Raw genomic sequence first — 144,179 nt, 5'->3', positions numbered from 1 at the left:
CCCTAGAGAATTGGGACCTGGAGCAGGGTGTTTGAAATGCAGATACTGGGCTGCATCTGCGAGATTGTGGAAGATTTGTCAGGCAGAAGGGGTGGGGACCCCCACCTGGCAGGTTACCAGGTAGAAGGGGGGCAGGGCAGGATGCGAATACTGGCTGCCCCTGAAACACCATCAGGATGACTTTGAGTTACAGATGCATATGCTGGACATAGTCTTCTCTTTAGGCCTGTCACACACACATAAGCTCATATCTGACTTCCTACCTAACACATCCACTGGTTCACGTCCCAGGTGGCCACAATGGCCAGAGCTGGGATCTGAATCTAGGAGTCAGGAGATTCCTCCCAGACCCCCTCCACCCTGGATGCAGGCCCAAGTACCTGAATCATCCTCCACTGTTCTCCCAGGCCACAGCAGAGAGCTGGATCACAACTGAAGCAGCAGGGACCGGCCCTAACTGGCACTCAGATGGGATGCTGGCACTGCAGGTGGCTGCTTTACCCAATATGCCACAGCATCAGCCCCTGTTAAGTAGATTTCCAATAGTAGAGGTTTTGTGAGGTTTCTGGTAAATGGGATGGAGTAAACATTTAAATCCCTAAAACCATCCAGCAACTGTGTATGTGGCTGTTGATGCCCAAGGAGACAGGTTAGGAGTCCTTGTCAATTTAGAAAATGCAGGAGCTGGGCCGGCCCGCGGCTCACTAGGCTAATCCTCCACCTTGCGGCGCTGGCACACCGGGTTCTAGTCCCGGTTGGGGCACCGATCCTGTCCCGGTTGCCCCTCTTCCAGGCCAGCTCTCTGCTGTGGCCAGGGAGTGCAGTGGAGGATGGCCCAAGTGCTTGGGCCCTGCACCCCATGGGAGACCAGGAGAAGCACCTGGCTCCTGCCATCGGATCAGCGTGGTGCGCCGGCTGCAGCGCACGAACCGCGGCGGCCATTGGAGGGTGAACCAACGGCAAAAGGAAGACCTTTCTCTCTGTCTCTCTCTCACTGTCCACTCTGCCTGTCAAAAATAAAAAATAAATAAAATAAAATAAAATAAATAAATAAAAAAGAAAATGCAGGAGCTTCAGGGATATTTGTCCCATTCTTGGTCCTTTCCTTTCCTTCCCTCCACTCCCCTCCTTCCCCTCCCCTCCCCTCCCCTTCCATTCCTTTCTCTCCCTCCCCTCCCCCCTCCCTTCCCTTCCCCTCCCTCCCCTCCCCTTCACTTCCCTCCCATCCCCTCCCCTCCCCTCCCCTTCCCTTCCCTTCCCTTCCCCTCCCTCCCCTCCCCTTCACTTCCCTCCTCTTCCCTTCCCTTCACTCCCCTCCCATCCCCTTCCCTCCTCTCCCCTCCCTTCCCTCCCTCCCCTCCCCTTCCCTCTTCTTCCTTTTCCTTCCCTTCCCCTCCCCTCTCCTTCCTTTCCCTAGTCAATGGCTTTACTTACTTGAGGTTAAAAATTCTTAGTGAAAACTGCTAACAGTTTTATGATTTGCTGTTTAGGTAGAGTAATGTTGATATGTCATTGCTTTTAATATTACTGTGAAATGATAAGGCACCTGCAAAGTAAAACATGCAGAAACTACCTGTGTGGCTCCCCTTTCCCAAGGAGGTAGAGACTGGTTTTCAAATTCATTTCCTGGATACCATCTGGAACCAGGTCTATTTTAGGAGGAATTTTAAATTAGGACTAAAATTCTAGTAATATTATTGGGAATTTACTTAGGGTTTAAAGTCACTATGTTACAGAAACTTTACAAATGAACATATGAGCCAGAAGCTAAATAAATGTTCTTGCCTTTATCTCTCTTCAAAGGGAGAAAGCAAGGGTCAAAACAATGTCAATTTTCCAATCCAAAAATTCCCCTACGTTACTTTCATTCAGCAGAAAGTAGCCAGAATGGAGTCAATTCCCCTATTCCATACATATGGATCAGAAAACTTGACAATGAGGAATTATTAGCCATAATAAAGGTACCTTCCCTTCCCTCATTTTAACTTCATGAAGGCATCTAATCTAACACAATCTTGTGAATATTGTTTTCATAAGAATTTCAGGAGTCCACTGAAAGGGGATGATTTGGAATGGTAGACTTTTGACCGAACTAAACAAAGTCTCCTCCCAACTGATGTTGAGCTCCCTATCAAGAAACTGCCAGCTGAGGGATCCATGCTGCACCCCCCTGCCAAGGTAGAACCCACATCAGAACAAAGCATGAAAATCTGCATAATTGTTAATCAAATAGACTCATTGTTTTATTTCTAACCTCACTTTGCAACTGTCCTGTTGGCTTGTTGGGAAAGAGCTCATTTTGGATTGGGTGATCTCTCTTTCCCCCAAGACCACTGACTTTTTAAAATTAACCCTTTCCTTTTACCAACACTCTGATGAATTGACCATCTGAGCAGCAAGGGACTGATTATTTGGTAACTATCATCAAGATTTGATAGACTTTTGTGTCCTCATTTGCAAAAGATTAACTGTTCTGTTTTATTCACCCCAAAACCATGTCCTCATTATTTTAATTGGCACTTGGGACAGAATCCAAGCCTTTGGTAACAACACTATTATAATTTTTAATTAAATTTTAGTACTTTATCATCAGGTTTTATTTCCAAGTTATCTGGTTGAGCAATTGTTAAACAGACTACAAGAGAATATTTTACATTTCTGATTATTAAATGAGGAAAAGACATTTTATGTTTTGTCAAAATCTCATTCTCTACTTTTTTTTTTTGCTTTTTAAGATTTATTTATTTATTTGAAAGTCAGAGTTACACAGAGAGAGAGAAGGAGAGGCAGGGAGAGAGAGGTCTTCCATCCATTGGTTCACTCGCCAATTGGCTGCAATGGCCGGAGCTGCACCAATCCAAAGCCAGGGGCCAGGAGCTTCTTCCAGGTCTCCCATGTGGGTGCAGGGGACCAAGGACTTGAGCCATCTTCTATTACTTTCCCAGGCCACTGCAGAGAGCTGGATTGGAAGTGGAGCATCTGAGACTTGAATCAGTGCCCATATGGGATGCTGGCACTTCAGGCAGTGCCAGCCCCTTCATTCTCTACTTTTGTTAGGTTTCCATACTTAAATTTAATAGTTGGAAAGATAGTTTTGTTATTAATATATTTAAGTAATTTCTTTATTAATCAAATAATTTTTTTAAGGGACAGGGTTTATTGGAGAATACCCTACAGACTAGAGTGAAGGGGCAGTGAAGGAAAAAGAGGAGACTGTAAGAGAGAGAGACAGAGAGGAGAGAGAAGGGAGGAGAGAGGCAAGAGGAAGAGAAGCCAACAGAGCAGGGAGCAGAGCCAAGAGAGCACTTATTCAGGAACAGGCCCTTTTAAAACTTTGCCTGAGGGCGGGCAGGGAATCCCATTAGGATGGGGGTGGAGCCTGGCTCAGGTAGCTGGGCTGTGCAGCCACCTGGCTAAAACTGCACCAGTTTCCTAACATTCCCCCCTTTTGTTTTTTATAAAGCAGGATTTCTATGGGGTTACATTAGTCCCAAAAGTCCGGGGGGGGGGGGTAGAGGGATGATGATCTGTCTTTAGAGCTACTTCCTGCTGGCATGTGGCTATGTCTCAGGCTGCTGTCTCCTGGGTGGGGAGCTGAGTATATTCCTGTAGCAGCATTTGGTTGACTGCCTGGTTGTTGAAGACCTTTCATTTGTTCCATTATAACTTGCTGTAAACACTTAGACACTGTAGTATAAAAGACAGGGTTGAGAATAGTAACCAATGATCCTAAGAGTAGCATTAACCATTTCATAGAGGAGAGGAAATTGGGGGGGGGGGTCTCTGGATCCTTGTGGGGACAGTTTGATGGATGTGGCTTAAAGCTGGTCCCAGCCAAGACTGGGAGAAAAGGCCACTTAGCTTTTGCAGGTAGCTGGACTTGTCTGTAGAGAAATTCTTAACAATCATACAACATTAAGTGGGAAGAGGACCATCAGTACACACAGGTTGGGAGTAGAGCCATTGGTGGTAGAGTAGACGCTATAGTTACAAAAGAATGAGGCCCAAGTGGGCTAGATACAGAGGACACAGTTGTTATTAGAGAACCTAAGAAAGGTGCTAAGCTACAAATAAGTTTTCTGATTGAGAGGCAAATAGAACCTGACAGAAGGGGCTTGATAATAATCAGGTGGGCTTTAAAGCATTGTAAATTATGAGGCTCAGACTCATCTATCTCTTCATATAGCCTACATCCTAAGGGAGGTGTGAACCTCCTTGGGAAGGCACCCTGTTGACTTCCATTACCTAGCTGGCCTAGGAGAAGAGCTAGCCAGGTAAAGGTAAGTGGCAACTCCAACAGGAAATATACAGTTCTGCCTGCACTGTTACTGACCCTATTTGGCCGTCGCCTCAGCAGCAGTGGTCACCTTGGAAGCTGGGCTGAGTGAAGGGCTTTTCAGCTTAGAGCCAATAAGACCTGGGGCTCTGACCTGGGCATCCTTCAACTCCAGGGCAGGTCCATTTCCAGTGATCCAACTCTTGGCTGGCAGAGCTGCCAGGGCTCTTCTTAGCTGACTTCTGCTGAAGCCCAGGCTTGCCACATTGAAAGCCACTGCAGTGAACTGGCCTGTTGGATCTCCTTGAGGGCAGATCACTGTGCAGAGCTAATTTAATAGGCCTGCCACCTATCTCTACTTTTCTGATGCCTAGCTTTCTTTTTCTCCTGATTTTTATTAAAGCAGACCAGAGGATGCATGTCAAGGGAGTGCTGAAGTCCCATCTCTAATCCTCGGTGGCCTAAACTACAAGTCTGTAGTCACAGGCATGTTCTGTAGTAGTTTATGTTGAGACAGACAATGCCCACGAGGAAAACTACATTTTCACTTTAAAACTTTCTTTCCCTTTGTTTTGAAAGGGAGATCTTTTCTGTTTACTGTTTACCTCGCTGATGGTGAAGTAAATTTAGCTAAGAAATTATAATTTAAGCCCTTATTTTGGCTATGCTATTACAGAAAAAATTTAGCCATCTCTTTTTTATAGTATCTAAAATTAAATTTTGAATCTTGGAGAATCCTTCATAATAGAATTAGTTTTCTACCTCGAAGAGAATAGAGAAAGAACAAGTTGGGCTCAGAATAGAGAAATGAGGGAGCAAGTCCCAGATCACTTACTGACAATAGCAATATCACATGAAAACTTAGAAAGCAGTTTTACTATTAGATAACAACTGAAGAAAACATTTACCAGAAGGTCCAATGCCTTCCATAAATATTAAAAATACATATTTGGAAACATCTCTTAAATATCTAACATGATATAGCTTGTTTAACCAGCAAAATTTAAGCACAAACATATAAAATGTTTTTAGTTTCTTTTTACCAACAAGTTTTAAACATATGATACAGAGATTTAGGTCACATTGTAAGACCCCCGAAAGGTGCCTCACACTGTTACCGACCCCAGAAACACGAATTCCATTCCACCAATCGCTGTAAAGAACATGAGGAAGTTTATTTCATCTGCGCAGATGGGCCAACTCCTAAGCACAACACCCTCTGGTGCAGTGCGAGAAGAGAGGCCCCGAGCATCAACTGCTCAAGGTATTTAAGACTAAAAACCACAACATTAGCATATCTCCATAGCATAACACAAAGGATCACAAAATAAACCGCAGCATGACGAACCATCATAAGATCCAGGGTGAGGGGACAAAAAACCTTGAGCAAGCATAAACACGGGGTCATCATGACCAAAAACTTAACATAGCTCCTAAAATAATAGTCATATGCTCAATTATCTCATAAAAGCATTAGCACAATCATCACATGCTACAAGGTCAGCTAAAGTCTAGTTATCTTAAAAAAATGCATTTTGCAAGCCAAAGCATTTTATACAAAAGCAGAACAATATGCAGTTAGCCAAGCGACTCCATTTTAAACCCAGGCTGCCTAATTTCTTTCTTTAAACCTGTCTAATTTCCTTCAACATGAATTAAAATATATCTTTGAATAATTTTAGCTGTTTAAATTTATGGACAATCTTTTATCTATGAGCCAATTAAAAATAAAACTCTTAATAAAATTTTCCATGTAGACATACAATATGTATACACATATAACATAACATAATAGACCAATAGAGCAGTTTTAATAGCTTTTTTTAAGAGAATCTAACTCCTGTTTGTAAATTACCAATTGATTTGAATTACCTTTTGTTTTAGTAACCTCAGCTAACCATACTTTTTTACAGTTGGTACCTTTAATATATGATTGGCTTCATCTGTTTAGAGTCATCCCAAAGTACTGAATACAATACTTGTGGCTGGAAAAATTCCATCAGAACCTATAGGACAGCTAAACAGAACCAACAATGCTTTAGTTTTATGAGCAGCAATTTTGATGTAAAACTGTGGATGACAAAACTTTAAGTTGCCACATTCAAAATTATAAACTCATTAACCAACAAGAGGCATTTGCTTACTGCACACAGTATTTTTGAAAGCACCTGTAGGATTTTACAAAGCATTTTCCATCTTTAGGCCTCTGGGGCTTTCTCATTAAGATAACCATCATATCTAGTAATACAAGATTATTAGACTTTTAAATTTTCAGACATTTTTATCAACAGCATTTTACATTATAGAAACTTAATTTAGTACCACTTCACATCTTGACAGTACTTCTAATATAATCCAAATAGTCTGATTAGTTAGTGTCTCTACAAGATGAGAGACATAAGTCTTTTGATTTTTTCAGTTGGGCCCGAACTGGAAAAACCAAAGTCCAAAATTTACTGGAAATTTGAGTCCAAATTCTTTGAAACTTTGATTTTTTTGAATGTCTGTCAAGAATGTCAAGAAGGCTCAAATTCAAAATATCTGGTTGAAATAAGATTCCTTAAAATCATGACATAATATAGACCAAATTTGATCACTGTTACAAAGTGATTATTTAAATATTTGAAAATAAGCTCATATTTAAATAACCCATAGCTCTTAATAAAAATTTAGCTGTTTTTAAACAATTAGAATTTAGCAGACATCAAGAGTGAAGGACCCAAAGCTGGCGGGGTCCTTGGTAGCACCCTGGGGACCCAGAAATTCAGACTCCTGACATCGGCAATGCAAACAGCAAGAGGCGGTTTATTTACATTTTGTGCAAAACGGACCCCTCCCTCCTGAGAGAGTGAGGTCCTGGATGAGGGTTACAGGCATTATTTAAAGGCAAAACCCACAAAATTATCTTAAGCAAGTGAATACAAAGGGGAAGGGGATTTTTGTTTACAGTAATTTCACTTATCTTAGTATACAGCAGTTCTACTTATCTCAGTACACATCAGTTTTACTTATCTTAACCATTGCACAAGGGGGGTTTCCAAACTGCTATTCCCTGTTATCTGCTAAGTTGCAGTTTCCCAGAAATTGACCTTTCTTGAAACTTTCTAACTGACCTTTCTTGAAACTTCCTAGTTTTTTTTTTTTTTTTTAAGCAGGTTAGTCTGGTAAATTTTCACAATTTTCCATAAGTCCTTCAAGAGAATATAACAGATTACTTTAACTTATTGCTTTAACAGAGAATCAGATTTTAATTCTATGTCAAAGAGAAATAGATTAGTATACTTGTGATGTTTTCCATCTGCCAATGTCCTTGATTTACATTTTGAGATAAACTGTTAAAAATTAAAATTGCATTCATATAAGACAAGTACTAATTACCCATTACTGTTTCATCGAGTACTGATTACCCAGAAACCTGTTAAAATAAATTGCATAATAAGTTCAGCATTTTACAAAGCAATATTTTTAAAGGTAGTGATCTTTTTAGATTCAAAGAAAAATTAGTTACAGTGGGCCAGGTCCATGCAGGAAATCTGAATCTCCAGTCTGGCTTGCTCTTGATAAAACAAAGAGCCATCAGAAGGGTGGGATACCTAATTTGTTTCTCAATAAGCAGGGAGCCCAAAAGGATGGGACTACTATTCCCTTGCTATTCTTATGGTAAGACTGGGACAAGAGAGGGACAAAAGACCAGTTGGAGACCATCGAGACCACCAGAGACTTTGGCCAGGACTGGTTTTAAGATAAAGTCAGAATTTCTAGGTGGGAGGGGGAGCTAGGGAGGAAGTACACGTGGACTGAGAATGGCTTTGAGGAATAGATAGGCAAGAGGGTTGAGATAAAATGGAAGAGATTGCAGTGGAGGTGGGAGTAGAGGTTGACCCTGCCCCCTGGAATTCTATGGGAGGGGGAGGTGAGGACAAAGCCAGGGCCGGAGCTGCTGCATGGGAGATAATGGCGCTGGAGCTTCGGCCGCGGAGGCATCGGGAGGCGGCTGAGCCGGTGACTGTAGATTGGAGCATTAAGGGGGAGGTTCATCTGCAGTATCAAAGGAGTTGTGGTAGTGGTGGGAACAGGATTGGGGCAGAAGAAAGGATTTTTTGCTCAAGCTTCTGCCCCCTAGTGCAAATCTTGGAGACCAGAAGGACTTGAGTGGGACAGCAAGAAGTACACAGGGAAGGTTTAGTTCGAAGATAGGCTTGAACGTATGGAATCTCCTTCCATTTTCCTGAATGCTCACGGAAGTGATAAAGATGTTATCAGGGTCAAACTACTCCGACTTCCGATCCCTCAGGGCCAAATGCGCCACCATGGAGGGGTGAGGGCTGGGGCCAATTTGAGAGGGACCATATTACTTAAAAGGCAACCAAGAGGAGAATCAGATGGAACGCGGGAGGAAGAATGTCCCATGGCAACTCGGTAGGTCAGATCGGTGGACAGCAAGCGTCCTTGAAGTCCTGGCCATCTGACTAGGAGAGGAATGGGAGCAGAAGGTGGGGTCGTCACCCAAGCGCCTGCTGAAGCCCAGGGCCTCACCTGTAAAGAGGGGAACAGAGATGGAGTCGTCACTCACACCCACTGTTGCCTGGACACAGTGTCCGTAGAGGCTAAAGGCCTTAAGTAGAAGTAGGAGTGGTGGCTAGAGTCCAGTGCTACGACCTTTATGAGAGTAGTCAGGCGAGTATCTGACAGTAGACCACCACTCAAATAGCAGTCGCCGTGAGGAATTTTCGTTCCGCGTCTTACCTCAAAATTTGGAAGGCTTATGTGTGGATGGAGATCGCAGAGCGTTTGGTGGCTTGGAAAGAGTTCCGGAGGTGTGCTTCATGACCGGCAAAAATCCAGGACCCCAGAGCACTGGAGGATGCTGGATTACCAATATAAGGCTATCCAAGTCATGGCACCAATGTTTTATCTTAATGTTAGCCGTCACAAAGCACACCGGACACCGGAGTAAGGGAAAGGGTATTGGAGAATACCCTACAGACCGGAGTGAAGGGGTGGTGAAGGAAAAAGAGAAGGAGACTGTAAGAGAGAGAGACAGAGGGGAGAGAGGAGGGAGGAGAGAGACGAGAGGAAGAGAAGCCAACAGAGCAGGGAACAGAGCCAAGAGCTAATCAAATAATTTTTATTACTAGACCAATTCCCCAGAGATTAGAGTTGGCTAGAGGATAAAGGTTTATTTCAAGGACTAAATCTTGGGGAAAGAGATCTCAAGATCCAAAATGTGCTCTTCATGCCCATAAGCTAGTAAAAAAAATGGAAAAGGAGTAGCTACAGTGAGATTAGAAAATTTGAGTCTAGTTAATTGATAATTTGGCAAATTTTTCAGGCTTTGTGTTCTGATGATTAACTGGGCAGCCCAAGGTGTCAGTCAAGCATTTGTTTGTAATTTGAATTTTGTCAGGTGCATCAGCTGAAGAGTTTCCTTGTTAGCTGGGTTGATCCTGGATTCCTTTTGTAGGGAACAAAACTTTGGCAAAGGCAAGTGAAATCCACCTTAGCTAAGTGTTGCCAGATCTGACGAGCAAATACATTTGGTGCACACCAAGGTTTGGCTATATATCCAAAGCCAGGAGCAAGATGCTTCTTCTGGGTCTCCCTTGTGGGTGCGGGGACCCAAGGCCTTGGACAATCTTCTGCTGCTTTCCCAGGCCATAGCAGAGAGCTGGATCAGGAGAGCAGCTGGGTCTTGAACTGGCACCCATATGGGATTCTGGCACTGAAGGCAGCAGCTTTACTTGGTACACCACAGTGCCAACTCCAAGTCTGACATTCTAAATGAACTTTCAGTATGTTCCCAAAATTCTGAATTCAAATGTTCACAAAAGCAGCAGAAGAGAAAATGTCTGCATTAAGCTAAAAATCTGAAAAGGATAAGGAACATGACTTTATTATGGTTACACGGGTTCCCTTGTGAACTTCATGTTAAGCAGAATGCTACCCAGAACTCATTCTCTAATACATTTGTAGAAACTTGCTGCTTTTTATTTATTTTAAAAATATTTATTATTTGAAAGACAGAGGTAGAGAGAAAAGGGAGAAAGAACTTTAATCTGCTAGCTTACTCCCCAAATGACTGCAAAAATTGGAGCTGGGCCATGCTAAAGCAAGAAACCTGGAACTCCACCTGGATCTCCTAGATGCATGGCAAGAATTCAAATATGTGGGCCATGTTCTTCTAATTTCCTGGGTGCATTAGCAAGGAGCTGGATTGGAAGTGAAGCACATGGGATCAGAAGCTATCACAAAGTGAGGTTTAAGCCACTGGCCCCATTTGTTGCCTTTTACTTACGCTTTGCCAACTTACTTAGAAATGCTATTCTATTATTTAAGTGTTAGCTTGTTATTATCTTTATGGAGCATGAAATTATTCAATGGTATGATGTGAAAACTAAATTTTTTTTTTCTTATCGATCACACAAAAGTTGTGTCTGGTTTTATTTTTCCTTTGTCAATCTCTGTCTTTTGGTGCATTTAGATAATTCACATTTAAACTTATATGGTTGAATTCATTAAAATAAACTATTTTAGCTGTCATTTTTCTTTAATGTCTTATTTATTTTTATTTCTTTGAAAGGCAGAGACAGAAAGACCTTCCCATCTGCGGGCTCACTGCCCAGGGGCCTGCAGCAGCTGTGGCTAGGCAAGGCTAGAGCCAGCACCCAAAAGCTGTATTTGCATCTACACAGATAGGCAGGGGAGTCAGTACTTGGATCATCATCTCTCAGGATGAACATTAGCAGGAAGATGGATCAGGTGGAATAACCAGGCTCTAACAAAGTACTCCAATATGCAATGCCGTTATCACAAGTGGCATTTCTTACCCTCAAAACTCCCTGCAATGTGCACAGAAAGCAACTCTATTTTTTTTTTTTTTTGACAGGCAGAGTGGACAGTGAGAGACAGAGAGAAAGGTCTTCCTTTTGCCGTTGGTTCACCCTCCAATGGCCACCGCGGTAGGTGCGCTGCGGCCGGCGCACCACGCTGATCCGATGGCAGGAGCCAGGGGCTTATCCTGGTCTCCCATGGGGTGCAGGACCCAAGCACTTGGGCCATCCTCCACTGTACTCCCTGGCCACAGCAGAGAGCTGGCCTGGAAGAGGGGCAACTAGGACAGAATACGGTGCCCCGACCGGGACTAGAACCCGGTGTGCCGGCACCGCAAGGCGGAGGATTAGCCTAGTGAGCCACGGCACTGGCTGCAACTCTATTTTAATGGAGCACATTTGTGGTGGCTTTGTGTTGCCAAGTTTGGAAATAGGGAGAAGATAGCAGAGAGGGGCCAAATTTATTTATTATTTTATTTCTTTCAGGCAGAGACACAAACTGACACAAAGCTTTCATGTGCTGGTTCCTTAAATGCTAACTCAAAACTAGGAGCTGCTGGGGCAGGAACTGTGCTACATCAGTTTAAGCTGCTGCTTGGGATGCTCACATCAAATACCAGAGTGTGTCCTGCCTACTGTGATTTTTTTTAAAAAAAACTTTATTGGTTTACAGTTAATGTGAAACCTAGTTTGTCATGTTTGATATCTAGAACTATGATGAAGTACATTGACATGTCAAATGATTTGTAAATGTCACACATCCTGATTTATTTATTTATTTTTGAGTAGAGTTATTTAATTTACCACAGTTAATTTACAAGTCATGTTTAGTTTTTTTTTTTTTTGTGGCAAGACAGCAGTGTCATTTTTTTTTAAAGATTTATTTATGGCTGGCGCCACTGCTCAATAGGGTAATCCTCCACCTGCGGCGCTGGCACACTGGGTTCTAGTCCTGGTCAGGGACTAGAATGCATATACATATTCATTTGACTTATAGCAAATAAATAAAAATTATACAGGTATAAAATACATCCATTTTATTTGTAATTCTTACTAAGCATTTTTGGGTGACTAGGCAGTTCATATGCTGGTGGTACCTGTGATCACAAATGAGGTTTTAGTTGTCTAGTGCTTTAATTGAGGCTGCTGCCTTCAAGATTGCTTAACTCACACCAATATGTTTTTTAAAGATTTATTTATTTGTTCATTTGAAAGGCAGAGTTATAGAGAGACAGGGAGAGACAGATCTTCTCTCTGCTCATTTACTCCTCAAATGGTTTCAGTGTGGCCGACACTATGGCTCACCAGGCTAATTTTTTGCCTGCAGCACCAGTACCCTGGGTTCTAGTCCTGGTTGGGGCTCATAGATTCTGTCCCAGTTGCTCCTCTTCCAGTCCAGCTCTCTGCTGTGACCAGGGAGGGCAGTGGAGGATGGCCCAAGTGCTTGGGCCCTGCACCCACATAGGAGACCAGGAGGAAGCAACTGGTTCCTGGCTTCAGTTCGGCACAGTGCAGTGGCCGCAGTGGCCATTTGGGGGTTGAACCAATGGAAGGAAGACCTTTCTCTCTGTCTCTCTCTCTCTCACTGTCTAACTCTGCCTGTCAAAAAAAAAAAATGGCTTCAGTGGCTAGGACTGGACCAGGCCAAAGTCGGAAGCCAGGAACTCCATCCAGGTTTCCCAAGTGGGTATAAAGGGTCTAAGTTCTTGGACTGCCTTAAGATATTTTCCCAGGTGTATTAATAGGGAGCTGGATCAGAATTGGAGGAACAAGAGTTTTAACCAATGGTGGTAGCAACCCATGGTTCCATATCACATATCAATACTGTTTTGCTAATTTATTCATTTGAAAGGCAGAGAAAAAGACTCTCCTTCTGCTGGATAACTCTACAAAAGCCCACAACAGTGAGGGAGGTAGGAATGCCACGTGGGTATCCCATGCAGATGGCAGGAAAGCAAGTTTTTGAGCCTTGAGCTGTTGACTCAAAAGAACACTCATGGGAGCAGTGTTGTGGTGTGGTGGGTAAAGTCACCACCTGCAGCGCTGGAATCCCATATGGGCATCAGTTCAAGTCCTGGCTGCCCACTTCTAATCCAGCTCTCTGCTATGGCCTGAGAAAGTAGATCAGCCACATCCTATGGCCCCTGTGCCTATATGGGAGACCTGGAAGAAGCTCCTGTCTTTTGGCTTTGGATTGGTGCAGCTCCAGCCATTGCAGCCAATTGGGGAGTGAACCAGTGGATGGAAGACCTCCCTCTCTTTCTCTCTGCCTCTCCTTTCTCTGTGTTACTCTGTGTATTAGATAAATAAATAGATCTTTAAAAAAAACTTGCAGGAAGTTGGGTTGGAGCTGCAGAATAGCCAGGACACACACCAAGCACTCTGGTATGTGATGTGGTATGTCCAGAGAAGTAGCTTAACCTACTGCATCATAATGTCTACCCTTCCAATGTCTGGTTTGTGCAACCTATGACCTAGGCCCTATGTGTCCAAAAGGCAAGTCTCAGGATTCTCCACATGATTGCTATGCCAGAAGGCAAACTTCCAAAGGCTAAATACATTTTGAACTATGTTGGTATGATATTTACTGTTGTCTCATGGGCTAGAACAAGTGAACTGGAAAATGTCAGGGGGGTCCCTGTGGTGAAGGATTATATTAAGGTTTATATACAGGGAGGAGTGTCACATGGAACAGTTACAGAAAGCTGTACTATTATATTATGTTAATTTTTCCTAAAGATATAATTGTGGCCAAAAACTGATTTTCAAGCTGCATACTTTTATGGAATTTTAGATACATAAAATAATGTAAGGAAAACAGGATTGCCTGAGTAATTTTCTGTGTAATATGGATACTAGTGAAAGCATAATGTGTACTGCTACTTGTATGAACAATCATGATGAACATTATAAATTATTTCTATGCATTGACATTGTTTTTTATGATTTATTTATTTGAAAGGCTGAGTTACAGAGAGGCAGAGGCACAAAGAGAGAGGTCTTCCATCTGCTGATCACTTTCCGAATGGCCTCATTGGCTGGGGCTGGGCCAATCTGAAGCCAAGAGTCTGGAGATTCTTCCAGGTCTCCCACATACCTGCAAGGGGCCCAAGGACTTGGGTCTTCATCCCCTGCTTTCCCAGTCCATAGTAGAGAGCTAGATCAGAAGTGGAGCAGGTGTACTGGAATTGGTGCTTTACCCACTACTCCACAGTGATGGCCCTGGGATTGATTTTTTTTTTTTTTACAAAATTGGTAACAAATTAATATTTTAATTAGCCTAACAATAGTCTATGTTTAACCTGAGTGATTGGTAGAATTGTGTGTGCTCTTTCAGGGTCTTTTCTGCTCTTTCCATGTCTAAAGTCTATATTCCCCCATAGGGAGGGTACTTTATTTTTGTTGCCCAGCTAATATGCCCATTTTTCTACATGCATTTCCTTCATGATCTTGCTAGTGCAGTAGAATCTAGGAAAAATTTAGACTGTTTCACCCCTCCCTCCAAGTAATTTCTCTTGCAGATAAGATTCTAGAGACATCTACATGTGGCCAAGTCCAATGAAAATAAATATATTGCCAGTAAGTTGTTTATTTGTTCCTTAGCTTCTTTCACATTGTATTTTAAGAGCTTTCTGAGATTTTGTTAAATAAATTGGAAAAGCATAAAGAAATAAAAGTCAGAATCAGGATTTATATAATATAAAGTAAGTATGGCTGCAAGATCTAAAGCCATCTGAGCTGAATGTACATTGGTTTCAATTTTTTTATTGCCATAGCTACAAGACTTTTTACATGGCTTGAGTTGAAACTCAGAGAAGAATTTGCTACCTCAGAAACAATTAATTAAAATGGTTATATTTTGATTTGTTAATGTAGGGTGTCCTCAAAAGCTTTTTAGAGGCTGAACTTGTTTCATGGATCAGATCAGAAATTGTGTAGAGGATAGAATCTATTGCACATCCTTAAATAACTCTCCATAGTTAGGAGACTACGTAGGAATATTTCACACTTGCAAAGTTATGTTTTCAGGCAAATTATACCATTTTTTTTGACAGGCAGAGTTAGACAGTGAGAGAGAGAGACAGAGAGAAAGGCCTTCCTTTTTCCGTTGGTTTACTCCCTAATGGTTGCTGCAGCTGGCACATCATGCCCATCCGAAGCCAGGAGCCAGGTGCTTCCTCTTGGTCTCCCATGTGGGTGCAAGGCCCAAGCACTTGGGCCATCCTCCACTGCCCTCCCTGGCCACAGCAGAGAGCTGGACTGGGAGAGGAGCAACTGGGACAGAATCCGGTGCCCCAACCGAGACTGGAACCCAGTGTGCTGGTGCCACAGGTGGATTAGTCTTGTGAGCCATGGCGCCAGCCAAATTATTCCATTTTTCAAAACATTTATCAATGGCATAAACTATAATCAGAGCCAAAGACAATTCTCTAGTCTTTGCTTTACTTGAATATTTTGCCATCTTAAAATATGTATATACTTGAAAGAAAAGAAGAAGTAGATGGAAATATATTGAGACCTTTTTGAAAAAAGATTTTATTTATTTATTTGAGGGGCAGAGTTACAGGGATAGGAGAGACAGAAAAGTCTTTTTTAAAATTTTTTTGACAGGCAGAGTGGACAGTGAGAGGGAGAGAGAGAGGAAGGTCATCGTTTTTCCATTGGTTCACCCCCTAATGGCCACTGTAGCCATGAAGGTGGAGGGCCCAAGCACTTGGGCCATTCCCCACTGCACTCCCAGGGCACAGCAGAGAGCTGGGCAGGAAGAGGAGCAACCGGGACAGAATCCGGCACCCTGATCAGGACTAGAACCCGGGGTGCTAGCACCACAGGTGGAGGATTAGCCTATTGAGCTGCAGCACCAGCCCCAGAAAAGTCTTCCATCCACTGGTTCACTCTCCAAATGGCCCAAACTGCTGGAGATGGGCTGATCCAAAGCTAGGAGCTAGGAGCTTCCTCTGGGTCTCCCAGGCCATAAACAGAGAGCTGGATCAGAAGAAGAGCAACTGGGGCTAGTGCTGTGGCTTAGTAGGTTAAGCCTCTGCCTGCAATGCTGGCATCCCATATGGGCATCAATTTGAGTCCCAGCTGCTCCCCTAATGATCCAGCTCTTTGCTATCACCTGGGAGAGCAGTAGAGGTTGGCCAAAGTCTTCAGGCCACTGCGTCCACATGGGAGATCTGGAAGAAGCTTCTGGCTCCTGGCTTTGTATTGGCCTAGCTCCTGTTGTTTGTGACCATTTTGGGAGTGAACCAGTGGATAGAAGACCTTTCTTTCTGTCTCTCCATCTCTGTAACTCTACTTTCAAATAAATGAACAAATAAATAATCTTAAAAAGAAGAAGAATAGCTTCCAGGAACACATACTTTTGCCCATATGGGATGCTGGCACCATGGGTGTAGTCTTAGCCTGCTATGCCACAGAAAGAGAGAGAGAGAGATAGAGAGAGAGAGACCTTTAATCCACTGATTCACACTTCAAATGCCCACAGCAGCCAGGGCTGGAACAAAGTCATAGCTGAGAGACAATAATGTAGTCCTGGCCTCTCATTTGAGATGCAGAAGCCTACTTGCTTGAGTTGTCAACACTGACTTCTGCTGTGTAGATTTGCAAAAATCTAGAATTAGGAGCCAGTGCAGGAAAGACAACCAGAAATGTTATTGTAGGTCAAGGGCACTAGCCTAAATGACTGCCTCACTTCTAGAATCTTTTGCTTTGCCATAGTTGAAACTACTAGACAGCCTTCTGGAAGCCATCCTGTTTGTATCATGACATCACGGATGGTTTCTTCTCTTTTTACTGGTATCTTGTTGATTCCACTCTGCAATTCACCTTGACAGGTTTGACCCTATCTGGTCTGACATGTCTGTTTCCTTCCAACTTGTATTTCTTGCACAGCATGTATACCACTATATCTATGCCCTGTTGAGTGTTTCTTTGTAGCTGTCCAAATGGCACCTCATGCCACACAATTCTAAATTGAAAACCTGGGGCTGACATTGTGACATTGTGGTACAGTGGATTAAACAGCTGCCTAGGATGCTAGCATCCCTTATGGGTTCTGGTTTGTTTCCTGGTTGCTCCACTTCCAATACAGCTCCCTGCTTAGGGCACCTGTGAAAGCAACAGAAGATGGTCCAAGTGCTTCGACACCTGCCACCCATGTTTGAGAGCCAGATGAAGCTTCTGGCTCCTGGTTTCAGTCTGGCCCAGCTCCAGCTGTTACAGCTATTTGGGGAGTGGAGCAACAGCTGGAATATCTTTCTCTGTCTTCTCCTCTCTCCCAAAACTGTCTTTCAAAACAAACCAGTTAATCATTAAAAATAAGTAAGATGAAAAACACATAATTTATTTTCTTTTTAAATATTACTACCAAGTAGCCTTGACCCAAATCATCAAAATGAAAATTTTCCTGGAATTCTCTTCTATCTTTTTTTCCCCAGAAACCTTTTAGTTAAGGAATACAAACTTCATGCATTTCATAATTGAAACTTTAGGAACATAGTGATTCTTCCAACCATACCCACCCTCCCACCCACACTCCTACACCCTTTCTTTCTCCTATTTGCATTCTTCTTTTTCACTAAGATCTATTTGCAAATAACTTTTTACACATATGATTAACTATACTAATTAAAGATTTTAACAAATAATATGAAAAAAACTCTTCCTCAATAGTTGAGACAAGGGCTATTCAGTCATTGCTTCTCAAAGTGTAAATTTCATTTTTATAGATTACCTTAGGTGCTCTATTAGTTACCACAGATCAGGGAGAACATATGGTATTTGTCCTTTTTGGACTGGCTTATTTCACTAAGTATGATGTTTTCCAGTTTTATCCATTTTGTGGCAAATTAAATGATTTTCTTAACCTCTGTCGGTATTCCATGGAGTACATATCCCATAAGTTCCTTTTAAAAAATGATTTATTTATTATTTATTTGAAAGTCAGAGTTACATAGGAGAGGCAGAGAGAGAGAGAGAGAGAGAGAATGAGAGAGAGAGTCTTCCATCTGATGGTTCACTCCCCAATTGGCTGCAACAGCCAGAGCTGCACTGATCTGAAGCCAGGGACCAGGAGCTTCTTCCAGGTCCCTGATGTGGGTGCAGGGGCCCAAGGACTTGGGCCATCTTCTACTACTTTCCCAAGCCATAGCAAAGAGCTGGACTGGAAGTGGAGCATCCAAGACTTGCCAAACCAGTGCCCACATGGGATGTTAGCACTGCAGGCAGCCGCTTTACCCACTATGCCACAGCACCAGCCCTGATAATCTTTTTCATCTGTATTTCTCAGCGTGGCACTGGTTTTAGTAGAACTTAACCTTCAGACCTATCTTTTTTGCTTTCTTTGGACATTCATAACCTTCCCAACTTTCCTTTTTTTCTCATGGTAATCCAAATGATACTCATATTTTATGGTGTAATTCAATAGTCATAATGTCCCATGTTGCACTCAAATCCAGAATCTTGAATAATGCCAGGCACCCGTGTTATCCCCTGAGGTAGCTACCCTTGGTCCATAGACCTGTTCACAGAGAAATAAGTTATGTGCTTTCTGTGTACCCCATGTAGAGGCTTAGAGCATGGAGGGGAATCATAGCAATCTGCCCATTTTGGGGGCAGAAGTAGGGAGAGACCTCTAAGTTCACATGAGACTCTCTATATGGAGGCCTTGATTTTGCACCCTTGCTGCACATGTCTCTGCCCTCTGCAATCCACACTGTACCCATTGGCAAGGACTATCAGGGTTAGATTGCTTAGGTGTTGTGTTTCCTCTGTATCACCCTTGGCCTCTCTACAGCTTAAACCCTGCATACTTTTTTTGACAGTAACATTGCTTCTGACAAAATAAAAAAATAGACCTAGATATATGTTTTCATAATTTTAGATGGGGTCAACTTTTTGAGACATGGTGTTTTAATCTTGCCTTTTATGATTTTTGAAAACCATGTTTTATGTATATTTCATTCTCCTTTCCTTTGTCCAATTTTGAGCATTTGGAAGCATTTACTTGGGATCTATTTAACCCGTTCACATATTTAACAGTGTTGTCATTACCATAACCTTCAGTTATCAGTTACTTGAGAGATGACAGATTCCTCTTGATTCCCAAAGGATTGCTAGTACTTTTTATAAGAACTGGAGGAGGCAACCTTAAACAATAATATATAAAATGAGAATATTCTCTGACTCCTGTTACTTGTCCAGGAGTGGTCATGTTTCATCTTTTTTCAATAATTTATTTATTAATTTGAAAGGAAGAGTTACAGAAAGAGGAGAGAGATTCTATCTGCTGATTCATTACATAAATGGCTGCAATGACTGCTGCTATGACAGTCTGAAGCCAGGATTCTGGAAGCATCTTCCACATCTCCTATATGCATGCAGGGGACCATGCCCTTGGCTTATCTTCTGCTTTCTGAGATACTTTAGCAGGGATCTGGATTGGAAGTGGTGCAGAGAGGCTTTGAACTGGCACCTATATGGGATTCCAGTGTTGCTGGCAGTGGGTTAACCTTCTATACCACAGTGTTGGCTCCAATATTATTTTATTTTATTGTACCACCCAAATAGGAGTTTTCAAGGGGATTCTTTGAGTCTTGCAGGTATAAATTTTGTGCAAATAATAATTTTTTTCAAGATTTAAAGGCTAAGCTATAGCCTGAATCCAATATGGATACCAGTTTGAGTCTGGCTGCTCCACTTCTGATCCAGCTCTCCTAATGCTCCTGGGAAGTCAATGGAAGATTGTCCAACTCTCTGGGCCCATGTAGCCATGTGGGAGATCCAGTAGAGCCTCCTGACTCCTGGCTTCAGTTGGTTCCAGCCCTGGCTTTCGCAACTGTTTTGGGAGTGAGCTAGCAGATGGAAGATCTCTCTCTGTGTCTCACCTCCTCTCTCTCACCCTGACTTTCAATTAAATAAAAAATATTTTTTGCCAAAGAAATATTTTAAAATGTATTTTCTCAATGCCTTTGTTGATGATCATGAAATTTTTTTCAGTAGACCTCTGAATATCATGAAATATGACAGGGGTACTTCATAAATGTTTGGGAAATAGAATTGAGATGTAAGTTATTTTTGGTGCTATAAATCTTGAAACCATATATATTCAATAAATTTTTTTTTAATTATTTATTTGAAAGACAAGAGTTACAGAGAGGCAGAGGCAGAGGGAAGATAAGTCTTCCATCCACTGGTTCACTCCCCAAATGACCACAAGGGCAAGGCCTGGATCAATCTGAACTCAGGGGCTAGGAAATTTTCCAGCTGTCCCATGTGGGTGCAGGGCCCCAAAAACTTGACCATCTTCCACTGCTTTCCCAGTCCATATCAGAGAGCTCTATTGGAAGTGGAGTAGTCGGGACTTGAACCAGCACCCACAGGGGATGCTGGCACTGCAGGCAGCAGTTTTACCCACTATACCACATAGCTGACCCCATATTTTTTAATATTGAGATTTTCATTATCCCTGGAATAAACATTAAAATTCCTTCTCTCCTGTCCTTTTTTTATTATGTCCTTCCCTACCAGTAGGTGTCAGAGTTTCCTCAGATCCTGTTCACATTCCTTTTCACATTATATTACCCTGTTCTTTATGATATTTCATTCACTCTGATCACTGGAATTCTGCTACTTTGATCTCTATACTGAGCTCTACCTCATATTTCTAGTTGCCCATTGTTGATCCTGACATAATTAACAGCAGAAATTTCAAACACAATGTGTCCAATTTCAGTCTCACATCTTTTCATCATATTCTTGTTGATTTTTTTTTCCCAATTTCAACATCCTATACCAGTGCCCACGCAATCTTTCATACATACATCATGGAATTGAACTCCACTTTTGATCCTTTGCCCAACCAATTATAACTGAATTGTGTTCTTGTTTCCTGTCTTTTCTGTTTAGTATTCTTACTTCTCTGTCTAATGGTTACTGGTCATGTCTCTTTTTGATTTCTCCTCTAGTTATTCCTCTCTATGACTCCATTCTCTTTCCAGAGTTTGGCTCTTAAAATGCAAATCTTCTGGGGGTCAGTGATGTGACATAGGCTAAGCCTCTGAATGTGGTGCCAGCATCCCATAAGGGTTCCCATTTGTGTCCTGGCTGCTCATCTTCTGATCCAGCTCTCTGTTTGTGTCCTAGAAAAATAGTAGAAAATGGCCCAAGTGCTTGGAACATGCACCTACATGGGAAAGCTTGAAGGAGCTCTTGGCTCCTGGCTTCTGAGTGACTCAACTCTGGCCATTGAGGCCATTTGGGGAGTGAACCAGCAGATGGAAGACCTCTCTCTCTCTCTTTCTCTCTCTCTCTCACTGTCTCTCTCTCTCACTGTCTCTCTCTCTCTCTTTCTCTCTCTGCCTACAACAAAGCCATCCAGTCCTGGACTTTTCTTTTTTTGGGAGGGCCTTTATTACTGATTCAATTTTTGTCTTGGTTATGGATCTGTTTCAGTTTTCTATGTCTTCATGGCTCAATTTAGGTAGGTTTGTTGTGTCCAGGAATCTATCCATTTTCTAGGTTTCCCAGTTTGTTGGCATACAGTTCTTCATAGTAATTTCTGATGATTCTTTATATTTTTGGGTGTCTGTTGTTACAATTCCTTTTTCATCTCTAATTTTAGTGATTTAGGTCTTCTCTCTCTCTCTCTCTTTTTTTTTTTTTTGGTTAGTTGGTCCAATGGTGTATCAATTTTATTTATTTTTTCAAAAATCCAGCATTTGCTTCTGATTACTTCTCTGTATCTTATGATCAGTTTTTGGAATTCCATTTCTTGATTTTCTTCCATCTCATCATCTTCACAATCTAGTACTGAAATGCTGTTCTTTTGGAGGTGTCATGTTGTCTTTCTTATTGTTTCTTAAATTGGTTTGTTTGTTGTTTGGTATTTGCAAATTAAACTCTGCTGGGTTGAATATTATTTCCTTAAATATACCTAGAATCTCAGAATGTGATTTTATTCTGAAATAGAATCTTTGCATATGTAAGTAGCTAAAGTAAGACCTTTCAAGATCAGAATGGGCCCTAAATTTAATGTGTTTTTTCTTAATATTTTTTATTTATTTGAGAGGCAGAGTTACAGAGAGGCAGAGGCAGAGAGAGAGAGAGAGAGAGAGAGAGAGAGAGAGAGGTCTTCTACCTGCTGGTTTGCTCCCCAGATGGCCACAATGGCCAGAACTATGCTGATCCAAAGCCAGGAGCCAGGAGCTTCTTCCAGGTCTCCCATGTGTGGGCAGGGGCCCAAGGACTTGAGTCATTTTCTACTGATTTTCCAGGCCACAGCAGAGAGCTGGATCAAAAGTGGAGCAGCCGGCACTTGAAGTGGTGCTCATAAGGAATACTGGCACTGCAGGTGGAAGCCCTACCTGCTACACCACAGTGCTGGCCCCCAATATGTATTGTTTTTATAAGCAGGTCATATAGGGACCAGCACTGTGACACTGAAGTTTAATCTCCACCTGTGGCACCGGCATCCCATAAGGGCACCAGTTCTAGTCCCGGCTGCTCCTCTTCCAATCCTGCTCTTTGCTGATGGCCTGGGAAAGCAGTAGAAGATGGCCCAAGTCCTTGGGCCCCTGTACCCATGTGGGAGACTTGGAAGAAGCTCCTGACTCATGACTTTGGATCAGCCCAGCTCCAGCTGTTGCCACCATTTGGGGAGTCAACCAGCAGATGGAAGATCTTTCTCTCTGTCTCTGCTTCTCACTGTCTGTAACTCTACCTGTCAAAAAAATAAAATATTAAAAAAAGAAAGCCATATGAAGACACACAGAAAGGAGATGTCATGACAACAGGGGCAGAAGTTAGAGAGATACAGCTTCTAACCACTGAATGCCAACGATTGCAGGCAATTATCAAAAGCTAGGTAAAGGCAAGGAGGCATTCTTCTCCAGAGCCATTAGAAGGAACAAGGCCCTGCCGACACCCTGATATCAGACTTCCAGCCTCCAGAACAGAAAAAGAATATATATTTATTCCAAATTTTTATATGCCTATCCCATTTTAGTTGTTTTAAGTCACCTATTTTGTCATGATTTTATGGCAGCCTAGGAAACAATACACGTTCATATGCTTCCATCTTTTACTCTGAAACATCAGATTCCGCATTTATTCACTAGCAAGGCATTACTTTTTTTTTTTATAGGCAGAGTGGACAGTGAGAGAGAGAGACAGAGAGGAAGGTCTTCCTTTTACCATTGGTTCACCCTGCAATGGCCACTCCAGCTGGCTCACTGTGGCCGGTGCACTGCGCTGATCCAAAGCCAGGAACCAGGTGCTTCTCCTGGTCTCCCATGAGGGTACAGGGCCCAAGCACTTGGGCCATCCTCCACTGCACTCCCAGGCCAAAGCAGAGAGCTGGACTGGAAGAGGGGCAACCAGGACAGAATCGAACACCCTGACCGGGACTAGAACCTGGTGTGCCAGTGCTGCAGGTGGAGGATTAGCCTATTGAGCTGCTGCACTGGTTGGCATTAATCTTTCAGGCTGTCCTTCTCCAAGATAAATCTGCATTGCTTCAAACATTTTTGATGTAGCACAATTACTACAACCTGGTTGATTCTGTATCCTGCAACTCTATGGAATTCATTTTTGGATTTAATAGTTTTTTTTTAATTTTCCTTTTTTAAATATATATTTTAGTCCAGCCACCACCTGCCATTCCGCTATATCACATGTGCACTGATTAGAAACCTGGCTCCTCTACTTCCTATCCAACTTCTTGCTAATGCACTGGAAAATTAGGGGAAGATGGTTCAGGTGCTTGGGCCTCTGCAACCTATGCTTCTGGCTCCCCAGCCATGCCACTGTAGACTTGTGGGCAGTGAACCAAGAGCAAAGATCTCTCTATCTCCCTGTAACTCTGCCTTTCAAATAAATGAAAGAAATCTTGAAAAATATTTATTTGCTATGTTTGCTTGCTATAATATTTATTTACTTGAAAGGCAGTTACAGAGAGAGAGAGAGAGAGAGAGAGAGAGAGAGAGAGAGAGTTTTTCCATCTGCTGGTTCACTTCTGCAATAACCAGGGCTGAGACAGGCCAAAGCCAGGAGCCAGGAGCTTCTTTCCAGGTCTCCCATGTGGTTGCAGGGGCCCAGACACTTGGACCTTGGACCCAGGTGTATTACCTGAGAACTGGAATGGAAGTTGAGCAGATGGAACCCACACTGGTATCCATATGAGATGCTGTCATTACAGGAGGCCACTTAACCTCCTCTGCCACAGTGCTGGTCCCTATTTGTTTTAAAAGCTGGAGACTCTGAGATAGGCAGAGATAGATGGGAAGAGAAAGTAAGAATGATAGTTTATTTCTTGAATGGCTACAACAGCCAGATCTTTGGCAGGCTGAAGCCAGCAGCCAGAAAATACATCATTGTCTCTTACATTGGGTAACAGGCACATAAGGCTTAGACCATCCTCTGCTGCTTTCCCAGGCATATTAACAAGAAACTGGATCAGAAGCAAAGTAGCTGGGATTAGAGCTGGTGCTCTGATATGGAATGCTGGCAACACAAACGATGGCTTGACATGCTGCACAATTCAGGACAATGAATAGCCTCTCATGGAATCATTAGGGTTTCTAAATAGCTAAGTTCCAGTTTTATTTCTTTTTGTCACTAATTGCTCCCACTAGATGTTTCAGTCCTATACACAATTGAGGTGATGAGAGTAGACATCCTTGTATTTTTTTGTTGTTATAGGAAATGTTTTTCTTTTCTTTTTTTATTAAACTTTTATTTAATGAATATAAATTTCCAAAGTACAGCTTATGGGTTACAATGGCTTCCCCCTCCCAAAACTTCCCTCCCACCCACAACCCTCCCCTTTCCCGTTCCCTCTCACCTTCCAATCACATCATGATTCATTTTCAATTCTCTTTATATACAGAAGATCAGTTTAGTATATATTAGGTAATGATTTCAACAGTTTTCCCCCATAGAGCAACACAAAGTGAAAAAAAAATACTGTTGGAGTACTGGTTATAGCATTAAATAAGAGTGTACAGCACATTAAAGACAGAGATCCTACATAATATTTTTTTAAAAAATTAATTAATTTTCTATGCCATTTCCAATTTAACACCAGGTTTTTTTTTTAAATTTCCAATTATCTTTATATACAGAAGATCGATTCGGTATATAATTAGTAAAGATCTCATCAGTTTGTACCCATGCAGAAACACAAAGTGTTTCTTTTCTTTTTTTAAGATTTATTTATTTCAAAGTTAGAGTTACACAGAGAGAGGAGAGGCAGAGAGAGATATAGGGGTCTTCCATCTGCTGGTTCACTCCCCAGATGGCTGCAACAGCTGGAGCTGTGCCATCAGAGGCCAGGAGCCAGGAGCTTCCTCAGGGCCTCCCACTTGGGTGCAGGGGGCCAAGGACTTGGGCCATCTTCTACTGCTTTCCCAGGCCACAGCAGAGAGCTGGATCAGAAGAGAAGCAGCTGGACTAGAACCAGCACCCATATGGGATGCCAACACTTCAGACCAGGGCTTTAATCCATTGCACCAAAGCGCTGGCCCTGGGAATCTTTATATTTTCAAGGAGTCAGGAGAGACAGAGAGAAATCTTCCATGCTCTGGTTCATTCCTGATGGCTGCAATGGCCAGCCTTGGGCCAGCCCAAAGTCAGAGGCTTCTTTTGGGACTCACATGGGTTACAGGGGCCCAAGCATTTGGAGAATCTTCTGCTGACTTTTCCTGGTCATTAAAAGGGAGCTTCATCAGAAGTGGAGCATCTGGGACACAAACCAATGCCATATGAGAGGTTGTCATTAGATGGTGACTTTAGCCAGTATCCCACAATGTCTGCCTAAGAGGAAAAGTTTTCAAATTTTCACTGTTGACTGTGGTGTTAGGTGTGAGCTTGTCATTTATGGCCTTTATTTTATTGAGATACATTTCTTTTTAAAAAATATTTATTTAGTATTTGAAAGTCAGAGTTACAATGAGAGAGGAGAGGCAGAGATCTTCCATTCACTAGTTCAACTCCCCAAATGAATGCCCAACTGATGGCAGGGCTGGGCCAGGTCAAAGCCAGGAGCCAGGAGCTTCAACTAGTCTCCAACATAGGTGTAAGCAGTTGGGCCATCCACTGCTGCTTTCCCTGGCACAGTAGCAGAGACCTGGATCAAAAGTGGAGCAGCTGGGACTTGAATCAGTGACCATGTGGGATGCTGATGCTGTAGACAGTGGCCTAACCATCTGTACTGCAACACTGGCCCTGTCTCTCTCTCTCTCTTTTTTAGAGATTTATTTATTTGATAGTCAGAGTTACACAGAGAGAAGAGTAGGGGAGAGAGAGAGAGAGAGAGAGAGAGAGAGAGAGAGAGGTCTTCCATCCAATGGTTCACTCCCCAGATGGCCGCAACAGTTGGACCTTTGCTGATCCAAAGCCAGGAGCCAGGAGCTTCTTCCAGGTCCCCACTTGGGTGCAGGGGCCCAAGGACTTGGGCCATCTTCCACTGTTTTCCCAGGCCATCAACAGAGAGGGGGATTGGAAGAGGAGCAGCTGGTTCTAGAACTGGCACCCATATGGCATGCTGGCACTTTAGGCCAGGGCGTTAATCTGCTTTACCACAGCATCAGCCCCTGGCCCTCTCTCTTGAAATTTTTATTTATTTATTTATTTATTTTACAGGCAGAGTGGATAGTGAGAGAGAGAGAGACAGAGAGAAAGGTCTTCCCTTTTGCTGTTGGTTCACCCTCCAATGGTCGCTCTGGCCAGCTCATTTTGCTGATCTGAAGCCAGGAGCCAGGTGCTTCTCCTGGTCTCCCATGGGGGTGCAGGGCCCAAGCACTTGGGCCATCCTCCACTGCCTTCCAGGGCCATAGCAGAGAGCTGGCCTGGAAGAGGGGCAACCAGGACAGAATCCGGTGCCCCAACCGAGACTAGAACCCGGTGTGCCAGCGCCGCAAGGTGGAGGATTAGCCTGTTAAGCCACGGTGCCGGCTGAAATTTTTAAATAATGAATCTGGGTTTGTTTTGCCAGATGCTTTTTTCTTTGCAGCTGTTATAGAATACAAAATTAAGAGAATTTATATAACCTAAGAACCAATTTTTTGAAAAACAAATTCTAGCAGAAAAAATAAATATATAGGAATGAATTTAATCTAGGACGATAATTACCTGAATGCTGAATATTTTATAATGTTGATAAAAGAAATTGAATACAATAGAAATAATTGACACATTACTCACATTCCTAAATTAGAATAGTATTAGAATATTCTGACTATCCAAAGCAATATACAGACTCAGTGCAATTGCAAAGTTTCAATGCTATTCTTTAAAACTTTTTAAAAGATTTGTTTGAAAGAATTGCAGAGAGACAGAGACAGAGAATGAAGTGTTCCATCCACTGGTTCACTCCACAGATGGACATAAAGGCTAGGGCAGGGTGCTGACCCAAAACCAAGAAACAGTATTTCTTCCAGGTCTCCAAGGACTTGGGCCATCTTCCACTGCTATCCTAGACCATAGCAGAGAGCTGAGTCATAAGTGGAGTAGTTGGTACTTGAACTGGCACGCTTATGGGATGCTGGTACTGCAGGTGGTGGTTTTACCCACTAAACCACAGTGCCAACCAGCCCCTCTTTAACAAAATATTTTAAAGTCCCCAGAATTGTACAGAACTGTGAAGGATAATGAATAGTCAAGTCAATATTGAAGTAAAAGAAGAATGCTGGAATGGTCACACTACTTAATATATTTTACAAAGCTATAGTAATCAAAATAGCATATCACTGGCATTAAAGCAGATACACTAAGCAATGGGCAGAATAGAGAACAAGTCATTAAACTATAGCCAATTGATTTTTAAGGTGTTTAGAACAGAAGATGAAAAATGAGTAGTCTCTTCAATACAAGGTGTTTGGAAAAGTCAACCAATTTTTTTGCATTTGAAGAGAAATTATCCAGATAACATTGAGAGCCTAGAGTGCTTCATGAAATTTATGGGGTAATGTGAGGGTATTTTAAGGATGAAAAGAGAGGAGGCTGTAGGCATTTCCTTAATTTATTTATTTGCTTACTTATTAATTAACAGAGAGAGAGAGAGAGGGAGAGATCTTCCACCTGCTGTTTCACTTCCCCAGATGGTGGCATCAGCCAGAGCTTGATCATGCCAAATCCAGGAGCCAGGAGCTTCTTCATGGTCTCCTGCTTGGGTGGCTGGGGCACAAGTACTTAGGTCATCTTCCATTGTTTTTGTAAGGCCATTAGCAACGTGTTGGATTGGAAGTACAGCAGCCAAGACTAAAACCAGTACTCATATGGGATGCTGGAGTCATAGTTCGCAATTTCACCTGTTACACCACAACAGCAGCTGCTGTAGGTGTTTCTTTAAGAAAAAACTCCCTAGTTCTGGGTTTAGCTGTAGTGATCTTCTGCATAAATAGAAGGTTTACACAGCCAGCTTCTGCATAGCTTTATCTTGCAGGTGCATCACCATTCTACATCAGTAATAAATGCAACATGCTATTTTTGTACCTCAAATGAAACCAGAGAAATTAGTGATTTTTCTGCCTGAAAACTTTCAGTTTAAAACCAGGAAGAGTCACTGATTAAGACTTTGTGTGCATGGGGCTTCCACTTTAGTGTAGAGGATAAAGCCACCGCCTGCCTTGGCAGCATCATATGGGCATTGGTTTGAGTCCCAGATGCTCCACTTCTGATCCATCTTTGATAATGCACCTGGGAAATGAGCAGAGGATGGTCCAAGTCCTGGGCTCCTGCAACCACTTGGGAGACCTGGAAGAAGCTCTTGGCTCTTGACTTCGGTGGGCCCATCTCTGGCTGTTGCAGCAATTTGGGGAGTGAACCAGCAGATGGAAGATCTCTCTGTCTCTCCCTCTCTCTCTTTGTAAGGCTATCTTTCAAATAAAAAATCAATATTTAGCAAAAATAAACAAGACTTAGAATGAGGCCAGACAATGCATTTTAAGACATGTTGAGTTCAGAAGCAATCCACACAGCAGACTCATAGGATGACAATCATTTTAAATAGCATATAGATGTAGCATTAGGTGTGAGAATATTAAGTATCATATCTAGTTCTTATCTCTTTTTCAAAATGGGAGGGCACTCTAGAGATTGTAGTTCTAGCAGAGTCTTTTTGTGCCAGTTACTATCCATCATTCATTAAAAATCTTTATAGCTTCTTTGCTTTATCTAATTTGCTTTAGAGTTCACACCAGTGACTCACTACATCTTGACTTTTGTTTCTTCCTTATGATCAAGATCTATTTCTGAAATCACAGCTGATCAATCATGTTCTATCTGTCTCTTGTTGCAAAGTTGTATTTGACCTGGTTTTTCATGCAGACCCATGTCAAGATAGAAACATTTGATGAGAAGATGTCAGTGTAAATATGTTTTTAGTCACATTTGATTAACACTGAAGATTTAGGAGTGGTCTTCAGGCTAACTTTATCTGTAGTCCATTGCTAAACTTAGATATATCTGTTCCGTATACAGAAGTCTTCGTTGCCCTGAAGTATCTAGCCAGGATTATTTTGCTGGGAATTGTACTTCTGTAGAAGTATGGCATTCAATAGGCCCAAAGTTCAAAATAAAAGTGTTTAACAAAACCAACAAGATGATAACAAATTGAGTTACATCTATGCATATAAGCTATGCAGAAGTTATATGTTAAAACAATGAACAAGGTTACAAGCAAATAGCAGAATACCATAATTAACATCATATAAGTACACAGGAAATGTTTATTAACCTCAGTGAAAGTTTTCAGGCCCATGAACATGGGCTGGTATTGTGGCCCAGTGGTTCAGCTGCCATCTTTGATGCCTACATCCCATGTGAGTGCCAATTTGAGTCACTTCTGATTTGACTCCATACTAATGGACCTGGGAAAGCAGTAGAAGATGATATAAGTGCTTGGACCCCATCACCCATGGGGAAGACTCAGATGAAGTTCCTGATTCCTGACTTCAGCCTTGCCCCATTCCATATATTGCAGCCATTTGTGGAGTATACCATGGATGGAAGACCTTTCTTTCTCTGTCTCTCCCTCTTTGTCTGTAATTCTGCCTTTCAAATAAATGAAAAACTAAATCTTTGAAATAAAACAAAAACAATGAACAGAGTTGTGATCTGAAAGAAGGAGTAATACAGTGTGCTAACTACTTACATGAAATATGTATAATGTCTGAACCAAAAATTCTGAAAGTTAAAAATTGAATCCAAGACAGGCTTATATTTTCTTTTTTAACTGCAATATCTGGTATTTTCAAGTTTTGGGGTTCACTAAGAAGGGACAACTCTATTCACTAATTGCAAGGCTAGGAGTTCATGATGCCAGATATCTGTGCATAATTTTTGTGTATGCTAATGTTTTCAAGGACATTGTGGTATGATGATAATAGATTCTTCTTTTTTTGAATTTATTCATTTTTACTTGAAAGCCAGAATTACAAAGAGGCAGAGGTAAGAGGGAGAGAAAGATGTCTTCCATCTGCTTGTTCACTCTTCCAAATGGCCACAAAGGTCAGAGCTGGGCTGATCTGAAGCCAGGAGCTTCTTCTGGTTCTCCCACACTGGTGCAGGGGCCCAAGGGCTTGAGCCATCTTCCATTGCTTTCCCAGGCCATAGCAGATAGCCAGATCAGAAGTGGAGCAGTCGGGACCTGAATCATTGCCCATATGGGATGCCAGCACTGCAGGTAGCGACTTTGCTTGCTATGCCACAGTGCTGGCCCTGATAATGGATTCTTACTGAGCTCATACAATAACATTGCCACAAGAAATCAAAAAAGTTTTGCATTTTAGAAGAATTAAGTAGGTGGAGAGGTAAAAATTTCCATCTATTTACAAAACTATACTAAAGTATAGTAACCAATAGAAATTGTAGAAATCTTCCTGAATCTAGATGAAACACTGAAATGCAGAACCAAAAAAAATTAAATAAAAGCATAGAAATCCAAAAATATGATTAATTCATTCTCATGTAACTAATTCTATATATTTGAAAGACAGTTACAGAGAGAGACAGAGACAGAGAGAGAGAGAGCACTTCCATTTGCTGGTTCACTCCCTAAGTGGCTGAAACAGTTGGAGCTGAGCTGATCTGAAGCTAGGATCCAGGAGCTTCTTCTGGGTCTCCCATGTAGATGTAGAGGCCCGAGGACCTGAGCCATCCTCTGTTGCTTTCTCAGGAACATTAATAGGAAGCTGGATCAACAGTGGAGCTCCCAGGACTCAAACTGGTACCCATATGGAATGCTGGAGCATCAAGCCAGGGCTTTAACCCACTGTACCACAGCACTGGCCCCTCTACTAGCAGTTTAATGGGATTTTTAGTTTTTTTCTTTCCCTCAGCATTCTGGAAATTAGTGTCTAAAGTAGCCTAAGATCTGTATTTAAGAATATTTTCTGTTAAACTGATTTCAAGTGTTTTTAGAAAATACAAAATTATGGATGGCACAAATCTTTGAATATACATGGTTAAAATGAAATTGATTAATCGACATGAGCCATTTACATTCATCCCATACAGCAACTAAAGCAACTAAAGAGGGGGCATAGCATATTAAGCTGCCACCTATGATGCCAGCATCCCATATTGGTTATACTTCAAGTCCTGGTTGCTCCACTCTGATCCAGCTCCCTGCTAATGCACCTGGGAAAGCAGCAGAGGATGGCCAAGTGTTTGGGCTCCTGCACCCTTTTGGGAGATATGGGTGATCCTCTCAGACTGCCTGCCTTGCACATGCAGGAGGTTGAAAGGGGATGGTGCACCATGCCTCCCAGGAGGGACCCCACAGCCTCCCTCCTGGCAGGCAATGGGATCCCTGAGTGCATTTCCCCTAACCACCACCAATCAGGTAAACTGCTCCTGGGTGTGGCCCAGGCCCACCTGGAAATCTACTCTTCAAGCTGAATGGAGAAGCATAGCAGTGCCAATGTCAGCTTCATCCTGTAGAATTAGTATTGCCCTGAATTAGTTATTCTCCCACTGCCAGCCCTTTAAAAAGTATACATGGTTGTAAGCCGGCGCCATGGCTCACTAGGCTAATCCTCCGCCTTGCAGCGCCGGCACACCAGGTTCTAGTCCCGGTCAGGGCACCGATTCTGTCCTGGTTGCCCCTCTTCCAGGCCAGCTCTCTGCTGTGGCCAGGGAGTACAGTGGAGGATGGCCCAAGTTCTTGGGCCCTGCACCCCATCGGAGACCAGGAGAAGCACCTGGCTCCTGCCATCAGATCAGCGCGGTGCGCCGGCCGCAGCGCGCCTACCACGGCGGCCATTGGAGGGTGAACCAATGGCAAAATGGAAGACCTTTCTCTCTGTCTCCCTCTACTGTCCACTCTGCCTGTCAAAAATTAAAAAGAAAAAATAAAAAAAATAAAAATAAAAAAAAGTATACATGGTTGTTAATAAAGCAGACATGATCACCGAAACCTGGCCCATCCTTGGCTATTGTGTCCCTTTGGGGTGTGAACCAACAGAAGATCTCTCTCCCTCTGTCTTTTCTTCTCTGGAATTCTGCCTATCAAATAAATAGATAAACATTTTTAAAAGGAAGGATAGAAACTGAATGATTTTACAAACCTATTGTCTTCCTTAGTCCTCTGGTTCTCCTTTTTATCAAGATAACCATCATGACTGATAACAATACAACAGAACTATCAGATTTTAAAACATATAACTTTTAGGAAATTTATATATCAATGGTATATCTATATTAATATAATTTAAAATTGAGCATAATTTCATGACAGTACTTTACATACAATCTAAATTGCATAATCAGGTATTACCTCTACAAGATAGGATATATCCTTTGAAACATCAAGGGTTCCTGTTGGAAATCTCAAAGTGAAAAAATTTAGAATCTTGATTCTGAGAAATCTGTTAAGGATGCCAAAGGGGCTTAAAATATTTGGTCAAAATAAACTCCCTATTAATTTTGAAATAACATCCATCCACTTAGAGTGATCCAACCAGTTATAAACCAGATTTATTCTATCTGATGATTTTATAAATTTGTATAAATTATAAATCTGATGATTTTTATTTTATAAATTTGATAAATCTTCATTAGGTGATCAGTCAGATATTCTGAAATAAGTATACATACAACTCTTTTTTTTAAGATTTATTTATTTGAAAGAGTTACACAGAGAGAGAAGAAAAGGCAGAGAGAGAAGTCTTCCACCTGCTGGTTCACTCCCCAATTGGCCACAATGACCAGAGCTGTGCTGATCTGAATCCAGGAGCCAAAACTTCCTCCCACTTGGATGCAGAGGCCTAAAAACTTGGGCCATCTTCCATTGCTTTCCAAGGCCATTAGCAGGGAGCTGGATCAGAAGTGGAACAGTTGTGACTCAAATCAGCAGCATATGGGATGCTGAGTCACAGATGGCAGTTGTATCTCATACACCACAACACCATCCCTGTAGGCATTTCTTTAAATAAAGTTCCTAGTCTTGGGTTTAGCTGTAGAGATCCTCTGCATTTTTTTCAGCTGGTACTAAACAATTCAGCTTTTATTAATTTATATCTTGCATCTTAAAAAGGAAACACACAAAAAATAGATGAGTTAGCAGAGCCAGGAGAGCTCCCTGCACAAATGCAGACAGAGGCAGACAGGATTCAGGAAGCTGGATGAGCACAAGGAGGCAGCACCCTCTGGGAGTGGGCCTGGACCCAGGGGTGCCTCAGGATCTGGGCCAGGGGCAGCCACTCTGATGGCTGGGATCTCAGAAGCCTGGATATCAAGTCTCGGGCTCCCAAAGACATTGTTACAGGAAACTTCACATCCACCTTAAGGATGTGTCTGTATGTCTCTGTGAGAGACGCTCTCAAAGGGTGAATTTCCCACCAGCAGCTCGTAGCAGAGCACCCCAAAGTGTTGCACTGCCAGTTTCTGCATAGATTTTTTTTAAAAGATTTATTTATTTATGTGAAAGGCAGAGTTATAGAGAGGCAGAAGCAGCGAGAGGTCTTCCATCTGCTGGTTCATGCCCCAGATGTCTACAATGGCCAAAGCTGAGCTGATTCAAAGCCAAGAGCCTTGGAGCGTCTTCCAGGTCTCCCACACAGGTGCAGGCGCCCATGTACATGGGCCATCTTCCTCTACTCTCCCAGGCCATAGCAGAACCTGGATTGGAAGTGGAGCAGCTGAGACTCAAACCAGTGCCCATATGGGATGATGACACTGCAGGTGGCAGCTTTACCCACTATGCCACAGTGCCAGCCCCTCTGCACAGCTTTATCCTGCAGTTGCATCACCATTCTATATCAATGAAACTAATAACACACTACTATTTCTATACCTATAATGAAAGCCAGAGACATTAATAATCTTTCTGCCAGAAAACGTCCAGTCCAAACCAGCAGTAGAGTTATGAATTCAGGCTTAGTGTGGATGGGGCTGGCACTATCGTGTGGAGGGTAAAGCCACCACCTGCTTCACTAGCTTGTGTCCTAGATGGGCACAGGTTCAAGTTTCAGTTGCTCCACATCTGATCCATCTCCATGCTGAGATACCTGGGAAACAGCAGAGGTTGGCCTAAGTGCTTGGGCCCCTGCACCCACTTGGAAGACTTGGAAGAAACTCCAGGCTCCTGACTTCAGATCAGCCAAGCTCTGGCTGTTGCAGTCATTTGGGGAATAAACCAGCAGGTGGAAGATATTTCTGCCTCTCTCTCTCTCTCTCTCTCCCTCTGTAACTCTGTTTTGCATGTAAATGAATAAATCTTTATATTAAAAAAAAAACCTTAGAGTTGGTCTAGACATAGCATTTTAAGACATGTTGAAAACACTTTGCCAGTGTTTAATGTGCAAAATCACACTCTCCAGTCTTATCTATAGAACAAAGATGAATAGCTAGTTTTCATATGAATGGAACAGAGATATGGACTAGCTACAAAGAAAGTTTGGGTAACGCAGATTTCTGTATACCTTTCCCATCTTTCTTGAACCCAGGGAAGGTGCAAAATATGTCTTTAATCAATATTCAGACCATCAACATTCCTCTTTCCTAACTCAAGTCAGTGAGAATTGTGACTCTTACTTTCTCCTAGACATAGGCATGGGTGAGGGCTTTGAGTTTAGCATTCTGTGCTAAGATACCTTGTAGCAATGCTACTCCTTCCAAAGTTTCCTGGGGAGTTACTGCTGCATAGTCAGCATGTGATTCTTGTCTGTGAAACTGTTTCCACCCATGATTGTTTCTGGTTTGTAGTTTCTAAAGCAAAGGACATTTCTTCCAAGGGCCATCTGTATATCTATACCATTATTCACAGGCCATACCAAATTATCAATGTAAGATTTAGCCCAGGGGCCAGCACTGTGGTGTAGTGGGTAAAGCCACTGTCTGAAGTGCTAACATCCCATATGGTCACTGGTTCAAGTCTTGGCTGCTACACTTCTGACTCAGCTCTCTGCTATGACCTGGGAAAGCAGTAAAAGATGATCCAAATCCCTGGGCCCCTGCACCTGCTCAGGAGACCCAAAAGAAGCTCCTGGCTTCTGACATTAGATTGGCCCAGCTCCTACCATTGTGGCCATGTGGGGAGTAAAACAGTGGATGGAAGACCTCTCTCTCTCTCTCTCTCTCTCTCTCTCTCTCTCTCTCTCCCTCTCTCTCTGTCTCTCTTTCTCTCCCTCCTTCTGCCTTTCAAATAAATAAATAAATCTTTAAAAAAAGATTTAGCCTGCTATAGGTTTATTGAATTTCAAATCCCATTTGCAGTTGCCTTAGCACTGTCAGACCAAGTGATTTCATGGGCTTTTTATGGCCTACACTATGGATGTTCCCTACTCCTGCTAAAGGGACATTTGTTGGACCCAGCCTGCTAGTACACACTTGTTGAATGTCATGATTATTCACATATATGTGTCCCAGAGAGGTCTCATGGCAAGATGAGTGGATCATCTTCTACTGCTTTCCCAGGAAATAGCAGAGAGATGGATCAGAACTGGAGCAGCTGGGACTCAAACCTGTGCCCATATGGGATGCTGGCACTGCAGGCAGTAGCTTCACCTGCTATGCCACAGTGCCAGCCCACTTTTATATAATTTCTATGACATTTATATCAATAACATATCCATGTTAATATAACAACATTTAGCATGATTTTGTACAACAGAACTTTATATAAAATCCAAAGAGACAAAGTAGCTATTACCTCTATAAGATGAGATGCATATCCTTTGACATATCCAAGGGTCCAGCTAGAAATATCAAGGTCAAAATGCTTAGAACCTTGATCCTGAGAAATCCTACCAAGAATGCAAAAAGGGCTTCACATGTTTGGTCAAAACTTCTCTTGTCATGAGCTGTATGGAATCCTCTCTGGATTTGGGGGACCAAAAATTGGGAATTTCTTACACCCAGGGGGCTGAAGCTCATGGCTCTAAGGCAATCACCATGCTGAGAAATGACTATATTGACTCCTCAGGTACTAGTCTCTACTGTGGACAACATATTGATTGTCAGAGTGCTTTGCTTGCACACTAGAGTTTCTCACCTGATTTCACTCAGTTATAAAAGCTGTAGGAAATCATGGGAGTAGCCATTAGGAGCTTAGGTCTCCAGACATCACCAGTCACTGGGTTCCACATTCCCCTTCCTTCCCACAACTAAATTCAGCTAAGTCAAAGAAAAAGGGTAGCTCTTTGTATTTCCTTTCTGAAAACATCAATGCCAAATACATTTAAGTGAAGTCTTTAAAAATTTCAAGTTGGATGGACCGGCGCCGTGGCTCACTTGGTTAATCCACTGTCTGTGGTGGTGGCATCCCCTATGGGCACCAGGTTCTAGCCCCAGCTGCTCCCCTTTCAGTCCAGCTCTGCTGTGGCCCAGGAGGGCAGTAGAGGATGGCCCAAGTGCTTGGGCCCCTGAACCCACATGGGAGACCAGGAAGAAGCACCTGGCTCCTGGCTTCAGAATGGTGCAGCTCCAGCCATTGTGGCCATTTGGGGAGTGAACCAACAGAAGGAAGACCTTTCTCTCTGTCTCTCTCACTGTCTATAACTCTACCTGTCAAATAAAAAAGAAAAGAAAAGAAATTTCAAGTTGGAGAGAACATTTAGCCAAGGTCTATGATCTAGATAGCTGATTATTTTTAGCATCTTTGAGTAAGAATTGTTAATGAGCTTTTAATCTTAGATCACCAAAGTGTTCCAAGTTTCAGTGAAGCACCACAGAATTCAAAGGAAATTTCATCAATCTCTTCCTAGCAGTTTATTTCCTGACAGCCACCTCCCAATAAAAGCAGCCAAAAGAACTTCTAAGATCACAGACACACATTAATGGAGCCACATTCTAAGTCCATATTTATAAATTAGCTTTTAAATGGTCGGGGATTGCGGTAGTAATCTTAAATCTCCATGCACGAGTCCATAAAACAAAACAAGACAAGCTGTGTGCCAAGAAAGAGGAGACAGAGCATGGAGCCACAGGCAGTCCATGTTTATTCAGAAGGTTGATTCACTCCAAGGTGAATGCATGGCAGAGAGTTCCCAGCAAACACAGCAAAGAGAGAACCCCCTGTCTTACAGGCTAGTGCTTTATATAGCACAAAGTGGTAAGAAGGAGCTTGGAGGTCAGAGCGAAAGCAGGGCTGCTGAGATAGAGCAGTGCTTGGGCTAGATTTAAAGGTCCTTTGAGGTCACAGTGTGAGCTGGGAGGGGTTTGGGCTGAGGCTGGACTCTGAGGCTGAGTGCTGAGATAGAGGGAGACAGCTTGGGAGGGGTGGGGGAGATCTCAGGCTGATAGCAGAGTTTTCACATAGTGTTGTGCCCAAAAGTTGAGGCAGGGCAAGGCTGGTCAATGCGGGTTGGTGGGGGGAGAGGCTGTATTAGCAAGTCAGGGAAACGGGGGAATGCTTGTTGTGTAGGTAGGAGATCAACATGGACATAAGGGTTTTTGTCCTTTCTCCATCACTGTGTATGACAAAGTCAGAATAAAGCAGATTTTGGTGGGAAATTTCTGATATACATTCTATAATAAAAATTTAGCCAATCACAATCTTTTGCAGTTTGGATAGATTTCTGTGGGTGATCCCATGGGACTGCCTGCCTTGCCCATGTGGGAGGTTGAGAGGGCATGGTGCGCTATCCCAGGAGGGACCCCACAGCCTGGCTGCTGGCAGGTGGCAGGAGCTCCAGACCCATTTCCTCCATCCCCTCTTCCTGTTGAAAGCCTTGTGGCTATACTTTTGTGGTTCATAAACAGAGAGCTGATAAGCAACTCCCAGACGTGGGCTGGTTGCACAAAGGAGCCCAGGGGCCTATGTGTCCTACGTGACCTATAAGTCAATTAGTTAGATGCCTTTTGGCATGTTGCCCCTTCTGCTCTATAGACTTGCTGTTGCCACCCAAGGTTTTTTCTACCCCTCTTACCCTATAAATTCTGAGCCTGATTGCTAATAAACAGTCAGGCTCATCAGGCCTGTCTCCAGGGTTTCTTGTGGAGAGATGCTGTTGCTCTTCCATCCCGACAGCTGAGGGTCTCACACAAAGAGACCACAGATGTCAATCTTTCGATAATAGGATTCATGTTTTGCTGCCTTTCAGCTGGGACCTGAGGAAATATCTAGCAAGGGTAGATGCCATAGGAGTTGTCAGAGACCTAGTAGAGAAAATGATGTGCACCACCAAAGGGAAAATCCAGCTCTAATGACAGAACTCCAAATACCCAATATGGAGCCACACATTTAGCATCTTTCAAGTCAGCAAGGAGTACTTACATTTTGCAAGAACTCTCAGTCAAGTCTCAAGCTATGTGCATGCCTATATTTGTTTTAAGCAAATATCATTTGTTGGGCCATTTGTAGGAAAGACAAGCAGAATATTAGCCACATTAGGCCCTTTATTCACAAGTTCCAACATCATTACTACCACCAATTCAGAATCAGGCATGTGAGTGAACACATGGGACAGCACCCAACATTGCACATTTGGTGGTCATTATGACCCACAACCTGCATACATTAACCAGAATCTCATCTGGTGGTCTCTCAGCATCACCCACCCAGGTTGTTGCATTCAACTCAGGCTCATCTAAGTTCAGAGGAGCATAAGGGGAAGGACATGTAGTCAGGAGGCCACGCTGCCTTGCAGGGCTACCCCTGCCACATCACCTTCTGAAAATATTGTTGCTATGGCAACTTTCCAACCTTGAGGCCAGTGCTTCATACTTCCTCTGACTGTAGGTCTACACACATGCCTTGGCCTCATCAGGTACTCCGGGAGCAGACTCGCTCCATGCATACTGCAGCGCTGGCCAGGCAGAGGCAGGATTAGCTCAAACCACTGCCACCAGTCATCCCTGATGTGTCAATAGCGGCAGCCAGTACCACGAGGCCACAGCTCACAGCACATCTGTGACCATCCTTCTCTGTGGGCAGATGTGTGATGTGGCAAGCCTCTGAGTCTTCTGCTGGGTCCTTTGACCAATGGGCTCTAGAGGGGCAGGGCTTTTCCTCCCCAAATGTTTTCTACACAGTCAAGACAGTGCCTGCCCAACTCTGGTCTTAGGGGATTTGTCATTGTTAGAGCATGTACTCAGGAGGTGGGTGGCTGGGCACTTCTGAAGTTTGAACAGGATTTTTTTTTAATTTAAAAAATTTTTTTTTCTGCTTTGTAAGGAGGACTCTATGGTTGAGCATGATCAAAGTCCTCTGCCTCAGTTTTCTCCCCTTCATGTACACCCATAAGGTGAGAATAGATTCATGAGTCTTCCATTTACATGATACCTCAAGATTCTGTTCATTCAGCCATTCACATTCACATGTGCCCTGTGATGTGAGTCTATGGGAGGTCTGGTGGCTTGAGAGGTTTATGCTAAGAAGACAAGGCCAGAAAAGAGCCTTCCTATGAAAGAGGGAATCTCAGGGTTAAAAAGAAGATTCTGGCTTCAAATGTGGGGAGCTCCCACAGTCCCCTCAGCCAAAACCAGAGATGATTTTCTCTTTCTTGGTTATGCCTCTCTGCAGACATGGGCACTAGGACAGAAGTTGGGAGATCCCAGCCTAGTCCAGGTTAATGATTGGTTTGACAGCCTGCCAGTCAAGATCCATGTGCTGATCCCAGCTTTAGTTACCAAGCTTCTACCTACCATCTGCCTATTTTCATTTCATACAATGTTGTCATTTCTGGGCTCTGCTACCTCTGAGATCTGACTCTTTTTTTAAAAAAAAGATTTATTTATTTATTTGAAAGTCAGTTACACAGAGATAGAAGGAGAGGCAGAGAGAGAAGAGGTCTTCCATACACTGGTTCACTTCACAGTTGGTGGCTGCAATAGCCAGAGCTGCACTGCTTAGAACCCAGGAGCCAGGAGATTCCTCCAGGTCTTCCCATGAGGGTGCAGGGGCCCAAGGGCTTGTGCCATCTGCTTTCCCAGTCCACAGCAGAGAGCTGGATCAGAAGTGGAGCAGCTGGGAATTGAACCAGTGCCCATATGGGATTCTGGCACTGTTGGGAGTGGCTTTACCCTCTACACCACAATGCCAGCCCTGAGATCTGACCTTAACCTGGTGGTTCCTGCCTGATGGGCATGGCATCCACAAATGATGCAGGTGATTGTATTGTGCACCTACAACTTTTGTCACATTGTTTTTAATTATCTATGTCCTTGTCATCCATCCACCAGGACTGAAATTGTCTTTATGGTAATCATGATATTTACATTATTTGTGTTGCACCAATTATACCCAGAGGAGTACCAGGCATAATACAGACAAGTCACCCCATCTCCATTCATCCTTGGCTCCTCATTCCCACAGTGCTAGGGGCTCTTGCTCTTCTCCTCCTCCTCCACCCCTCCCTCTGCACAGCTACCACCACCATGAGACCCTCACACACCATGCTCCTATACTCCCTCTGACCCCATATGCTCTCCAATTCCAGTGGATCCAAACAGGATGACATATAAAGTGTGGAGGTTTAGTTGTACTCATGAAGCAAAGCTACAGTGCTCCACTATCACTAAGTGAATTGTGGATGTTGGACTTGAAAGCTCTGATTGTTGTGCTCAGTTCTATGGTCCTAGAACAAGTGAGAGCATGGCAGAAATTAAGGAGATGCCTGCCTGCATATCACATTCAGTTAGGAGCCACAGAGCTCTGCAGCATTGTTGTTGGAGCCCTTTCCATTTATTCACTGCTCAAACCTATTGCTTTCTTTTCTGCCTTGTGTCCATCCACTCATATCAGAGTAGCCAGGACAGAGTGAGTTTTTATGAGTCAGGATGGTGAGCCAGTGGCTAGACACCTTACTTGGACTTTATAATGTGCATTTTGGCTATTCCAGGAAATTGTTTTTTTAAAGATTTATTTATTGATTTGAAATAGTTACACAGAGAGAGAAGGAGAGGAAGAAAGAGAGGGAAAGGTCCTCCATCTGTTGGTTCATTCCCAATTGTCTGCAGTGGCCAGAGCTGTGTCAATCTGAAGCCAGGAGTCAGGAGCCTCTTGCAGGTCTCCCACATGGGTTCAGGGGCCCAAGGCCTTGGGCCATCTTCTACTGCTTTCCCAGGCCATAGCAGAGAGCTGGATCAGAAGTGGAGCAGCCAGGACTTGAACTGATGCCCATATGGGATGCTGGCACTGCAGGTGGCAGCTTTACCCACTATGTCATAGTGCCGGCCCCTTTCTAGGGAATTTTTTTTTTTTTTACTTCTTTCCTGCTTAATTGTGCTTTAGTTACCTAAGGTTGGTGAATATATAAATTGTGAATTAGCAAGGTATTCCAAATTTAGCTTTGAATTATATGATTTTGTGGGTTTTTTAACTTAACTTTTTTATAAATATTGGCCATTACTACTCTTTTTTAAAAATATTCATTCATTCATTCATTTATTTATTTGAAAATCAGAGTTACACAGAGAGAGGGGAGGCAGAGAGAGAGAGAGAGAGAGAGAGAGCTCTTCTATCTGATGGTTCACTCTCCAATTGGCCACAATGGCCAGAGGTGTGCTGATTCGAAGCCAGCAGCCAGGAGCTTCCTCCAGGTCTCCCATGTGTGTGCAGGGGACCAAGTATCCTCTACTGCTTTCCCAGGCCATAGCAGAGAGCTGGATTGAAAGTGGAGCAGCCGGATTTTGAACAGGAGCCCATATGGGATGCCGGCACTTCAGGCCTGGGTGTTAACTTGCTGTGCCACAGTGCCAGCCCCTGAATTTTACTTTTTTATTTAGATCTTTCTTATAGACATGGATTATGTCTTCTAGTTTCTAAGTAACTGCATCATAATGAGGACCATTGTAGATTGTAGCAGTCAAAAATATTTGGCTTGATGATCAACATAAGGCTTATAGATAGTAGCTACCCATGAGAAAGTTTATAAGTCAGTTGGAGGTTGCCTTTTATTACTGATGAACATGAATGTACTGAGAACTCCTTGTCCATTAGATAATAAAATCCAAATGAAGATTTACAAATGAGTTCCCTCCTGCCTTCTTCTATCATTGAAATTCTGTTGTTCCTGCCTTTTGGATCTCCCTGTAATCTGTTGCCTCTTCTTCATTCCTACTACCACCATACCTTGGTTCAGATCCTACTAAATTACCATTGATATACTTTTTAATTGAACTCTCTGCTTTTTGTTTTTCTTACCTTTGTGTCAAAAGCCTCTTAGTTCATCCCAACCTTTTTCTGATTACTCAGGATCTCTTATTCCAATATCTAGGAAAATCATGTGGCTGGTAGTTCTTTCAACACATCACACAAAAGAATGCTCAGTAAATGCTTACTAAATAGTGAATGGAAAGCCTTACAAAGCTAGGGTGAACATTTAACCTGCTTGGCCCCGGATGGTTTCTGTTTATACATTTCAGCCCTGTGTCATCATTAACATGTCTTTTTTATTATCAAAGTTGTCTCTGAGCAACAAATTATACATTCATCTAATTGTGTCTGTTATCAAATAGATATCTATTGCATTGTCTCTTCAACTAGGTAGTTATTGGGATCAGAAATTGTATTTGTTTAATTTTTATAGCCTCATTTATTCATTCAACTAAAAGAATGACTCTATCAAGATGCTGAGTTTTAATGTCAAAGCAAACATGTTTCTTGCCCTCATGAACTTTCAATCTGGCAAGAAAAAGCAGTCTACACAAAGCATATTGCCTGACATAATTGCCTGTGAAATGAATGGATATATTTAAGCATTCCTAATCCAGCAATTCTAATCCCATGAATTATAAGCAACAGAAATAATCACAAACAGAACTCCATGTCATCCTGCTTCCATTTACATTTCTACTTAAAATCTTAAAAATCAAGCACCACACATATACCTAAGAATGCATAATGTTTATATGCTATCTTGATATTAAACATGAGAAAAATAACCATACAGCAATAGCAACTTTGAACCTCCTTTCTTTTTTAGATAAGTTATAATCCTATGTGTTTCTCTACAGTGAAGATTAGGATTGTAGATACTCTTCCTCTTCCTCACTTTTTATTTTAGAGATGAGAAATCTGGGGTTTTAGAAACTGAGTCGCAAGATAAAAGAAATATTTCTTTTTTTATAGAAGATTTTTTTTTATTTGAAAGACAGAGTTACAGAGAGGCAGAGGCAGAGAGAGAGAGAAGTCTTCCATCCACTTGTTCACTCCCCAAATGGCTGCAATAGCCATAGTTAAGCTGATCCAAGGCCAGGAGCCAGGAAATTCTGGGTCTCTGATGTGGATGCAGGGTCCCAGGCATTTGGGCCATCTTCTACTGTTTTCCCAGGCTAGAGCAGAAAGCTGGATTGGACGTGGAGCAGCACATACTTGAACCAGCTCCCATATAGAATGTCGGTGCTGAAGGAGGCAGCTTAGCCCACTATGTCACCGTGCTGGTCCCGAAAGATTTCTTAAACCAATATTTCACTTTGGTTGGCCTTTAACCTAGACTTTTTTTTTTTTTTTTTTTTACCATACTTCCATGGGCAAATTCAATTCTAATCTCTTCCCACCTCAGCTTTCTCTTTGTAAATTGAGAATGCTGTCTCCAGAATTAAATGAGGTATAATTGATACAAAGTAAGGCATTTACTCCGTTAATCTGGCCCCTAGAAGATACTTGGAAATGTTAGTCCTGTATCCAGTTCTCTTTTTTTTTTTTTTTTCTTTGTTTGTTTTTTGTACTTGGTGAATTAGAGGGTGGTGTAAAATGCTTTGAAAAGAACCACAAATAAAAGACACAAATAAAAATTGTATTCTCAAATCTAGATGTTAAACTATGCTGTGTACACCTGTGCTAAGAGTTACATTGAAATCCTTGTCATTCATTACTTGAGAGAAGCTGTCCAGGAATAAAGCAGCCAGTAGGATTTTTCTGAGGGAAACAGCGTGTGTGAGGGAACTGGGATTTGGGACTCAGCAGCAGTGGCTGTCACTTCTTAAGATTTTGTTCAAGAAAGGAAGAACAGCAGCTGACCCTTGAGGTCTGGGGTGGGAAGGAAGGGAAGGAGGGATGTAAACAAAAGTAAATACCCTCTGGTTCCCAGCCTGTCTCCGCCCACCCCACACTGCAGCCATAGGAGAGGGCCAGTAAGTCTATCCAGGAATGCCCTGGCCTGGACTCCATTTCCCAGAGTCACCCGGTGCTCTACCGTTTTCCTCTCTGAACGCCTGTGCGTGTGCATGCGGAAGAACGTGCGCATGCGCGTGCCTTTCCATGTGGCTCGGCGTTGGGAACAGAAGTTCAAGAGGCCGCGCTGCTCCTTCTCCTGCATTCACTGGGGAGTCTTGCTCTGCAAGTGCAGTTGCAGGCGGTTCGGGAGCGCAGCCCCAGACCTGCCGCCCGCCGCTTCTGTGCCTCTGCATCTGCCACCGTGGGTCCCAAGTTCCAGTGACTTCTGTCCCCCCCTCTCCGCTCTGCTCCCCGTGTGTCCTGAAGAAAGGGGACCTGCTCCCGAGATGTTCCACGGCAAGTATGGGGGCCAGGAGGGGGCATCTATGCGTGTGTGGGAGAGCGGTGGGTGCGATGGCGGGTGGCAGCTCCCAGACCTCGATCACTTGCTTCTCAGTGATCCTGGGAGCTTCTCCGGCAGAGTCAAGGCTAGGGCCCAGGTGTTGTGTATCCCACAGCCACTTCCCAGTCTCCCAATTCTCGGCCGGTCCCACAGGCTGCCTCGCTCAAATTCTCCTTAAAGTACACTGGACGAGGAACAGCACAAGCAGGGCAGTTGAGAGCACGCAAAGGAAGGATTCCCATTTAAATAAGCCCAGTTCTCACTTTGGGTGGGTCAGAGAATGCCTTGTGGCTGGGCCTTAGGCTATATCCCCTGGTAGTTCCAGCTGGGTGGGGCTTGGTGGCCCTCAGGCTCCGGAGAGGTGGAGATGGAAGATCAGAGTAGGATCTGGCTCTCATGGACCCCATGCTGGATCCCGTGGACACACTTGACAGCTGGGGCTCTGGGTGTATGGCTGACTTTCCCAGCAGCACGTGAAGCTTGTGCAGTAGCTTTGTGGATTGATCTCTCTTCCGTGTATAATTAACAGACTCTTTTTCAATCTGGAGCTTGAGGCTGATTTATTTTCCTGCTTTTCGATTTCTGTCTTCAACCATTCTTCTCATGTTATTAGGGATGTCAACTTTTATTACCTGCTGCCAATCCCTTTGCAAAGTGAGAAGTGAACTGAAATTAATGCAAGTCTACCGTGTGAGTTAATAATGAGCTACTTCAATCTGGATTTTCATAGTGGAGAGCTACAAAAACATAAATACAGAAAAGTATCAATTTTTCTTGTCTAGTTCTTTACAGTCACTCAATGCTCCACCAAGCTGATTATCTTACAGTCTATATGGTTTTAATTAAGAGGGCCAGTTGCTTTTTTTTTTTTTTTAATTTGACAGGCAGAATTAGACAGAAAGGAAGGTCTTCCTTCCATTGGTTAACCCCCCAAATGTCCACTATGGTTGGCACACTGTGCTGATCCGAAGCCAGGAGCCAGGTGCTTCCTCCTGGTCTCCCACGTGGGTGCAGGGGCCCAAGCACTTGGGCCACAGCAGAGAGTTGGACTGGAAGAGGAGCAACTGGGACAGAACCGGTGCACATATGGGATGCCAGCGCTGCAGGCAGAGGATTAACCAAGCGAGACACAGTGCCGGCCGGTTACTTTAAAAAATATATATATATATTTATTTATTTAAAAGGCAGAGTTACAGAGAGGCAAAGATAGAGAGAAAGAGAGAGATCTCCCATCTGCTGGTTCACTCCCCAGATGGTCACAATGGCCAGAACTACATGGATCTGAAGCCAGAAGCCAGGACCTTCTTCCAGGTCTCCCTCACAGGTACAGGGGACCAAGCATTTGGGCCATCTTCCACTGCTTTCCCAGGCCATAGCAGAGAGCTGGATCAGAAGTGGAGCAGCCAGATCTTGAACCGGCACCCATATGGTTTTACCCACTCAGACACAACACCAGCTTCAAGTTACTTTTCTTATTCTGGGTTCTGTGTTTAACCTCATGACATTTTCAACATGGGAGGATATTAGTGGTAGATTTTCAAAATGACTGGTCTGTGGAAGCCTTTGTTCAAGGTGTTAATGTGAAGAGGGGTAAGGAAGAAAAGGGAAAATGTGCCCCTCACCCCCCACAGAGATGCCCACACAGTACGGTAAAAGATGTGGCTTTGGGCTGGCATTGTGGCTCAGTATGTTAATCCTCTGCCTGTGGTGCCAGCATCCCATATGGGCACCTGTTTGAGTCCCAGCTGCTCCTCTGATACAGCTCTCTGCTATGGCCTGGGAACACAGTAGAAGATGGCCTAAGTGCCTGGGCCTCTGCACCCATGTTGGAGACCCAGAAGAAGCTCCTGGCTCCTGGCTTTTTATCAGTGCAGTTCTTCTGGCCATTTTGGCCAACTAGGGAGTGAACCAGCAGAAGGAAGACCTTTCTCTTTGTCTATCCATCTCACTATCTGTAATTCTACCTCTCAAATAAATAAATAAAACATCTTTTAAAAAAAGAGCAATGTGGCCCTGAAAACTATTGCTACAGACTAACTTTCAGTATAATGACGTTTTCACTTGATTAACTGAGTGATTCATAGATTCTGTTAGAGTCCTGTTGTCACCAGATTACTAATCTGTGAAACTCATTTAGCATAGTAAGGTTACCTAGGAAGTAAAAATAGAAAGGGAATCCTGGATAGAGGTTGCTAGGGTAACAGCATTCTTCCTCTCAAACCCAGTATGTTTTTGACCTTTTTTCCCATGTACTCCCTATCTCAGTGCTTGTAAGTGGGCAAGCAGTTATATTTCTGCTGAAAACAGTTGCTTCACACCCAGGAAACAACTGTAAGACACTCTATCAGCAACTATGTTGTGTGTACATTAATATGAACTTGAAAACATCCAAGAACAGGAATCCTAAACTACTCAGGCTAACTCACTGTTCTTGGCACATCATTCCCTGCTCTGCTATAAGTTTCTGGCAAGTTCTTTAAAATTTTTAGGAGAGACATGTTTCATATGAGAGACATAATCTGATAATGTAGCAGTGATGTATTTAAGAAAAGGTGCCATGTGAGGAAGCAGTCTGATGTGTCCTTTCATCTTCCCATTAATAACTCTCATTGATGTCTAGCACAGGGTGGCAGAAAACAATCCTCCTTCTGAATTGCATCAAGCCAGGAGGATTCATCTACAGTTTATCTGAGCTTTCTTTGTATGAGGGAATAACCAAAATACAACATTGTATAGGTTTTTTTTTTTTTTTATTATTCATTTTATTTACTTGAACAGCAGATTTACAGAGAGATGGAGAGACAGAGAGAGGTCTTCCATCCGTTGGTTCACTCCTCAAATGGCCACAATGACTTGGGCTGGGCCAGGCTAAAATGAGAAGCTAGGAGCTTCTTCTGGTTCTCACACTTGATTTCAGGGGCCCAAACACTTGGACCATCATCCTTTGCTTTCCCAGGTGAATTAGGGAGCTATATTGGAAATGAAGCAGCCAGGTCTTGAACCAGTGCCCATGTGGGGTGCTGGCACTGCCAGGGTCTGCTTAACCTACTACACCAGTCCCATGTGCATTTTTCAAAGGGGGGGGGAGGGGTTAAATTTTGTCTAATATGACTCTCAAAGATTATAATTTCTGGGCCGGCACCATAGCTCAACAGGCTAATCCTCTGCCTTGCAGCGCCAGCACACTGGGTTCTAGTCCTGGTCGGGGCACCGGATTCTGTCCTGGTTGCCCATCTTCCAGGCCAGCTCTCTGCTGTGGCCAGGGAGTGCAGTGGAGGATGGCCCAAGTGCTTGGGCTCTGCACCCCATGGGAGACCAGGAGAAGCACGTGGCTCCTGCCTTTGTATCAGCGCAGCACACCAGCCGCGGCGGCCATTGGAGGGTGAACCAATGGCAAAAGGAAGACGGTTCTCTCTGTCTCTCTCTCCCACTGTCCACTCTGCCTGTCAAAAAAAAAAAATTATAATTTGTAGTAGATGATGATTTTGGTTATATTTTGAGTTTCATTACATTTCTATATTTTTTAAGTTAATGAGTACTAGTAGTTACCTTATTTTTTTTAAAGATTTATTTATTTTACTTGAAAGTCAGAGTTGAACACAGAGAGGAGGAGAGGCAGAGAGAGATAAGTCTTCATTTGCTGGTTCACTCCCCAGTTGGCTACAGTGGTCAGAGCTGTGCCGATCCAAAGCCAGGAGCCAGGAGCTTCTTCTGTGTAGTAGTTATGTTATGTTATGTTATCCTTGCTTTGGATAAACAAACTCTCTCCCATCCCTCATTTAAAATGCTTTTTAAAATAGGTTTATTTTGAGGGCTGGCACTGTGGCATGGCAGGTGAGGCCACCACCTGCAGTGCTGGCATCCCATATGGGTGCTGGTTTGAGATCCAGCTTCCTGCTGTCTCCTGGGAAAGCAGTGGAAGATGGCCCAAGTTCTTGAGTTCTGCACTGCATGGGAGACCTAACAGAAGCTTCTGGCTCCTGGCTTCAGATAGATCCAGTTCTGGCCATTGCAGCCATTTTCAGAGTGAATCAGTGCATGGAAGACTTCTCTTTGTGCCCTGCCTCTCTGTAACTCTGCCTTTTAAATAAATAAATAAATTTTTACATGCTACACCATGGAGCTGGCCCCAAGACCTAACAGGTTTTCTGGGTGCTTATTCTGGGGTTCACTTTGAGCACTAAGCACAGTTATTCTGTGTGACTGAATATTTCATGTTTCTTATCGAAAAGTTTTTCTCATGTTCTGAGTGATTGGGCTACATCTGCCCATAGTGGAAACTAAAACTTAATTTGGCATTTGAATACCCAGAGTGCTGATTCCTGTAATCCTCTGAATTTAATCAGAAAATGTGTTTTGAAACATTTGGTTTATGGGTAGACAGGGCAGTTTTCCTGGATCCCTGTGAGAATTGATGAACTGATGGTGTGTTTCTACCCCACGTTATATTCTGAAATTTACTTCGTTTTATTTTCTTAAAATAACTATATTTGAAATTTGCTCCCCCCTTCTGAAATGTTTGTGCTTCTGTCCTCCTTATAACCATGGACATGAGTAGCCCTTTTCCTGCCCTTTATGATGCTATAAGAGCAATAGGACATTGTCTCCCCTGTCAGCACATCTTCCTCAGTATATCTCTTTGAATTAGACCCTGGGTTAACTTGGCTGCACAAAAGGCATATACCTAAACCCAGTGTACCTAATGGATGAAAGTCATCATAAAATCAATATGCCTTGTAAACCTCTCATCTCTTGTTTTGAAATGTGTTTTGAATGTGTCTTATGTCAGTGTCTGTAAGCCAGAGACTTCCCACTTGAGGCAGAAGGCTGCTGAGGGACAGCACAACCGTAGCTTTGCTCTGTTACTTTACTGTGGCTACTCTCTCACCCTTTCTCTTTATTTTATTAAGATTTAAAAATTTTTATTTTAAAGCAGAGTTACAGAGAAAGAGGCAGAGACAGAAGGATGAGGATCTTGCATCTGCTGGTTCACTCAAGAGCCTGCAATGAATAATCCTGGCCCAGCCTGGAAGTCCAACTCAGTGTCCCATGTTGGTGCAAGGACCCAAGTACTTGTGCCATCTGTTTCTGCTTCCCCAGTTGTGTTAGCAGGGAGCTGGATCAGAAGTGGAACAGCCGTGACTCAAACTGGCACTCATGGGGCTGGCATTGTGGCACAATGGGGAAAGCCACCATCTGCAATGCCAGCTTCCCAGATGAGCAGCAGTTCATGTCCCAGTTGCTCCACTTCTAACCTAGCTCCCTGCTGATGGCCTGAGAAAAGCAGCAGCGGATGACTCAACTGTTTGGGCCATTATAACCCATGTGTGAGACCCAGATGAAATGCCTGGCTCCTGGTTTCTGTGTGGTTCAGCCCTGGCCATTGCAGCCATGTCAGATGGAAGATCTCTCTCTTTTTTAGCATTTATTTATTTATTTGCAAGGAGGAGATAGAGAAAGGGAGAGAATGAGAAACAGATTTTCCATCTGCTGGTGTACTCCCTAGATGGCTGCAATGGCCAAGACTGGGCCAGGCCCAAGCCAGGCACCAAGAGCTTCATCCAGGTCTCCCACTGGGGTGTCAAGGACCCAGGTATTGGATCATCTTCTACTTTTCCAGGGCTACTAGCAGAGAACTGGATCAGAAGTGGAGCAGCCAGGACATGAACTTGTACCTATAGCAGATGCCAGCACTGCAGACAGCAGCTTTACCTGCTAGTCCACAATGCCATCCCATCTGACTCTCCTTCCTCTCCATAATTCTGACATTTTTAAAAGATTTATTTTATTTATTTGACAGAGTTATTGATAGAGATAGAGACAGATAGAGAGGTCTTAAGTCTGCTGGTTCACTCCCCAAATGGCCACAGTGGCCAGATCTGAGCTGATTTGAAGCCAGGAGCCAGTAGCTTCTTCTGGATCTCCCACATGGATATAGGGGACCAAGGACTTGGGCCATACTGTGCCACTTTCCCAAGCACATTAGCAGGCAGCTGGATTGGAAGTGGAGCAGCCAAGATCCAAACCAGTGACCATATGGGATGCAGGCCTGTGTCTCAACCTGCTGTGCCACATCACCTGCCCCCAAAACTCTGACTTTCAAATAAATCTTTTTTAAAGGGTGGACATACATATTGGATCCCAGTATTTCATTTGGTGGTGGCTTAATCCACTGTGCCACAAAGCCAGCCCCACCCTTTATGCTGTGTGTCAAGATCTTGGTAATATCTGCTGAATAAATGTTGGTATTATGTTAGACTCCTGTTTTATTTTGGTTCTCATTTGTTGAGTTCATTTTGGCTGCCACTTTTGGGTAGCAAGCTGTGATGTCATCAATGGCTAAAGCTGCCATGTGTTAGGCTGGCACAGATTCTACCTTTCCATTTCTTCAAATAGAAGTGGAAAATTAAATCCTCTCAAAACTAACATGCTACAAAGTAACTACTGGAAATCAAGCTTCCTTTCTTCTCACCTAACAGACCCAACTGGTCTCTGTGTTTCTCATTTTAGCCCAAACCTATATCAGATTCATAGAGCAGAAGGAAGCTTATTTTTCAAGGCAGAATTCATAGATGTGGTTGTCCATTCACCTCTGAGAATTAAAGCCATCACTCTGCTTTTTGACTGGTTTTCAGTCTGTGGTGGTACCATCCTTCACAGGAAGACATATTCCTCACAGAAGAATACATACACCTAGGTGGAGAAAACTTTATGGAGTGGGCTTTCCAAAGTGAAATGGAATTCTGGCCTGGACATCCTTGAGATCATGATCAGCAGAGTGGGGAAATTCTTAGCTATGTCCATTCACATACTTTCCTTTTCGTTCAATGTATTCCTCCCTTACATAGTGCTCTGTGCTCTCCTTCTGTTGCACAACACAAGGAGTGTCTGTGATTGAGGCTGTTTGTGTACCGCTGCAGTATCTGGAGTTGCCTTTGTCTCCATCTCTAACCAGAAACTCAGATGCAGAGTGAGGAGGAGACTGCCAGCCTGCCACACAGGGTTTGGGCCCCTTGCTCCTTTACTTTTCTTCAGTGCAGGGGCAGCCTTAAACAGAGCTGTACTGGGTAGTATTGTTTCTTTTAGATTCGAGTGCTTGGATAGCAAAAGAAATACATATTTTTTTCTTATAGAATGGATTGAGGAGGCACTACATAAAGTCAGCAGCAATGTTCTTGGCTCTTGTTACATGTCAAGATGAGTCAGAATATATAGGGCCATTTGTTAAATTTTTTAAAAAATTAAAAATATTTATTTATTTGAAAGGCAGAGTTACAAAGAGAGAGAGAGACGTAAATCATTTATCCACTGGTTCACACCCCTATTGGCCACAACAGCTGCAGTTGGACTGGATTAAAATCAGGAGCCAGTATCTTCCACATTTCCCATGTGGGAGTAGGAGCACAAGCACCATCTTTTGTAGCTTTCCTAGGCACATGAAGGAGCTGGATCAGAAGTAGACAGCTGGGACATAAACTCATGCACAATATGGAATACCAGCATCACAGGCAATGGCTTTCCCAGTATGCTCTACTGTATGTTTTTATTATTATTATTTTTATTTGAAAGGCAGAGTTAGAGAAGCAGAGGCAGAGAGAGAGAGAGAGAGAGAGGGAGAAAGGCCTTCCATCTTCTGGTTTTCTCCCAGATGGCTGCAATGGCTGGAACTACCCTGAACTGAAGCCAAGAGCTGAGAGCCTCTTCCAGTTATCCCACATGGGCATAGGGGCCCAAGACTTGGGCCATCTTCTACTGCTTCCCCAGACCTTAGAAGAGAGCTGGATCAGAAATGGAGCAGCTGAGACTCAAAGCAGCGCCCACATAGGTTGGCGGCAGTGCAGGCAGAAGCTTCCCTGCTGGGACACAGTACCAGCCCCTCTATCATCTATTTTATGGAAATATATATTTAAGGGACATTAGAAGGCCATTCAGGCCCTTCCTACAAAACATTTTGAAATAATGATTGACAGTTTACAAGACTGCTTCCAAAGGGAGAGAGCTGCAGGAACAGAGAGGGCAATGATATTGAAAGGGTATGAGGAACAAGGGAAGGTAAGAAGGCCAGAAGAAATCTTGAAAAGTATTCCAAAGGATAAAGTAATAGGGCACAGGTCATTTGTGAGGATTTCTATTATAGGGTTTTCCTTTTTTTTTTTTTTTTTTTTAATTAAAGATAATTTCTAACATAATTTGTGATATACTTGACTCACTTTTCAGTTTTCTTCTTACAGATAAGATATGCTTATAAGATGTAGAGGGGCTGGTACTGTGGCTTTGTAGTTTATTCCTCTGCCTGTGGCACTGGCATCCTATATGGGCACCGGTTCTAGTCCCAGCTGCTTCTCTTCTGATCCAGCTCTCAGCTATGACTATGACCTGGGAAAACAGTAGAAGATGGCTCAAGTGCTTAGGCCCCTGCACCCAAGGAGGGGCCAGAGAAGAAACTCCTGGCTCCTGGCTTCAGATCAGTGCAGCTCCATCTGTTATAGCCATTTGGGGAGTGACCCAGGAGATGGTATAACTTTATCTCTGTCTCTTCCTCTCACTGTCTATAATTCATCCTCTCAAATAAATAAAATCTTAAAAAATAAGATGTAGAGAAGTACTGGAATTAAATGCAATAGTACACTCCTAAATATGCAGTTAGCATTAAATTTTTGTTGAGAAAGGGATGAGCTTGGCTTTATGTGTCTTGCTTAGAGCAGAATTTTTATGACTGAATTTGAGATAATTAAAAATCAGTTTTATAATTGAAACATTGACCATTTTTACTGCTGCAGCCTCCCCCTCACTCTGTATCCCTATGCAGATAGTCCACATGAAGGTACAACAGAAAGAGAGGCCTGCATATCTGGAGTAATGCAAATATGCCCTTTGATTAAACCAGGGGATTGATTGACTGGAGTTCTTTGTGATTCAGTTTGTGTTTTTCTGTAGAGTGAAATATAGTGATTTGGGTAAAGTATCTTGTCTTCTAGTTGATGGTTCCAATTGGCTTTCTTATCCATCTACCTGGTATCACAGGTGATTCCCAAGACAGGTGTTGGACTCTATGGAAAAAAAAAAAAAGTAGCCTCTTCAGAGTTGATGTATTTCTCCTGGAAAATTGGAGAAATATTTTGTAAGAAGCAGTTCATGGAGGATGTATACTTCCCTAGAAATGAAACTGAAGTGATTCCCTTTAATTGCCCCTTCCTGAGCTAGTTCCTGAGGCTTATTGATCAGGGTAAGAATGCTAATATTTATAGGCCAATTATGAATGATCCATGTTTGTCTTACACATGAGATGTCTACAGATCTGTTTCTCAAGGCCTTTAAGATAAAATAAGAAAACTTTGCAACAAAAGAGAAGGTTGGCATTGCCTGTTGCCTTGGTCTAGGATCTGTGCATTTATTACCCACTTAGTACTCTGACTCCTATTGTGCGCATCTCCTGATGGTTCTTTTTTGGCCATTCCTGTGTCCAGATTCCTTAATGGGTGACAATCTTTGTCCAGATTTCCAGTCTGATAACTCAGCCCAAATTGAGTTGGACTAGTTTGTGTACCCACTTCAGGATTAAGGTGGTCCAAAACTGCCAGTGCCCAATGACTTGGCTGCCTTTATGCTCACTCAAGAGATAAGACTCTGGGCACGGGTTCCAAGTGGCTTTGCTTGGTCCTCTTCCCTTGATCTCCCTGGTGACAAGCTGATTCTCAGGTAGGCAGGGAACTTGTTGGCTCACAGAAGTCTCCAGATTTCTGCTTTGCACTCATCTGCAAAATATTTGAGTTTTCTCTTGGATCTCAAAAGTCCTGAGTAGGGAGTTTTATTTTGTATTGAGATGTGTCTTTATAAAGACAGGTGTCACTGAATACTGTGTGGCCTCATAATTAACTGAACTCACCCAGGCCTGCATGGAGTTCTGGGATCCTGGCTTCAGGCTGAACATTGCCTGCTGTTAAAAAGTGCAAGAATTAAAAATTATTATTATTTTATGCTCTTATAAAGCTGCAAAAGCATTAACATTGTGCATTTCTGGGTGATTTGAAAATTCTAAATTTGGGCCTGCACTGTGGCTTAACAGGCTAATGCTCTGCCTTGTGGCGCCGGCACACTGGGTTCTAGTCCCGGTTGGGGTGCCGGATTCTGTCCCGGTTGCCCCTCTTCCAGGCCAGCTCTCTGCTATGGCCCGGGAAGGCAGTGGAGGATGGCCCAAGTCCTTGGGCCTTGCACCCGCATGGGAGACCAGAAGTACCTGGCTCCTGGCTTCAGATCAGCAAGATGCACTGGCTGCAGCGGCCATTGGAGGGTGAACCAACGGCAAAAAAAAGGAAGACCTTTCTCTCTGTCTCTCTCTCTCACTATCCACTCTGCCTGTCAAAAAAAAAAAAAAAAGAAAATTCTAAATTTGAAATCAATTGTGTTGACTGGCTTTGCAGAGTAGGAAGAAAATAATTGGTTTATTAATTATTTATAAAGAGAGATTATGAAAGAAGCTATTCATTGGTACCAATTGTCTAAGCTTTAGTATTTATGAAACTATGATTTATTTATTTATTTGTTTGTTTATTTATGTTTGACAGGTAGAGTTATAGACAGTGAGAGAGACAGAGAGAAAGGTCTTCCTTCCATTGGTTCACTCCCCTAATGGCTGCTATGGCCAGTGCTCTGCTGATCTGAAGCCCGGAGCAGAGTACTTCCTCCAGGTATCCCATGCAGGTGCAGAGACCCAAGCACTTGGGCCATCCTCCACTGCCCTCCTGGGCCCAGCAGAGAGCTGGACTGGAAGAGGAACAAACAGGACTAGTACCCGGCACCCCAACTGGGACTAGAACCCAGGGTGCTGGTGCCACAGGCAGAGGATTAGCCAAGTGAGCCATGGCATCAACCTATGAATTATTTTATTTTATGAGCTATGTCCACTTGAAGTTGTGAAAGAAAACATACAATGGTGGTTGTAATTCACTTTAACAGACTTTTTGAAAGATTTTATTTATTTCTTTGAGAGGCAGAGTTACAGACAGTGAGAGGTAGAGACAGAGAGAAAGGTCTTCCATCCATTGGTTCACTCCCCAAATGGCCACAACAGCTGGAGCTGCTTGATCCAAAGCCAGGAGCCAGGTGCCTCTTTCCAGTTGCCCATGGGTGCAGGGGACCAAGCACTTGGGCCATATTTTACTTCTTTCCCAGGCCATAGCAGAGAGCTGTAGTGAAAGAGGAGTAGCTGGGACTAGAACCAGTGCCCATATGGGATGCCAGTGCCACAGGTGAAAGATTAACTTACTGCGCCATGGTGCCAGCCCCACAATTCTCTTGAAAACAGAAACATTTATTCCTGAGTCTTTTGATGAGTTAGGCCAATGAAGTCCTGACAGGGCACATATGTCTCTAGAATTAGAGGAGTGCTCATCATTCTCATACTGTGTTCTGTTGCTGTTCAGCCTGTGACAGTGAGACATATAAATAAAAAAAGATATTCAGCATGTGGTTACCCCACAAGGAGGCTTATCTTGTCTGCATCTGAATAATTTTGATAGTGAGGTGTTTTTAAGTTGCTAAATATTCTCCTAATTTGTATTTATTTAAAGACTATTAACTTAGTACCATAATTTTTGTTATAATAATTTGATTGCTGATAAGGAATTTACAAAATCATACCTTGACTAGAAGTTTTACTTTGTAACAATCACAGACTAGTAGAAGTCATAAACCATTAACCCTCATTTTTCTAAAATAAGAGGTTGTAATTAATATGAATATATAAAGAATATATTTTTTAAGATTTTATTTATTTGAGAGGTAGAATTACAGATAGAGAGAGGGAGAGACAGAGAGAAAGGTCTTCCTTCCATTGGTTCACTCCCCAGGTGGCTGCAATGGCCAGAGCTGCACAGATCTAAAGCCAGGAGCCAGCTGCTTCTTCCTGGTCTCCCATGTGGGTGCAGGGGCCCAAGCACTTGGGCCATCTTCCACTGCTTTTCCAGGCCATAGCAGAGAACTGGACTGGAAGAGGGGCAACTGGGACTAGAACTGGCACCCATAAAGGATGCCAGCACCACAGGCAGAGGATTAGCCTTTGCATCACATCACCAGCCCGAAGAACATGAAGAATTGAGAACAGAAAATCTACCAACCTCATGGAGTTTATCTCCCTTTCAAAACATTTAATAACCTTTGGGCTGGAGAATACTAATGTAAGGTACTGTAATTAAATTCACACAAAGAAAAGATGTTTTAGGATGTTTTACTTCATTATTTAAGTTAGATACTTTAGGAAATTCTAGATTATTTTGTGGATAAATTGTAATTTCTTTTTTCTTTTTCTTTTTTTTTTTTTGACAGGCAGAGTGGATAGTGAGAGAGAGAGACAGAGAGAAAGGTCTTCCTTTTTGCCGTTGGTTCACCCTCCAATGGCCGCTGCGGCCGGCGCATCGTGGTGATCCAAAGCCAGGAGCCAAGTGCTTCTCCTGGTCTCCCATGCAGGTGCAAGGCCCAAGGACTTGGGCCATCCTCCACTGCCTTCCCGGGCCATAGCAGAGAGCTAGCCTGGAAGAGGGGCAACCGGGATAGAATCCGGCACCCCAACTGGGACTAGAACTTGGTGTGCCGGCGCCACAAGGCGGAGGATTAGCCTGTTAAGCCACGGCGCCAGCCAAATTGTAATTTCTTTTCACAAGTGTATTTGAGTAGAAACACAAGCTTTTATAATCAATTATTTATGTTTAAAACATATGCTTATGTATGTTTTGTATTAAAATAACAGCATTTTATGAAGTTTAGATACATCTTGTTCAATACAAGCCTATAGTTTTTTTTAAGTTTTATTTAAAAATAATCTTTGTATTTATTTTTTTAACACAGCAAATTTGAGTGACACAGTAAGTCCATAATTTACCACAAAATTCATAAACTTAACAACTGAGTATCTTAAGTCTTATAAATCTTCTGAATCATCCATAGTTATGCACTCAATGGAATGAACTCCTCAGCAGCTGAGAAGAATCTTAACTTAAAAGCACCAACTCTTCAGGCATCTCTACAGGCCTCTATTTTTCATTCTCTAAGACATGCAGTCAGACTGCTAGTGCAGCAAATACCAATTCACCTTAAGCTTAATGGATAAGAAAAAGCATTTGGGAAACCAACATTATTAATATTAAGTCTGAAAGCATTTCTACCTCTTTACTGAATGACTTTCCTTTCTGTCAATGTTAAACTCTAATGAATAAAAACTATGTTTTGAACATAGTCTTTTTCAGGTTTATCTAGCACTTTAGGACATTTGTATTTGTTTTATAAGCCTTAAGGAAAACAAAAAGATAATCTCTAATCTAGACAATTCTGGAATCTTTCATTAGATTTAGAATTTTACAGCAAAATAATATGATCTGTTTGTCCAAATAGTATGCCTTTTAAAAAATTCTCTTCATGTATGTAAATTAATAAAGCTTATTTCCAGTATATATTTTCTGTGTTTTCATTTGCTGGAGCAGGGTTCAAAGGGTGTTTTTAGGATCTTGCCAACATCTGCCCTCTGTACCCATAAATTACCAAAGCCATTAAATGGACAATAAAAACTGGTTGAGGCTACTGATGAATGCTTCCAAAGGAATCTGATACACACAGATTTTATTGCCATATTCAACTCAACTGAAGTCTTTCTTGAAATTGTACTCTTGATAGGCTGAAGACAGTAATGGAGTTAATTCTTTATGCCAAAGAGACATGGATCTGTTGTACAAAGGCTTCATTCACTGTCAGTCATCAGTAACTTGAGGTCTTTCTGTATATTCTGAATGGCAGTGTTTGCATCTTCATATTGTAAGGCACTGCTAGCATATTTGCAGTATTTCTGAGCTCTAACAAACTCCTCAGGTTTGAGGTGGATATAGCCTTGGGAAACCATACTGAAAAGTGCAGGATCAATGGCTGGAATAGTCTATAGAGTAGGTTGGATAGTATTCCTTGTTACACCCATGCTATGAGGCACTTTTGCTGGTGTGTAGGCTAGGGCATGTGCACCCAGAGGACCCTGTATTCAACTATAGCTGTCTGATGGCATGCTGCCTGGGTCAAATGCTGAAGATGATGATGGCTGAGGTGTGTTGAATGGGCAGAGATGCTACTACAGCATCTTCATTTTCTTCACCATCAGTATCTTCCTCAATTGCAATAGGGCCTACTTGAGGAGTCTCCTCATTGTTTAAGCAATTATGGATATATGTTACCTTCCACCTTGCATACTTCATGTGTTTCACATTTTCATCAGTGTTATGTTAAGCACGGTTATGACATCTGTTAAAAGACTTGCAGTATAGAAGAACATGATCATGTTTTTTGTGAAATCACCCAGCACAATGTTCATTGTCTGCATATATAAACATTTTCCAAGAATAATTCCCCAAATGGGCAGAACCAACTACTCCTTGGGTAATAGCTTATTATCACCCCCACTGTTTCTTTTTGTTGTTTTTGTGAAGAATCTGAGCCTGGGTCAAGGCGTAGCTATTTTAGACTAGGCCTCCATCTTGTAACTCAGGCCTGACCAGACCCTGAACCCTTTGGCAAAATCTCCTGAAAGAAGAAAAATAAACTCCCCTTGTGATAAACTCCCCTAGCAACAGCCAATCAGCAGATAGCAGGGAAATACCTGCTATCCAGATGTCTTTTCCAGGTGTATTTTTAGGCCATTAAGGTGATTGATAACATCCCCAAACCCTGCAGTTTGGAACATACACCCTCATGGCTTGGACCCTACACTTTAGCCAATCATTTTAAAAAGCATCAACCCCAAAGCCATCTAACCACCTTTACTAGGTCTATTCCCACTACTGGATTTACTAATCAATTTTAAGAGATGTTCTTTAAATTCTCACAGCATGAGATAATTTGCTGATGGTGCTATAATGTATAGAATGTCTCTGAAAACCCTATATAAACCCCACAAAGGAAATGGGATGGGTCCTCATCAGATGACCATTGTGATGATTGGAGGAGTGGACCCTAGATTGAGCTAGAACAATAAACCTCTTTGCTTTTGCATCATTGAAGTCTCTCATTGGGATAATTGAGTCCTATCCAAGTCCGGTCTAATAGTTGTTGTTAAGATTTATTTATTTATTTATTATAATGGCAGAATTACAGAAAGGTAGAGAGACAGAAAGAGAGTCAGCCTCTGCCATCCACTCCCCAAATGGCCGCAATGGCCAGAGCTGTGCTGATCTGAAGCCAGGAGCCAGGAAATTCTTCCAGGTCTCCCACATGTGTGCAGGGGCCCAAGGACTTGGGCCATCTTTCTACTTCTTTCCCAGGCCAGAGCAGAGAGCTGAGTCAGAAGTGGAGCAGCTGGGACTTGAACTGGAGCACATATGGGATGCCATCACTGTAGGCCAGGGTTTTAACCTGCTGTACCACAGTGTCAACCCCCCACCTATTTATTAAGAGCTCCTAACTGACCTGTTAATTTTGATAAAAATTTATGACACCCAGGAGTTTTATTATCAATCTTCATTCTAATTTGCATGGCATATAAATGACCCCCTTGGTGAAATATGTAATGATCAAACAATGACTACCAACAAACACCCCTCAGATCATTTCTTGAGCAACTGTTCAGTAATAGGCCACCACAGGGTCCTACTTGTCATGCTCCTGAACCATCAGGTGATGCTGTATGTTCTTTTATTTTTAAAATTTTTTTTATTTTATTTTTTTATTTTGACAGGTAGAGTTATAGACAGTGAGAGACAGAGAGAAATGTCTTCTTTCCAAATGTTCTTGGTATTTTGATTGAGATCACATTGAATCTGTGAATTGCTTTTGAGGGGCTGGCACTGTGGAATAGTAGTTTGAACCTCTGTGGCATTGGCATCTCATGGTTGCCAGTTTGGGTCCCAGCTGGTCCTCTGATCCAACTCTCTGCTTATGGCCTAGGAAGGCAGTGGAAGATGGCCCAAGTGCTTGGGCTCCTGTATCCACATAGGAGATGAGGAGGAAGCTCCTAGCTCATGGGTTCAGATCGGCCCAGCACCAGCCATTACAGCTATTTGGAGAATTAACCAACAGGTAGAAGGCATCAGTTTTTGTCTCTCCATCTCTCTATAATTTCCTCTCAAATAAATAAATGATTGTAAAAGTAAAATTAAAAATAATTTCTATTGATAGAATGGGAATTTTGATGATATTAGTTCTTCTAATTTATGAACATCAAAGATTTTTCCTTTTTTTGTGTTTTCTTTTTTTTCTTTAATGTTTTATAATTTTTCTTATAGAGATCTTTCACACCCTTGACTAAATTTATTCCAAGGTAATAAAAAAATTTATGGTTATTGAGAATGGCACTGATCTGATAAGTTATTTTTCAGCCATGGCATTTTTGTGTATATAATGGTTATTGATTTTTGTGTGTTGATTTCATATTTTACAACTTTACCAAACTTTCTTGTGAGTTTCAATAATCTCTTGGTGGAGTCTTTTGGTTTCCCGATATTTAGGATCATATCATCTGCAAACAGGTTATTAGGCTTTCTCCTTTCTAATTTGTTTTCCTTTGATTTCTTTTTCTTGTGTTATTGCCATGGCTAAAACTGTCAGTAGTGTATTGAACAGCAGTAGTGATGGAGAGCAACTTTGGTTTCAGATCTTAGTGGAAATGCTTCCACGATTTCCCATTCAATATGATATTGGTTGAAGATTTGTCATATATTGCCTTGATTGTGATAAGGAATGTTCCTTCTATTCCCAACTTGCTTAAGGTTTTTATAATGAAAGGTTGCTTTTTATCAAATACTTTCTCTTCATTTATTGATCATCATGTGGTTTTTATTCTTTAGTTTGCTAGTGTCACATATCACATTTATTGATTTGCATATATTGAACTATCCCTGCATACCCTAGGTACATTCCACTTGGTCCAGGTAAATTATCTTTATGATCTGTTGTTGGATTTTATTAGCTAGTATTTTGTTGAGAATTTTGGGATCTGTGGTTATCAGATTTAATGTTCTTTAATTCTCTTTCTCTATTGTATCATTTTCTGGTTTAGAAAATAAGGTGATGCTGGCCAAATAGAAGGAGTTTGGGAATACTCTTCTCTTTCAATTGCTTTGAATAGCTTAAGAAGAATTGGAATTAGTTCTATTTTTAAAAGTCTGGTAGACTTCAGCAGTGAAGCTTTCTGGTCTTGGGCTTTTCTTTGGAGGGTTTTTGTTACTGATTCAATATCTGTCTTGGTTTTTTGTTTGTTTAGGTTTTCTATATGTCTTCATGGCTCAATTTTTGTACCTAGCATGTGTCTTGATTTCTTCCAGGTTTTCGAATTTGTTTGTCATTGAATGTGATGCCCACATTCTGTATTGCAGTGCTAATCTAAGTTTTCAGTGTTTCACTTCCAAACTAGTTTCCTGCTTAATATCTCTGGGAAGCATGGGGTAGTGGCTTAAATTCTTTAGTTCCTTTCACCTAAGTGCAAGATCTACTACTTATTAGGGGATGTGAGAGCCTGGTCCAGCCACAGCTGTTGCAGACATTTAGAGAGTGAACCAACATATGGAAGACCTCTCTTCCTCTCTCTCTTCACCCACTTTCTGTGTTTCTTTGCCCTTTCTAAAATCATTTTAAAAGTTATTTACTTCTTTATTTGAAAGTCACAGTTAGAGAGAGAGAGAGAGAAAGAGAAAGAGAAAGACATAGAGAAATCTTCCATCATCTGTTTCATGCCTCTGGTGTCTCCAATGGCCAGTGTAGGGCCAGGTTGAAACCAGGAGCTTCTTTTGAGTCACCCATGGGGGTGGCAGGAGCCCAAGTACTTGGGCCATCTTCCACTCTATCAGGCCATTAGCATGAAGCTAAATCAGAAGTGGAACAAGTGTGATTTGAACTGGTGCCTATATGGGATGCCAGTATAACAGATGGCAGCTTTGTATACTGCAGCACACCAGCCCCCTCTCTGCCTTTCAAATAAACAAATCTTTAAAAAAGAAATGAAAATGTCCTTAAGATAGTAAAGGTCATCATGATTGAGCACTGAAGAATCTATTGAAATGATTACATTTAAAAGATTTATTTATATATTTGAAAGGCAGTGTTAGAGTGAGAAAGGGAGAGACTGATCTTCCTTCTGGTTTATTCTCCTCCAAAATGGCTGCAATGACTGGGGCTAGACCAGGCTGATCTCATGAGATAGAAGCTTCTTCCAGATATCACATGGGTTCAGGGGCCCAAGCATTTGGGCAATCCTTTGCTGCTTTCCCAGACACATAAGTAGGGAGCTGGATAAGTTTGGAGCATCAATATCTGTGACATCCTCCTTGCAGTACAAGGATATAGAGCCCATCTGGCACAATTAATGTCCTATTTATGGGTGGGCCAAGTATAACAGCTTTCAACTCTCAAGGTTTGGACTAGATGGGTTCTGAGGAATTGTGTTATAACAGGTATAAATCCATAACTCTTGGTTTAAGCTTTTGTTAGCAGATAATGGCTGTGACTACTTTGGGTCTCGGGATTGTCATCAATGAAGGCATCCAGATTAATAGTAATGAGATCAACAATCAGCAGAATGGTGTCCAGCTGAACTTAAATGGTTTTTCTTTTTTATTGTTAGAATAGTGACCTCCTGCAGTACCCTGGCATCTGGACATAGACAGTAGACATTGGAAGCCATCCCCTCTGCCAAAAGGAGTATGCCAAGTTTTGGGTCCATCATTTATTGAGGAGGCCTTAGTAGCCATTCTCACATTTTACTATTATATATCCATGGCCAAAGTCCTACTAGACATCAAGGTTTGTAGAATCACAGGCTCAAGGTGTGTAGGTGACTGTTTTTCCAGTATAGCATAGTTAATAGCCATCTAATTTAATTTTACTGGCACATGGCAAGGTTCCAAGAGAGGTTATTTCTTGCATCACACCCTTGAGAAGTAATGAATATCATAGATGATGCAAAGAATTTAGAAGGCGTATGAGCTCCACAAGTGAAGAATTCACTGAGAGCACTAATGATAGTGCCTACAGAATTTAATTTGACTGAATTTTAGCACTTTTCATTGGAAGGGGGGCCAGTTAAGCTGGGCTGATTTGTAGCACCCATGACAATTAATTTTTTAAATGAGGCATGCATTGCACCAAAACCCAGGAAGGACTAAAAGGTATTAGCGTTGTATGTTCTTCACAAGTCTGTCAAATAGTCTCATTCAGGGAGGAAGTCATCAATGTGATGTGTTCTTGTGCTTCTGATAAAAGGTGAGTACAGTTAAATTCTTTGCAAAAATTGTGTTTGATGGCAAAGTCAATGAGATGCTCATGTATAGCCTAGAAGTGTCTTTTCAAAGTGAAGGCAAACTAGACTAAGGAGCTGTTGGAAAAGCTTTGAGCAAAACACATTTGCCACTTTTGTAATAGTTAAGATGGGTCATTTATCTATTAAGAGGCATCAGATATATTAATATTAGATATAAAGTATGGTGGACATAATCGATGGCATATAGCATTAAGATTTTAGTAATCTACCATAAGATGCCATTTACTTTTTTCCAGATTCAACAGGTAAAATTGGGCTGCCAAGTGGTAAAGAGCTGGAATAATCACCTTTTTGTTAATTAAATCTAATGTAATAAATTTTAATGCATGAAGACATTGAGTTTTTTTTTTTATTATGTCATCTTAATTATTTTAGTTTGGGACCTGTGGAGTGTTATTTTCCCTAGTTAAGTTGTAGCTTAAAATTTTTATTTTAATAATTACTTGCTGTATTAGGCCATCTCTCCCACCTGTGGGATTTTTTGAGTACATCTGACTATTGGAAATTTAGGTAATACTATAATTAAAATGAGATGTACCAAATAAATTATTTTTTTCTTCTGATACATATTTTGGAACTTTTCTAAAATGGTATTGAGTACCCTGTTTAAATTTGGGATCCCCTGGGTAAGACTTATTTGAGCCACATTACTGATTACATCTATGAAACTCTGAATAACTGCATCTAGAACCTGGAAAAGTTGATGTCTTATGCTGAAGAGACATAAGAATCAATGTTTCTTTATCTTTTAATTATATAATGTACAAATAAATTTTAGATCTCTAAAAGGATGAAATTATGTACTTTTCAGAAATTTATACCTATATATAACTGTAATTTATACATTTTACATTTTCCTCCTTTAGGTTTTTAATAAGATTTATTAGGGCTGGCACTGTGGTGTGGGTAGAGGCCCACACATTTGGGCCATCTTTTGCTGCTATTTTCCCAGGTTCAATAACAGGGGGCTGGATCAGGAGTGGAGAGATCGGGACACAAACTGGCACAAACATGGGATGCCATTCCCACCTAGTAAAACTTGGTCAGATAACACTGGTTGTTTCTATTAGTGACATTTCTATTAGTGATAAGTAGCTCAAGCTTGACCTCAAATTTAGTCCTTGTAGGATGCTGAATTAGTTTCACTCTGTGATCATCACTCTCTTTATATCTTAGGGACTATATTTTTCATTATTGATTCAGTAAAATCAAGTGTTAGAGCTCCTATTTCCAAGTGTTTGAAATTATAAATGCTGGTCATTACTCAGAAGGTTTAAGTAGGGGTTGGTGCCATGGCTCACTTGGTTAATCCTCCACCTGTGGCACCGGCATCCCATATGGACACCAGGTTCTTGTCCAGGGAGGGCAGTGGAGGATGGCCCAAGTGCTTGGGCCCCTACACACACATGGGAGACCAGAAAGAAGCACCTGGCTCCTGGCTTCAGATTGGCACAGTGCCGTCCATAGTGACCATTTGGGGAGTGAACCAATAGAAGTAAGACCTTTCTCTCTGTCTCTCTCATTGTCTATTACTCTGCCTGTCAAATAATAATAATAATAAAAAAAGATGTACTTAAAACCAGTGAGAGGAAATGAGTTGTAAAAGATCAATCAACAACAATTGAGTGTTGCCTGCTGCCTGCCCACTTTCTTCTCAGGAATCCCCACAGAATTTACAACCGTAATTCCAAAATCACCAACTCCTGCTGTCAGAAGTATGTGGCTACCACTATAGGGAGCAATAATTTTCAGAAAGGACAAGAGAATCCACTATTTCATGATACTATTCTTGTTTGATGCCTAAAACTTCATTTTCTGTTTACATTGTATGATGCTGGGAACTAAGTAATAATTTTCTTCTGGGTCTAAGATGAAGTTATTTAAGATAGAAGTTCAAAACTGATGTCCCTCAATTTGAAGAATGAAGTCACTGAAAGACAATTACCAGATCAGTGATGATATAGGCATTTGAATAGCACAATTCATATACTATCCATAAAAAAAATTACTAATAGCTGTGGGCCAACAGTCAATGGCCCATGAGACCATCACTCAAATCCTCAAGAGTTTGACTATAATTTCATGCCAATTCTCATTTAGACAAGAGGAGTAAAAGCAGGAGCTCCATGATACCTTTATATTTGTCTCTTGCCTAATTTTTTGGCAGAAACCGCAACTTAAGTGCTGTTTTTTTTTTTTTTTGTTTTTTGTTTTTTTTTTTTTTTTTATATAGCTTTGTTAAAAATATACAGATAACTGGATTGATGGACAGATGAATTTCAGGAAGTTTTGGGTAAAGAATTACCAGATAGCACAGTTTTAAATATTCACAAGATTTTACAAGGCATTCACCCTGTTTTCCAGCCATATTAATCCACCAAATTATTACTATTTTACTGTGAAATATGATCCACAAATTGTTTTAGTAGTTAAGATCAAGCATCATTTTAAAGGATTAAAAATGATTTATTCAGGGATATTATTTTCTTCTTTAAACACTAAAGTTAAAAAGAGTCCTTGGTTTTTTGTTTTTTTTTTTTTTTTCCAGGTATCTGTAGAAGTATTTGAGGTTTTACAACACTCTGGCCTCAGAATCAGCCCTTAAGGCATTCAGATCTGGCTGAAGAGCCCATGAGAGTATTGTAGGCATGGAAAGCCAAGATACCATGGAAAAGAAAAAAAAAGAAGAAGAAGACCTAAATGAAAGATCTCTGTGAGTGAGATCCCAGTGGAAAGAACAGGGCCATCAAAGAAGGAGGTACCTTTCTCTGAAGGGAGGAGAGAACTTCCACTTTGACTATGACCCTATCGGAATAAGATCAAAGTCAGCCCACTCTGAAGGCTTCCATAGCCCTGGCAACTCATGACTAGAGCCTAGAGAGATTACTGACGCCATGAACAGGAGTGTCAAATTGTTAAGTCAACAACAGGAGTCACTGTGTACTTACATCCCATGTGGGATCTGTCCTTAATGTGTTGTCTAATGTGCAGTGATGCTGTAACTAGTACTGAAACAGTATTTTTACACTTTGTGTTTCTGTGTGGGTACAAACTGATGAGATCTTTACTAATTATATACTGAATCAATCTTCTGTATATAAAGATAATTGGAAATGAAAAAAAAAACCTGGTGTTACATTGGAAATGGCATAGAAAATTAATTATGTTTTTAAAAAATATTATGTAGGATCTCTGTCTTTAATGTGCTGTACACTGTTATTTAATGCTATAACTAGTACTCCAACAGTATTTTTTTTTTCACTTTGTGTTGCTATATGGGGGCAAACTGTTGAAATTGTTACCTAATATATACTAAACTGATCTTCTGTATATAAAGAGAATTGAAAATGAATCATGATGTGATTGGAAGGGGAGAGGGAGCGGGAAAGTGGAGGGTTGTGGGTGGGAGGGAAGTTTTGGGAGGGGGAAGCCATTGTAACCCATAAGCTGTACTTTGGAAATTTATATTAATTAAATAAAAGTTTAATAAAAAATCAAAAAAAGAAGTATTTGAGGTTTTAGAACCACAATTTAATTATGAGAATTGAAAAAGTAATAAAATATTTAATGGCAATTTCCAAAAATTCTATCCACATTTTAATTTCTCCACTTATAGTGTGTTTCTTTTCTTCTTTTCTTTCTTTTTTTTTGGACAGGCAGAGTTAGGCAGTGAGAGCGTGAGAGAGAGAGAGAGAGAGAGAGAGAGAGAGAGAGAGAGAGAAAGGTCTTCCTTTTTCCATTGGTTCACACCCCAAGTGGCCGCCATGGCCAGTGCGCTGCGCTGATCCAAAGCCAGGAGCCAGGTGCTTCCTCCTGGTCTCTGATGCGGGTGCAGGGCCCAAGGACCTGGGCCATCCTCCACTGCACTCCCGGGCCACAGCAGAGCGCTGGACTGGAAGAGGAGCAACTGGGACAGAATCCAGCACCCCAACCAGGACTAGAACCTGGGGTGCCGGCGCCACAGGTGGAGGATTAACCAAGTGAGTTGTGGTGCTGGCCAACTTATAGTATGTTTCTTTCAAATGTATTTGCCAAGCCAGGAATTAATGAGGAATTGGAATATTATGTGAGCACTTCCATGTGGTTAGACAAGTTTTTATGTATCCCTGCTGTATCCTAAGAGGTTGATTTTCTAGCAAATTTCTTCCTAATGGAGGTGTGCACTGTTTTACAGGGAAAGTTGCTTCATTAGCCCATGATGTCAACAGGGAAAGATCATGAAAAGTCTCCTTTATTTTCCTTCTCAGCATATGCCATTGCAACCACTCCCACCATATTTAAAGAATTTCTGGTCCTGAAGCTGTCCTCATATTGCTCAAGGACTGTGTGATTGGTTTCTATGTCTGTGAATGTTAGTGTGGGGGTAAAAGGAACTTTGGAGAGCAGGACAGGTTCCTGTGTCTTGTTGGCATAGGTGCAGATGTAGATTGGAGGCGTTATAATCTCTCATTCAGGTACACCCTATAGACCTTGGCTGGTTCAGGAAGGGATACCAATGGTAGATCCTCAGTTCCAAAGACATAGAAGAAATGAATAATGTTGAATTTTCAAGGATTTTTTTTTTTTTTTTTTTTTGTCAGAAGATGAGGGGCTGGCGCTGTGGCTCAATGGGTTAACGCCCTGGGCTGAAGTGCCAGCATCCCATATGGGCATCGGTTTTAATCCTGGCTGCTCCACTTCTTATCTAGCTCTCTGCTGTGGCCAGGGAAAGGAGTAAAATAAAAGATAGCCCAAGTCCTTCCGCCCCTACACCCATGTGGGAGACCCAGAAAAAGCTCCTGGCTCCTGGCTTCAGATCAGCACAGCTCCATTGTGGCCATCTGGGAAGTGAAACAGTGGATGGAGGACCTCTCTCTCTCTCTCTCTCTACCTCTCTCTGTAACTCTGCCTGTCAAATAAATAAAAATAAATCTTTAAAAAAAAAAAGTATATGAGGTGTCTGACAGAAGACCAATGGGTCTCCAGATATACAGAAAGGGGTTCTAAAATTTCTGTAGACAACTGGTCTCATACAAGATGGCCGTGGGATGTAGATGGATATTCAGACCATTTGAGCTGAATTGTATATGAGCTGAATGTAGGTTGCACCTCTGTCACTGTTTACTCATCTTTAAGATGAGTATAGCAATAATATTAGTGAAATGTCCTTATTGTGAGATGTGTGCCGGCTGACTTACACTGTATTGCAATTGCATTTATGGGGTTTCTGGTGTATCTCCTTTAAATGAAGTTTCTGGTTTCCTGCACTGTATAGCCTGTCAATAGCTACTCATTTGAGGTTACAGAACTTATACATTGCATAGTTTCTGGGAACATTGAAGTTTGGGTACTGGGGAACAGTCCCATTTCCTTTGGAAGTGAGAAGTTGTTATGGTATTTGAAGAAGAGAGCTCAATAAATAGGAATCTTTTCTAACAGAATACAACTTAATGCTCTCTGAGATAACACCTTAAGACTAAGAGCAGAGACAAGAGTCATTAAAAAGTAAAGATCCTAGCTGCATTGTCCAAGCAGTTATGGATCATACTGACCAGAGTGAACAAGATATACTTGATATTAACTTACCTCATCCATTAGTTTTCAAGGCTTGGTGGTAATAGAAGTTCTGGACCAGCATTCAAAAGAGAGTTGTGAATGGATTAGAAAGACAGTGGTCTTAATGGTGCAGCCTGGGGTGGAGGGATAACCTCTCCTATCTGAGAGTCACCATCTGCATTGCTTCCTACCACATGCCCATTAATTCATTCCACTATCATGATCTCTAGAAATGGAGGTCTGTGAAACCTACTCTGTCATATACTTGGTACCTGGGCTATGCTGCCCCCTGTATTCCTTTTCTCTTTATCTTTTATTTAATAAATATAAATTTTCAAAGTACAGCTTTTGTATTACAGTGGCTTCCCCCCCCCATAACTTCCCTCCCACCCACAACCCTCCCATCTCCCACTCCCTCTCCCATTCCATTCACATCAAGATTCATTTTCAATTCTCTTTATGCACAGAAGACCAATTTAGTATATATTAAGTAAAGATTTCAACAGTTTGCACCCACACAGAAACACAAAGTGTAAAGTACTGTTTGAGTACTAGTTGTAGCATTAATTCACATTGAACAACACAATAAGGACAGAAATCCTACATGGGGAATAAGTGCACAGTGACTCCTGTTATTGATTTAACAATTGACACTCTTGTTTATGGCCTCAGTAATCACCCTAGGCTCTTGTCATGTGTTGCCAAGGCTATGGAAGCTTTTTGAGTTCACCAACTATAATCTTACTTAGACAAAGTCATAGTCCAAGTGGAAGTTCTCTCCTCCCTTCAGAGAAAGGAACCTCCTTCTTTGATGGCCCATTCTTTCCACTGAGATCTCACTCACAGAGATTTTTCATTTAGGTTTTTTTTTGGCTGGATTGTCTTGGCTTTCCATCCCTAAAATACTCTTATGGGCTCTTCAGCCAGATCCGAATGCCTTATGGGCTGATTCTGAGGCCAGAGTGCTGTTTAGGACATCTGCCATTCTATGAGTCTGCTGTGTATCCTGCTTCCCATGTTGGATCATTCTCTCTTTTTTAATTCTCAGTTAGTATTAGCAGACACTAGTCTTGCTTATGTGATCCCTTTGACTCTTTATCCTATCATTATGATCAATTCTGAACTGAAACTAATCACTTGGACTAGTGAGATGGCATTGGTACATGCCACCTTGATGGGATTGAATTGGAATCCCCTGGCACGTTTCTAACGCTACCATTTGATGCAAGTCAGATTGAGCATGTCCCAAATTGTTGCTCTCCTCCCTCTCTTATTCCCCCTCTTATATTTAACAGAGGTCACTTTTCAGTTAAATTTAAACACCTAAGAATAATTATGTGTGAATTACAGAGGTCAACCAATAGTATTAAGTAAAACAAAGAACTACTAAAAGGGATAAAGTATTAAGTTGCTCATCAACATTCAGTACAAGGGGTGAGCAAGTCTCTGTTTCTCATAGTGTCCATTTCACTTGAACAGGCTTCCTTTTAGGTGGTTGGTTAATTGCCACTGATCAGGGAGAACATATGATATTTGTCTCTTTGGGACTGGCTTATTTCACTCTGCATGATGTTTTCCAGATTCCTCTATCTTGTTGCAAATGACTGGATTTCATTGTTTTTTTTTACTGCTTTATAGTATTCTATAGAGTACATGTCCCATAATTTCTTTATCCAGTCTACTGTTGATGGCATTTAGGTTGATTCCATGTCATAGCTATTGAGAAATGAGCTGCAATAAACATTAAGGTTCAGACAGCTTTGTTATGTGCCAATTTAATTTCCTTTGGGTAAATTCCAAGGAGTGGGAGGGCTGGGTTGTATGGTAGGGTTATATTCAGGTTTCTGAGGAGTCTCCAGACTGACTTCCATAGTGGTTTTACCAGTTTGCTTTCCCACCAACAGTGGGTTAGTGTCCTTTTTCCCCACATCCTCACCAGCATCTGTTGTTGGTAGATTTCTGTATGTGAGCCAATCTAACTGAGGTGAGGTGAAACCTCATTGTGGTTTTGATTTGCATTTCTCTGATTGCTAGTGATCCTGAACATTTTTTCATGTGTCTGTTGGCCATTTGGATTTCCTCTTTCAAAAAATGTCTCTTGAGGTCCTTGGCCCATCTCTTAAGTGGGTTGTTTGTTTTGTTGTTGTGGATTTTCTTGATTTCTTTGTAGATTCTGGTTATCAACCCTTTATCTGTAGTATAGTTTGCAAATATTTTTCCCATTCTGTTGGTTGCCTCTTCACTTTCCTGACTATTTCTTTTGAAGTACAGAAACTTCTCAATTTGATGCATTCCCAATTGTTAATTTTGGCTTTGATTGCCTGTGCCTCTGGGGTCTTTCTAAGAAGTCCTTGTCTATGCTTATATCTTGCATGGTTTCTCCAATGTTCTCTAATAATTTGATGGTGTCAGGTCATAGATTTAAATCTTTAATCCATGTTGAGTGAATTTTTGTGTAAGGTGTAAAGTAGGGTCCTTGCTTCATGCTTCTGCATGTAGAAGTCCAGTTTTCCTAGCACCATTTATTGAATAGACTGTCCTTACTCCAGGTATTGGTTTTGGATCCTTGATCAAATAAAAGTTGGCTGTAGATGTTTGGATTGATTTCCAGCATTTCTATTCTGTTCCATTGGTCTATCCATCTGTTTCTGTACCAGTACCATGCTGTTTTGATGACTATTGCCCTGTAGTATGTCCTGACATCTGGTATTGTGATGCCTCTGGCTTTGTTTTTGTTGTACAAGATTGCTTTAGCTATTTGAGGTCTTCTATGTCTCCATATAAATTTCAGCATCATTTTTTCCAGATCTGAGAAGAATGTCTTCGGTATCTTGATTGGTATTGCATTGAATGTATAAATTGCTTTTGGAAGAATGGACATTTTGATGATATTGAATCTTCCAATCCATGAGAATGGAAGATTTTTCCATTTTTTGGTATTCTCTTCTATTTCTTGCTTTAAGATTCTGTAATTTTCATCATAGAGATCTTTAACATCCTTGGTTAAGTTCATTCCAAGGTATTTGATTATTTTTGTAGCTATTGTGAAGGGGATTGATCTTAGTAGTTCTTTCTCAGCTGTGGAATTGCCTGTGTATACAAAGGCTGCTGATTTTTGTGCATTGATTTTATATCATGCTACTTTGCCAAACTCCTTTATGCGTTCCAATAGTCTCTTAGTAGAGTCCTTTGGATCCCCTAAATAAAGAATCATATTGTCTGCAAAGATGGAAAGTTTGACTTCTTCCTTCCCAATTTGTGTCCCTTACTTTCTTTTTCTTGCCTAATGGCTCTGGCTAAAACTTCCAGAACTATATTGAATAGCAGTGGTGAGAGTGGGCATCCCTGTCTGGTACCTGATCTCAATGGAAATGCTTCCAACTTTTCCCCATTCAATAGGATGTTGGCCATGGATTTTTCATATATTGCTTTGATTGTATTGAGGAATGTTCCTTCCATACCCAGTTTTCTTAGAGTTTTCATCATGAAAGTGTGTTGTATTTTATCAAATGCTTTGTCTGCATCTATTGAGATAATCATGGTTTTTCCTCTGCAGTTTGTTAATGTGGTGTATCACATTGATTGATTTGCAAACATTGAACCATCCCTGCATACCAGGGATAAATCCCACTTAGTCTGGGTGGCTGATCTTTCTGATGTGTTATTGCATTCTATTAGCCAGGATTTTATTGAGGATTTTTGTGTCTGTGCTCATCAGGGATATTGGTCTGTAATTTTCTTTCAGTGATGCATGTTGTTTAATCTCCATGTGTTTGCATATGCTTTCAGGATTCCTGAGTTGCTAATTTCTCACTTCATTTCACTGTGGTCTGAGAAGCTGCATCCTATGCTTTTAATTATTTTCAATTTGCTGAGACTTGCTTTATGGCCTAGCATGTGGTCAATCCTGGAGCAGGTTCCATGCACTGCTGAGCCGAATGTAAATTCTTTAAGTGTAGGATTGAAAGTTCTGTAGATATCTGTTAGATCCATTTGGGCTATAGTGTTGATTAAATCTGCTGTTTCCTTGTTGATCTTCTGTCTGGTTGAACTTTATATTTCTGAGAGTGGAGTATGAAGTCCCCCACTACTATTGTATTGGAGTCTATGTCTCCCTTTTGAGTCCCTTAACATATATTTTAAATAAACTAGTGCCCTGTAATTAGGTGCATATACATTTATAATAGTTACATCTTCCTGTTGAATTGATCCCTTAATCATTATATAGTGCCCCTCTTTGTCTCAATAGTTTTTGTGTTAAAGTTTATTTTGTCTGATATTAAGATGGCTACACCAGCTCTTTTTTCATTTCTTTTGGCATGGAATATCTTTTTCCAGCCTTTCACTTTCAGTGTGAATGCATCTTTGTTGGAAAGATGTGTTTCTTGTGAGCAGCAAATAGATGGGTTTTGTTCCTTAATCCATTCAGCCAGTCTGTGTCTTTTAACTGGAGAGGTATGGCCATTAACATTCAATGTGACTGTCGATAAGTAGCAACATTGTCCTGCCATTTTCCCAAAGGTATTTCTAATATATGTTTTGAACTTCATGTGATCTTTTACTGGGAGGTTTTCTTCCTTTACCTTCTTTCATATTGATGGCTGTGTTTCTATGTGTAACACATCTTTAAGCATCTTTTGCAGGGCTGGAGGAGTGGAAACAAATTCTTTCAATTTCTGTTTGCTATGAAAGGTCTCTATTTCACCTTCATTCACAAATGAGAGCTTTGTGGGATATAATATTCTGGGCTATCAGTTTTTTTCTCTTAGTACCTGGGCTATATCTTGCCATTCCTTCCTAGCTTGTAGGATTCCTGATGAGAAGTCTGCTGTGAGTCTAATTGGAGATCCTCTAAGAGTATTCTGACATTTCTCCCTTGCACATTTTAGAATCTTTTCTTTGTGTTTCACTGTAGTGAGTTTGATTACAACGTGTCGTGGTGAGGATCTCTTTTGGTCATGTTTATTAGGGGCTCTATGAGCTTCCTGTACTGGGATGTCTCTGTCCTTCTCCAAACCTGGGAAGCTTTTTGCTAGTATCTCACTAAAAAGGCCTTCTAATCTTTTCTCTCTCTCCCTGCCTTCAGGAACTCCTAGAACCTGAATGTTGGGTTTTTTTTTTAATAGTATCCTGTAGATTCCCAACAATATTTTTTGGATTTCTAATTTCTTCTTCATTTCTTTGGTTTGACTGTATACTTTCCTGTGCTCTGTCTTCTAAGTCCGATATTCTCTCTTCTGCTTCACTGATTCTTTTTTTAAGGCTCTCAAATGCATTTGTCATTTGATCTATTGAATTCTTCATTTCATTTTAATTTCTCTTCACTATCACAATTTGATGTTCTACTAATTGCTTCATTTCATTTTGATTTCCCCTTAAGATTTCATTTTCATGAGAGACATTTTCTACCCTGCCCAGTAAGGATTTCTGTAGTTCAAGAATTTGTGAGAACTTCCAAGTGTTCTTATCATAAATTTTTTTAGATCTGCTTCTTGCATTTCTTCTATCTCACCACCTTTATAATCTTGAATTGGGGTGTCTTATTCATTTGGGGTATCATAATGTCTTTCTTGTTCTTCTTTCCTCAGTTTCTGCATTTGTTGCTTGGTAGTGTGGATATATTCTTTGGTTTTTTTTTTTTTTTTTTTTTTTTGATGTGGTGATTTTTCTCGTGATACTATGACTTGATTAAGCAGACTGTCTGCTTTTGATGGATCCTTAGAGGTTTGTGATGGGTGTGGCCAGAGAGCTCTGTTTGGTTCTTCAGTGTTAAGGGTGACACACCCAGGTAAGGCATGGTAAATTTTCAATTTTCTCTCTTTCTCTTTCTCTCTCTCTCTCTCTCTCTTTTTTTTTTTTTTTTGATTCAGAAGGGATTAATTCTGCCCAGCTGAGCAGAATTGAAGGCAGTCAGTGTCTGAGCTCTGCCCCCTGTGGGTATTATATTCGTCTGCTCTAACCCAAGGACCACACAAAGGGTCTGTGCAGTCCTCAGTGTAAGCTCAGTTTCCCCTTCAATCTCCCACCAGCTTGCTAAGGTTACCAAGTTTGAGGCATTTCCTGAGAGTACTCACTCTCAGGCACTCCATGAATTCTCTCAAACACCTTCAGGTTTTTTTTTTTTTTTTTTTTTTTTTTTTTCAGTCACAGTTCATAAGCTCCACTTTTCACTAGGTCCTAACCTCCTGTTATTTCTCCCCACCAGAGTCAGGTTTTTCTGCTTATTTGAGGGTGGGTGCAGCCCTGAGGTGGTGCAGCTTTTATGTATGTCCAAAATGGTGCCTGCTCTTTGTCTTGCTTGCCTTTGTAAGGTGAGTGAAGAGAATCGTATCCATACGGGTCCCTTTTATTTTATTTTTTATATTATTTTATTTTTTTTTCTTCTCTCTTCTAGTTAGCCTGTTGGACTTTCCCCCACAGGGCTTCAAACCTCGTTCCCTCTAGGCTCTTACTGCCACTTCCCCACCTGTGTCTTGGGCTACTGAGGCTTTGCCTCACCTCCCTTTCCAGTGCTGCTGTGTGGACTCGGCAGCTGGGGTCCCAATCTGTGGGCACCCATGCCCTCCACATAGATCCACTATGTCCCACTAGTTCCAGAAGAGTTTCCTCTGCAGTTTTTTTCCCTAACTCTTCCCTGAAACTACAGTATCTCCACTTTTATTAAACTATCTTTTCCCAGACTATCAGTGTGCTCCCTTCCTATTCCACCATCTTGGAGGACTCCTGCCCCCTGTATTCTAATAGTCCTTCCTGGTAGCTCAAGGAAGTTTTGCCAGTATCTCTGTAAAAAAGATGAAACAAATTGTTTTTCAGGAGAAAAGTGCTTTTTTTTTTAAACTTTTATTTAATGAATATAAATTTCCAAAGTACAGCTTATAGATTACAATGACTCCCCCCAATAACTTCCCTCCCACCCGCAACCCTCCCCTTTCCCAATCCCTCTCCCCTTCCATTCACATCAAGATTCATTTTCAATTCTCTTTATATACAGAAGATCAGTTTAGTATATATTAAGCAAAGATTTCAACAGTTTGCCCCCCCATAGCAACACAAAGTGAAAAAATACTGTTGGAGTACTAGTTATAGCATTAAATAAGAGTGTACAGCACATTAAAGACAGAGATCCTACATGATATTTTTTAAAAATTGATTACTTTTGTATGCAATTTCCAATTTAACACCAGGTTTTTTTTTTTTTTTCCATTTTCAATTATCTTTATATACAGAAGATCGATTCAGTATATGCTAAGTAAAGATTTCATCAGTTTGCACCCACACAGAAACACAAAGTGTAAAAATACTGTTTTAGTACTAGTTACAGCATCACTTCACATTGGACAACACATTAAGGACAGATCCCACATGAGACATAAGTACACAGTGATTCCTGTTGTTGACTTAACAATTTGACACTCTTGTTTATGGTGTCAGTAATCTCTCTAGGCTCTAGTCATGAGCTGCCAAGGCTATGGAAGCCTTTAGGGTTCACCAACTTTGATCTTATTCCGACAGGGTCATAGTCAAAGTGGAAGTTCCCTCCTCCCTTCAGAGAAAAGTACATCCTTCTTTGATGGCCCCATTCTTTCCACTGGGATCTCACTCACAGAGATCTTTCATTTAGGTCTTCTTCTTCTTCTTTTTTTTTTGCCAGTGTGTCTTGGCTTTCCATGCCTACAATAATCTCATGGGCTCTTCAGCCAGATCCGAATGTCTTAAGGGCTGATTCTGAGGCCAGAGTTCTGTTTTGGACATCTGCCATTCTATGAGTGTGCTGTGTATCCCACTTCCCATGTTGGATCGTTTTTTCCCTTTATGATTCTATCAGTTAGTATTAGCAGACACTTGTCTTGTTTGTGTGATCCCTTTGACTCTTCGACCTATCAGTGTGATCAGTTGTTCACTGAAATTGATCACTTGGACTAGTGAGATGGCATTGGTACATGCCACCTTGATGGGATTGTATTGGAATCCCCTGGCACGTTTCTAACTCCACCATTTGGGGCAAGTCCGATTGAGCATGTCCCCAATTGTACATCTCCTCCCTCTATTTTTCCCACTGTTATATTTAACAGGGATCACGGAAAGTGCTTTGTGTAGTGTCACATGATTTGTAAATACCTGGCACTGTAACTTCTGTCTAATGTTCTCTATCTTGCCACACTTAATTAAAAAAACATTTATTTTTCAGATCCATTTCAGAAATTGTCACCAGTTCAAACAGTACTGCTTTAGAAAACTTTCATGAGCATGTCTTCCCTTTTGCTACTAATGCTATATTTGGAGTGTGTGACTTCAAAAAGCATATCATGAGGCTGGTGCTGTGGCACAGTAGGTTAATGCCCTGGCCTGAAGTGCCCACATCCCATATTGGCATGGGTTCAAGACTCAGCTGCTCCACTTTTGATCCAGCTCTCTGCTATGGCCTGGAAAAGCAGTAGAAGATCGTCCAAGTCCCTGGGTCCCTGCACCCATGTGGGAGACCTGCACGAAGCTCCTGGGTCCTGGCGTTAGTTGGTGCAGCTCTGGCCATTGCTGCCATTTGCAGAGTGAGCCATCGGATGGAAGACCTCTCTCTCTCTCTCTCTCTCTCTCTCTCTCTACCTCTCCTCTCTCTGTGTAACTTTGACTTTCAAATAAATAAATCTTTAAGAAAAACAAAAAGCATATCATAAAAATATTCCCCCTTTCAGTCATTCTTCTTGAACAATATGCAGTATACATGCAGCTACAGAAAATTACTGTGAACCTTTATCTTGGTTTATGAGATAGTAAAATTATATTAAATTAGATTTCATGTGATAATAAGCTTCTTAAAATATAAACTCAAAGTACACAATGACCATATATAAGCTGAAATGTGAAAACCAATCTTATGGTCTCCAGATAATTTATTTGTGTGAATCTCAGGACATTTTTTTTTTTTTTTTAAGTATTAACAGCTTTTCTAAGGTCTAATTGATAGGCAAAGATTGTGTTTATAGCAGATTTTTTCTAAGTTTTTAAAAAGTTTATTTGAAAATATTGTATATAGAGGAGAGAACCAGAGAGATCTTCCTTCTGCTTGTTCACATCACAGATGGCCGCATTGAGCAGGGCCGGGACAGAATGAGGCAAGGAACCAAGATCTTCATCTGGGTCTCTCACATTGGTAGCATTTGCCCAAGTATTTGGATCATCTTTCGTTGCTTTTCTCAGGCCATCAGCAGGAAGCTGGATCAAAAGCAGAGCAGTCAGAACATGAACCAGTGCTCATATGGGGTGCTTGTATTGCAGATGGCAGATTTACTTGCTATGTGACAATGCTGGCCCTGTTTTATGGGAACTTCTAAATGAAATTTTGAAGTTGTATGCATTGTAGTTTGCATGTAATTCAACTTTCTGCCATACTTACTGATATATATCAGCATTTGATGTAGGACAAATCAGAAAACACAATGGCTTAACAAATAGCCATTTGATTTGGAGTTCTGACTCTGAGTTATGGGCTGCACTCAGCTGGGCAGTTCCTATGATCAGTCCAGGAGCAGAAATGAGAGTTTAGTCATTTGGGGAACTCATTGAGGCTTCACTTAAGTGTCTGGGGTTTGTGGTGAATCTTGGCTACATATTATCTTTTTTATTTATTTATTTTTTTTGACAGGCAGAGTTAGTGCGAGAGAGAGACAGAGAGAAATGTCTTCCTTCCAGTGGTTCACCCCCCAAGTGGCCACTATGGCCGGCATTCTGTGCCGATCCAAAGCTAGGAACCAGGTGCTTCCTCCTGGTCTCCCATGTGGGTGCAGGGCCCAAGCACTTGGGCCATCCTCCATTGCCTTCCCAGGCCACAGCTGAGAGCTGGACGGGAAGGGGAGCAACTGGAACAGAACCAGTGCCCCAACCTGGACTAGAATGCAGAGTGCCAGTGTTGCAGGTGGAGGATTAGCCTAGTGAGCTGTGGCGCCAGCCTACATACTATCTCTTCAATAGGCAGGCCCCAGGGTTTTTCAGAAGATAACTGTCAGAAAAAGAAAATATGAGAAGGCAAATACTTTACAAATTATCTATTTCTGGGGCTGGTTCTGTGGCATAGCAGGTAAAGCCACCACCTACAGTGCCAGCATCTCATATGGGTGTCAGTTCGAGACTCGGCTGCTCCACTTCTGATCTAGCTCTTTGCTATGGCCTGGGAAAACAGTAGAAGATGGTCCAAGTCCTTTGGCCCCTGCTCCCTTGTGGGAGACCTGGAAGAAGCTCCTGGCTCATATCTTTGGATCTACACAGCTCCAGCCATTGCAGCCATGTGGAGAGTGAACCTGCAGTTCAAAGACCTCTCTTTCTCCTTTCCTCTCCCCCCCTCCTCTCTCCCCTCTCTCCTCTCTCCTCTCTCCTCTCTCTCTCTCTCTTTTTCTCTGCCTCTCCTTTTCTCTTTGTGTAACTCTTTCAAATAAATAAATCTTTTAACAAATTGTATAATTCTATCACATTTACTGGTATGTCATGGGGTAAGTCAAGTGAAATTCAGGGTCCTTTTTTTTTTTTACATTGTATATATTTATATATATGACCTTTTTTTTCATTTATTAAAATTTTATTTAATGAATATAAATTTCCAAATTACAGCTTATGTGTTACAATGGCTTCCCCCTTCCCATAACTTCCCTCCCACCCGCAACCCTCCACTTTCCCACTCCCTCTCCCCTTCCATTCACATCAAGATTCATTTTCACTTCTCTTTATATACAGAAGATCAGTTTAGTATATATTAGGTAAAAACTTCAATAGTTTTCCCCCATATAGCAACACAAAGTGAGAAAAATAGTGTTGGAGTACTAGTTATAGCTTTAAATAACAGTGTACAGCACATTAAAGACAGAGATCCTACATAATATTTTTTTAAAAAAATAATTAATTTTCTATGCCATTTCCAATTTAACACCAGGTTTTTTTTTTTCATTTCCAATTATCTTTATATACAGAAGATTGATTTTGTATATAATTAGTAAAGATCTCATCAGTTTGTACCCACGCAGAAACACAAAGTGTAAAAATACTGTTTCAGTACTAGTTATAGCATCACTTCACATTGGACAACACATTAAAGACAGATCCCACATGGGATGTAAGTCCACAGTGACTCCTGTTGCTGATTTAACAATTTGACACTCCTGTTCATGGCGTCAGTAATCTCCCTAGGCTCTAGTCATGAGTTGCCAGGGCTATGGAAGCCTTTAGATTTCACTGACTTTGATCTTGTTCCGATAGGGTCACAGTCAAAGTGGAAGTTCTCTCCTCCCTTCAGAGAAAGGTACCTCCTTCTTTGATGGCCCCGTTCTTTCCACTGGGATCATACTCACAGAGATCTTTGATTTAGGTCTTCTTCTTCTTTTTTTTTCTTTTCCATGGTATCTTGGCTTTCCATGCCTACAATAGTCTCATGGGCTCTTCAGCCAGATCCGAATGCCTTAATGGCTGATTCTGAGGCCAGAGTGTTGCTTAGGACATCTGCCATTCTATGAGTGTGCTGTGTATCCCACTTCCCATGTTGGATCGTGTTTTTTCCCTTTTTTTTTTTTTATTTTTGACAGGCAGAGTGGACAGTGAGAGAGAGAGAGACAGAGAGAAAGGTCTTCCTTTGCCGTTGGTTCACCCTCTAATGGCCGCCGCGGTAGCGCGCTGTGGCCGGCGCACCGCGCTGTTCCGATGGCAGGAGCCAGGTGCTTCTCCTGGTCTCCCATGGGGTGCAGAGCCCAAACACTTGGGCCATCCTCCACTGCACTCCCTGGCCACAGCAGAGAGCTGGCCTGGAAGAGGGGCAACCGGGACAGGATCAGTGCCCCGACCGGGACTAGAATCCGGTGTGCCGGTGCCGCAAGGCGGAGGATTAGCCTGTTGAGCCACGGCGCCGGCCCGTTTTTTCCCTTTTTGATTCTATCGGTTAGTATTAGCAGACACTTGTCTTGTTTGTGTGATCCCTTTGACTCTTCGACCTATCAGAGCCATCAATTGTGAACTGAAATTGATCACTTGCACTAGTGAGATGGCATTGGTACATGCCACCTTGATGGGATTGTATTGGAATCCCCTGGCACATTTCTAACTCCGCCATTTGGGGTAAGTCCGATTGCGTATGTCCCCAATTGTACATCTCCTCCCTCTCTTTTTCCACTCTGAAATTTAACAGGGATCACTTTTCAGTTAAAATTTAAACACCTAAGAATAATTGTGTGTTAATTACAGAGTTCAACCACTAGTACTAGAACAACAACGACAAGAACAACAAATACTAAAAAGCATTAAGTATTACATTGTACATCTAGAGTCAGGACAAGAGCTGATCAGGTCATTGTTTTTTATAGTGTCCATTTCACTTCAACAGGTTTCCCCTTTGGTGCTCAGGGAAAACAAATGAAATTTGTCTCTTTGGGACTGGCTTAATTCACTCAGCATGATGTTTTCCAGATTCCTTAATCTTGTTGCAAATGACCGGGTTTCATTGTTTCTTACTGCTGTATAGTATTCTATGGCGTACATGTCCCATAATTTCTTTATCCAGCCAACTGTTGATGGGCATTTGGGTTGGTTCCAGGTCTTAGCTATTGTGAATTGAGCTGCAAGAAACATTAATGTGCAGATGGCTTTTTTCATTAGCCAAATTAAGTTCCTTTGGTTAAATTCCAAGGAGTGGGATGGCTGGGTTGTATGGTAGGGTTATGTTCAGGTTTCTGAGGAATCTCCAGACTGATTTCCATAGTGGCTTAACCAGTTTGCATTCCCACCAACAGTGGGTTAGTGTCCCTTTTTCCCCACATCTTCTCCAGCATCTGTTGTTGGTAGATTTCTGTATGTGAGCCATTTTCACCTGGGTGAGGTGAAACCTCATTGTGGTTTTGATTTGCATTTCTCTGATTGCTAGTGATCTTGAACATTTTTTCATGTGTCTGTTGGCCATTTGGATTTCCTCTTTCAAAAAATGTCTCTTGAGGTCCTTGGCCCATCTCTTAAGTGGGTTGTTTGTTTTGTTGTTGTGGATTTTCTTGATTTCTTTGTAGATTCTGGTTATCAACCCTTTATCTGTAGTATAGTTTGCAAATATTTTTTCTCAGGGTCTTTTTTTAAAAGATTTATTTTTTTTTAAAAGAGTTACACACAGAGAGAGGGAGATGCAGAGAGAGAGAGAGAGAGAAAGAGAGAGAGATCGATCTTCCATCTAATGGTTCACTCCCCAGTTTGCTGCAATGGCAGAGTTGTGCCAATCCAAAGCCAGGATCTAGGAGCTCCCACATGGGTACAGTGGCCAAAGGACTTGGGCCATCTTCTACTGCTTTCCCAGGCCATAGCAGAAAGCTGGATCAGAAGTGGAGCAGCTGGCAATCAAACTAGTGCCTATATGGGATGCTGTTTGCAGGCAGCAGCTTAACCCACTAGGCCACATTGCCAGCCCCAAATCTAGGGATTTGTGAAGGGAAAAGTTCTATTTAGAATCATTACTGGTAAAGTGCACTGCATTAAATATACATTATGTGTATTTGTTAACTTTATTTAGTGTAACCTTTAATAACAACATAATGTTTATCTCTGATAATCATTTATTTGAACACTCTTAACATTTCTTTTTACTTTTACACTATTATCTTAAAAAATCTGTAGATAATGCTTTCGTTAAACCAATGATAACTTCTGTTTAATCTCTGCCACGTAATATAGGTGGGTGCATTTTCCTATGTATTTCCATTTTTACAGGTTTATTCCTCCACAGTAAAGCTGGTATTTTCTTGGTTAATGTATTTATTGTTATTTATGCATTCTATCATATTCTTTTTTTCCCACTGTTCAGTGCAGAAGGAAAGTACAGGTTTTTTTTTTTTTTTTTTTTTTTTTTTTTTTTTTAGATTTCATTTATTTATTGAAAGAGTTGCAGAGAGAGAGAGAGAGAGAGAGAGAGTCAGTCTTCTATCTGCTGGCTCACCCTCCAAATTACTGCAAAGGCTGGAGCTGAGCTGATCCAATGCCAAGACCCAAGAGCTTCTGGGTCTCCCATGAAGGTGTAGGGGCCCAAGGACTTGGACCATGTTCCACTGCTTTCTCAGGACATAGCAGATAGCTAGATTGTACGTTGAGCAGGCAGGACTCAAACCAGCACCCATATGGAATGCTGGCACTGCAGGCAGCAGCTTTACCCATTATGCCACAGCGTTGGCCACCAGAGTTTTCTTTGAACTCTTGTCATTCACCTTCTCTCCCAGGTATGATTCTGGGTCCTCCACATGTTTCTAAGAGGAAAGAAAATGAATATATCACCTGTAAGTGTTTTTTTTTTTTTTTTAATTATCCCCCAGTTTGTCAGTACTTATTTTAGGTGTTTAATGCTAGTTTATTTATTTATTTTCTTTTTAGATTTTTTTTTTTAATTTATTTGAAAGCCAGAGTTACAGAGAGGCAGAGGGAGAGAGAGAGAGAGTCTTTCATCTGCTGGTTCACTCCCCAATTTGCCACAATGGCCAGAGTTGCACTGATCCAGAGCTAGAAGTGAAGAGCTTCTTCTGGGCCTCCCATATGGGTTCAGGGGCCCAAGGACTTAGGCCATCTTCTACTGATTTCCCAGGCCATAGTAGAGAGCTGGATTGGAAGGAAAGCCACTGGGACTTGAACTGGCACCAATATGGGATGTCAGCACTGAAGGCAGTGGCTTTACCTGCTATGCCACAGTGCTGGTCCCAGTATACTAGTTAATTAAAATGGAAAATATGGGGCTGGCTCTGTGGCTCAGTGGGTTAATGCCCTGGTCTAAAGCATTGGCATCCCATATGGGCACCGGTTTGAGACCCTGCTGTTCCACTTCTTCTCCAGCTCTCTACTATGGCCTGGGAAAGCAGTGGAAGATGGCCCAGGTCCTTGGGCCCCTGAACCCATGTGGGAGGCACAGAAGAAGCTCCTGGTTCCTGGCTTCAGATTGGTGCAGTTCCAGCCATTGCAGCCAATTGGGGACTGAACCAGCAGATGGAAGACCTCTCTCTCTCTGCCTCTCCTCTCTCTGTGTAACTCTGACTTTCAAATAAATAAATAAATCTTTAAAAATTTTAAAATAGAAAAATAAACATAAAATTTGTTCTCATGGTATATACAGAAATGAATGATGAATTTGGCACAATTATGCATCATTACTGTCATCTATCATAATGCAGTTTGGTCTCTTGTCTTTCTGTTGCTATAGCAAAATATATATTTGTTACATGAATTGAGTTGAAACTAAGCACAATATGCTACATTTTTGGGGTCGTGTTGTCTGAAACAGTCTAAATGTAGATGATGTACTGAGCAGTGTTTTAGTGCTACCTATGAAGTAAACACTTAGCATTCCGCAAGTGGAAGAGTTACCTAGTGCTAAAACACAAATCAGTTAAGTTTGTTTTTGAATTGTTAGAGTAATGGAGTCCTTAATACATTTGAGAAGCTGAATTGGATTCTGGAATAGAATAAGGAATGTGTGAAGAATCTACTGGAGGCTTATTTATTTATTTATTTATTTGGCAGGCAGAGTGGATAGTGAGAGAGAGAGAGAGACAGAGAGAAAGGTCTTCCTTTGCTGTTGGTTCACCCTTCAATGGCCGCCGCGGCCAGCGCGCTGTGGCCGGTGCAACATGCTGATCCAAAGCCAGGAGCCAGATGCTTCTCCTGGTCTCCCTTGTGGGTGCAGGGCCCAAGGACTTGGGCCATCCTCCACTGCACTCCCGGGCCACAGCAGAGAGCTGGCCTGGAAGAGGGGCAACTGGGACAGAATCCAGTGCCCCGACCGAGACTAGAACCCGGTGTGCTGGCACCACTAGGTGGAGGATTAGCCTGTTTAGCCACAGTGCCAGTCTGCAATACTGACTCTTGAATGGGCAATGTTAAGGAGAAGTATGTAGAAGCATTGAGAATAAAAGGCAAGAAATCATCAGTGAAACTGCAATGGGAATGAACAGAAAATAATTTCCAGGAAAACACCATGCATATCATTTCCAATATGTCAGAGAAAAAAATATATTAAAAGACAGGGCAGACATTTAGCTTAGTGTTTATGATGCCACCTCAGAGTGTCTATGTTTGATTTCCAACGCCGGCTCTAGTTTTTAGCTCCCAGATAATGCAGGCCTGGGGAAGCAATGGTGATGTCACTAATGAAGGAGGCCTAGATTCCATTCCTCAATCCTGGCTTCAGTCCTGCCCCACCTCTGTTTGGTGTGGTTATCTAGGAAGTGAATTAATGTGTCAAAGCTCTCTATCTCTCAGTACATCAACATTTTGCTCTATCAAGCTAATAAATATTTTTAAGTAAGAGAGAAAATACAGGTAAGACAAAGAATACAAATTAGCTTTTGCCCTTGTCTATGATTATTCTACTGATAAACAATTGAAATAACTGCCCAAAACATTCAAATGATAAACATTTGAAATAACATTATACATAATTAAAGTGAAAGCAATGGAATTATTTGCCCAAAAAGAGAACCTGGGAATGTCTGCAGTACAATCTGCGTTTGTGACTCACTGAGAAAAATGCTTAGAGATTTGTTTAAGAACCTGCAATAGTCACCAGAATTGTAATCCAGCAGGCTAAGCCTCCACTATCAATGCTGACATCCCATGCAAACAAAGGATTTGAGTCCTTGCTGCTCCACTTCCAATCTAGTTCCCTGCTAATCTGATTGAAAGAGCAGTGAAAATGACTTGAGTATTTGGACCCTTCCATCAATATGGGAGACCCACGGAGTCCCAGGCTCCTGGCTTTGACCTGGCCCAGTCCCAGCCATTGTGGGCATTTGGGAAATGAACAGTAGATAGAAGATGTATCCTTTTGTCTCCCTGTCTCTCCCAATCTCTGTAAGTCTGCCTTTCAAATAAATAATCTTAAAAAATAGGCCAGCGCCTCCACCTTGCGGTGTAGTCAGTATTGCCCCTCTTTTAGCCTGCTGTGCAATTCCCCTTGACAGATGTGGCCTTTGTGATTTGAACCTACTGTTTCCCTCCAGCTTGGGCATTTCTCACAGCCAGTAGATAATGAGTTTGACTCTGTTGAATGCTCTGTGTGGCTTTCTAAACACTCAACAAGTCTAATGTAAAACCATATCCTTCCTTTTTCCTTCATATTCATACACAACTGTCAGTGTTTGTTTTGTGACAGAGTTAACATGTTGACTGGAAGTGTAATGTTACAGGTGATGATAGCATTTGAAGACCTGGCTGTGTACTTTACCTGGGACGAATGGCAGAACATGAACAATGCTCAGAAAATCCTGTACAGAGATGTGATGCTGGAGACCTACAGCAGCCTCTTCTCCTTGGGTGAGTGACACCCATCACATTCCCAGTGATAACATTTTCTTGCTATTTGACAAGCAAGGGAACACTTTATAATGTTTAATATTGGACAGGATTAGAATTTGAGTCCATGAATAATCTGAATATCTACCATCTAACAAAAGATTCAAATTGGAACATTTGTTGCATAGCTCCTTAACCAAGCTGTAGTCCTTCAAATAACCCAAGATAGTGATTTTACAAAGTCTTACTTTGTTTCCATTAATAGGGCACTGCATTACCAAACCTGACTTAATCTTCAAGTTGGAGCAAGGAGAAGAGCCATGGATGGTGGACAAATGCTTGAATCAGAGCCTTTCAGGTCAGTCTGCACATAAGAGACAGGGAGGCCAAAGCAGAAAGTGTGTATATGTTGACTAGTAGTCTTTTCATGAAATTTTCTCAAGCCTTACTCCTGCTGACAGCTGGTTTTGTGGATCAGACACAGGCATTTAGAGATACCAGTATCTTTTCTAAATTTTGTTCTTAGTGAAGATGTTCTTTGATTAAAAAAAAAAAAAAAAAAATCCAGTCATTTCCTGATGTTACTAAGGCTTTTATTTAGGTTTGATACATTCCCCAAATTCTAACTTGTCCTTATCTATACTTTTATACCTTTTCCTTCATGCACTTATTAGTTCCTTCAGTGCTTGTTAGTTAGGCAACATACAGAAACTTATTTTTTTAATCTTAATGTTTCTGGTCTTTTTTTCTTTTTTTGACAGGCAGAGTGGAGAGTGAGAGAGAGAGACAGAAAGAAAGGTCTTCCTTTACCATTGGTTCACCTCCAATGGCCACAGCACACTGTGGCTGGCATACCATGCTGATCTGAAGCCAGGAGCCTTCTCCTGGTCTCCCATGCGGGTGTAGGGCCCAAGGACTTGGGCTATCCTCCACTGTACTCCCGGACCACAGCAGAGAGCTGGCCTGGAAGAGGGGCAACCGGGACAGAATCCGGTGCCCCAACTGGGACTAGAACCAGGTGTGCCAGTGTCACAGGCAGAGGGTTAGCCTATTGAGCCACGGTGCTGCCCTGTTTCTGTTCTTTTTTTTTTTTTTTAAAGATTTATTTATTCATTTCAAAGTCAGAGAGAGAGAAGAAGGAGAGACAGAGAGAGAGAGGTCTTCCAGCCACTGGTTCACTTCCCAATTGGCTGTCATGGGTGGAGCTGTACTGATCTGAAGCCAGGAGCCAGGAGCTTCTTCCAGGTCTCCCACATGGGTACAGGGGTCCAAGGACTTGGGCCATTTTCTACTGCTTTCCCAGGCCATAGCAGGGTGCTGGATCAGAAGTGGAGCAGCTAGTACTTAAACTGGTGCCCATAAGTGATGTTGACACTGCAGGTGGTGGCTTTACCTGCTTTACCACAATGCCAGCCCCCAGAAACTTATTTCTAACTCGTTGCTCAGATTGAGTTCCCTCTCATGATTTTGCCCAGGCATAGAACTTGCTCAGGACTGAATCAATAAGTGTGAACTCTCTTTTTTAGACTCTTTTTTTTTCCCTCTGTGCCTCTCAAATAAATAAGAAAATTATAGTCTGTTGGAAACATTTGAGGAGTGAGCCTATAGTTGGCAAACCTCTGTTTCAGTCTCTCTGACTCTCAAGTAAGCAAATAAGTAAATGCTAAAAGATGGTCATGTGGCCGGTGCTGTGGTGCAGTGAATTAAAACCCTAGGCTGAAGCACCAACATCCCATATGGGCACCAGTTTGAGACACAGTTGCTCCACTTCCAAACCAGCTCTCGGCTATGGCCTGGGAAAGCAGTAGAAGATGGTCTAAGTCCTTGCACCCCTGCACCTGAGGGAGACCCAGAAGAAGTTCCTGGCTCCTGGCTTCAGATCAGCACAGTTCTGGCCTCTGTGGCCAATTGAGGAGTGAACCATTGGATGGAAGAGCTTACTCTCTCTTTGCCTCTCCTCTCTCTTGTAACTCTGACTTTCAATTAAATAAATAAATCTTTAAAAAAAAAAAAAGATGGTCATGAGTAAGCCTCTGTGTTGTGACATCATAAATTATGAAGCTAGGAATGACACTGTGGTGCAGTGTGTTAAAGCTCCAGCCTGCAGCACTAGCATTGCATATGGGTGCCATTTCAAGTCCCAGCTGGTCCTCTTCTAATCCAGCTCTCTGCTAATGTACCTGAGAAAAGAGAAGAGGTTGGCCCAAGTCCTTGGCCCCCTGTACCCATGTGGGAGACAGGAAAGACACTCCTGGTTCCTAACTTCATCTTGGCCCAGCATTGGTTTGTTGTGCCCATATGGGGAGTGAATCAGCATATGGAAGGCTTCTCTCTGTCTATCTCTTTCTATAATTCTAGCTTTCAAGTAAATAAAGTAAATCTTTGAAAGAAAAGAAATCATAAACTAAGCATGAACTTATATAAAACATGAAAATAAGTGATCCTAGACTCACCAAGAAAGTAATGAGCTTTTGAGACCCAAGCTCAAGTAGCCTCCTGGGTTTATGTTGAGTGGCTTAGATTTTGTTAAGGGTGGAGTTTGAAGTATGATTTCTCTCTTATTTTTCAGTATTATTGAAAAATAAGCAAATAAAAAGATAAGAAAAGCAGAGGAAATGAAGCTTTCAGTGAAAATAGGAGGCAACTGATTAAAAGCATCTAGAAATTCAAATTATCACACAGGAATGTTTACAGAAAGAATAGAGAGGAGGTAACCAACACTGATGATTTCAGAATGAGCTAGAAAACACTTTTCAAAGAAGATGAGCACATCCCAGTTTGCAGAAACAAATTCTTCAAACTGATTGGGAGTGTTTAACTAAAGTGGTATATTGGGACTTTTCTCTACCTGTTGTATTTCTGAGAGGCTGAAGGTGTTGGGTGTCCTTAGGAATTTGGGGAAGCTGGCATAGAGTAGAGACAAAGTAGTTTTTCATTTGAAAAATCCCACAAATGATGTTTACCTAGGAAGACTGAAACATGAGACAATCTTAGATCCAAATCATACTCCTTAAATGTTGTCCTGCTTAAAGTACAGGCACATTTCACTCTTCTCCACCTGCAAGTAAATGATCAGTAAAACTTTTTCATGTTTATGGTTGAAATATTGGAGAATCAAAAAGCACACAATTTTTATAAAAATAAACTGGAGAAAAAGGACAGGGGAAAAATGGTTGCTAGGTAGTGGGTGAATATTTTTATTAAATATTTGTCCATTCTTTAAAATATTTTATAATTATTTCATCTTTGTGATAGGCAGAGTGATAGTGAGAGAAGAAAGAGAGAAAGAGGCCCTCTATTAGCTCACTTCCCAGATGTCTGCAACACTTAAGTCTAACTAGTCTAAAGCCAGAGCTCTAGAATTCCTCTAGTCTTCCCTGGTGTCTCACAGGTTCTCAGGCACATGAAACATTATCTGCTTCCTTCCAGTTTACATAGGCAGAGATCTGTACTGAAAGCAGAGTAGCCAGAGCAGGCATCCCACTCATCATAGCACAAATGTCATTCTACCATCCTTGACAAATTCCCATAGTAAAAAGGATCAGGTTTGAACATTGGGAAACCTCATGGTATATTAATGTATTAAGGAGAAAAACCATATAATGGTCACAAATAAGTACCTCATACTGATTCTGTGAAAATCTTATGCCACTTGGATAACAAGTAACTTCATTCTCTTTACATGAGTATGCCAGGAGAAACAGTAACATGTGATTCAATGACATGATTGCTTTTTTCTCATTTCAGTGGTCATGAAAATGGATGACCTGATTAAGATCAACCTGGAAAGTCAGGACAAAATTCTGAATCAGGATTTTATGAAAAATAACAAGACATCAGCTCACAAGAGAGTTGAATTAAGAAAAACCCTTAGTTTAAATTCAAGCCATATTCCAACAATGATTATTAAAAAGGGAATCTATTCAGGATTGAAGCCTGAGGAATGCAATAAATGTCACACTGTGTATCCCCACAGTGGGCCTGATCAACTACAGGCTGGAGAGAAATTTGATAACACTAAGATACCTGGAAAATCTCTTCACTTCTGTGAGCCTCTTAGTCAGTATGACAATATTCACATCATGAAGCAGCCATTTGGACCCACTGGACAAGCAAAAGTCTTCACAAGAAAGATGTTCTGTAAATCTGAGAGGGTTCATATGGCAGAAAACTGTAATAAATCAACTGTAACTTTTGGAAAAACAACTCAAATAGAAAAAGCTATCCATGAAAATTCTAGCCTCAATATGCATCAACAAACTCACACAAGAAAGAAATTTTATAAGTACATTAAGTATGTTGAACCTGTCATTCACCAGTCACATCTTGCAATAAATCACAGACTAAATACAAGGGAAAAACTTTACACATGTAACCCTTGTGGAAAATCACTCAGTATTAATTCACCTTATGAATGTAATGACTCTGGAAAAGACTTTGGACAAAAGTCAGTCCTCAGGAAATGTCAACAAATTCACACAGGAGAGAAATCACATGAATGTAGTGATTGTGGAAAAGCCTTTACACAAAAGTCATACCTCATAAACCATCAGCGAATTCACACAGGGGAGAAACTTTATAAATGCCTTCATTGTGGAAGAGGCTTTCTGTGGAAGTCAGCCCTCATCATACACCAGAGAATTCACACAGGGGAGAAACCTCATGAATGTAATGACTGTGGAAAAGCCTTTGGACAAAAGTCAGACCTCATCATACACCAGCGAATTCACACAGGGGAGAAACCTCATGAATGTAATGACTGTGGAAAATCCTTTGGACACAAGTCAGACCTCATCAGACACCAGCAAATTCACACAGGGGAGAAACCTCATGAATGTAATGACTGTGGAAAAGCATTTGGACAAAAGTCAGGCCTCATCATACACCAGCGAATTCACACAGGGGAGAAACCTCATGAATATAATGACTGTGGAAAAGCCTTTGGACAAAAGTCAGACCTCATCATACACCAGCGAATTCACACAGGGGAGAAACCTCATGAATGTAATGACTGTGGAAAAGCCTTTGGACACAAGTCAAACCTCATCAGACACCAGCAAATTCACACAGGGGAGAAACTTCATGAATGTAATGACTGTGGAAAAGCCTTTGGATGCAAGTCACACCTCATGAAACATCAGCGAATTCACACAGGGCAGAAACCTCATGAATGTAATGACTGTGGAAAAGCCTTTGGACAAAAGTCACACCTCATAAACCATCAGCAAATTCACACAGGGGAGAAACCTCATAAATGTAATGACTGTGGAAAAGCCTTTGGACAAAAGTCACGCCTCATCATACACCAGCGAATTCACACAGGGGAGAAACCTCATGAATGTAATGACTGTGGAAAAGCCTTTGGACAAAAGTCAGGCCTCATCATACACCAGCGAATTCACACAGGGGAGAAACCTCATGAATGTAATGACTGTGGAAAAGCCTTTGGACAAAAGTCAGACCTCATCATACACCAGCGAATTCACACAGGGGAGAAACCTCATGAATGTAATGACTGTGGAAAAGCCTTTGGACAAAAGTCACACCTCATCATACACCAGCGAATTCACACAGGGGAGAAACCTCATGAATGTAATGACTGTGGAAAATCCTTTGGACACAAGTCAAACCTCATCAGACACCAGCAAATTCACACAGGGGAGAAACCTCATGAATGTAATGACTGTGGAAAAGCATTTGGACAAAAGTCAGGCCTCATCATACACCAGCGAATTCACACAGGGGAGAAACCTCATGAATGTAATGACTGTGGAAAAGCCTTTGGACAAAAGTCAGACCTCATCATACACCAGCGAATTCACACAGGGGAGAAACCTCATGAATGTAATGACTGTGGAAAAGCCTTTGGACACAAGTCAAACCTCATCAGACACCAGCAAATTCACACAGGGGAGAAACTTCATGAATGTAATGACTGTGGAAAAGCCTTTGGATGCAAGTCACACCTCATGAAGCATCAGCGAATTCACACAGGGCAGAAACCGCATGAATGTAATGACTGTGGAAAAGCCTTTGGACAAAAGTCAGACCTCATCATCCACCAGCGAATTCACACAGGGGAGAAACCTCATAAATGTAATGACTGTGGAAAAGCCTTTGGACAAAAGTCACGCCTCATCATACACCAGCGAATTCACACAGGGGAGAAACCTCATGAATGTAATGACTGTGGAAAAGCCTTTGGACAAAAGTCAGGCCTCATCATACACCAGCGAATTCACACAGGGGAGAAACCTCATGAATGTAATGACTGTGGAAAAGCCTTTGGACAAAAGTCAGACCTCATCATACACCAGCGAATTCACACAGGGGAGAAACCTCATGAATGTAATGACTGTGGAAAAGCCTTTGGACACAAGTCAAACCTCATCAGACACCAGCAAATTCACACAGGACAGAAACCTCATAAATGTAATGACTGTGGAAAAGCATTTGGACAAAAGTCAGGCCTCATCGTACATCAGCAAATTCACAAAAGGGAGAAACCTCATGAATGTAATGGCGATGGAAAGGCCTTTGGATGAAAGTCAGACCTCATGAAACATCAGTGAATTCACACAGGGGAGAAACCTCATAAATGTAATGACTGTGGAAAAGCATTTGGACGAAAGTCACACCTCATCGTACACCAGAGAATTCACATGGGGCAGAAATCTCATGAATGTAATAACTGGCAAAGCCTTTGGACACAAGTCACACCTCATCATACACCAGAGAATTCACACAGGGCAGAAACCTCATAAATGAAATGACTGTGGAAAAGCCTTTGGACACAAGTCATACCTCATATTACACTAGAGAATTCACAGGGGAGAAACCTCATAAATAATGATTGTGGAAAAGCCTTTGGCCATAAGTTAGGCCTCATGGTACATCAGCGAAATCACACAGAGCAGAAACATCATGAATGTAATGACTGTGGAAAAGCCTTTGTATGAAAGTCACACCTCATATCACACTGGAGAATTCACACAGGGGAGAAAACCCATGAAAGTAATGACCAAGGGAAAGCCTCTGGATAAAAGTCAATCCTTTAGAAACATCAGAGAATTCACACAGGGAGGAAACCTCATGAATGTAATGACTTTGGAAAAGCCTTTGGACAAAAGACAAAACTCATATCACAGCAGAGAATTCACATAGGGTAGAAAACTCATGATTGTAATAACTGTGGAAAGCATTTAGCCATAAGTCAACCTTCATCATGCATCAGGGAATTCACACAGGGCAGAAACCTTTTGAATATAATGACTGGAAAAGCCTTTGGACAAAAGTCAAACCTCATAATGCACCAGAGAATGCACACAGTGTTGAAACTTCATGAATGTAATGACTGTGGAAAAACTTGATTTTAACTTCCAACTCCAAATGCATCAGAAGATTCACACAGGGAAATAACCTTATAAATGTAATGACTGTGTAAAAGCCTTTTTCTATAAGTTATATCAAAACAGAATTCACACAGGGCAGAAACCGTATAAATCTAATGAGTGTGGAAAAGCCTTTATAAATCATATGTTGTAAATCATAGCTCATATCACACCAGAGAATTCACATCGGAGAGAAACTTCATGAATGCAATGACTGTAGAAAAGCCCTTGGCAATAAGTCACATCTCAGAATGCGTCAGAAAATTCACATGAAAAGAAACATTTGGACATAATGACTTGGAAAGCTTTTTCCCATAGTTCAGCCCTCATTGCACATCATCTAATTCATATGTGGGAAAACACTTTGTATATAATGCATATGGAAAAGCCTTTATCCATAAGTAACACCCCATAAAACATCAGAATTCACATGGGGGAGAAACCATATGAATGGAATAAGTGTTGGAAAACTATGCCAATATCACACAATATAACATTGAGAATTTATTACATGGTGGAAATCTTGTAATAAATGTGGGAAAGCCTTTTGTCAGAAGGAATACCTCATAACACATGTAGTTCAAACAAGGGATAGAACTTAAGAATATAATGAATGTGAAGGACTTTTTCCAAAATCAACATAACCATGTGACAGAGCCATTTGCTGGAAATTACATCCCATACAATAGGTACTCCCATAAGGAAGAAAGGTTGGGACCAGCGCTGTGGCACAGTAAGTTAAAGCCCTGGCCTGAAATGCTGGCATACCATGTGGGCACTGGTTCTAGTCCCGGTTGCTCCTCTTCTGATCCAGCTCTCTCCTATAGCCTGGGAAAGCAGTAGAAGATGGCCCTGCACCCATGTGGGAGATGCAGAAGAAGCTCCTGACTCCTGGCTTTGGATTGTGGCAGCTCCAGCCATTGCATCCATCCAGAGTTAGGAGTTAGGAGTCTCCACTCGGCTGCTTGCCTGATGCAGACACAAGCTGGCACAGATATTATGTATGTCCAAAATGGCTCCTGCTCTATTAGCTTTCATGTCTTTGTGAGGTGATTGGAGAGAGAGAAACATGTCTGTACTGTCCCTTTTTTTTCTCTCTCCTCTAGTTTGGCTGGCACACTTTCCCTTGGATACTTAAGCCTCATTTCCTCTAGTTTCCTGCCACATTTTTGCCGGTGGCTCAGGCTACTGTGGTCTTGTCTCACCTCACTTTCCAGTTCTGGTGCATAGGCTCTCAGCTGTTGGAGTCATGATCCGTGGGCACCATGCCATCCATGTGGGTTCACTGCGTCCCTCTAATATCAGTAGAATTCCCTCTGTCATTTTTTACCTAACTCTTCCCTGAGACTACTCTATTTCCACTTTTTAAAAACTATTTTCTCCTGGGCTAGAGCAGTAAGCTCCCTCCCTACTCCACCATCCAATTATTAGCCCATCTCTATATGATTATGACTCTGTTTCTGCCAAATTACTAATTTATATACCATATAATCAAAATTAAATGCCTTCCATGGAGTGCATATTTATTTTGTCATTTACTACTGTCACCTGCATGTGTAATGAGTAACCTGATTTGTAACATTCCTAACACAGGGAAATGATGGGCCCCAGGGTTTGATTTATAATTGCGTGGTCATCTACTCACTCTAAATGCTGGAAGTTGTCCCAGCAACTGTCATGTGTATAGGATTTGAGTACATTGCAGTGCCAGCACCATCATGGTCATCAGCATAGGATACAATATTAATGTTTCTAGATGCTCCTGGAACTTTAAATTATTTTCTGATTGTGGAAATTTTTCAAACTACAAGTCTATATCATACTGTAATTTTTCCAGTTTATTCCAGACTGTTTTTTCACCAAATATTCATCCACATATTTGTTTTTAATTATGGCTCACATTAAAATGACATTGTTACTAAGGGCAAGACAAAGTTTTAACTTCCATGTGCATCAAGTTTCTATATTTTGTCTTTCATTTTATTAATTTCATCTGAGTATGTCAATATCCACATGGAAAGCAATCTTAGCACTGCCAATGTATGATGATTCTTTTGGGCACTTATATTTTCATGTCATGAATGCACTAAATAATGTTCAAGTTGTCTTAGCAATCTCCATCTTTATGGCCTATCAAATAATTTTAGAACATTACATTCTTTTACACTTTCAAGGACACTTTTTTATAGCTTCTTTATATTTCGAGAATCAAAATTGTCATTCTCTTTAAAATTTCCATTCATTAGATCAAGACAATTTTATCTTGGTTTTAAAATTACTGAATTTAATGGCATAAACTTTCTTTGATTTAAGAAAGCACAGATTTTCTGTATTTAAATGTGTATTGAGGGCTACTTTTATTAATATCTGTTACATCTCCTTGTAACCTTATTCCTGCTTCTACTAAATTTACCATTTGTACACCCAACTATCAATATAAAACATATATTGAAATGAATACATTTCTCTATTTTTCATGTTGATTCAAATTTATTATTACCACCTCAATAAATAATAACCTAATTTGTGCCAATTCTAGTGCAGGGCACTTCAGGCTACCATGATTTACTTTATCATTGTGAGGCTATCAAATTCTGGCAGATGTCCAAATTTTATTTTCACAGTAAATGAGAACAATTTAGGGCCAGTTCCATCACTCATTAGCAGGAGATTTCATTCTTAGCTTTATAGACATTCATGGAACTTGAAATTAACCTTTAATTATGAAAATTTGTTAATTTTTAAATTCACTGGAGTCACTCTTTTGCACAAATACTTTAGTCTAGACCAATCCTAACCCTGTGAATCTGTGGCCATGGTGATTTAATTTTTATTGTAAGATCATCATCACCCCCAACATTCTGTAAGTTGCCTTCTGGAAACTGTCAGGTACACAGTGTCTCAGGGCCATTTTAGCCAAGGGTAATAATTCTTTCTCCTCAACGTAGTATATATATGAATATATGTAACATATATAACATACATATATTTTATTCATAGATAAATTTGCCACTGTGTTTCTAGATACTAGTATATTTCCTGAAAATTATGTGGGAAAATAGTGGGATCTTAATGTTATTTTTATCCCAGAATTATGTATGTTTATTTAATTTTAGAGGCTGGTAGACTTGGAGAAACAGAGAAACAGACTTTATGAGCTACAACTTGATGGCTTACTCTTCATTCTTGTAATTTTCAGAAACTGGATCATTACAGAAATCTGAGTATTCTTTTCTGATGATAAATACATTATACAAATTTCAAAATGTTGCTCTGTGTACATTTATATTACAAATTATATATATGTGCATTTACATTGTAATGTCATAAACACACACACATATATATTATATATATAAACACCTTTAAAATTCTTGTTATTGGTATAAATTTTTTGAATTTTAAATATTTACTTCCTTTTAAAATTTTAAGTAATGTAAGTTTGATATATTTCACATATACAGACTAATGAATGTAAGTGACACTTCCCTCGATACCCTCCCTCCCACACACACTCCAACCCTTTCTCCTCTTCCCTCTCACATTCCCACTTAACTTTTACAAAATGATTGTATAGTTAACCCTACACTAAGTAAGAGTTCAACAAGTGAGCAAATAGTATGAAGGAAAAAAATAAAAAGAATCACTGTTCCTCAATGGAAAAGACAAGTGCTCTAAACAATCATCAAATCTGAAAAAGTGTATCTAACTCCAATACATTACATTTTAGGTACTCTATTAGCTACCTCAGATCAGGGAAAACATATGATATCTGTATTTTGGGGACTAGTTTATTTCACTAAGTATAATGATTTCCAGTTTCATCTATCTTGTTGCAAAAGACAGGGTTTCTTTTCCTTTTTTTTTATAGCTGAGTAGTACGCCGTAGTGTGTATATACCATAATTTTCTTATCCAGTCAACAATTGATTGATATCTGGATTGTTCCCAGACCTCAGCTATTGTGAATTGTGCTGCAGTGAACATGGGGTTATAGATAACTCTTGCATATGCTAATTTCTTTTGGTTTGGGTAAATTCCAAAGAGTGGGATGGTTGGATCATATGGTAGGTCTGTAATCAGATTTGTAAGATATCTCCATACGGTCTTTCACAGTGGCTTGCACCAGTTTACATTCACACCAACAGTGGACCAGGGTAAATTTTTTCCACATCCTCATCATTTTTGTCATTTGTTGATTTTTTTTTTTGACAGGCAGAGTTAGGCAGTGAGAGAGAGAGACAGAGAGAAAGGTCTTCCTTCCATTGGTTCATCTCCCAAATGGCCACTATGGCTGGTGGGCTGCAGCCAGCGCACTGCAATGATCCAAAGCCAGGAGCCAGGTGCTTCCTCGTGGTTTCCCTTGTGGGTACTATCCTTTCTTCCCAGTTCTGACTCTTAAAACTGTTCCAAATTATGGGATTTGATTCAATGAACCAGGTCTTTTTTTTTTTTAATGTTTAAATAATATTTTTAACTTTGTAGAAATTTGCATTTTCTTTTTTTCACTTTTTTTTATTAAACTTTTATTTAATGAATATAAATTTCCAAAGTACAGCTCATGGGTTACAATGGCTTCCCCCTCCCAAAACTTTCCTTCCACCCACAACCCTCCCCTTTCCTGCTCCCTCTCCCCTTCCAATCACATCATGATTCATTTTCAATTCTCTTTATATACAGATCAGTTTAGTATATATTAGGTAACGATTTCAACAGTTTGCCCCCATATAGCAACACAAAGTGAAAAAAAAATACTGTTGGAGCACTAGTTATAGCATTAAATAAGAGTGTACAGCACATTAAAGACAGAGATCCTACATAATATTTTTTTAAAAATTAATTAATTTTCTATGCCATTTCCATTTTAACACCAGGTTGTTTTTTTTCATTTCCAATTATCTTTATATACAGAAGATCGATTCAGTATATAATTAGTAAAGATCTCATCAGTTTGTACCCACGCAGAAACACAAAGTGTAAAAATACTGTTTCAGTACTAGTTATAGCATCACTTCACATTGGACAACACATTAAAGACAGATCCCACATGGGATGTAAGTCCACAGTGACTCCTGTTGCTGATTTAACAATTTGACACTCCTGTTCATGGCATCAGTAATCTCCCTAGGCTCTAGTCATGAGTTGCCAGGGCTATCGAAGCCTTCAGAGTGGGCTGACTTTGACCTTATTCCGATAGGGTCATAGTCAAAGTGGAAGTTCTCTCCTCCCTTCAGAGAAAGGTACCTCCTTCTTTGATGGCCCCGTTCTTTCCACTGGGATCATACTCACAGAGATCTTTGATTTAGGTCTTCTTCTTCTTTTTTTTTTCTTTTCCATGGTATCTTGGCTTTCCATGCCTACAATACTCTCATGGGCTCTTCAGCCAGATCCAAATGCCTTAAGGGCTGATTCTGAGGCCAGAGTGTTGCTTAGGACATCTGCCATTCTGAGTGTGCTGTGTATCCCACTTTCCATGTTGGATCGTTTTTTCCCTTTTTGATTCTATCATTTATTATTAGCAGACACTTGTCTTGTTTGTGTGATCCCTTTGACTCTTCGACCTATCAGAGCCATCAATTGTGAACTGAAATTGATCACTTGCACTAGTGAGATGCCATTGGTACATGCCACCTTGATAGGATTGTATTGGAATCCCCTGGCACATTTCTAACTCCACCATTTGGGGCAAGACCAATTGAGCATGTCCCAAATTGTACATCTCCTCCCTCTCTTTTTCCACTCTGAAATTTAAAATTAAAACACCTAAGAATAATTGTGTGTTAATTACAGAGTTCAAAGACTAGAACTAGAACAACAACAACAACAAATACTAAAAAGGATAAAGTATTACATTGTACATCTAGAGTCAGGACAAGAGCTGATCAGGTCATTGATTCTTATTGTGTCCATTTCACTTCAACAGGTTTCCCCTTTGGTGCTCAGTGGTCGCCGATCAGGGAAACCAAATGATATTTGTCTCTTTGGGACTGGCTTAATTCACTCAGCATGATGTTTTCCAGATTCCTCCATCTTGTTGCAAATGACTGGGTTTCATTGTTTCTTACTGCTGTATAGTATTCTATGGAGTACATGTCCCATAATTTCTTTATCCAGCCAACTGTTGATGGGCATTTGGGTTGTTTCCAGGTCTTAGCTATTGCAAATTGAGCTGCAATAAACATTAATGTGCAGATGGCTTTTTTATTTGCCAAATAAAGTTCCTTTGGGTAAATTCCAAGGAGAGGGATGGCTGGGTTGTATGGTAGGGTTATGTTCAGGTTTCTGAGGAATCTCCAGACAGACTTCCATAGTGGCTTAACCAGTTTGCATTCCCACCAACAGTGGGTTAGCGTCCCTTTTCCCCAACAACCTCTCCAGCATCTATTTTTGGTAGATTTCTGGATGTGAGCCATTCTCACCGGGGTGAGGTGAAACCTCATTGTGGTTTTGATTTGCATTTCTCTGATGTTAATTTTGGCTTTGACTGCCTGTGCTCCTGGGGTCTTTTCCAAGAAGTCTTTGCCTGTACCTATATCTTGCAGGGTTTCTCCAATGCTCTCTAATAATTTGATGGTTTCAGGTCATAGATTTAAGTCTTTAATCCATGTTGAGTGAATTTTTGTGTAAGGTGAAAGGTATGGGTGTTGCTTCAAGCTTCTGCACGTGGAAATCCAATTTTCCCAGCACCATTTATTGAATAGGCTGTCCTTATTCCAGGTATTGGTTTTGGATCTTTGATCAAATATAAGTTGGCTGTCAGTGTTTGGATTGATTTCTGGTGTTTCTATTCTGTTCCATTGGTCTATCCATCTGTTTCTGTACCAGTACCATGCTGTTTTGATAATAACTGCCCTGTAGTATGTCCTGAAATCTGGTATTGTGATGCCTCTGGCTTTGTTTTTGTTGTACACGATTGCTTTGGCTATCCGAGGTCTTCTGTGTCTCCATATGAACTTCAGCATCATTTTTTCCAGATCTGAGAAGAAGGTCTGCGGTATCTTGATTGGTATTGCATTGAATGTATAAATTGCTTTTGTGAGAATGGACATTTTGATGATATTGATTCTTCCAATCCATGAGCATGGAAGATTTCTCCATTTTTTGGCATCCTCTTCTACTTCTTTATCTAAGGTTTTGTAGTTTTCATCATAGAGATCTTTAACGTACTTGGTTAAGTTTATTCCAAGATGTTTGATTGTTTTTGTAGCTATTGTGAATGGGATTGATCTTAGAAGTTCTTCCTCAGCCGTGGCATTGACAGTGTATACAAAGGCTGTTGATTTTTGTTCATTGATTTTATATCCTGCCACTTTTCCAAACTCTTCGATGAATTCCAATAGTCTCTTAGTAGAGTTCTTTGGGTCCCCTAAATAAAGAATCATATCATCTGCAAAGAGGGATAGTTTGAGTTCCTCCTTCCCAATTTGTATCCCTTTAATTTCTTTTTCTTGCCTAATAGCTCTGCCTAAAACATCCAGAACTACATTGTGAGTGGTGAGAGTGGGCATCCCTGTCTGGTACCAGATCTCAGCGGAAATGCTTCCAACTTTTCCCCATTCAATAGGATGTTGGCCATGGGTTTTTCATATATTGCTTGGATTGTATTGAGGAGTGTTCCTTCCATACCCAGTATGCTTAGAGTTTTCATCATGATAGGGTGTTGTATTTTATCAAATGCTTTCTCTGTGTCTATTGAGAGAATCATATGGTTTTTCTTCTGCAGCCTGTTAATGTAGTGTATTACGTTGATTGTTTTGCGAACGTTGAACCATTCCTGCATACCGGGGATAAATCCCACTTGGTCTGGGTGGATGATCTTTCTGATGTGTTGTTGCATTCTATTGGCCAGAATTTTTTTTTTTTAGTATGTTATTTTATTTTATTTTTTTTAAACTTTTATTTAATGAATATAAATTTCCAAAGTATAGCCCATGGGTTACAATGGCTTCCCCCCTCCCATAACTTCCCTCGCGCCCGCAATCCTCCCCCTTCCCGCTCCCTTTCCCCTTCCATTCATGTAAAGATTCATTTTCAATTCTCTTTGTATACAGAAGATCAGTTTAGTATATATTAAAGATTTCAACATTTTGCCCATATAGCAACACAAAGTGAAAAAACTACCATTGGATTACTAATTATAGCATTAAATAGCAATGTACAGCACATTAAAGACAGAGATCCTACATAATTTTTTTTTCAAATTAATTAATTTTCTATGCCATTTCCATTTTAACACCAGGTTGTTTTTTTTTTTTTCATTTCCAATTCTCTTTATATACAGAAGATCAATTCAGTATATAATTAGTAAAGACCTCATCAGTTTGTGCCCACACAGAAACACAAAGTATAAAAATACTGTTTCAGTACTAGTTATAGCATCACTTGGCTTTAGACGACACATTAGGGACAGATCCCACATGGGGTGTAAGTACACAGTGACTCCTGTTGCTGATTTAACAATTTGACACTCCTGTTCATGGCGTCAGTAATCTCCCTAGGCTCTAGTCATGAGTTGCCAGGGCTATGGAAGCCTTTAGAGTTCGCTGACTTCGATCTTATTCCGATAGGGTCATAGTCAAAGTGGAAGTTCTCTCCTCCCTTCGGAGAAGGGTACCTCCTTCTTTGATGGCCCCGTTCTTTCCACTGGGATCTCACTCACAGAGATCATTCATTTAGGTCTTTTTTTTTTTTCCATGATATCTTGGCTTTCCATGCCTGCTATACTCTCATGGGCTCTTCAGCCAGATCTGAATGCCTTGAGGGCTGATTCTGAGGCCAGAGTGTTGTTTAGGACATCTGCCATCCTATGAGTCTGCTGTGTATCCCACTTCCCATGTTGGATCTTTCTCTCCCTTTTTGATTCTATCAGTTAGTATTAGCAGATACTTGTCTTGTTTGTGTGATCTCTTTGACTCTTAGACCTATCAGAACCATCAATTGTGAGCTGAAATTTATCACTTGGACTAGTGCGATGGCATTGGTACATGCCATCTTGATGGGATTGTGTTGGAATCCCCTGGCACATTTCTAACTCCACCATTTGCGGCCAGTCCGATTGAGCATGTTCCAAATTGTTCATCTCCTCCCTCTCTTTTTCCACTCTTAGATTTAACAGGGATCACTTTTCAGTTAAAATTTAAACACCTAAGAATAATTGTGTGTTAATTACTGAGTTCAACCAATAGTACTAGAACAACAACAACAACAACAAATACTAAAAAGGATAAAGTATTACATTGTACATCTAAAGTCAGGACAGGAGCTGATCAGTTCATTGTTGCTTATAGTGTCCATTTCACTTAACAGGTTTCCCCTTTGGCGCTCAGTTGTCACCGATCAGGGAAAACAAATGATATTTTTCTCTTTGGGACTGGCTTAATTCACTCAGCATGATGTTTTCCAGATTGCTCCATCTTGTTGCAAATGACTGGGTTTCATTGTTTCTTACTGCTGTATAGTATTCTATGGAGTACATGTCCCATAATTTCTTTATCCAGTCTACTGTTGATGGGCATTTGGGTTGGTTCCAGGTCTTAGCTATTGTGAATTGAGCTGCAAGAAACATTAATGTGCAGATGGCTTTTTTATTTGCCAAATTAATTTCCTTTGGGTAAATTCCAAGGAGTGGAATGGCTGGGTTGTATGGTAGGGTTATGTTCAGGTTTCTGAGGAATCTCCAGACAGACTTCCATAGTGGCTTAACCAGTTTGCATTCCCACCAACAGTGGGTTAGTGTCCCTTTTTCCCCACATCCTCTCCAGCATCTGTTGTTGGTAGATTTCTGAATGTGAGCCATTCTCACCGGGGTGAGATGGAACCTCATTGTGGTTTTGATTTGCATTTCTCTGATTGCTAGTGATCTTGAACATTTTTTCATGTGTCTGTTGGCCATTTGGATTTCCTCTTTTGAAAAATGTCTATTGAGGTCCTTGGCCCATCTCTTAAGTGGGTTGTTTGTTTTGTTGTTGTGGATTTTCTTGATTTCTTTGTAGATTCTGGTTATCAATCCTTTATCTGTAGTATAGTTTGCGAATATTTTTCCCATTCTGTTGGTTGCCTCTTCACTTTCCTGACTGTTTCTTTTGAAGTACCGAAACTTCTCAATTTGATGCAATCCCAATAGTTAATTTTCGTTTTGACTGCCTGTGCTGTTGGAGTATTTTCCAGGAAGTCTTTGCCTGTGCCTATATCTTGCAGGGTTTCTCCAATGCTCTCTAATAATTTAATGGTTTTGGGTCATAGATTTAAGTCTTTAATCCATGTTGAGTGAATTTTTGTGTAAGGTGATAGGTATGGGTCTTGCTTCAAGCTTCTGCACGTGGAAATCCAATTTTCCCAGCACCATTTATTGAATAGACTGTCCTTATTCCAGGGATTAGATTTGGATCTTTGGTCAAATATAAGTTGGCTGTAGATGTTTGGATTGATTTCTGGTGTTTCTATTCTGTTCCATTGGTCTATCCATCTGTTTCTGTACCAGTACCATGCTGTTTTGATAACAACTGCCCTGTAGTATGTCCTAAAATCAGGTATTGTGATGCCTCCGGCTTTGTTTTTGTTGTACAGGATTGCTTTGGCTATTCGAGGTCTTCTGTGTCTCCATAAGAATTTCAGCATCATTTTTTCCAGATCTGAGAAGAAGGTCTTCGGGATCTTGATGGGTATTGCATTGAATGTATAAATTGCTTTTGGGAGAATAGACATTTTGATGATATTGATTCTTCCAATCCATGAGCATGGAAGATTTCTCCATTTTTTGGTATCCTCTTCTATTTCTTTCTGTAAGGTTTTGTAGTTTTCATCGTAGAGATCTTTAATGTCCTTGGTTAAGTTTATTCCAAGGTATTTGATTGTTTTTGTAGCTATTGTGAATGGGATTGATTTTAGAAGTTCTTCCTCAGCTGTGGCATTGCCTGTGTATACAAAGGCTGTTGATTTTTGTGCATTGATTTTATATCCTGCGACTTTTCCAAACTCTTCGATGAGTTCCAGCAGTCTCTTAGTAGAGTTCTTTGGGTCCCCTAAATAAAGAATCATATCATCTGCAAAGAGGGATAGTTTGAGTTCGTCCTTCCCGATTTGTATCCCTTTAATTTCTTTTTCTTGCCTAATAGCTCTGGCCAAAACTTCCAGAACTATATTGAATAGCAGTGGTGAGAGAGGGCATCCCTGTCTGGTACCAGATTTCAGTGGAAATGCTTCCAACTTTTCCCCATTCAATAGGATGTTGGCCGTGGGTTTTTCATATATTGCTTTGATTGTATTAAGGAATGTTCCTTCCATACCCAGTTTGCTTAGAGTTTTCATCATGAAAGGGTGTTGTATTTTATCAAATGCTTTCTCTGCATCTATTGAGAGAATCATATGGTTTTTCTTCTGCAGTCTGTTAATGTAGTGTATTACGTTGATTGTTTTGCGAATGTTGAACCATCCCTGCATACCGGGGATGAATCCCACTTGGTCTGGGTGGATGATCTTTCTGATGTGTTGTTGCAATCTATTGGCCAGAATTTTATTGAGGATTTTTGCATCTATGTTCATCAGGGATATTGGTCTGTAATTCTCTTTCAATGTTGCGTCTCTTTCTGGCTTAGGAATTAAGGTGATGGTGGCTTCATAGAAAGAATTTGGGAGGATTCCCTCTTTTTCGATTGCTGTGAATAGTTTGAGAAGAATTGGAGTTAGTTCTTCTCTAAATGTCTGGTAGAACTCAGCAGTGAATCCATCTGGCCCTGGGCTTTTCTTTGTTGGGATGGCCTTTATTACTGTTTCAATTTCTGTGTCAGTTTTTGGTCTGTTTAGGTTTTCTATGTCTTCCTGGCTCAATTTAGGGAGGTTGTATGTGTCCAAGAATCTGTCCATTTCTGATAGATTTCCCTGTTTGCTGGCATACAAGTCCTTGTAGTAATTTCTGATGATTCTTTTTATTTCTGTGGTGTCTGTTGTTATGTTTCCCATTTCTTCTCTGATCCTATTTATTTGGGTCTTTTCTCTTCTTTTTTTAGTTAGTTGGGCCAATGGGTGTCAATTTTGTTTATTTTTTCAAAAAACCAGCTCCTCGTTTGGCTGATTTTTGTAATGTTTTTTTGGATTCAATCCTGTTGATTTCTTCTCTAATTTTAATTATTTCTCTTCTCCTACTGGGTTTGGGTTTGGTTTGCTGCAGATTTTCTAGATCCTTGAGATGACTTGAAAGCTCATCTATTTGGTGCCTTTTGAATTTCTTGATGTAGGCACCTATTGATATAAACTTTCCTCTTAACACTGCTTTTGTTGTATCCCATAGGTTTTGGTATGTTGTGCTGTTATCCTCATTTACTTCCAGAAAATTTTTGATTTCTCTTTTAATTTCTTCTATGACCCATTGTTCATTCAGGAGCATGTTGTTCAATCTCCATGTGTTTGCACGTGCTCTAGGGATTCCTGAGTTGCCAATTTCCAATTTCATTCCTTTGTGGTCTGAGAAGCTGCATGGTATGATTCTAATTCTTTTGAATTTGCTGAGACTTGCTTTATGGCCTAGTATGTGGTCAATCCTAGAGAGGGTTCCATGTACTGCTGAGAAGAATGTAAAGTCCTTAGATGTAGGATGAAATGTTCTGTAGATATCTGTTAGATCCATTTGGGCTATAGTGTCATTTAAATCTACTGTCTCCTTGTTGATCTTCTGTCCTGTTGATCTGTCTATCTCTGAGAGTGGAGTATTGAAATCCCCCAGTACTACTGTATTGGGGTCTAAGTCTCCCTTTAAGTCCCTTCACAAGTCTTTTAAATAAGCTGGTGCCCTGTAATTAGGTGCATATACATTGATAATCGTTATATCTTCCTGTTGAATTGATCCCTTAATCATTAAATAGTGCCCCTCTTTATCTTTCTTAACAGTTTTTGTGGTAAAGTTTATGTTGTCCGATATTAAGATGGCTACGCCCGCTCTCTTTTCATTTCTGTTGGCGTGGTATATCTTTTTCCAGCCTTTCACTCTCAGCTTGTATGGATCATTGTTGGATAGATGGGTTTCTTGTAAGCAGCAAAAGGATGGGTTTTGTTCCTTAACCCAATCAGCCAAGCGGTGTCTTTTAACTGGACAGTTCAAGCCATTAACATTCAATGTGACTATTGAGAAGGAGTAACTTTGCCCTGCCATTAGCCAAAGATACTTTCTAATATATGGTTTGAGATTCCTGTGATCTTTTGGTGTGAGGTTTCCTACCTTTACCTTCTTTCATATTGGTGACCGTGTTTCTGTGTTTCTGTATGTAACACATCTTTAAGCATCTTTTGCAGGGCTGGACGAGTGGCGACAAATTCTTTCAATTTCTGTTTGCTTTGAAAGGTCTTTATTTCACCTTCATTCATAAATGAGAGCTTTGCAGGATATAATATTCTGGGCTGGCAGTTTTTCTCTCTTAGCACCTGGGCTATGTCTCGCCATTCTCTCCTAGCTTGCAGGGTTTCTGATGAGAAGTCAGCTGTGAGTCTAATTGGAGATCCTCTGAGAGTAATCTGACGTTTCTCTCTTGCACATTTTAGGATCTTTTCTTTATGTTTCACTGTGGTGAGTTTGATTATGACGTGTCGTGGTGAGGATCTCTTTTGGTCATGTTTATTAGGGGTTCTATGAGCTTCCTGTATTAGGATGTCTCTGTCTTTCTCCAAACCTGGGAAATTTTCTGCTAGTATCTCACTAAAAAGGCCTTCTAATCCTTTCTCTCTCTCCATGCCTTCAGGTACTCCTAGAACCCGAATGTTGGGATTTTTAAGAGTATCCTGTAGATTCCTGACAGTATTTTTTAGATTTCTGATTTCTTCTTCTTTTCTTTGATTTGATTGTTTCCTTTCCTGTTCTCTGTCTTCTAAGTCTGATATTCTCTCTTCTGCTTCGTCCATTCTGTTTTTAAGACTCTCTAATGTGTTTGTCATTTGATCTATTGAATTTTTCATTTCATTATGATTTCTCATTACTATCACCATTTCTTGTTCCACTAGTTGTTTCAATTCATTTTGATTCCTCCTTAATATTTCATTTTCACGAGAGAGATTTTCTATCTTGTCCATGAAGGATTTCTGTAGTTCAAGAATTTGTTTTTGAAACTTCTTAATGTTCTTATCAATTTTTTGAGATCTGCTTCTTGGATTTCTTCAATCTCCTCATCTTCATAATCTTGAATTGGGGTGTCTTTTTCATTTGGGGGTGTCATAGTGTCTTCCTTATTCTTGTTAGCTTGGTTTTTGCGTTTGTTGTTTGGCATGTTGTAGATATTTGGTTTCTTCACTGTGGTGTTTTTTCTTGTTACACTATGGCTCTATATTAAGTGGACTGTCTGCTTTCAGTGGTGCCTTAGAGGCTTGAGATGAGTGTGGACTGAGAGCTGTGTTTGGTTCCTCAGGGCTGAGGGTGTGTCAAAGATGACACTCCCAGGTTAGGTGTGGTAAATCTCTCTCTTTTTTGATTCAAAAGGGAAGTAATTCCGCACAGCTGAACGTAATTGGAGGTAGTTAGCAGGCAAATGATACACCCACAGGAGCCAGAGATTGGAAGCTCTTTCCCAAGGACCACACAGGGAATCTCTGCTGCCCTCAGTGTGGGCTCCAATTCTCCTGCAATCTCCCACTGGGTTGCCAAGTTAGATGCTAATCTCCTGTTATTTCACCCCTCCCCCCAGAGTCAGGTTTTTCTGATAGGCTCAGTGCCGGTGCAGACCTGAGGTCGCCCTGCTTATGACGTATGTCAAAAATGGCGCCTGCTCTGTCTTGCTCGCCTTTGAGGAGTGAGTGGAGAGAAAGAAACTTGTGTCCGTATCAGTTACTTTTTTTATTTTTTTTTCTCTCTCTTCTAGTTAGCGGGTGAACTTTTCCCCACGGAGTTTCAAGCCTCGTTCCCTCTAGCCTCCTCTTTCCGCTTGCTCGCTGGTATCTCGGGCTATGGAGGTTCGGCTCACCTCGCATTCCAGCGCTGGTGCATTGAGTCTGCCGCTGGTGTCCCGAACTTGGGCTCCCACGCTCTCCACGCAGGTCCACTGTGAATCACTAGTTCCGGAAGAGTTTCCTCTGCTGTTTCATCCCCTACTCTTCCTTGACCCTGCAGTATCTCCACTTATATTAAACTTTCTCTCCCCCTGGACTAAGTGTGCTCCTGCCTATTCCGCCATCTTGCCCGGAACTCTATTGGCCAGAATTTGATTGAGTATTTTTGCATCTATGTGCATCAGGGATATTGTTCTGTAATTCTCTTTCAATGCTGCATCTTTTTCTGGCTTAGGAATTAAGGTGATGCTGGCTTCATAGAAAGAATTTGGGAGGATTTCCTCTTTTTTGATTGTTTTGAATAATTTGAGAAGAATTGGAGTTAGTTCTTCTCTAAATGTCTGGTAGAACTCAGCAGTGAATCCATCTGGCCCTGGGCTTTTCTTTGTTGGGAGGGCCTTTATTACTGTTTCAATTTCTGTCTCAGTTATGGGTGTGTTTAGGTTTTCTATGTCTTCCTGAATCAATTTAGGTAGGTTGTATGTGTCCAAGAGTCTGTCCATTTCTGATAGATTTCCCTGTTTGCTGGCATACAAGTCCTTGTAGTAATTTCTGATGATTCTTTTTATTTCTGTGGTGTCTGTTGTTACGTTTCCATTTTCATCTCTGATCCTATTTATTTGGGTCTTTTCTCTTCTTTTTTTAGTTAGTTGGGCCAATGGGTGTCAATTTTGTTTATTTTTTCAAAAACCAGCTCCTTGTTTGGCTGATTGTTTGTAATGTTGTTTTGGATTCAATCCTCTTGATTTCTTCTTTGATTTTAATTATTTCTCTTCTCCTACTGGGTTTGGGTTTGGTTTGCTGCAGATTTTCTAGATCGTTGAGATGACTTGAAAGCTCATCTATTTGGTGCCTTTCCAATTTCTTGATGTAGGCATCTATTGATATAAACTTTCCTCTTAACACTGCTTTTGTTGTATCCCATAGGTTTTTGTATGTTGTGCTTTTATCCTCATTTACTTCCAGAAAATTTTTGATTTCTCTTTTAATTTCTTCTATGACCCATTGTTCATTCAGGAGCATGTTGTTCAATCTCCATGTGTTTGCACGTGCTCTAGGGATTCCTGAGTTGCCAATTTCCAATTTCATTCCTTTGTGGTCTGAGAAGCTGCATGGTATGATTCTAATTCTTTTGAATTTGCTGAGACTTGCTTTATGGCCTAGTATGTGGTCAATCCTAGAGAAGGTTCCATGTACTGCTGAGAAGAATGTAAAGTCCTTACATATAGGATGAAATGTTCTGTAGATATCTGTTAGATCCATTTGGGCTATAGTGTCATTTAAATCTACTGTCTCCTTGTTGATCTTCTGTCCTGTTGATCTGTCTATCTCTGAGAGTGGAGTATTGAAGTCCCCCAGTACTATTGTATTGGTGTCTAAATCTCCCTTTAAGTACCTTCACAAGTCTTTTAAATAAGCTGGTGCCCTGTAATTAGGTGCATATACATTGATAATTGTTATATCTTCCTGTTGAATGGATCCCTTAATCATTAAATAGTGCCCCTCTTTGCCTCTCCTAACAGTTTTTGTGGTAAAGTTTATGTTGTCCGATATTAAGATGGCTATGGCCTCTCTTTTTTCATTTCTGTTGGCATGGTATATATTTTTTCCAGCCTTTCACTTTCAGTCTGTATGCATAATTGTTGGACAGATGAGTTTCTTGTAAGCAGCAGATAGATGGGTTTTGTTCCTTAGCCCAATCAGCCAATCCTTGTCTTTTAACTGGACAGTTCAAGCCATTAACATTCAATGTGACTATTGAGAAGGAGTAACTTTGCCCTGTCATTTGCCAGGTTTTTTCTATTATATGGTTTGAGACTCCTGTGATCTTTTGCTGTTTTGTTTCCTTCCTTTATCTTCGTTCATATTGGTGACCGTGTTTCTGTGTTTCTGTGTGTAACACATCTTTAAGCATCTTTTGCAGGGCTGGATGAGTGGCGAGAAATTCTTTCAATTTCTGTTAGCTGTGAAAGGTCTTTATTTCACCCTCATTCACAAATGAGAGCTTTGCAGGATATAATATTCTGGGCTGGCAGTTTTTCTCTCTTAGTACCTGGGCTATATCTTGCCATTCTCTCCTAGCTTGTAGGGTTTCTGATGAGAAGTCAGCTGTGAGTCTAATTGGAGATCCTCTGAGAGTAATCTGGCATTTCTCTCTTGCACATTTTAGGATCTTTTATTTGTGTTTCACTGTGGTGAGTTTGATTATGACGTGTCGTGGTGAGGATCTCTTTTGGTCATGTTTATTAGGGGTTCTATGAGCTTCCTGTACTTGGATGTCTCTGTCCTTCTCCAAACCTGGAAAATTTTCTACTAGTATCTCACTAAAAAGGCCTTCTAATACTTTCTCCCTCTCCATGCCTTCAGGAACTCCTAGAACCCGAATGTTGCTTCTGATGCCTAGCTTTATTTTCCTCCTGGTTTGTGTTAAAGCAGACCAGAGGATGCAAGTCAAGGGAGTGCCCAAGTCCCATCTCTAATCTTCGGTGGCCTGAACTACAAGTCTATAGTCACAGGCATGTTCTGTAGTAGTTTTTCTAAGGTAGACAATGCCCATGAGGAAAATTATATTCTCGCTCTAAAACTTTCTTTCCCTTTGGTCTGAAAGGGAGGTTTTTTCTACTTACTGTATACTTCGCTGATGGCGAAGAGAATCTAGCTATGAGATTATTATTTAAGTTCTTATTTTGGCTATGCTATTACAGAAAAATGTTAGCCATCTCTTTGATAAGGTCTAAAGATTAAATTGTGCGTCCTACAGATTCCTTCATAATAGAATTAGTTTCCTACCTTGAAGAGAATAGAGAAATGAAAGAACAAGTTGGGCTTAGAATAGAGAAATGAGGGAGCAAGTTCTAGATCGCTTGCTGACAATAGCAATATCACATGAATACTTAGCAAACCGTTTCAACCATTAGATAACAACTTAAGAAAATGTTTACCAGAAGGTCCAATGCCTTCTATAAATTTTAAGAATCATGTATTTGGAAACACCTCTTAAATATCTAACATGGTGTAGTTTGTTTACCCAGTAAACTTAAGCACAACCATCTAAAATGTTTTTAGTTTCTTTCTACCAACAAGTTTAAAACATATGATACACAGATTCAGGTCACACAAATTAAAATGTATCTTTGATTGATTTTAGCAACTTAAATTTATTGACAATCTTATATATAAGCCATTTAAAATAAAACTCTTAATAATATTTTTATAATAATTTTAATTATTTTATAATAATTTTAATAATAAAATTTCCCCATGTGGACATACACATATAACATAGCATAGTAGACCAATATAGCAATTTTAGTAATAGCTTTTAAAATCTTTAACTCTTTTTGTAGATTGCCAATTGATTTGAATTGCTTTTTGTTTTTAGTAACCTCAGTTAACCATACTTTCTCTCAGTTGGTAATGTTAATACATTATTGGCTTCATCTGTTTACAGAGCCATCCCAAAGTACTGAATGCAATAGAAGTGGCTGGAAAAAGTCCATAGGAACCTATAGGAGGACAGCTAAACACAGAACCAACAAGGCTTTAGTTTTATGAGCAGCACATCATATATAACTGTGGATGACAAAAGACTTTAAGTTGCCATGTTTAAAATTATAAACTCATCAACCAACAAGAGGCACTTGCTTACTTCACAGTATTTTTGAAAGCACCTGTAGGATTTTACAAGTATTTAACCCTTTAGGCCTCTGGGGCTTTCTCATTAAGATAACTATCATGTCTAGTAACACAAAATATTTAGACTTTTTAATTCTCAAATGTTTGTATTAATAGCATTTTCCATTATAGAAACTTAAAGTCTGGTACCACATCACATCTTGACAGTCCTTCTAATATAATCAAAATAGTTGGATGTTAGTTGGGGTCTCTATAAGATGAGAGACATAGATCCTTCAATTTTTTAAGTTAGGCCCAAACTGGAAAAAACAAAGTCCAGGATTTACTGGAAATTTTAGAGACCAGATTGTTTGAAACTTTGAATTTTTGAATGCCTGTCAAGAATGCCAAGAAGGCTCAAAATCCAAAATATCTGGTTGAAATAAGATTCCTTAAAATCAGGACATAACATAGACCAAATTTGATCATTGTTACAAGGTGATTATTCAAATCTTTGAAAATAAGCACATATTTAAATAACCCTTAGCTCTTAATAAAAATTCAGCTGTTTCAAAAACAATTAGAATTTAACAGACATCAAGAGAACATAATAGATTACTTTAACACATTGCTTTAACAGAGCATCAGAGTTTAATTCTGTGTCAAAGAGAAATTGAGCTTCCTGTGATCTTTTGCTCTGAGGTTTCCTTTCTTTACCTTCTTTCATATTGGTGACCATGTTTCTGTGTTTCTGTGTGTAACACATCTTTAAGCATCTTTGGCAGGGCAGGATGAGTGGCAACAAATTCTTTCAGTTTCTGTTTGCTATGAAAAGTCTTAATTTCCCCTTCATTCACAAATGAGAGCTTTGCAGGATATAATATTCTGGGCTGGCAGTTTTTCTCTCTTAGTACCTGGGCTATGTCTCGCCATTCCCTTCTAGCTTGTAGGGTTTCTGATGAGAAGTCTGCTGTGAGTCTAATTGGAGATCCTCTAAGAGTAATCTGACATTTCTCTCTTGCACATTTTAGGATCTTTTCTTTATGTTTCACTGTGGTGAGTTTGATTACAATGTGTCATGGTGAGGATCTCTTTTGGTCATGTTTATTAGGGGTTCTATAAGCTTCCTGTACTAAGATGCCTCTGTCCTTCTCCAAACCTGGGGAATTTTCTGCTAGTATGTCACTGAAAATGCATTCTAATCCTTTCTGCCTCTCCATGCCTTCAGGAACTCCTAGAACCCGAATGTTGGGTTTTTTAATAGTATCTTGTAGATTCCCGACAATATTTTATAGATTTCTAATTTCTTCTTCTTTTCTTTGGTTTGCCTCTTTCCTGTTCTGTCTTCTAAGTCTGATATTCTCCCTTCTGCTTTGTCCATTCTGTTTATAAGGCTCTCTAATGTGTTTGTCATTTGATCTATTGAATTCTTCATTTCATTGTGGTTTTTTATCACTATCACAGTTTCTTGTTCTACTAGTTGTTTCATTTCATTTTGATTCCTCCTTAATATTTCATTTTCACGAGAGAGATTTTCTATCTTGTCTATTAAGGATTTCTGTAGTTCAAGAATTTGTTTTTGAGAACTTCTTAATGTTCTTATCAATTTTTTGAGATCCACTTCTTGCATTTCTTCTATCTCATCATCTTCATAATCTTGAATTGGGGTGTCTTTTTCATTTGGGGATGTCATCCTGTCTTCCTTGTTCTTGTTAGCTTGGTTTTTGCATTTGTTGTTTGGCATGTTGGAGATATTTGGTTTCTTCACTGTGGTGTTTTTTTCTTGTTACACTACGGCTCTATATTAAGTGGACTGTCTGCTTTTGGTGGAGCCTTAGAGGCTTGAGATGAGTGTGGACTGAGAGCTGTGTTTGGTTCCTAAGGGTTGAGGGTGTGTCAAAGATGACACTCCCAGGTTAGGTGTGGTAAATCTCTCTTTCTTTCTTTCTTTTTTTGATTCAAAAGGGAAGTAATTCCGCACAGCTGAACGTAATTGGAGGTAGTTAGCAGGCAAATGATACACCCACAGGAGCCAGAGATTGGAAACTCTTTCCCAAGGACCACACAGGGAATCTCTGCTGCCCTCAGTGTGGGCTCCAATTCTCCTACAGTCTCCCACTGGGTTGCCAAGTTATATCCTAATCTCCTGTTATTTTACCCCTCCCCCCAGAGTCAGTTTTTTCTTCTAGGCTCAGGGCCGGTGCAGACCTGAGGTCTCCCAGCTTATGACGTATGTCAAAATGGCGCCTGCTCTTTGTCTTGCTCGCCTTTGAGGAGTGAGCGGAGAGAAAGCAACTCGTGTCCGTATTGGTCACTTTTTTTTTTCCTCTCTCTCTTCTAGTTAGCCTGGTGAACTTTTCCCCACAGAGTTCCAAGCCTCGTTCCCTCTAGTCTCCTCTTTCTGCTTTCCCGCTGATGTCTCGAGCTATTGAGGTTTGGCTCACCTCGCGTTCCAGCGCTGGTGTGTTGAGTCTGCCGCTGGTGTCCTGAACTTGGGCTCCCACGCTCTCCACGCAGGTCCACTGTGAATCACTAGTTCCAGAATTGTTTCCTCTGCTGTTTCTTCCCCTACTCTTCCTTGACCCTGCAGTATCTCCACTTTTATTAACCTGTCTCTCCCCCGGACTAATAGTGTGCTCCCTGCCTATTCCGCCATCTTGCCGCTCTCCTTTCTTGTCATCTTTTACAGGCATTCAAAAAAATCAAAGTTCCAAAGAATTTGAACTTTGATATTTCCAGTTGGGTTCCTGGAAATGTCAAAGGATATATGTCTCTCATCTTGGAGAGACACCAGCTAATTAATCAGGCTATTTGGGTTACATTACAGATACTGTTAAAATGTGAAGTCGTGCTCAATTTAAGTTTTGATAATATAAAATAAAATGCCACTGATACAAATGTCTGAAAGTTAAAAAGTCTAATGATCATGTGTTACTAGACAATCTTGTGTTACTCTTAATGAGAAAGGCCCAGAGGCCAAAAAGAATTAAATGTTTTGTAAAATCCTACAGGTGCTTTTGAAAATACTGTGTGAAGTATGCAAATGCCTCTTGTTGGTTAATGAGTTTATCATTTTAAACATAGCTATTTAAAGTCTTTACTCATCCCCAGTTTTGTATATCAGATTTGCTGCTCTAAACTAAAATATTGTTGGTTCTGTGTTTAGCTGCCCTCCTATAGGTTCTGATGGACTTTTTCCAGCCACTTCTACTGAATTCAGTAGTTTTGAATTGTTCTGTAAACAGATGAAGTCAATAATGCACTACAGGTTCCAACTGGAAGAAAGTATAGTTAATCAAGTTTTCAAGAACAGAAAGTAATTTTAATTGGTTGGTAATAAAAAAAAGCTAAAGATTTTAGGAAACTATTACTAAAACTGCTTTATTGTTCTATCTTGTATGTTGTGTTATGTGTGTATTCATATTGTATGTCTACATGGGAAAATTTACTTTGAGCTCTGTCTTAATTGGTTTATCAAGGAAGGATTGCTCATAAATTTAATAGCTAAAATTAATTGAAGATACATTTGATTCATCTGACCTGAATCTCTTTGTCAGATGCTTTAAATTTGTTGATAGAAAGGAACTAAAAAATGTTTTATGTTTCTGTTTGTTGTTTAAACAAGCCACATCATGTTAGATATTTAAGATATATTTAAATACATGTATTCTTAAAATTTATAGAAGGCATTGGACCTACAGTAAATATTTTATAGGCTATTATTTAATGGTTAAAACCACTTGTTAATATTCCGTTTGACATTGTCAGTGGGCATTCAGGCAAGCCTGACTTGCTCCCACATTTCTCTATTCTCTTTAAGATGGGACACTGACTCTGTCCTGAGGGATTCCTCAGGATGTAGTTTGATTTTTAGATCTTATGAAAGGAGTGACTAACATGTTCTGTGTAACAGCATAGCCAAAATGAGAGCTTAAATCATAATTTCATGGCTGGACTTACTTCACCATGGGATCCCAAATTCCCTTGGGCTAGATGGTGAAAGTGGCATCTTAAGTTTAAAAGTGACTGTATTTGATTGCATTAAGTTTTAAGTTGGTCATGTAGGAGGCACTAATTGTTAAAGTGATCATATCAATAGAATTAATATAATTAAAGAGGAGTAAATGCTTTAACATGGGAAGCAGTCCATACAGCACACTCATAGAATGGCAATTGCTCTAAGTAAAGCTCAGTGACCTCAGAGTCATCCCTAAAGGCATTCTGATCTGGCTAAAAAGCCCACAAGAGCATTTCAGGCATGGAAAGTCAGGACACTTGTGCGAAAAGGTGTGTACCTACAGGGAGAGTCTCCCTGGGTGAGACTCCTGTGGAAAGAAGTGGTCATCAAAGAAGGATGTACTCTCTTCAAAGGGAGAACTTTCACTTTGCTTACGTCCTTCTCTAAATATTGACTGAGTTTGTGGATTCAGAAGGCTTCCATAGCCTAGAGAGCTCATGTCAAGAGCCTTGGGTGATCACTGACATCACACAAAAGAGTGTGAATTGTTAAATTAACCATAGGAGTCACTGTGCACTAACTTCCCATGCAGGACCTCAAGACTATGCTTAAAAAAACAGAGGGGAGAGTATGATACCCCCACTATTAGTGTATTAACTTTGCTCCTTTCACCATAAAGTTCTTATAGGTCTCACCCCCTGGAGAGCCACCAGCATTGAAACACTGGAGACCTCTCACAGGTGCAACACAATTGCCTCTGGTTTGATGGAGGGACCCAACCACCCAACAATGGAAGGGGCCTGATCCCCTCATAATGATGGGCAAAGGTTTTGCTTGTGTTTTCCAGAGATCACTCTGCAGCCTGTGTGGATAGCAGCCTGAAATGCCAAACCCTGGACCCAGTCTCTGAAAGCTCACCCTCTGACAAGCCAACTTCAGCGCCTTTCCCTGAACAAGCCATTCACAGAAAGATCCTCTTCAGATCAGCTACAGCTTAAATGGAAGGGACCTTACCAGGTGCTACTGAACATGACTACCTCAGTAAAATTAGGATTAAATGTCTACCTCTCAAGTCCGAACAGGTGTACTCAAAAGACATGCCTGATTATTCCTGTAAGCCAGAGATCTTAAGCAAAAAGAAAAGTAAAGCCTTTGCTTTCCTCACATCAAGAGTGCTGCACCTGAAGGCAGGCATGGTGTACCTGCCTCTTTTGATTCTCTGTTATTAATAATAAAACTCCTAATGTGTTCTTCTATTATAATTCTCTATACTCAAGCTAAATGGGTTTATAATGTATCACCACCCACTATCTGGGAGTCTGTAGGATGTGGTCTTTTCATCTTAAAGGGGCACTCCACTTACAATTGGTCATGTTCCAGTTTTGCTCATACTAATTAACAAACTTACATGTTCCAGAACTCAACAACTTCTGGGAGTAACTGACCATGCAGGGGACACAGACATTGGTAGTGACCAAGATTGCTCCAGCTCACAAAGAGAATTTGTTAAATGAGATAGGCAGAGACTTCCAGACCCAGGACAGGCAGGGCCTGCACTACATCCCTCATAAACAGGAAGCAGCTATAGAAGATGTGATGATTCTACACCCTTCAACATCCCTAGGATTAAGGGAATGGAGTCTCTGAAGGGGGAATGATGCAGGCAGTCATACATCATTAGACTTGAGAGCTGAAAGGCTATGACTTCATCACACTTTCCCCATGCCCCCTGCATGATCTCATGCCCCTGCTTTCCCATATCTGTGCACCCGCCTGCCAATTACAAAGGCCTGAAACATGGTGGGCCTGATCTTTTTCCCTTTGCCCTTCTTTTCCTCCCTGCCCTTAATTCCCATGGTAGGCATTCTTCAATTTAATTTAAAGCTTATTATGGGTTGCAGCTTGTTGCCGTGCCACGCTAAGCAGAGTCACACTTGCCCTAAAACAAAGGGAGGAGATGTGGGTGATCCTGTGAGACTTTCTGCCTAGCCCATGTGGCTAGCCTGACTGATGGTGGGAGGTGGGAGCCTCAGGCACATTTCCTCCCACCCCCACCTTCTGCCAATTAGGTAAACTGTTGCTGGGAGTGGTCCAGGCCCACCTTGAAAGCTACCCTAACTATAAGACCTTTAAGGTAATTGGAGATGCATATTGGTGCCAGTGTTGGTTCTATCCTATAGAGTTAGGGTTGCCCTGAATTAGTTATGCCCCTTCTGCCTGCCCTTTGAAAGTGTACATGGTCATTAGTAAAGGTGGACATGTTCACTGAAGCCTGTCCCTGGTGCTTTCTGTGGAAGAACACCATTGCCTCACTCTCCCCAATGGTGGGGCCTCACAGGACAAGTCCACAGCTCTTGGCCTGCTCCCTGCTTGGTATGGACCCTACTGAATTTCCAGACTTTCCTTTCTCCTTTAGATAAAGCCCTCACTCTCCTATGTGTTTCTCTCACTGAATAAAAGCTTAAAAACTCAGCTTATCATCTGGTCTATTTGAGCCAGTATTCAGAATTTGTCTCTGAATTCATGGCAAGAACCCACACAGATTATTAATTTCAGAAATATTAATAAGTGCTGAAGTCTTAGGGCCAAATTATGGAGTCTTTTATTTCTAAAAGCCTGTGGCTACACAGGGGCCTGTGCTCTCCAAATTGTACTGCCCTGATAGAGCTCAAGGGTAAGCTTCAAAAGGCCAAAACCATATCTTGTTGAAGTTAATTACAAAGCCAAGCATTTGTTACAGGAGCTAGAGCAAGCAACATTATGCTTATCTCAGGGGCATTAACCAGTTTCCCAGTACTTAGTGTAAATAAACTTACAAAAAACCTTTCACAAGACTAGTTTTTGAGTAGCTAGCATTTGCGGGACTGGTTACAAAAAAATAAGAGGACAATCAGTGACAAAATGGAGTGACTCTGGTCAGGCCATAGCTCATTTGCACTTGAAAATCAGTAAAATGTAGCCCAAGGTTCTGCAGCTCCTCCTGCATGGACCCAGAGGCCCCTCTGACTTTGACCACCTTGACCTCAGCATAACCCCAGCAGGGCTCCCCATTCTCTGTTACAGGAAACTGGGTTGCCAGCGTCACTGCAGAGAACAAGAACAGTCCCACAGTGACAGAAGTGGAGCCTGGAGCTGGAGTCTCTACAAGCGGCAAGGACCCATGGCAGTGTGGCCAGGAGTTCCCCAGGTCTCACAGAGGACAGTGAGTATGCCTCTGGTGGACTTCTTGTTGCAGGCAGAGGATTGTTCACCTGCAATCCTCACTTCAGGACTGATTACTATGTGAATCATGCTGGCTATGAGGCCTTAGCCCCATGCAAAACTTGGCTCATCCCTTGGCTGCCTAGAATTAATCTCAGACATGGCCAAGCAGACCCCACAGCACTGCTCAGTGCATGGCATGGCCTCTGTCAGTGAGGATAGTGTCAACATAAAGAAGCCACACCACTGCCCCTGAGCCAAGCACCCAAATCACTTGTCTGTCCCAATGTCTGAACACCAGCCTGTTTTCAAAATCAATTTCATTGTGACAGGATGAAGAAGTCAATAAAACTGGAGAAAAAGATTCTACACACTTTTCAAAAGATAAAGAGGAAGAATACATCTGGACTAATCCATAATGCAAACATTATACAACTGCAATGATTGAAGAAATCAAATTTCCACATGAGCAATAATATAAAAAATCAAACTAAATTTTGAAACAGGATATTCTTCAATAGGTGAATGTATGAGTAAACTGTGTTGTGTCTGAGAGACCTCGGCCTGGATGAAGGCGCAGCTATTTTAGAATAGGCCTCCATCTTGTAATTCAGGCCTGACCGAGCCCTGAACCCTGAAGCTCATGAAAGAAAAAATAAATAAATGAACTCCCCTTGCAATAAACCCCACCTAGCAACAGCCAATCAGCAGCTAGCAGGGAGATACCTAAAATTTCAGGTGTCTTTTCAGGCACTTAAGGTAATTGATAATATCCTGAGACCCTGCAGTTTGGCAAGTACACCATAGTGGCTCTGACCCTATACTTTAGCCAATCATTTTTTTTTTTTACTTTTTGACAGGCAGAGTGGACAGTGAGAGACAGAGAGAAAGGTCTTCCTTTGCTGTTGGTTCACCCTCCAATGGCTGCTGTGGCTGGCACGCTGCGGCCGGCGCACCATGCTGTTCCAAAGGTGCCAGCCTGAGTAGTAGTTTTACCATTAATTCACATAGTACAACACACTGAGGACAGAGATCCTACATGGGAAGCAGGTGTACAGTGATTCCCATTGTGGATTTAACAATTGACAGTCAGTAATCACCCAAGGCTCTTATCTTGAGTTGCCGAGGCTATGGAAGCCTCTTGAGTTCACAAATTCCAACCTTATTTAGATAAAGCCATAATCAAAGTGGAAGTTCTCTCCTCCCTTCAGAGAAAGATATCTCCTTTGATGGCCCATTCTTTCTGCTGGGATCTCACTCACAGAGATCTTTCATTTAGCAACCTGGTTATTTTAAAATAACAAGCTGATATAAGTGCATATGGAAATGCAAAGAATCTAGGATAGCCAAAATAACTGAAAAAATAATAAAATCAAAGGGATGATGATTTTTAAGTGTTATAAATTTATACTAATCTAAAGTATGCTGTTGTCATACAGAAAGCCAGACAGATGAATGGAACACAAAAGAGGTTCCAGAGAAGATCCAAACACAGTGAACAGGTTTTCTACAGAGGCACTATCACAGTGCAGGGGAGAAAGTATAGCCTTTTCAACACATGCTGTTAGCACAATGAGATACTAATTTCCAATAAAATAGCTTCTATTTACAAAATTGAAAAGAAAATATGCCACAGATCTAACTGTAGTACTGAAAACTACAATACTTCCAGAAAAAAAAAATCATAGAAGAAATTTTTTTTTCACTTTAAGTTAGGCAAAGATTTCCTAGATACAAGAAAAAATTAAAATCTATAATTGAGTACAGGGATAATTAACACTTAATCAAAGCCTAAAACTTCTTTTCTTCAAGACTTATTTATTTATTTGAAAGGCAGAATTACAGAATGGCAGATGCAGAGAGAGAGAGAGAGAGAGAGAGAGAGAGATCGTCCATCTGCTGGTTCACTCCCCAGATGGCCACAATGACCAGAGCTGGGCTGATCTGAAGTCAGGAGGCAATATATTCTTCTGGATTTCCCATGTGGGTGTAGGAACCCAAGCACTTGGGCCATCTTCTACTGCTTTCCCTGGCTATAACAGTGAGCTTGATCAAAAGTGGAGCAGCCAGGACTCAAAGTCATACCCATATGGAATGTTAGCACTGCAGGCAGCAGCTTTACCCACTATGCCATAGCATGGCCCCAAAAACTTCTTTTCAAAATACTGTCTAAAGAATGAAAGTCAGAGCAAAAAAAATCCTTTAAAAATATACTGAGACCAGCTTTGTGGCATAGTGGGTAAATCTTCTGCCTAGAGTACCGGCATCCCATATGTGCACCGGTTTGAGTACCAGTTACTCAACTTCTGATTCAGCTCTCTGCAATAGCCTGGGAAAACAGTAGTAGATGACCCAAATCCTTGGACCCCTGCACCCTCATAGGAGATCCAGAGGAAATGCTTGGCTCCTGGCTTTGGATAGGCACAGTTCTGTCCATTGCAGCCAACTGGGGAGTGAATTAGCAGTTGGAAGACCTCTCTCTCTCTGCCTCTCCTTCTCGCTCTGTGCAACTCTGGCTTTCAAGTAAATAAATAAATCTTTTTTTAAAAAAAGAAAAAGGAAAATTATACCTGATAAATTAAATTTTATAGTGTAATACATAAGATGCCAACAAAACAACCCTTAATTCTAAAATAGTAAGCATGTTAGAAATAGTTCACCACAGAAGACAGGAAAGGGAGCTGTTGTTTAATAATGGGTTGAGCCATCTCCTACAATACTGGGATTCTATATGAGTGCTGATTTGAATTCTGGCTGCTATACTTCCAAACCAGTTATATTAATGCTTCTGGGAAAGCAGCAGTGGATTCCACACATATTCTGACCCCCTGGCACATATGTGGGAGACTGATATGCAGTGATCCTCACCAGGTAATCAGCAAGCCCTGAGTAGATGCAACTTCCCACAGTGACTGCCCAAAGTCCCAGCCACACTGTGAGCCCTCCCACACAGCATCAGTGTTCTCACAGTCCCAGCACACAAGCCTCCCACAGTCATGGGCACCCAGCCCTCCATCAGTTCCCCCCACCAAATTCAAGTTTCTCTGCTCTGCTGTTTGCTGGGTGTACAGACACTGGTGCATCTATTACATATGTCCAAAATGATGCCTGCTCTCTATCAGCTTATTACCGAATGCCAGTTTCAGGGTGATCAGGGAGACAGAAACATGACAGGTACACTGTCCTACCTAGGGCTCCTAGCTGGATTCCCACCAGGATCTTTCTGCAACTTTATCACCAGTGGCTTGGGATGCTCCAGCCTGGTCTCACTTCCTGAGCTGCTGCTGAGGTTCTTGGCTGCTGGGTTTCTGAGTTGTGCATGTCCACACCCTGCACATGGTCCACAATGTCCCTCTAATTTGTGTGGAGTTTCCTCTGCCATTTTTTCCCTAACTCTTCCTTGAGACTGTACTCTCTCCAGTTTTTTCATACTATCTTCTACAACAGTAAGCTCCCTCTATTCCTCCATCTTAATCCAATCCTTGATTTATTTTTTCTCAAGAAATTCATTATCTGTTCAATTACTCATCTGTTCAATTGTTTATTATTGGGTTCAACAAATACTTATTGAACAACCAATGCATGTCCATGATAGTCATGATGGAAAGAAACATGGCTTTTAAATTTTAAAATTTTATAATAAAAATGATAATCTGTGATAGATTGTCAATATTTTATTTTCTAAAGTACATATACCAAGTCTTCTCATTTTCCCTAGAGTACAAACAACTATTATACAGCACCCTGAAAAATCATAGCCATTTATGATAACAGGGTCAATGACACTGTCATATATATAATGCTAAGGAATGGCTAAATTTCATCTTTCAAATTGCTTTTATTGGATGCATGCTTGTGAGAACACTACTAGAAAGGCTTCACCCTAAGCTCATTTTCCCAACCGCACCTCCCTCCCTACAAACTGCCCTCTCTAACTTGGATTCTGTATCATCTTCACTCTCTGAAAAAGAATGCACCTGCCAACTAATGTGAAGAGCAAATTACTTCATCTCCTGTTTAGATGCTGCTTTTTGGACACTTGTGTGCTTCTACCTCCAAAAACAGCCACTCTGTCATTCAACGGTCACTGTTATGTCCTTCAACAAATAGGCACTAAAAAAAGACAAGAACAATCCTACACTTCATGGGTTTTGTGTCTTCCCAGAGCCTGTAGATTACAATTCTCATGGCTAAGGTCACCAAGGAGTTGGATCAAGACAGACAGCATAGAGTTCCCTATTAAAAAAAAAAAGGTCAGGTCTTCCTCTAACACATTTGTGTTAGCCAATGAAAATTTGTTAGATTATTAGATCAGCTACTTACTACATTAGGACAAAGAGATAACATAGCATCATGGAATGAATAAGAAAATGAACCTAGGGTGCTGCTATTTTTTCCTTTTTTCGTGGAGGCAGCTGGCAGTTTGAGGAAGAGAAGAGTTTGGACAAGAGTGCAAGCTCTGAACCAGCAAAAGCCAACCCTAGCTGAAAGAGTGATGGTCCACACCAAAAGTTCTTGCTTTCCAAAATTCAGAAACAAGCTTCCCAGAAACTGAGATGCCCCAGGAAGAAAAGACAGCTAAAGAATCCAGTTAGGTTGACTCCAATGAGACAAGAAGAGAAACACATTTTTCAACATGATGCTTGAAGTATGCTCTCCATCTCATGAAGCATCTGTCCAGGGTCTGGTGCCCTTTTGGTAAACAGATGCCATACTTCCCCCCTAGCTGAACTGTAGCCATCATCATTCATCAGCTGGCCTCTACTCTGTTCAGCAGCACTGAAGCCTATACCCTATCCCCAAGCCCTACTTCAAAATCCTCAGCTTCTGTAGCTGGATGGACCAGAGAGACTGGTAAGCCAAACTCGAGTGAAGACAAGGCACAATAACAAGAAATATGGAGAAGTGTGTAATTCAGGTTTGAGTAGTAGAGACAACATGTACTTAACTAACCAGTCTTGGTTCCAATCCAGGTCCTGCAACATGTTAGTCTGTCACAAGACTTTGAGCCAATGATCTTGCTCCTCAGCATCTGTCTCCTCATCTGCAGAGATAAAACGCCGACTTTGCAGAGCTACTATGAAATTTAAATACATAAGAAGGGCCAGCGCCGCGGCTCATTAGGCTAATCCTCCGCCTTGCAGCGCCGGCACACCGGGTTCTAGTCCCGGTCAGGGCACCAATCCTGTCCCGGTTGCCCCTCTTCCAGGCCAGCTCTCTGCTGTGGCCAGGGAGTGCAGTGGAGGATGGCCCAAGTGCTTGGGCCCTGTACCCGCATGGGAGACCAGGAGAAGCACCTGGCTCCTGGCTTCGGATCAGTGAGATGCGCCTACCGCGGCGGCCATTGGAGGGTGAACCAATGGCAAAAGGAAGACCTTTCTCTCTGTCTCTCTCTCTCACTATCCACTCTGCCTGTCAAATAAATAAATAAATAAATACATACATACATACATATGAAGTTGGCCTTCTTTATTAAAAGACAATCCCAAATGCACGTGAGGCAAGAATTTGATTTTACTAGACACAAATCCTACAGTATAACTCTGAGAATATAAAAAATCAAATCTGAATAACATATAGAAGCTACTTTGATGCAACAAAATATACACATATGCAACAAAATATACACATGCACATGTAACAGTTGTACAAATTCCCAGCTTAGGAAATCAGAATTATCTGAACAAAACAGATGTTAATAACCAAAATGTATGATGAGTTCTGCTCATTTCTTCACCACAAATAAAGACCTTCCAGGATGAAATCAATGTCCTCATTTGCTTTCTCTAAGTTTGGGGGTGGTTAGGATCACTTCATTGGCCTCCTGGGGTTTCCAAGGCAACTGTTAGGGTAATTCTCAAAAGGAAAAGAACACCAATCTGTGGCAACTATTCTAGAGACATTCATACAGTAATAGGCATTATTACTAGAAATTCAGTGCTCTCAACAGCAGCTATCTCCTTTGGATAATTTACTACATACAAAGCTCTAAGTAGGTAATAATTATTACTACAAGAAACCATCAGAACTATAAAATTAATTTCATGAAAGTGAATTACAAAACCTAAAGCCCAAATTTGCAGCATAACCCAGTATTGTCTTGCCAAAAAAAAGTTAATTCTCAACTGTCCATACCTAAGAAATTCCCACAGCTGCCTCATGTCATCCTTTTCCAGGAGTCCTAGGGAGGAAAAGAAATAGGTAAATTATATTCAGAATGTCCTTATTGTTTCTGTTTACTATCACATAAATTTATGATAGGTCAACTTTCAGTTCAGCATCTCAGTGTTCAGTTGTTCTAGAATATTTCATTTGTGGAGCAGGTATGTAACCTTGAAGTTAAGATGCCTGCATCCCATGTTAGAGTACCTGGGTTTCATTTCTGGCTCTAGAACCTGACTCAAGCTTCCTGATAATCCAGATCCTGGGAGACAGATAACTGCTCTTGCTACCAACCTAGGAGGCCTTGATTGAGTGCTTTTCTGCTGACCTAACCCCAAGTGTTTAGGCACTCATGGAGTGGACATGAAGAGTTTAGCTCTTTCATTAAATTCCTATCTCTTTGTCTCTATGCCTTCCAAATTTAAAAAATGACAGTAATTCTATTTCTGAGTCATTTAATAAAGAATCACATCTAACCATGAACTATAAAGCAATTAAAGTTCTAAACAGAATTATTTTTAAATTTTTTATTTACATAAGGTGAACAAATTCCATGCATTTCATATGTACAGATTTAGGAGCATAGTAATACTTCCCACCAACTCTCTCGCCCTTGCTCCCATATTCCCTCTTCCTTCTTTTCTTAATTTTTCTTTTAATTTTTACAATGACATACTTTTAAAACTCCATGAAGTAAAGAATTCAATAGATATCAAGTAGGAAAACCACTGTTCTTCAAGAGTATAGACAAGCGCAGTAAACCATATTCACATTTTAAAGTCTCAATTTTGCTAACATATGTATATTTTGTCACAGTAAATTTATAAAATATGTTTCAAGATTTGTACTGCCTACACATGCAAACAAAGGTATATAGAATAAACACAGCCTTCTCTACCAGATCACTTAAAGCACTGTAAAAACATATTGTAATTGATTAATTTTTAAAAGAAAACTTCTTAGAATTCCACATTCCTCAATTATCACCAACTTTCCTATTGCCTTTCTTATTAAAAATGTTTTAAGTTCTCTGAATTTAACCATATCAGTCAAAATTCCATAGCAACCATCTATTGAAATGGTTCCTTAACAAATTCAATTATCAGCTACCTATAAAGCATTCAAGGTCATTGATATAGTAAAATGTTTTCTTGCTATGACCCAGGGAAGATACAATCCTGGTTTATTTCCGTAAAAGTTATCACTGCAAACATTTTTGCAAAAGAAAATGAAGGATTTAGTTTACCTTTTTTATCCTGATCACATGAACAGTTTTCATCATTCACTTGTAGCAGACTCCTGCATTAAAATCAATTAACTGAGTATTTCATTTAAAAAAAAAAACAATGAAGAAAAGCAATTAGCCTACTAATATAGACTGCATCTGTTGGTGAACTAAAGGTAGATATTTCTTGCCTCTGGAAACATTTTTGAGGTAAACTTGATAGGATTTGTATACAGACAAGAGAGGAGTTGTGAAAGAGAGATTAATCAAGAATTGCACTGTGGGCCAGTGCTGTGGCTCACAAGGCTAATCCTTCGCCTGCAGTGCCAGCAGCCCAGGTTCTAGTCCCAGTTGGGGCGCCAGTTCTGTCCCGGTTGCTCCTCTTCCAGTCCAGCTCTCTGTTGTGGCCTGGGAGTGCAGTGGAGGATGGCCCAAGTGCTTGGACCCTGCATCCGCATGGGAGACCAGGAGGAAGCACCTGGCTCCTGGCTTCAGATCAGCGCAGCACGCCAGCCGTAGTGGCCATTTGGGGGGTGAACCAATGGAAGGAAGACCTTTATCTCTGTCTCTCTCTCTCACTGTCTATAACTCTCTCTCTCTGTCTCTCTCTCTCACTGTCTACTCTGCCTGGCAAATAAATAAATAAATAAATAAATAATTGCATTGTGGATCTCAGCACAGCAACTGCAGAAGTTGCCATTAACTCATGTAGGGAAGACTACCTAAGGGACATGTATGAGAAAGAATAACATTAGTAATATATTGGACCTGTTGGGATTTAAATACACAATAGATAATCAAAGAGAGGTCTCAAGTAGGCAGTGTGATATACCGATCTGAAATTAAGGAGGGGTTCCTGTGCTGGAGATACAAATTTGGAAACCATTAGTGCAAACAAAGATGTAAAAGTAATTAGAAAGAATATCAAAGATTGAGCTCTACAGCACTTCTGTTTAAAAAGGGGGAGATGAGAAAAAATCAAAAGAAACAGGCTGTTATGGATACACTAGAAAAGCAATAGGAAAACTAGGTGAGTGATAGTTTTAATGCTTATTTCAGAATATTTTTGAGTGATAATGACCAGCATTTTCTATTTTTGATTTTTGAATGACAGCCATTCTAACTGGGGTGAGGTGACACCACACTGTAATTTGTATTTGCATTTCCCTGATGACAGTGATTCTGGAGTTTTTTCATCTGTCTGTTGGCCTTTCTTTTTTTAAAAAGATTTATTTATTTATTTCAAAGTCAGAGTTACACACAGAGAGAAGGGGGGGCTTCCACCCACTGATTCACTCCCCAAATGGCTGCAATGGCCAGAGCTGAGCCAGTCTGGAGCCAGGTGCCAGGAGCTTCTTCTGGGTCTCCCATGTGGGTGCAGGGGCCCAAGGACTTGGGTCATCTTCTACTGCTTTCCTGGGCCATAGCAGAGAGCCAGATCAGAAGTGGAGTAGCTGGGACTTGAACCAGCACCCATATGGAATACAGGTATTGCAGGCGGTGGCTTTACCTGCTATGCCACAGTGCTGGCCCCATGTTGGCCCTTTTTATTTCATCCTTTGAAAATGCTTGTTCTTGCCCTTGGCACATTTTTAACTGGATTATTTTGTTGTTGTTGAGTTTCTGGAACTCCTTATATATTCTTGATATTAATCCTTTATTGGATGCATAGTTTTCAAATATTTTCTCTCATTGTTTTGATTACCTTTTCACTTTGTTAATTATTTTCTTTTTTTGTGAAATAATTTCTTAGATTGATGTAATCACATTAGTCTATTGGTGTTTGTTTTATTACTTGTGCTTCATTGCTTAGGCCAATAGCCTTTCCCCTATGTTGTTCATCAGTAATGTGATGGTTTCAGGTATTAGATTTAGATCCTTGATCCATTGTGAGTTGATTCTTGTATAGGGAGTAAGATATAGGTTTGATTTTGAACTACAACAGTGGAAATCCAACTTTCCAAACATCATTTATAGAAGAGACAGAATTCATTTCTAAAATATTTATTTATTTATTTAAAAGACAGAGATATGGTGGGGGAGGAAGAGAGACAAAGAAAGAGATTTTCAGTCTGCTGGTTCTCTCCCCAAATGGTCAGGGCTGGGCCAGGTAAACTACAGAAGCACAGAGCTCCTTCTGAGTCTCTCACATGGGTGCAGGGACCCAAGGTGCAATAGAACAAACATGGATTGGAAGTGGAGTAGCTGAGGCTTGAACCAGCACCCATATGGGATGCAGAAAGTGCAGGTGGAAACTTGACATTCTATGCCCCAGAGCCAGCCCAGAAGCAGTTGAATTTTATCAAACTTTGAAGGAAGAACTGATCCCCATTCTTAAATTATTCAAAACAATTGAAAGGGATAAATCTATTCTTTGAGACAAGAATTAGCTCAATTACAAAAGCACAGAGATGCAATAAATAAGAACTATATACCAATATCCATAATGGACATAGATTCAAAATCCTCAACAAAATGGTATGAAATACATCAATAAAACCATCAATAATACATCAATGAGACCCCAAGTAGAATTTATTCAAGGGATTCAGGGGTAGTTCAACATATGCTAATAAATATGTTATTTAAAATCAATAAAATGAAAGATAAAGCCATTTGATTTTCTCTATAGAGGCAGAGAACCATTTGATAAAATGACATCCTTTCATGATAAAAACCCTTAAAATTCGGGATAGAAAAAGCATACATTGACACAATCAAAGCAATATATAACTAAACCACAGGCAGCATCATACTGAATGAGGAAAAGCTGTGAGAAATTTCACTAAGTCTGGAACCAAAGATGGCCATTTTCATTATTATTTTTCAGTAGATTTCTGAAAGTTTTAGTCAGGTATTATGCAAAAAAAATCAAAGTGATACAAATTGGAAAGGAGGAATTCCAAATATCCCTGTTTGCAGATAATATAATCCTTTATATACAGGAACCAAAAGACTCCACTAAGAGACTATTAGAACTCATAATAGAATTAAGAAAATTTTCAGGATGTAAAATCAACACACAAAAAACCAGTGTCTTTCTTATACATGAACAATTCTCTGACTGAGAAAGAACTGTAAGATTAGGCCCATTCACAGTAGCAAAAAAAAAAAAAAAAACAAAAAAAAAAAAACAAAAAAAACCTTGGGTTAAATTTAATCAAGAATGTGAAAGATCTCTACAATGAAAATTACAAAACCTTAATTAAAGAAACAAAAGACATAAAAATGGGAAAAAATCTCATGTTCATAGATTGGAAAAAGTAATATCAAAATGTCCATACTACCCCAAGTAATTGATAGAGTCAAAGCAATCAAATCAAAATATCAAGGACATTCTTCACAATTATAGAAAAAACTGATTTTGAAGTTCATATGGAAAAAAACAAGACCCCAATTACTCAATTTTAAGCAGAAACGAAGCTGTAGGCATCAGAATACCAGATTCCAAGACATAATCGTGGTCTGCTGTAATCAAAACAGCCTAGTACTGGAACAAAAATAGACATGTAAACAAATGGGACAGAATAGAAACACCAGAAATGAACACACACATTGACAACCAACTAACATTTGACAAATGAGCTAAAATAACTCCCTAGATGCAAATATTTTGGAAGACAAATGAGGAAGCTATTTTGGAGAAGAGTTTTCTGTTGAGAACAATACTACTGGCAGGTTATATTAAATGACATTGAAGAAATGACCTCTAATTTTATAAAAGTAACTGTCAACCTTGAGAGAACAAATTGTGAATGGTCAGGGGAGTGGAAATTACTGGAATGAGTTAAGGAGTAAAGGAAAAGGATATTTGAGACAATGCGTAAAGAGTCCTTTCACAGCCATCATTGCTGAGTGACATAATCATACACAATCTAATTTTACTTTATCTGAGTTTTCTAATCCTTAAATAATGGTTAGAAATTATATTGGCAATACTTCAAAGATTTTAAACTCTGAAATGAATATATAGCAGTAAAAGATCAAGGTACTAAATGATACACATCTAAAGCTAAAGAATAAAATGACTTCTTCAAAATTCCCAAATATGTATAATGTATACTATTTATCATCTTGCTTAGATTTATAGATACCATAAAATGTTTGAAAATCTTAAAGACTTGGTAATTCTAACCTAGTCAAATATAAAATTTCTTAATCATATTTAAATTTTGAATTACTTACAAAATAAAAGAAAAAAAGCAGAAAGAAACCTTATTTTTTAATTAAAGATTTGAAAGTTTTATTTGAAGTTCCACTTGAAAAATGTGGGGTGGCACACATTGGTATCTGTAAAATGGGTAATAACATGCATGCAAGATATTCTGAAAAAAAAAAAGATTCACCTCTTTTTGTAAATAAAGATTCATTGGAAATCAACCACATCTATTTACTTAAATCCCTTTAACTCAGGAACCTCATAGTACAAATGTTCTCAGATGTTGTCACAGGCTTGTTCTAGCTTTACTTGCAGCTTTGTATAGAGAATAATAATTCATTTTTAAAAGATTTTATTTATTTGAGAGTTAGAGTAACAGACAGTGAGAAGGAGAAACAGAGAGATAGGTCTTCTGTCCACTGGTACACTTCCTAGATGGCCACTGCAGCTGGAGCTGTGCCGATCTGAAGCCAGGAGCCAGGAGCTTCCTCTGGTCTGCCAATGGGTACAGAGGCCCAAGGACTTGGGCCATCTTCTACTGCTTTCCCAGGCCACAGCAGAGAGCTGGATTGGAAGTGGAGCAGCCGAGACCTGAATCGGCACCCATATGGGATGCCAGCGCTTCAGGCCAGGGCATTAACTCACTGCGCCACAGTGCTGGCCCTGAGAATTATAATTCTTAAAAACATAGAGCTGCTGAAAACCCAATGAGAACATTTCAGGCATGGAAAGCAAAGACACTGTGGCAAAAAAATGATCTACATGAAGAATCTCTGTGAGTGAGGGGCCATCAAGAAGGATGTACTTTTCTCTTAAGGGAGGAGAGAACTTCCACTTTGCTTATGGCCTTGTCTCAATACTGACGGAGTTTGTGGACTCAAAATGCTTCCATAGCCTTGGCAGCTCCTATCAAGAGCCCCAGGTGATCACTGACATCATAAATAAGAGTGTCAATTGGGAGGTGGAGCCAAGATGGTGGAATAGTGAGGGCACGCACCAATAGTCCGGGAAAAGATAGTTTAATAAAAGTGGCGTTACTATAGCCTGAGGAAAAGGCTCAGGAAAAAAATTGCAGAGGAAACTCTTCCAGATCTAGTGGATGTGACACAGAGGACCTACAGGGAGAGCAAGGTCACCCACCGTGTGGAAGCCGAGCCGTGGGAGCCAAGCCTCAGAGTCTGCATGCCAGCGCTGGAAGAGGAGGTGAGACAAAAAACTCGGTAAGCCGAGACATTGGTGGGGAAAGGAAAAAAGAGCCTACAAGGAATTAGGCCTGAAGCCACACTGGGGAAAGTTCAGCAGGCTGACTGGAGGAGAGAAAAAAATGAATAAATAAGGGGAACCAGCATGGACACTAGCCTCTCTCACCATTCACCTTACAAAGCCAAGAAAGACAAAGAGCAGGTGCCATTTTGCATATGTAAAGTGGCACCCGCCATTAACCAAGCAGAAAAACCTTACTCTGGTAAGAAGAAATAACAGGAGTTTAAGGCCTAATGAAAGTGTGGAGCCAACAAACTGAGACTGTGAAAATCTGAGGGGGTGGTGAGAGAACTCAGCATGTACACAAACTCGGTAACCTGGGCAACCTGGTGAGAGAATGCCGAGAAATTTGAGACCACACTGAGGGCTGCATAAATTCTTTGTGTGGTCCCAGGGGTAGAGCAGATGAATACCCATAGGGGTCAGATTTCATACATCAACTACCCTCAATTCCACTCAGCTGTGTGGAATTACTTCTCAACTGAGTCAAAAGAGAGAGAGAGAGAGAGAAGAGAGAGAGAGAGAGCCAGCAAGAGAACAATCTAGGTGAGTCACCTTTGGCATACCCTTAACCCTGAAGAACCAAACAGAGCTCTCTGGCCACTCCCATCACAGCCTCTAAGGATCTATCAAAAGCAGACAGTCCACTTAATCTAGAGTCATAGTATAATGAGAAAAAACACCACAGCAAAGAAACCAAAGAATATCTCCAATATGATAAACAACAAATGCAGAAACTGAGGTAACAAGAACAAAGAAGACACTATGACGCCTCCAAATGAAAAAGACACCCTAATTCAAGATTATGAAGATGAAGAGATAGAGGAAATGCAAGAAGCAGATCTCAAAAAATTGATAAGAACATTAAGAAGTTTCAAAAACAAATTCTTGAACTACAGAAATCCTTAATGGACAAGATAGAAAATCTCTCATGTGAAAATGAAATATTAAGGAGGAATCAAAATGAAATGAAACAACTAGTAGAACATGAAACTGTGAAAGTAACAAGAAATCATAATGAAATGAAGAATTCAATAGATCAAATGACAAACACATTAGAGAGCCTTAAAAAAGAATGGGCAAAGCAGAAGAGAGAATATCAGACTTAGAAGACAGAGAACAGGAAAGGAAACAGGCAAACCAAAGAAAAGAAGAGGAAATTAGAAATCTAAAAAATACTGTCAGGAATCTAGAGGATAGTATTAAAAAACCTAACATTCAGGTTCTAGGAGTTCCTGAAGGCATGGAGAGGGAGAAAGGAGTAGAAGGCCTTTTTAGTGAGATACTAGCAGAAAATTTCCCAGGTTTGGAGAAGGACAGAGACATCTTAGTACAGGAAGCTTATAGAACCCCTAATAAACATGACCAAAAGAGATACTCACCAGGACACGTTTTAATTAAACTCACTACAGTGAAACATAAAGAAAAGATTCTAAAATGTGCAAGAGAGAAATGTCAGATTACTCTCAGAGGATCTCCAATTAGACTTACAGCTGACTTCTCATCAGAAACCCTACAAGCTAGAAGGGAATGGCGAGATATAGCCCAGGTACTAAGAGAGAAAAACTGCCAGCCCAGAATATTATATCCTGCAAAGCTCTCATTTATGAATGAAGGTGAAATAAAGACCTTTCACAGCAAACAGAAATTGAAAGAATTTGTCTCAACTCATCCAGTCCAGCAAAAGATGCTTAAAGATGAGTTACACACAGAAACACAGAAACACAGTCACCAATATGAAAGAAGGTAAAGGAAGGAAACCTCACAGCAAAAAATCACAGGATTCTCAAAGCATGTATTAGAAAATATCTTTGGCAAATGGCAGGGCAAAGTTACTCCTTCTCAATAGTCACATTGAATGTTAATGGCTTGAACTGTCCAGTTAAAAGACACCGATTGGCTGATTGGGTTAAGGAACAAAACCCATCTTTTTGCTGTTTACAAGAAACACATCTTCCCAACAAAGATGCATACACACTGAAAGTGAAAGGCTGGAAAATATATATACCATGCCAACAGAAATGAAGAAAGAGCGGGCGTAGCCATCTTAATATCAGACAACATAAACTTTACCACAAAAACTGTTAGGAGAGACAAAGAGGGGCACTATTTAATGATTAAGGGATCCATTCAACAGGAAGATATAACTATTATCAATGTATATGCACCTAATTACAGGGCACCAGTTTATTTAAACGATTTGTTAAGGGACCTAAAGGGAGACTTAGACCCCAATACAATAGTACTTGGATACTTCAATACTCCACTCTTGGAAATAGATCAACAGGGCAGAAGATCAACAAGGAGACAGTAGATTTAAATGACACTATAGCCCAAATGGATCTAACAGATATCTACAGAACATTTCATCCTATATGTAAGGACTTTACATTCTTCTCAGAAGTACATGGAACCTTCTCTAGGATTGACCACACACTATGCCATAAAGCAAGTCTCAGCAAATTCAAAAGAATTAGAATCACACAATGCAGCTTCTCAGACAATAAAGGAATGAAGTTGGAAATTAGCAACTCGGGAATCCCTAGAGCATGTGCAAACACATGGAGATTGAACAACATGCTCCTGAATGAACATTGGGTCATAGAAGAAATTAAAAGAGAAATCAAAAATTTTCTGGAAGTAAATGAGGATAAAAGCACAACATACAAAAACCTATGGGATACAACAAAAGCAGTGTTAAGAGGAAAGTTTATATCAATAGATGCCTACATCAAGAAATTGGAAAGGCACCAAATAGATGAGCTTTCAATTCATTTCAAGGATCTAGAAAATATGCAGCAAACCAGACCCAATTCTAGTAGGAGAAGAGAAATAATTAAAATCAGAGAAGAAGCGGGAAAGGGGAGGGTTGTGGGTGGGAGGGAAGTTATGGGAAGGGGGAAGCCATTGTAACACATAAGCTGTACATTGGAAATTTATATTCATTAAATAAAAGTTTAAAAAAATCAGAGAAGAAATCAACAGGATTGATTCCAAAAAAAAAAAAATACAAATAATCAGCCAAATGAGGAGCTGTTTTTTTTGAAAAAATAAACAAAATTGACACCCCACTGGCCCAACTAACTAAAAAAAAGAGAAAAGACCCAAATCAATAAAATCAGAGATGAAAAAGAAATATAACAACAGACACCACAGAAATAAAAAGAATCATCAGAAATTGCTACAAGGACTTGTATGCCAGCAAACAGGGAAATCTATCAGAAATGGATAGATTCCTGGACACATACAACCTACCTAAAGTGAGCCAGGAAGACATAGAAAACCTAAACAGACCCATAACTGACACAGAAATTGAAAAAGTAATAAGGCCCTCCCAACAAAGAAAAGCCCAGGGCCAGATGGATTCACTGCTGAGTTCTACCAGACATTTAGAGAAGAACTAACTCCAATTCTTCACAAACTATTCAGAACAATCGAAAAAGAGGGAATCCTCCCAAATTCTTTCTATGAAGCCAGCATCACCTTAATTCCTAAGCCAGAAAAAGATGCAGCATTGAAAGAGAATTACAGACCAATATCCGTGATGAACATAGATGCAAAAATACTCAATAAAATTCTGGCCAATAGAATGCAACAACACATCAGAAAGATCATCCACCCAGACCAAGTGGGATTTATCCCTGGTATGCAGGGATGGTTCAATGTTCGCAAAACAATCAACGTGATACACCACATTAACAGACTGAAGAAGAAAAAAAAACCATATGAAAAAGAAATTAAAGGGATACAAATTGGGAAGGAAGAACTCAAACTATCCCTCTTTGCAGATGATATGATTCTGTATTTAGGGGACCCAAAGAACTCCACTAAGAGACTATTGGAACTCATCGAAGAGTTTGGAAAAGTGGCAGGATATAAAATCAATGCACAAAAATCAACAGCCTTTGTATACACAGGCAATGCCACGGCTGAGGAAGAACTAAGATCAATCCCATTCACAATAGCTACAAAAACAATCAACTACCTTGGAATAAACTTAACCAAGGATCTTAAAGATCTCTATGATGAAAATTACAAAACCTTAATGAAGGAAATAGAAGAGGATACCAAAAAATGGAAAAAATGTCCATGCTCATGGATTGGAAGAATCAATATCATCAAAATGTCCATTCTCACAAAAGCAATTTACTGATTCAATGCAATACCAATCCAGATACCAAAGACATTCTTCTCAGATCTACAAAAAATGATGCTGAAATTCATATGGAGACACAGAAGACCTCGAATAGCTAAAGCAATCTTGTACAACAAAAACAAAGCCGGAGGCATCACAATACCAGATTTGAAGACATACTACAGGGCAGTAGTTATCAAAACAGCATGGTACTGGTACAGAAACAGATGGATAGACCAATGGAACAGAATAGAAACACCAGAAATCAATCCAAACACCGACAGCCAACTTATATTTGATCAAGGATCCAAAACCAATACCTGGAGTAAGGACAGTCTATTCAATAAGTGGTGCTGGGAAAATTGGATTTCCATGTGCAGAATCATGAAGCAAGACCCATACCTTTCACTTTACACAAAAATCCACTCAACATGGATTAAAGACTTAAATCTATGACCCAACACTATGATATTATTAGAGAGAATTGGAGAAACCCTGCAAGATATAGGTACTGCCAAAGATTTCTTGGAAAATACCCCAGAAGCACAGGCAGTCAAAGCCAAAATTTACATTTGGGATTGCATCAAATTGAGAAGTTTCTGTACTTCAAAAGAAACAGTCAGGAAAGTGAAGAGGCAACCGACAGAATGGGAAAAAATATTTGCAAACTATGCTACAGATAAAGGGTTGATAACCAGAATCTACAAAGAAATCAAGAAAATCCACAACATCAAAACAAACAACCCACTTAAGAGATGGGCCAAGGACCTCAATAGACATTTTTCAAAAGAGGAAATCCAAATGGCCAACAGACACATGAAAAAATGTTCAAGATCACTAGCAATCAGGGAAATGCAAATCAAAACCACAATGAGGTTCCACCTCACCCCATTGAGAATGGCACACATTCAGAAAACTACCCACAACAGATGCTGGAGAGGATGTGGTGAAAAGGGACACTAACCCACTGATGGTGGGAAAAGCAAACTGGTTAGGCCATTATGGAAGTCAATCTGGAGATTCCTCAGAAACCTGAACATAACCCTGCCATACAACCCAGACATACCACTTCTTGAAATTTACCCAAAGGCAATTAATTGGAAAACAAAAAAGGGGTCTGCACATTAATGTTTATTGAAGCTCAATTCACAATAGTTAAGACCTGGAACCAACCCAAATGCCCATCAACAGTAGACTGGATAAAGAAATTATGGTACATGTACTCTATAGAATACTATACATCAGTCAAAAAAAATGAAACCCAGTCATTTGCAACATGATGGAGGAATCTGGAAAACATCATGCTGAGTGAGTTAAGCAAGTCCCAAAGGGACAAATATCATATGTTTTCCCTGATCAGCGATAACTAACTGAGCACCAAAGGGGAAACCTGTTGAAGTGAAATGGACACTATAAGAAACAGTGACTTGATCAGCTCTTGTCCTGACTGTTGATGTACAATGTAATACTTTATCCATTTTAGTATTTTTTTGTTCTAGTCCTAGTGGTTGAACTTTGTAATAAACACACAATTATTCTTAGGTGTTTAAATTTTAACTGAAAAATGATTCCTGTTAGGAATTTGGAATGCATTATGCTGAGTGAAATAAGCCAGTCCCAAAGGGACAAATATCATATGTTCTCCCTGATCAGTGACAACTAATCAAGCACCAAAAAGGAAACCTGTTAAAGTGAAATGAACACTTTGAGAAACAGTGACTTGATCAGCCCTTGTACTGACTGTTGATGAACAATTTAATACGTTATCCCTCTTAGTATTTTTGTTTGTTCTACTTAGTACTTTTGGTTGAATACTGTAATCAATACACAGTTATTATTAAGTGTTGAAACTTAACTGAAAAGTGATCACTGTTAAATATAAGAGTGGGAATAAGAGAGGGAAGAGATGTGCAATTTGGGACATGCTCAAGCTGACTTGCCCCAAACCGTAGAGTTAGAAACATACCAGGGGATTCCAATTCAATCCCTTCAAGGTGGCATGTACCAATGCCATCTCACTAGTCCAAGTGATCAATTTCTGTTCACAATTGATCATAATGATAGGACTAAGAGCCAAAGGGATCACATAAACAAGACTAGTGGCTGCAAATACTAATGGATAGAATAAAAAAGGGAGGGAACGATCCAACATGGGAAGCGAGATACACAGCAGACTCATAGAGTGGCAGATGTCCTAAACAGCACTCTGGCCTCAGAATCAGCCCTTAAGGCATGCAGATCTGGCTAAAAAGCCCATGAGAGTATTTCAGGCATGGAAAGCCAAGACACTCTGGCAAAAAAAAATGACCTAAATGAAAAATCTCTGCGAGTGAGAGCATAGTGGAAAGAACAGGTCATCAAGGAAGGAGGTACCTTTCTGTGAAGGGAGGACAGAACTTTCACTTTGCCTATGACCTTGTCTAAATATGATCAGAGTTGGTGAACTCAAAAGGCTTGAACTCAAAAGGCTTCCATAGCCTTGGAAACTCTTGATAAGAGCCTAGGGTGATTACTGATGCCATAAACAAAAGTGTCAATTTGTTACGTCAACAACAGGAGTCACTGTGCACTTACTCCTCATGTAGGATCTCTTCCTAATCTGCTGTACATTGTGATTTAATGCTATAACTAGTACTCAAACAGTATTTTTCTCTCTGTGTTTCTATGTGATTGCAAACTGTTGAAATCTTTACTTAATATATGCTAAACTGATCTTCTGTATATAATGAGAATTGAAAATGAATCTTGATGTGAATGGAAGGGGAGAGGAAGCGGGAAAGGGGAGGGTTGTGGGTGGGGGGGAAGCTATGGGGGGGTGGAAGCCATTGTAGTCCATAAGCTGCACTTTGAAAATTTATATTCATTAAATAAAAGTTAAAAAAAAGAGTTTCAATTGTTCGATCAACAACAGGAGTCACTGTGCACTTGCTCCACATGTAGAACCTCTGTTCTTAATGAATTGTACTATGAGAATTAATAGTAAAACTTGTCTTCAAACATTACTTTGTGCTTTGTGTGTCTGTGTGGGTGCAAACTGTTAAAATCTTTACTTAGTATAGAGTTGATCTTTTGTATATAAAGATAATTAAAAATTAATCTTAATGATGAATGGGATAGGAGAGGCAGTAGGAGGTAGGATGACCCGGGGTTGGGAGGGTGGGTATGGGAGGAAGAATTGCTATATTCCAAAAGTTGTACCTATGAAATTTATATTTATTAAATAAAAGATTTCTTAAAAAATAAAAATATAGTGTGTGTTCCCTAAGAAGCTAAAAGGGCCTGGTATCTTTCAGACTAACCTTAGCATTTGAAGCTCTGACTTTGAAATTGAATGATGACTATATGTGCTTGAAGATCCTCCTTCTTAGTTCCTTTTCAGTATGTGTGGCTCAGGTAATCCTTGAGTGGGAAAAGAGAATTCTAAATTCCAACTTTTGCAAGTTGGATTGTGGAATTGAGGGTTGCCACTGATCTGAAAATAACTGCAGTGCAGCTGTCATCCTACCACTGATTGTTCAGTATCATTCTAATCCTGCACTTGGAGACTACATGTATCCAACATTCTCCCTTTGTGTATCTATTCTTTTGGGTATGTGCAGCCACATCTGTCCATCTGTTTTTTTTTATTAAAATTTTATTTAATGAATATAAATTTCCAAAGTACAGCTTATATGCCCCCATATAGCAACACAAAGTGAAAAAAATACTGTTGGAGTACTAGTTATAGCATTAAATAAGAGTGTACAGCACTGTTTTTAAAGATTGGTTTACTTAATTGAAAGGCAGAGTTACAAAGAGGGAGGGGGAAGAAAAAGAGACAGAGATCTTAAATTAAAAAATATACAGCCCCAAAGAAATAGATCCACTATGGCCTTTTTTATGAAATGCATTTCTCATTCTCATAAACTCCATATTCTTCAAGATTTTTACAACTGTTAAACTGTTTATATTTTCATAGAATGAAAATCATTGGTGTTCATTATTTTCTTTGAGTTCAGACCCAAACACTTGAAGAAAGAAAATATTATGGCAATTTAGGTACAGTTTTTATGCTTGAGAGATTTCAATATGTAGTGTATACTCAAACTGCTACAGCTTCATGCCTCCTGCTTCTGAAGCAGTGTATGGTGAGCACTTGAGAGAGACTGGTATGTATTTGCACGTGTATTTTTAATATAAATATGTAAATTCCTTTACACTCTATGTTGCTAAGTCATAATTCACATGTATTGTTATCTTATTAATAATGGGCCTTGTAATCAAAGAAGGAGGTACCTTTCTCTGAAGGGAGGAGAGAACTTCCACTTTGACTATGACCCTATCGGAATAAGATCAAAGTCAGCCCACTCTGAAGGCTTCCATAGCCCTGGCAACTCATGACTAGAGCCTAGGGAGATTACTGACGCCATGAACAGGAGTGTCAAATTGTTAAGTCAGCAACAGAAGTCACTGTGTACTTACATCCCATGTGGGATCTGTCCTTAATATGTTGTCTAATGTGCAGTGATGCTATAACTAGTACTGAAACAGTATTTTTACAGTTTGTGTTTCTGCGTGGGTACAAACTGATGAGATCTTTACTAATTATATACTGAATCGAGCTTCTGTATATAAAGATAATTGGAAATGAAAAAAAAACCTGGTGTTAAATTGGAAATGGCATAGAAAATTAATTAATTTTTAAAAAATATCATGTAGGATCTCTGTCTTTAATGTGCTGTACACTCTTATTTAATGCTATAACTAGTACTCCAACAATATTTTTTTTTTCACTTTGTGTTGCTATGGGGGGGCAAACTGTTGAAATCTTTACCTAATATATACTAAACTGGTCTTCTGTTTATAAAGAGAATTGAAAATGAATCTTGATGTGATTGGAAGGGGAGAGGGAGCAGGAAAGGGGAGGGTTGTGGGTGGGAGGGAAGTTTTGGGAGGGGGGAAGCCATTATAACCCATAAGCTGTACTTTGGAAATTTATATTCATTAAATAAAAGTTTAATCATAAAAAATGGGCCTTGTAATTTTTGAACCATTTGCAAATAATAAATATGTACTGCTACATATTAGTAATATTTACTTTTCTTATATTTACTTCTCTTTTGTAAAGACTATTTTACATTCTTATGTAATATTGATGCATACAAAAGAATATAATTGATATGCTGAGATATAAAACACAATAAACTAGCACTCCAAATCACTTAAGATTGGCACTGTATTTGTTTTTGGCAAGTGCTTGTTCTTTTATTATATATATATGTATATATATAATAAAATAAATATTATATAATATATTAATAACAAATGAATATAATATAATATATAATTGTATAAATATAATAACATATATTATATATATAAAACCTTGTACATTTAGGAAAAAAATCCCTGAAATGACATCTGATTTCCTGTTTATTCTAGTTTACTGAGCTGGCATTGAAAGGGATCTCAGCATTTATGCAATCCTCCCATTACTGGCACTTGTGAAGAGCATTATGGTTATAAAATGAAAGCAGCATTCCCACCTGAAAACATAAAACATAGCAAAAAAAGAATCTTTTACTTAATGGAAACAAGTCTGGGAGACATCTGCTGGGAAGGAATGAAAAGCACAAGTGAGCTCCACCTCTTACTGAATTGGGCAGGTTTTGCTATTGAGTTCCTCAGTTTTCATGAACTTACAGAGTCAGCAGCAAATGATAACATCAACACAACACACATTTTATATTATATGAATTCATGGTTGAAAGAAATTTCTACAAATAGTTTTGTCAAAATATTGTGGTTGCTACCAAAATTAAGCATCTAAAAATGTAACCATCTAAACCTTGAATTATGTATTTAAAATAAATACTCAGGTGAATTTTTACAAACAGCATTTCAGTTACTCTGGATAAATATAATAAGTCCATATAATTCCACAGCATCTGGTTTCAGAGTCAACACAAAGTCAGAAAATTAAACCACCATGTACACAATAGTGAATTCACTAAAGAAACCAGCGCTGCTTGCTATGAGGCAAGTGGTAGGAGAAGGCCAGGAATGGGGGCAGGGAAGCATCAGCACCCTGTCCTACAGCACAGACTTTGGCACCTGGGGAAATCTAGCAGAGCCTGGCAAGATGAGGCACCCCCAGCCTCCAGGACCTGCTTGGAAGCTGAGATACCTCAGCCAGCCCCAGGGTTCTCGGGTCTAATCTCAGAGCTGGACCCCATTGCCAATCTTGATGCCTTCAGTTCTAGCATCTAAGGCAGCCCACAAGGTGACTGTGTCCCCATGCCAACCCACTTCCCAAAGCCAATGCACCACAAGAAGATAAAAAGATAAAGTTATTTTAAAATGGGCAGTTTTGAGAACAGGTGCAAAGTCACAGCACCATTAAATCACAAACAGATTTAGGTTTGCTCACTGTTTCTCAGTCCTCCCTTTCCTCTCTGTTCCCATGACTGCATATTTTGCTGCTATTCTGATGGGGAAAAATGCAAAATGCCTGTTTTCTCTTTTGTGGTTTGAAGAGTTATTTAGAGCTGGACTTGGGATCAAATTCAAGGTTTTCTTTTTCTGTGGAGTGTTTTACCCATTACATCTAAATGCTTGACTGTGAGCATCACTTTTCCAGGCCTTCCTGAGAGGATGCAGTTTATTTCCACAAGTACTACTCAGATATTATCTTTCATCATAGAACACAGCCACTGTTGGCATTCAGCTCATTTTTTTTTTATCTGTAGACAATAAAATTCATTTGATCTGCCTTCTATATTTATTTTTTCACTTACTATGTTTCAAATGATACATTTTCAGCATTTTGTTTGCTTTCCTCCTGTTACAAATTTTATACTAGGACTAGAGGGCCAATCCATTGCAGTTACTCATAAAGTCTCTATTAGTCTTTTTTTT

At 40.6% G+C, this 144,179-nt stretch overlaps 1 protein-coding gene, 1 long non-coding RNA gene and 1 pseudogene across 2 annotated transcripts; 2 read left to right on the top strand and 1 right to left on the bottom strand.

The window, feature by feature from the left end:
* The first annotated feature begins 44,762 nt into the window (after positions 1-44,762).
* LOC133755066 (zinc finger protein 271-like) lies at positions 44,763-97,894 on the top strand. The gene is made up of 4 exons (XM_062185369.1): positions 44,763-45,007; positions 87,045-87,171; positions 87,416-87,508; positions 90,898-97,894. Exons 2-4 carry the CDS (start codon positions 87,048-87,050, stop codon positions 93,693-93,695), a joined length of 3,015 nt encoding a protein of 1,004 aa, XP_062041353.1. The 5' UTR covers positions 44,763-45,007; positions 87,045-87,047; the 3' UTR covers positions 93,696-97,894.
* Positions 58,783-60,682, bottom strand: LOC133755266 (vacuolar protein sorting-associated protein VTA1 homolog; annotated as a pseudogene).
* An 18,389-nt stretch (positions 97,895-116,283) lies between the features above and the next one.
* LOC133755067 (uncharacterized) lies at positions 116,284-118,393 on the top strand. The gene is made up of 2 exons (XR_009865360.1): positions 116,284-117,877; positions 117,985-118,393. It is a non-coding gene; the product is annotated as an uncharacterized LOC133755067 (long non-coding RNA).
* The last annotated feature ends 25,786 nt before the right edge of the window (positions 118,394-144,179 follow it).

The sequence above is a fragment of the Lepus europaeus genome, unplaced genomic scaffold (genome assembly GCF_033115175.1).
Source record: "Lepus europaeus isolate LE1 unplaced genomic scaffold, mLepTim1.pri SCAFFOLD_3_1, whole genome shotgun sequence".
Lineage (NCBI taxonomy): Eukaryota > Metazoa > Chordata > Mammalia > Lagomorpha > Leporidae > Lepus > Lepus europaeus.
This window is presented reverse-complemented; position numbering and strand designations above follow the sequence as displayed.

Excerpts from the sequence above, each read along its gene's own strand:
- LOC133755066 (XM_062185369.1), top strand. The coding sequence starts at position 87,048 with ATGATAGCATTTGAAGACCTGGCTGTGTACTTTACCTGGGACGAATGG. Across the intron at positions 87,172-87,415 it reads CAGCAGCCTCTTCTCCTTGG|GGCACTGCATTACCAAACCT; the intron begins GTGAGTGACACC and ends TTCCATTAATAG. Across the intron at positions 87,509-90,897 it reads CTTGAATCAGAGCCTTTCAG|TGGTCATGAAAATGGATGAC; the intron begins GTCAGTCTGCAC and ends TTCTCATTTCAG.